At 40.2% G+C, this 144,179-nt stretch overlaps 6 protein-coding genes across 10 annotated transcripts in view; 1 reads left to right on the forward strand and 5 right to left on the reverse strand.

Moving 5' to 3' along the window:
* Positions 1-920: 920 nt before the first annotated feature.
* On the reverse strand, positions 921-4,876 carry dmrta2 (DMRT-like family A2). Its single transcript, XM_056377678.1, has 2 exons — positions 3,167-4,876; positions 921-2,722 (listed from the first exon to the last, which is right to left on the reverse strand). Exons 1-2 carry the CDS (start codon positions 3,627-3,629, stop codon positions 1,830-1,832), a joined length of 1,356 nt encoding a protein of 451 aa, XP_056233653.1. The 5' UTR covers positions 3,630-4,876; the 3' UTR covers positions 921-1,829.
* Positions 4,877-15,594: 10,718 nt separating this feature from the next.
* On the reverse strand, positions 15,595-75,185 carry faf1 (Fas (TNFRSF6) associated factor 1). The gene is made up of 19 exons (XM_056379048.1): positions 74,891-75,185; positions 72,007-72,075; positions 69,080-69,126; positions 66,191-66,456; positions 65,982-66,073; positions 65,158-65,249; positions 58,365-58,470; positions 53,322-53,408; positions 43,840-43,935; positions 43,605-43,728; positions 43,416-43,479; positions 43,203-43,284; positions 37,073-37,227; positions 32,287-32,423; positions 32,067-32,155; positions 28,241-28,321; positions 27,464-27,541; positions 23,820-24,035; positions 15,595-16,849 (listed from the first exon to the last, which is right to left on the reverse strand). Exons 1-19 carry the CDS (start codon positions 74,948-74,950, stop codon positions 16,766-16,768), a joined length of 2,025 nt encoding a protein of 674 aa, XP_056235023.1. The 5' UTR covers positions 74,951-75,185; the 3' UTR covers positions 15,595-16,765.
* A 1,054-nt stretch (positions 75,186-76,239) lies between these two features.
* cdkn2c (cyclin-dependent kinase inhibitor 2C (p18, inhibits CDK4)) lies at positions 76,240-83,686 on the forward strand. Of its 2 annotated transcripts, XM_056377851.1 has the most exons (5): positions 76,240-76,412; positions 76,698-76,787; positions 77,572-77,704; positions 78,852-79,209; positions 82,524-83,686. In XM_056377851.1, exons 3-5 carry the CDS (start codon positions 77,573-77,575, stop codon positions 82,526-82,528), a joined length of 495 nt encoding a protein of 164 aa, XP_056233826.1. In that variant the 5' UTR covers positions 76,240-76,412; positions 76,698-76,787; position 77,572; the 3' UTR covers positions 82,529-83,686. The 2 variants fall into 2 exon arrangements, with proteins under 2 accessions (XP_056233826.1, XP_056233827.1); XM_056377852.1 differs by lacking the exons at positions 76,240-76,412; positions 76,698-76,787 and having other exon boundaries at positions 77,197-77,704.
* A 1,325-nt stretch (positions 83,687-85,011) lies between these two features.
* Positions 85,012-103,458, reverse strand: rnf11b (ring finger protein 11b). Its single transcript, XM_056377853.1, has 3 exons — positions 102,877-103,458; positions 89,797-89,966; positions 85,012-88,533 (listed from the first exon to the last, which is right to left on the reverse strand). The coding sequence occupies exons 1-3, from the start codon at positions 102,997-102,999 to the stop codon at positions 88,362-88,364; spliced, it is 465 nt and encodes a 154-aa protein (XP_056233828.1). The 5' UTR covers positions 103,000-103,458; the 3' UTR covers positions 85,012-88,361.
* Positions 103,459-103,973: 515 nt separating this feature from the next.
* Positions 103,974-128,551, reverse strand: ttc39a (tetratricopeptide repeat domain 39A). Of its 4 annotated transcripts, XM_056377847.1 has the most exons (21): positions 128,274-128,551; positions 126,970-127,020; positions 126,752-126,802; positions 126,257-126,310; positions 118,470-118,574; positions 113,286-113,417; positions 112,665-112,705; positions 112,308-112,375; positions 112,100-112,164; positions 111,859-111,958; positions 111,231-111,296; positions 110,286-110,394; positions 110,065-110,132; positions 109,895-109,954; positions 108,957-109,118; positions 108,451-108,542; positions 107,770-107,890; positions 106,902-107,013; positions 106,609-106,723; positions 106,307-106,423; positions 103,974-105,994 (listed from the first exon to the last, which is right to left on the reverse strand). In XM_056377847.1, exons 1-21 carry the CDS (start codon positions 128,324-128,326, stop codon positions 105,880-105,882), a joined length of 1,857 nt encoding a protein of 618 aa, XP_056233822.1. In that variant the 5' UTR covers positions 128,327-128,551; the 3' UTR covers positions 103,974-105,879. The 4 variants fall into 4 exon arrangements, with proteins under 4 accessions (XP_056233822.1, XP_056233823.1, XP_056233824.1 ...); XM_056377848.1 differs by lacking the exons at positions 126,257-126,310; positions 126,752-126,802; positions 126,970-127,020; positions 128,274-128,551 and adding an exon at positions 125,151-125,245; XM_056377849.1 differs by lacking the exons at positions 126,257-126,310; positions 126,752-126,802; positions 126,970-127,020; positions 128,274-128,551 and adding an exon at positions 122,060-122,402.
* A 1,094-nt stretch (positions 128,552-129,645) lies between these two features.
* Positions 129,646-144,179, reverse strand: part of eps15 (epidermal growth factor receptor pathway substrate 15) — a 25,529-nt gene continuing 10,995 nt past the window's right edge. Inside the window, exons 13-25 of the mRNA XM_056378440.1 lie at positions 143,212-143,284; positions 141,374-141,535; positions 140,981-141,178; positions 140,443-140,865; positions 140,031-140,105; positions 139,106-139,256; positions 138,925-138,969; positions 138,340-138,737; positions 137,166-137,235; positions 136,931-137,001; positions 135,799-135,934; positions 135,441-135,646; positions 129,646-131,682 (exon numbers count right to left, since the gene is read on the reverse strand). Coding sequence (XP_056234415.1) covers positions 131,542-131,682; positions 135,441-135,646; positions 135,799-135,934; positions 136,931-137,001; positions 137,166-137,235; positions 138,340-138,737; positions 138,925-138,969; positions 139,106-139,256; positions 140,031-140,105; positions 140,443-140,865; positions 140,981-141,178; positions 141,374-141,535; positions 143,212-143,284 — 2,149 coding nt within the window. The 3' untranslated portion in view covers positions 129,646-131,541. The remainder of the gene's footprint in view (positions 131,683-135,440; positions 135,647-135,798; positions 135,935-136,930; positions 137,002-137,165; positions 137,236-138,339; positions 138,738-138,924; positions 138,970-139,105; positions 139,257-140,030; positions 140,106-140,442; positions 140,866-140,980; positions 141,179-141,373; positions 141,536-143,211; positions 143,285-144,179) is intronic.

Consider the following 144,179-nt stretch of genomic DNA (forward strand, 5'->3'; position numbering starts at 1 on the left):
GTTCATCTAATAATTGGATTTAATGAAAATCTATATGGATGTACAAACCAATAAGAGGCTTCCGGGCGTCAGCTGAAACTGGCTGCTGGCTGGTTATAAAAGTGCATAAGATCCAAATAAAAAAGTAAATATTTTATTACTCCTTCACGGCTACGCCTCGCACTATCGCTGTATGTAGCTACGCTATAGCACCAGGCGTGTTGTTAAAAGGAAAAAACGATGTCCCTCTGTGTCTGTCCAGCCTTAAAAAGACATTTTTAAAAAATCAGCTCCATTCAAGAGCCAAATCCCGCGTGGACAGTTCCTTTATGAAAGGTTTTAGTGCCAAAACAAACACACTTTATGAAATGTTTGTAATGCCTCACCGCAGGTTCATGTCATAAGTGCGTGTGCGTGTGTGTGCGTGTGTGTGCGCGCGTGTGTGTGCGTGGGTTGAGTGTGTGTGCGCGTGGGTTGAGTGTGTGTACCCGCAATCAACTACTTTATTTACACTATAGGCCTATTACAAAAAAAAGGACATATATAAGGCCTTTTGTGTAAGTAGTCTTATGTTTGTCTACTTTATTTAAATTCTTGCAGCTTCTCTCCATTTTGTTTTTTATCCGTCTATCCGTCCAGTTTTTCATCTCGTTTTTATTTCAGTCTCAACATTTTTTATTTGGCTCCCATCTCTGTCAGTGACCACCTGCCGCGGTCAACTGTTCCCTGCAGAAAGTGTTCAGGTGCAAAAACAAGAGTTTCACCTGTCAGGGGTTTAAATATCTGACACATTTGGAGGATGTTCATCTTTTTGCATCAAGGCGGTTACAGCACGCCTTGAGCGAAGCGGCGTTTACTAATTAAAAGCTTCTCGCCGACACGTGGATGGTACCTTATATTCTTATTTTTAGGTCCAACATTAAATAATTCCACTTTTCCCGTTTCTTTAAAATAACATTTATTTCCAGCATATTCATACAATGTGACAGCACAGCTTGTAACATTTGAAGAGGAACTGACTTGATCCAGCACTTTGTCACAAAATATTTGAGCTGACTAACAGATAAATGAAAAGTCAAATATAGCATAGCATTTCATATTACCAAATGCAATATATAATACAGGCAGTTGGAAAGGAACTAAAAAAAAAAGATGAGATAAGTGAAATAATACATAAGAAAAAAAAGGGATGGCATTTAGGCTATACACATCATTAGTTCAACTTTTACAACAGGACATAGGGTTAACATCCGTAAGCTACATTAATAACTTAATTTCGCCTCGTTTATTATTCGATGTGTGTGAGAGAAATGCATATTTTTGAAAATTATATTTTAACTTCAGTTTCAACAACCAGCTGAAAAAATTGGTGGGCTTTAAAAAAAGGGTCAGAACTCTCTAATAAATCATTTCTTCGTTACTTCATTTTATTTTAAATCCTACAGAACTGACATATAAATCAGTGATAAAAGCATGTATATGTACCTTTAGCTTTTTGTGCAACTGGGTTTACTTTTCACTCCCCCAGCTTGGTCATGATCTATTTTGAGATCTATAAATATCTTTTTCTGTTTCACCTTATTTTATCAATGGAATATTTCGGCTTATAAATGGGGAACGTCTTCCAAACTTTTGTAGTCTAACATATAAAATTATTTTTGAAAATTACACATAAGTGGGTTTAGTCCCCCCCCCCCCCTCCCCCCTCTCAAACCATTTGACTACAAGCCAGATAATCCTATTATGTACAGTAGCCTGTAGCCAAAACACATCACAGATTTTCTCCAGAACATTCAACACTTGTGGCTACAAATACAATGGAATGTGTCTCTGTGGTCAGTCCACCGGCCTCACTGTTTGTCTGGCGTGTTGTTGACCAAAGGCCCGTACAGGCCGCTGGCATAGCCTTGCTCTTTGTGTAACATTGTCCTGTCCCTTATCAGGTCGCTAAAGGCATAGTCCATCGGGGGTCTGAAGCCCAGAGTCGGCATCAACCCGGTGGTGGAGTAGGGCGTCATGAAAGCCAGTCCCCGGCTGTGCGCAGAATAGGCCAGCCGCAGCGGGTTCAGTCCCAGGTGGGTGCCCAGAGGATAGGTGGTGGGGTCGGCGCCGAAGTGCGGGGCGTTTGGCTGTAGAGGAGAAAACGCAGAGCGGTTACTCAACGTCATGGCTCCTGGTAACATTGGCCTCGTCGGGGCGGTTGTGGATGTGGAGGACGGCAGTGGCTGCTGCGCGTTTTGGAGCATCCTCTCGGCCGTCCACGTCTCCTCTGGCCCGGCCTTGTCGTGGCCCTGATGGGCGCCGCTGTTGTTGAGGATCTGCTCGATGGCCTGCACCACGTCTTTACCGCAGCCCTGCAGGACGAGCTCCAGGACGCTCCGCTTGTGGCTGGGGAACACTCGGGTCAGGATGTCAATGGCGTTCATGTGCCGGGAGGCCGCAGAGGAAGGGGAGGGCTCCTGCTCGTCTTTGTCGGTCTCAGAGCCGGAGTCAGAGCCCAGAGAGCTGACGGACCCGGGAGTGTCCTCTCCGTCTTTTAAAGGCTTGGACACCGGCGAGTTGATGAAAGACTCGCTGTCTCCGTTCTCGGAACCTGAGCCTCCATGTCGGCCGTCTGGGGACGAGATGCCCGGGGCCGAGTCGCTCTCGGTGGACGCTGGTTTCCCCGCAGACTGCTGAGGGGTGGCGGATCCGGAGTGCTGGCTCTTTGGGAAAAGCTCGTACTTCTGGATAGTACTTGAATCTGTTGACACAAGCATAAAACCACAGTTCATAAGACTGAAGACACAAAGTCTGAATGTTACAGTGGGCCAGTATAGGCCATCAGCCAGGGGTCAACTAATGACAGTCAGGAAAAAAAAAAATCAAATCACACAGGCCTTTAAAGTGTCAAAGGAACAGATGTCACCGGGTCAGTCACAATGTAAAATACCATATAAATGCATCATATTTCAATATCTCAGGACAACCACAAATCACTTTTTTAAGTAGCCTACAGCCAGGTGTGTCGCTTAGCAACCACACTGCAATCTCCCTACAATATGCCAGTAAATTAAACTTAAATGGGCGGAATGATACATAATATTTAGGCCTTTATTACAGGTTTAACTTTACTGCTTGTGCGCTTGTGTTAAGTTATAAACATCGACCTGCACTAACCCTTTAGGGTTAGGACAGCTGCCCTTACCTGAGTTGCTCTCGCTGCTGACAGAGCCGAACACCTCGTAGTTTGGACGCGGGGGGATGATGCCGTTGGCGGCGGCCAGGGCGAGTCCCTCCGCCGTGCCGTAGAGCAGCTGCAGCTCTCGGGCTTCGTTCTCCTCCTGCGCCTGCTGCCGCCGCAGCGCCACTTGCGCAGCCATCACCCGCTGTCTCTCTGCGATCAATGTGCACTTGGCGCACATACAGTCCTTCCAGCGGCAGTAGCGCTTGTGGCCCTTCAGCGCGGAAACGACGCCGTGATTCCTGCAGCGGGCGCACTTCGGGGTGCGTGGGTACTTGTCCGCGGCGCGCAGGAGGAGCGGAGGGCCGCGCAGCAGGTTGCCGGCCATGGACACAGGGATGGAGGCTGCTGCTGCGGCCGCCGCTGCCGCTCCTGGGTGGACTTGAGAGGCAGAGGAGACTGTAGGGAGCTCCGGTCTCAGATCCATGCCCGTGGTCCTCACTGATCTCGGCTAACTAAAGTATAAACAAGACAACGACGTTGTTCTGAACGATCTGTATTACTTTAACTAATGTTGAGCCGATCACATCTGCTCAGCGGTTCTCAACATCTCTGGACAGCAGATGAAGTCAACGATGTCTGTCTACTGACGAGATTACCATGAAGAAAAAAGAAAAGAAAAAATCTGTGATCGAAACTCTAGTGGAAACTGTCCGCGCGTCTGTCGAAGGATCGAAAACAGGAGCAGATAAAGTCAACTTGAAATCCGAAAAGAGCAGGAGCCGAGAGGAGCGACCATTCCTCCCCGATATAAAGTTAAAACTGTCCAGGAGGAGCTGAGGTTGTTACTCACTGCAGCCTGAGACACTAACTTCCTCCTGAGATTGTCAGTGGATACAGATCCCTCTCTCCCCTCTCTATTGTTGCTCCTACGTTTTCATTAGACAAATTTGACAACAATGTGGCGTCTGTCATTGGCCAAAGGGGGAAGGAGCAATCTGATTGGCTTGCCTCTTTTTTCAACTGTGTCCACCTGAGTTCTTTTTCCAAATATCAAGTGTTAAGAATCTGAAGGGAGTTCCCGGAAAGCTCAAATCGATGCAGTGTATTTCCAAAAAAATATTTTTTATAGGTTTTAAACAATAGCCTATGTTATTCCATTTTAATGGAGTAAATCAGAACTATGACTGTATGGCCTTTAAAAAAAAAAAAATCAATCAGGAAACTAAAATTACCCTAAAATGAAGGAAAAATTGAATCCCTTGCAAGAACTTTCTGTATATTTCTGAAGAAATATTCTGTATCATTTGGAGCCATGGTTGTTATACTATGACATCGCCATCCTTGCGTCCAGATGTGTTTATGCTACTAATTACAGACCAATTTAAGACCCCAAATATAAAGATGAAGCGTGACTGTATAATGTCGTCCGCCCGGAGGGTGAGTATCATTTATTTTATTGATTCAAGAAGAGGCAAAATTTGCTCTGTCGGAGAAAAAGTCTATATTTGCAGCAGGTTATTGACTGCAGAAAGCAAAGCTGTCGATGATGCTAAATGGTTAACTTCACTGTCCAAATGATTTATAATCTGGTGTCGTGATCGCTACTTTACATGTAACAAAACCTGTTTTTATCAGTTTAAACGTTTTTTTAATCCGTTTAGGAGGAAAAAAAAATCGAACTATACAACAAACGCTTGGACTGAATGAATGAATGAAATGATGGAGTCATGGATTAAATGCACATGCTACACCACAGCTTCTTTCTGTCTTTATTTCGTTTTTCCAATCTATTTCTTTCTTGTCATAAATTGAAAGTGTCACATAAATATGTCTCAATGTAATTTTTTTTTTTTTAATAAGGACTATTCACTTCATATTTTGTGCTGCTTCTCTTTGGTTCGTTTTTGAGCTGCAGTGCTGAAACTACAATTGTTGCTCTTTACTCGTCAGTCCAACGCTGCACGTCGCTTCACGAGAAAACGATATTTACCTCAATGGTTTCATCCGCCTTTGTGCCCAATTATACGTGTTTAATTATTGATGTAATCACAGCAGTTTTATAACTCAATTTCGCATTTTTTTGTCATTGATCTCGACTCTTCGAAATAATCATTGTTATTGTGAAGGGTTATATTTTGAACATTACTGTATGATTTATTTTCAGATAAACATTTAGTGTTATTTATTCTCAGCACATCGAGTGTCCTATAATTATCTCGACGTATACATGAAGCCTACATAATAAAAAAACATGTAAAAAACAAACCCAGAATCTTTTTCATTAAATAATCCATGCCATAACATCTCATGGAATGTGATGTGTAAAGATATATAATAATAACAATAATACTAATAATATTCATAATAATAATGCATAAAATAAATAAGATGCACACAATCCAATTAATTAAATTAAGCTGTCAGCATTAATCGCCTCTCACACAATATATTAATAATAGTCTAATGATAATATATTGACAGTATTTATGTTAGAAAAGTTCATGTGCGACTGTAGACAGGAGAAGAGGTTTCTGTTTGTTTGGGCTTGAGTTTCTCATCTTCATTCTTAATTTGAAAGGCATCCGTTTCTATAACTTTATCAGAAAGAAGGAGAAAAACGAAACAGAAAACTGGATTTATACTTGATTTTCCACCATCTTCTCCATAAACTCTGAAAAATGAGCGTTTAGCACTGACTGGTGAGTCGTCCTCCCACTGCCCCCATTAACTGACTAACCATCATACTGTAATGCTTCCAGAGATCTGAGGAGTCCGCGGCGCACCGAGCTACAAAGGGGCATGGCGCGCAAACCACCTGCTTCCTCACCTGTTCACTCAGGGGATGATTCATGCAGCCTTTTGAATTCAGATTAAAACGATATTGATTTTTTTTTTTTTTTTATCAACAATTGTCAGTCCCACGGAGGACCAAAACAACAGTCTTAGTGAACTACTAGGCTGCTACTACTTGAGGCAGATGAAGAAAGAAATGGCTGCTCGGTGTGCAGCCCTGCCTCTCTCCCCTCCCAGGCTCATTGTTTACTTTCTGAATCACTGTAAGCAAATGCCATCTGTTTCCCTCGCCGCTGTCATCTGCACCTTAATTACCTAGCCAACAGGCTAATAGAGACGATATTAAAACTACATCTTTTTGACATTCAAAGTAATTATCCGCATGGGCGACGATCTCACTCGGAAGAAAATTACCCGGCGTCCTGCTCGGTGAAGTAGATAGTTGCAAACTGCAGAGGAGGCCCGGGCGCGCTCACTGGAGAGACTGAGGTGTAGAGGCCGTACATAGCACAATGTCACCTGCAGCATTTGAATGGAATTTCAAAATAAAACCGCCTTGGTCGCTTATAGTGTGTTGTTGTATTGGCGGAGACGATACAAAGGCGGAAACAGAACAGTCCAGTTTCTCATTACGCACAATTTCCACTGTTGATACGAGTGGATTTCAGGTGACAATTACTTGGACTTGACGTGTGTTTATTGAGCTATATTTGTCCATACTGAGCTGATAAGGCTCCTGTGTTTTGTAATATTATCACGAGTGAATTCACTCTGAAGGTTGAACTTAAATTACCAGCGGCTCCGGTTAAATCGCTCATTTCATCCACGGCGTGTAAACGTCGCTGGTTTGGGGTTATCCTGGGATAGATTTATCACTTTGAGTTTGGCTGAACCTAACGGAAAGTTCATTTTTCAAGGATATGCATTATGATAGGGATTAAGTTCACTATTATTCCTCCTGGCCCAATTAAAAATGCCCCCCGCGCAATTAAAAGTGACTGTGAGCACTTAGAAAATCCAACATTCTTTTAACCACTTCATTAGGCCTATGCATCAAAAAAACCATGCGATGCTTTCATTTCATTCAGGAAGGGTACAGACGAGTGGGTTTTTAACACCCTTTTAAGATCACAACAAAGGCCATGCTTGACCCAACATATGTAGCAGCATGTTTCCGCTGCCCCTGCACCCCGGTGCGGCTTTCTAGCGGCCGCTCCCACTGCCGCTGCCCCGCCTGCAGCCCGGCTTTGCCCGGATCCCCTCCCGCGCTCTCCCGCTGCAGCAGCCGGCTCTGTCACACAGAGGCAGAGGTTAGAGTAGCAGTTAGACAAGGGGCCGCGGAGAAAAGAAACGCACGGGGTTTTTCACACAAGTATTTACACGCTTGACGGGCACACCGAGTAGGCCCGGGCTTATAGACAAGAGGCTGTTAACCTGCCACTTCACACCAGCTCCAGTGCGTCGGGGAAATGGATCAGGCTTAATGCATTCCTTTAAAGGCAGAGTCAGGGGAGCAGTGAGGGCTGGAGACACATTAAACACATTGTTGGGCAAGTTTCTAACCTGCTTTTAATGCTGACATACAACAGTAGCATGTAAATTCAGATTTTGAAATATAAATATGTGTTAAATATAGCACAGATAATGAGGATTTCCAGACTAAAGAAACAAATAGGGTAAGTTGTGTGAACATATTGGGTGATGATTACATATGAGGTGTGTAGTTACTCATTATTAACATTCACACTAATCCTGAGTATGAAAATAAAAGCGATGGAGGAACTATTCAGGACCCTTAACTTTAAAAAGTATAATGCGTAAAAATAGCGCAAAGGTCCAGCATTTAAAATACTGGGCTGCTGAAGTAAAATTTGAGTATTAGCGGTAAAGTAAAAGTAGCCCATTTGGTAATGACGTTTTTTTAATTAACTTTATTGCGCTGTTGGCTAATTTGATCTATAATAATCAATCATCTTACATAAAACCGAGTAAAGCAATAGCTGTCAAATACAGTAGAGTAGCAGCATTAAAAGGAATCACTCCAGTAAATAGTGGATTTATATGCGGAGAGCTTCAGTAAATATTCTTCATTACATTCCACCACTGGAAAATCTCAGAAACCAAAAGTGTGACTGGTTAGTTTGCAAAGCCTCGCAAAGGTCACACACAAAGACAAACGTGTAGGCCAGATTTCAGCAGGGCCGTGAGCTGAAGAGGCAGAGAGAGGCAGAGAGAGGCAGAGAGAGGTCTCTCTCAAGCACCACTCCTCACCCGCTAGAATAACACTTATTTGTAAATGGGGGATCACCCTGCCATGGCGTATGAATATTTCAAAGATTTGAAGGGTCCCTCTCTGCCAGAGCTGTTGGCCAGCACTCAGGCAATCTCTCTCTTCTCTCTCTCTCTCTCTCTCTCTCTCTCTCTCTCTCTCACACACACACACACACACACACACACACACACACACACACACACACACACACACACACACACACACACACACACACACACACACACACACACACACACACACACCGTTTTTGTGCCCCCGAGGTAGGTTGGCAGGGATTATCTTTGTTTAATGAATGGGCTACAAGTATTCATCAACACGGCGAGATTATTGGGCTCTCTAGCTCTCCCTTCTGCGAGGCCTTTAGTGGCATATAACTCCTGTGTGTGCGTGCGTGTGTGTGTGTGACAGAGAGAGAGAGAGAGAGAGAAGGAGGGAGGGAGAGAAAGACAGACACAGACCTACACACTGCAGCCAATTAAAATGCACTCTCCCCTGCTCTATCCCTCCACATCTGCCTCCTTTTCTCCACCAACGAATGGCGCAGAAAAGAAGGAAGCTCATGAATAGGTGCTCATTGAGATCACAGATGGAGTATGGCTTTCTCTTTGCTAGAAATTTGAGAAACACCATTGTCCCCAATCAAAACTCAATGTGTTCGCCTACAATGGTGCCGGCTTTGAGCTCCGCCGCTTCAATTGGCCTTGTTTTTGAAACTTGAAGTGTTCAGCACAAAGACGTGGCCCTCCTAGATGTCACCACCGCCTCGCTCCAGTAGGCTATGAGTGTGTGTTCGTGTGTGCGTGTGTGTCTGTGTGTTCAGAAAGAGAAGGAAAAAAACACAATTAATATGAAGCAGTAATTACTCCCCTTCACGCCACTGCACCCATTCAGGACCCCACTGGCCCATTTATTGCTTTATCCCATGCGGCTGATAATCCGAATACCACAAGTTTTTCTAAGGCCTCTGCGGCGTTTTAAGGAGACAGATCTGGAGGAACATGACTATAAATAAACTGAGCAACAAGCGCTGCAGAAGAACTTAACGCAACTTCAATTTTTTTTGTTTTTTTCGTCTTATTGGTTTTAATCAGTATTTAATATACGTTAATATTTAGCAAAAGGCCTGACTGGTCACAGTCTTTTAGTATTTTAGTGTAATTGTCGGCCACACTTGTAGTCAATCCATTAGTTATAGGTGATAAGATTTAATCAGCATATTAACTTCTACTAAATTGGCTTTTAGGCTATATTAAGAAAATTATTTTGCTTTTTACATTTAAAAATGAATAATTAAATTAACTCTTTTGATCAAATGTTTGTTAGATGAGTCAATTCATCTTTTTTTATTAGATTATTTTTGTTTTATGACACGATAGATAATAATATTTAATAATAAGTTCTTTTTCAATGTATTAATTTTGTTTTTATATTTTTGCATCTCAAACTTGATTTTCCTTGGGTGCTGTATTTCGACAGCTCCTGAAGGAGAGCAGGAGCCAGCAGAGATGCTGTAGCAGAGATGCTGTGTAGAGAGCGCCCCCTGGTCCAGGCACAGACCCGGAGAACCAGCAGCCGCTTTCTTGGGAAGAGAAGAGAGATATTGCGTTATTTTGGAGTTAGCTGCTTTGACATCAAAATAACTGAATGGTTTCAAGGACACAAGTGACTGTGACCAGTAGCCTATTTCTTCTTTCTGATGAAAATTTCGGGTTTCACACGGACAGATGCTTTTATCATTTATTGGCCTTATTATGATCAAGGCGGTTTCCCACACAAACTCTCCACTGTACATTCAGCTACATTCTTCCTTAGGCTATCATGAAAATGAAATGTCAGATTTTATTTGGTCTGTTATGGATGAAAAGCAGCGTTTCCAAACCTGTCGTTAACCACGGCAAGTTAAGCTTACCCTTAACTCAAAAACAACAACAATAATAATAATAATAATAATGATAATAATAATTATCATTATTATTATTGTAATATAGTTGGCAGTGTTTTCATACGAATTTGTTGAAAAATAAGATTACATATATTATATATAATATATTAAAATTTTGCCAAACTATGAAAACGTGATTTCCAATGGAAAAACAAAGAAAAGGGAAGGAAAAAAAATTGTGGCTTCAGGAAAACAATGTTTGATGGATTCGGGAAAATGTGGCTGCACGTGCTCAAAGTTGTCAGGTTGCCTCTTATTAAAAGAGTTAACCCAATAAAACCTACAGAGCTGTCAGACAGCACAAAGACACAAGGTGAAATCTGGCAGCCATGTGGCTGTGTTCAGATTATAAGGAAAAACAGCAACAATAACCAGTAGCTAATTAGAACAGAGGTAATAATTAAACCAATTTTTGCCTCCTAGTTATTTATTATTTGACTGATTAAATCAGATCTGTATATTCTCTGTTTCAGCCTCTGAAAATAAGAGTTGTTTAGAAAAAAACTTCTGCCTTGAAATAAGGATCCAGGCCTTTTAAGAATTTAGACCCATTTCAAGGCCAGTTTTTTTTAATCAGCTTGGTTACATGGCTGCAAGGAAAATGTGTTTTGTCTTTTTATAGATAAAAATCAAAGTCTTTCCACATCTATTGTGTCACTAACAAACAGTACTGTGAACAGAGAAAGACAGAGAGGGAGAGATGACCCTCCTTTTGTGCCCATCCAACAGTTTAAGCTGCATAGATTCTGTTTCTTTGGGCAGGGCCGGCTTCTCTGAGAAAGTAAACTTGGGGTGACCCTCCAGGTTAGGCCAGTCTGGGATACGAGCGGAGATCCTGTGATTCAGGGAGCCGCCGTGCTCTGGGATCTCAGTGGGTCCCACTTCAAAAGGAGGGAGGCGAGATCACTTGTGTCAGGAATTTTGTTCCCTCGCCAGTGGGCTGCATTCTTGACCCCGGCGGAGCTGGTTAAACATCATGGACGCTTTCCTCTTTTGTCGCCACAGAATCAAGACAGCAACCTGATGTTGCCACCACTGAATCTGTGGCAGGGAAGCCGGCAGAGTAAGCTCATTACCACACAGACACTTTTCTCATCCCGCCTGTGTCAGATTTAAGGGGTGCAGACACTGATTGAGACGTCCAAGTTTGACTAACATGTCAAAGAACAGCTGATGTTACACAGAGTCAAAACACACTGATGTCTTCTCTAATGCAAAGTACCTCTAGTTAAAGTTGTTTTTTTTTTTTTAAGTGCACATTAAGGGCTGAAGGCTAATTCTGAATTATTTTCGTTATAGATTAATTTGTCAATTATTTTCTGATTAGTTTAGCATATAAAAATGTTTTTAAATAGTGAAGAAAATGCCATTTACAGTTTCTCCAAGCTCACAGTACTGTCTCAACATTTTTAGTCCAAAACATAAAGATTTTCAATTTACTGTCATATACAACAAAGAAAAGCAGCAAATCCTCACACCTGAGAAGCCCAAACCAGAGAATATTTGGCATTTCTTCTTGAGAAAATGATTAATCAATTGATCAACTAATCGTTGCAGCTCTACAATGTCTGTAGTGGTGCACATTTTTGAGAGGATTTTAAAGGCAGTTTCATGAGCACGAGTCTGTTCAAACAAACGAAAACGTGACAATCATGAAAAAGTCTGTGGGACACTTCAGGTAGAGTCAAACAAGTTTCACTCTCATGAAGACAGTGAACGGGAACTGTTCATTTTAATAAATAAGAGGTGTGCTCCACTACTTCCTTATGTGAAGGGGCCTAGAGGCTCCTACCTATCCAAAAATAAATCAGGTTATTTCTATCATGTGAAAGAGATTACAAAAAATAAATTTATATTTTTGCAAATTTCTCTGTCCTACTTTTTCCCATCACACAGTTAAAAACCTGATGACACTTCTCCCAGTGAAACAAAAACAACTAATGACAAGTTTGGTCAGGTATAAGAGAGGAATATCATTATGTCTCATTGGCATTTCTGACCTTATCACCATCACGGGCTGCAGCAGCACAGAGGAACATGCCTGTGCACATCGCATTCAAAAAGCTGCGTGATAGAAACTGTAATCTCACACTTGAGAGGAGCTGCACTATGTACACTGTTCCCCGAGGAAGACACACTCTGACAAGACGAGCAGAAATGCACCTGTCTGTCTCTTTGCATAAACGCACCCGGTTTTTCACGCTCACTGAGCTCCTGGCCCTGCCCTGACCTCTCCCTCGCCCCGAGCTGCACTTGTCCGTACGGCCAACTACATCCAAGTAACACAAATGTCATCCGGAGACATTTCATTTGCCCTTCAGAGCTTCTACAAAGTTCAACATTACCCTTGAATGGAGCATTTAACACTCAGCTCTCACTAGTCAAATTCAAGGACTGCCTCACTGGTTGTCTTTGGGAGAATTAGGGGACATAATATTGCTATGTGTTCGGGGTAAGACGCTCCAAACTAGGCATCATAGAGGCACCACTTTCTAACTTTCGTCAGGTTAAGACAACAAGGCCAAATAACCTTTTAAAACCAACGTAGAAACTCAAACATTCCTCAGGATGGAAGTCAGCAGCTCGGTAAAGAGAAACATCTATAGGGGTAAAGCATTAGTGTTGGACCTGCTGCTAAAGAACTGTCTTGACCCATCATGTGAAGCTTTTAGCACAAGTTCAGGCAGGAATATTTGTGTAATTTCCTCATGGAATCAGGAATGAATTCACTGGGTTATTCAGCGTTTGCAGGATGTTCTGTCAGCCGGTGAACAGTGCAGCTGATAGTTTCACTGAGGTGCATTTGTAATACCTGTTATGTCTTCTTGATGCCACTGCAGTGATCTTCATCCCTCCATCACTCCACAGAGTAGAGGCCACGTTTCCCATGGGAGATCTCTCAAAAGGCTGCAATTTGCCACAATACACTGATATCACGGACTGACTCAAAGACAAATTACTTTTAAATGTTAAAATAAAAATCTGCATTTCGCTTACTTCTGGTGTCTTTCTTCATCGAGGTACTTTCAAAAACCTTCACAGCCTCATTTGAATTTTAAGGTCTTTGATGCTCATGGAAACCTGAATTTTATTAAGAAATAAAGTTTTAGGTTTGATTTAGCAAATGGTTTTTCTTCACCTTTCATATAAACACATATGACATCTAGTAACAAATATCAATGGTTGAAAATCGGGGTGTTTTTGTCACAAGTTTAGTCAGTTAAACATTACTCCACGAGTAGCTTTCACAGACTAAAAAAGTCTGAGGATTTGTCCTGCAGTGTTTCTCTCTCGCTCTCTCTCACAGCGCCTTCAGCAACATCTCATGTCTGGTCAAACCTGGGGAAGTGCGGCTGGCTGAGCACGTTAGGGTCGACTCATTCCTCGCGTGAGAATCAAGACAGCTGCAGAGAAACCAACAAACGCACGCTCACACTCGAGGATGCTTGTGTAACACGCTGACTGTGTGCATCACAAAAGCTGTCCCAGTTTTTAAAGCACAAGTGTAACTAGCATTACCAGAGATGACTACATGGTTTTGGGTGGCCTTGTATAGCTTTTTGTAAGACTCATATTTTCCATAAATAAACATCACAGGACTTGATGACAATACACAGAGTAAGATTCATAAGATAATTGTCTATTTCACCCACAAGGATTAAGTTGAAGCCTCCAGAATTCCCATTTGAAACTAGACTCAAAACATCAGACTTAGTTTCCTTCACTCATTTAGTCCAGATTATTCTAATCCAGTTCATAACAGATTTAAAGCATGCAGGAAGTAAATAGGGTCTTATGTTGTTCCCCTAAAGAGACAGAGTTCAGTTTTACAGTTGAGTAAAATGTCCTGTGCAGTAAAAGGAGCCTATAACCACTGAAGTCTGATTTTGACCTGTGTGTGATTTTGCAAAGGTGCATTAATTAATTTCATCGTAATAGTTGCTTATGATCTATTCCAATATTCAACATTTTCTGACATCAATTTTGCTTTGTAAGACACTGTGACACTGCTTCCTATTTTTGGTGATAGCAGAACACAATATTGTTAGAAAACTTTGCTCTACAGTCTTGATTTTGTTAATTACAGGCTTCATTAATTAGAAATAACTAAATGTCAGCTGTCATCCTTAAAGTAGCTACAATGATTTGCTGCAGTATAAAGTCAGTATTTATAATGTCAGCATATTATTTTTATATTTTCCTCAGAGGAAAATGTAAAAAAGTGTAAAGTGTAATAATTATTCAGTTCTTGTTTTTTCCCCTTCAAAATTGCTACAGGACCCAGACACACAATCTTGACTCAAAAGCAGCTAAAAAGGAACTTCAGTCTGCTGTCCACTTTTCAACTCGTTCGACTCGTTCATGTTTAACGTGAGAAAAAAACAAGTATTGCACCAAAATGTCAGGAACTTGAAATATTGCATGTAATCCCTCCCTCTCCGTCGCCTCCCACGCCTCCTGTCAGTGTCCACTGCCAATTGTAAAAGAAAGAAAAATGACATAAACAGAATCTATGTAATGGCATCTAGACATCACTGAGGCCCTGTCCGAGTCGCTCCTGTCCCACCTCACTGTGTATGGATCAGCTTAGTCCAGGCCGCTGTGATCTGCTTACCTGTTTACTGATGAGGGAGTAGCAGTCTGTTTATGGCGCGTCGCTCTGCTGGGGTTCTCAAACTTTGCCTTTAGCTGTCGGAGGAGCCCTGCTACAGATGGAGGGCTAAGCCTGCGTGATCTCCCCTCACTGAACGCAGGAAATTAGCTGCGGTGAGGCTGATATTACCAGGTGGCATGTGAGTGACAATATTAAAACATTTGTTAAGAGAACTATGCAAAAGGTCTGCCAGTGGCAACAGAGATGTGATGATGCATACCTTAACTTTGATATGTGTAAAAGCCGAAGCTGGACAGTCAGAGCTGGCATCATGTTCAGGTTATCTTGAATGAAATCAGATCAATCTGTGGTGTGTGAACCTCTTGTTTCGTCACCCACAGCTCAGACGTTAATAAGTTGAACATCAACAAGAACAGCGGACATCAGGGTTATCATGATCTCCAGCAGCACTGTGGCGTCTCTCCAGTTGAAAGCAAACAACTCAAAGTTTATATATAAAAAAAAAAACATATAAACACCAAATGTATGTTTTTCTTTGCTTTCTTTGATTTTCAGTGGAACCCATAAGCTGACCATTATCCTTTAATACCCCCCAGGAGTGTCATGATTTTAAGTTTTGATACAAAGTAATGTTTTTCCATCTACTCTGAACCCCCTATAATAAAGATTTATACGCCCTTCATAACAGACCTTCACATAGCCGAAGAATTTGAGTAAAACAGATCACACGTTAAATCATCTGAACAGGGAAAAGACTTGTGTGTGTATGTCATGACGTATTTCAACAGATTTCCGGGCAAGACAAATTGATGTTCATATTCATATATTTTATATAATGTATATCAAACTAAAACTAATACAGCATCAAACTTAAAAAGGATCAAGAGAAAAAAAAGAAAAGAAAAACCTGAAAACTGAGCAATCCATTGGCTTGTGGAGCAGTGGATGTTAAAACCAGGGGGAGTGGAGACTGAAGAGGCACAGCAGATGCTGTGGGTGTCCCACCAAGTCCCATTCCCCGTGGCAGACAGCGGATAGAGGGGTGCAGGGGTGGAAGGTGGGGCAAGGGAGGGTAGGGAGGGGGTGGGAAGTAGAGCTGGGGAAGGGTTAAGGGGGTAAGTACAGGTGGAGATGAGACGGCCCAGACTTCTGCAGGGCAACATCTCTTCTTGCTGTTTATTTTTCTTTCTTTCTTTTTTTTTTTTTTTTTTTTTAGCTTTTTTTTTGGATTTCAAACACAAAAACCATGTTCTAAAAAAGCAGCCTTGGTGTGTTGAATGTGGAAACAAGGGGGACCAAGTCCTTGTTTTTTTTTTTTTTTTTTTTTTTTTTTTTTACTGTGACAAAGATTTGTCTACTCAGTCTCTCAATGCTGTTGTCGTACTGTGTTTGTGTTGTGAGAGAAAAACCATGACAGCAGTTGGGAACGTGAATTTGTTAAGTGTGTGAGAGGAGTTGAGAGAGAAAGAGAGAACGAGAGAGAGAGAGAGAGAGAGAGAGAGAGAGAGAGAGAGAGAGAGAGAGAGAGAGAGAGAGAGAGAGAGAGAGAGAGAGAGAGAGAGAGAGAGAGAGAGAGAGAGAGAGAGAGAGAGAGAGAGAGAGAGAGAGGTTTGGGTGAGGTGAATGTTTGGCTGTGTGCTTATGATACTGTCTTTGCTCCTCTGTGCAACACGTGTACACTAGGCATTCATGTACCACGACCAGGCCGAGGGCAGAGAAGCTTACTTGCACTTTTGTGTCACTGGATGTGCATGCCAGTGTATTTATGTATGTCTGAGAGGAGAGAGAGGACTGTGTATCGGTGAGTGTGTGTGTGTGTGTATATATGTACTGTAGGCCCAGACTGGGGGGGTTGGGGATTGGGTTGGGGATTGGGGGGGGGGGGGGGGGGGGGCCATGCTCGGTGACTAGTGTGTGTCCAGCCAGTTCATCAGTCAGTCAATCAGTCGGTCCTCTCAGCTACCAGAGGGCCAGTTCCTATTCTTTAGCCTCCAGGAAGAGCGTCTCCTGTGGAAACAACTTGGCCTCCAGCAGAGTCGACCCTGGCTCCAACTGGGTGATCTGAGAAGAGACAAGGTGGGGGGGGCATTAGACTGTCACTGACCAAAGGGTTTGATGTTAGAACTTAATAGCTATGTACATTATCAATAAACCTGACATTTATTTATTTTTTTAATTAACTGATTTAACATTGATATTATCATAATGAGAAATATCCATCACAATATCACAGATCACAAAAAGTCACCTTCAACTTGCTTGTTTAGTTTAACACTCCAACTCACAAAGACAATAAATTTACAACGATATTAGGCAGAGAAAAGTGTCGTATTCTTACATTTGAGAAGATGCAACAAGTAAATGTTTTGCATTTTGGTTTGATAACAGATATTGACATATTAAAAATTGAATCAATTATTACATTTGTTGGTAAACAATATTCTGCCAATTGACTAACTAATTAAATCCACAAATTATTTCAGCAGCATTAAATGTTACACTCTTTTTTGAAAATGGATCAAAACCGAGCTGCTGTTTTCAACACATGCTCAACAAAATTGCTCAACGAAGTTGATCGATTTGAAAACCATAGCAACAACTCTGGTGGACAAAGCTTAACATAAAGACAGACAAGTTTTAAAGTGAGTTTAATCGTATTATCTAAACTATTTCAATGATATTTTCAGATTTGTTCCAGTTAGTGTGAACATGGCCCAGCGATCCAGCCTTTACTGCAGAGTTCAATGAATGTGTGTGTGTGTGTGTGTGTGTGTGTGTGTGTGTGTATTTGTAAGAGAGTGTGTATGGTGTGTATTATTCTAACATGATGTTTAAAAAAAAAACGTCTAGGCAGTAATCTGAGCAGCTAGAGCTTTGTTTCCCTAAGAGGACCATCAGGTTTGTTTTCATGGAAAGGCTCCAGTCCAGAACAAACTGATGAAGGTTACAGGACAGGAGAGAGAGTGTGTGTTATAAAAGTGTGTGTGTGTGTGTGTGTGTGTGTGTGTGTGTCTGTGTGTGTGTGAGAGAGAGAGAGAGAGAGAGAGAGAGAGAAGCAGGGATTGAGAGAACTGTGTGTGTTTTTGATGGCTAATAATGACTCCTTTCAGCTGTGACAAAGGTCAAACAGGAACATAGCTGATGCTGCAGAGGAGAGAAACATTTATCTGTTTTCAATACTACAACAGCTATTGTCTAAAAGCAGAGGAATAATTCAGTACCACCCACAACGGAGCTGATCGAGTTAGCTGACACGAAGGGGGTCTGACCTGCGTTTTTTTTTTTTTTTTTTTTAAAACAGGACAATCTGACTCTCTTTCTGACACCCACCACCCCTGTGGGCCTCTTAGCTTATGTGAGCTAATCACCGGAGGGGTTGAGTTACATCGGGCCAATCTAACACCTGGGCTGAATGGGCGAGGTGGTGTGACACCGAGATGTGTCCAGGGCTTATCTGATGACTGCTGCGTCAGCCCCTCTGATTAAGGCTCCTATTCTAACCTCGCGGTGGGATAATTAACAGGCTTGCTGTACCTGCTGTAGAAGGTCGGAGGGCAAGCCGAGCGCGGCAAAGGTCGACCTCACAACAAGCAGAGTGATCGGTCTGAGACAGACTATTGTAGGGAGAGAAACGTGAACTCTGACCATGAACCGAACCACCAGTTTCACCTACACTCACCTTCTAGTTTCTTCTTAGTGTCATAACAATCAAGTGCATTGACTTTGGTCATTTTTATTTTGTAACTTCTAAAGAAGAATAAAAATCCTACCTTCATCTGTACTTTGAACAACCTATACAAGATAATAAACATTGAGTCTATGTTAACTCCAGAAACACTTATTTTTGAGGCCAAAAACAGTGATAAAGAGTAAACACTCAAAATAATTAAAACAATCTACACATTTAAACTTGTGTTAACTACAACATCCGTAAAACTAGAAGGTGTTCACGGACTCTGAGGAAAGGGTGAATGAGAGAAAAAAACAAGAAGGCAAGTAAATTAGGGAAAGGTGACATATATCAGCATCAGACAACCTATCCATCTCCCAAGGGTGTTTGGAAATGTCACACCCATGTGCACTTTGACTCCATGTCTTTCATCTCCATGTCCTCATTTCAACGTGTCATTTAGACTCTTGACTTCTCAGCGGGGTCCTGGGGAGCCCGGTGTGGGCAGGGAGGGGCTGCCACATCAACCTTATGCCCATCACCTAGTCAACTGCCTCATAGCACAGCGGGGAGCAGGACGACATGAAGAGAGGTAAAATAGTGTGCATGTTTTTATGAGTGTGTATGTGTGTGTTTCCCGCAAACATATTCCATCCCAACGGTGGGGAAAACGACCAACAGGGCTGCTGCGCTCCTTTTCCCACCTCAGGAGCAGCGCGTCGCAAATGGCTGCCATGCTAATGAACCCGACAGGCTGTTATGACACCACAGCATCAGGTAGGAGTAAATGAGGCTTTGGGGTGGAGCAGGTGTGTGTGTGTAGTCATGTGTCTGTGGACTACATATAAGCTTGTGTGTGGATGTGTGTGTTGTGAGTGAAATCGGGATGAGAGTTTGTGCTCGTGGTGCACCAGGGAGAGATAACGGGGGGAGAGCAGCATCTGACTCTGAAAAAGAAAGTAGGGAAACAAGATGCCACACTGACACAGGAGACGGGCGCCATCGGTGATTGTTTACATTGTTATCCAATTAACAGACCATAAGCATGGAGGCATCTGTCAACAAACAAAGCTGTTGTTTTTCCTCTGCTCTGCCTAAGCCATATTCTCTCCTCCTGTGCCTACACAGCCATGCATGCATACATACATACATACATAAGACAGACACAATCTAGCTCTCTGCTTGCAGTTTGTTTTTAACCTTGAGTCAATATAATTTTCATCAGCCAATTTAGATCAAATCAATCAGCCGAATTAGGGAACTGTCTAACTCATTTAAAAGATGAAATTAATTTCGAAAGATTTTCATCTGACTAAATAGTGTTTGTGGAAAAGAAAAGGTTTTCCAGTTGTTAATTAAAAATACATATATTAACAGAATAAAAACTGAAATGAACTCTGCCTGAAGCAAAATCTAAATACATAATGCAATATCTGGAAGCTCAGCGATAAAAAGCCTAATTTTAAAACTGGAACCAATTAAAAAGACAGATGGTGCTTCTCGGCAGTCTTTGATATTTTATCTTTCTTTCCTTATGAAAAATTGCATGACATAAAATAATCAGCTAATATCAACCCCATGTATTTGGCATTATCGAAACAGCAGATTTCACCACTGTTAAAACCACATAATTAGCACTTAATGTGAAGTTTAAAATAAATACCACAATTGTAAGTCACTCGATTCAAATGAATAAAACACACTGATATAACAGAGGAGGCGACACTAAGCAACGCTCGGCCGTGGAAGAAAAGAAAGGGAAAATAAACACAGGCCCTCGAGATGTCCGTTTCCAATATAATCAAACGTGCAGCTGAAATAACGCATTTTTAATGAAGCCATTACAGGCCCTACTATGTTAATTAAAACCAAATAACTTGTCTGTTTTAAACTAGTGTTGTCAAGTGTTTATTTGGCCAATTACAAAAGCAGTGGGAGATCATTATCTGCTGCCAGGAGCGTTGACAGCACGTAGCGCCGGGGCGTGAACAGAAAAGAACAGACCAGAATACGGTACTTCAAAGGGAGAAATGCACCGCACAGACTGGAAGGGGGGTGGGGGGTGGGGGGCTGAGGGGAAAAAACAGAAAAGTGGAAGAGTAAACGAGAGAGCAAGTGAAGTGAGAATAAATGAAGACAGACTAGTTTATGCTAAAAAATATATTTAAAGGGGATTTGGGGAAGAAAGTGAGAATGTCCATGGGGAAGAATACAAAGACTGAAGAGCAAAACAAAAGTATAATTGCAAGAGACGGGGACTGTGTGAGCACGGAGGTACAGAGGCAGGAAGACAAGGAAAAGAGAAGGGAAAAAGGAGACAGAGGGAGGGAAAGCTGGAGGGAAGAGGAGGAGAGGGCTGAAGGTAAGGAGGGGGCTGAGATCCTAAAGGTATAATTCAAAGATGCAGCTTTTTACATTTAAGATTCCCTTTAGACATGTTTTAAGACAATTAAAAAAATACTCATAATTTGTATCTGATAACTTGGAATAAAATTACATCCACTGCTCCTCCCTCATTGAAAAATTAATCTATGACTATCTATGAGTATTTGGATATGCAATTATTTTAAAAGTATGTCCAGGAGAGGGTTCACATTTTCATTTCACACTTGTAAGTCGCATATTGAACCAAGAATGGCTGGTTGTGATATCACAAAGCCCCACTTAAATGTTAAACTCAGGCTTAAGGTGAGCACAGAGAAACTTTCCACTTTCAACAGAGGAAGGGTGTCATACAGATCTATGTAGCAGTGGGTTTGTGTTATGTAGAGAATATTATAAGAACAGTCCTGAGGAACCTCTGAATGAAACTACTTTTAAAATAAACTACCTTCCCTCTTCCTGTGAAAACAAGTCAGATAGTGGGACAAGAAAAACACAACACGCCAGTATAACAGATGTAAAATCTATTGCAGTGCAGCACACAGCTTCTTCTGTGCCACTGTTTATTTTTTCTGCATCTCAGGTTTTGTCTAAGAATCATTTGGGCAAATTCACTGACAGAGCTGGAAGAAGGATTAAGAGAAGGTGAAATAGAGTACAGTATCACTGTGAGAAAAATAATACGCTGGTCTGACAGTGTTTGGGTGTCTATGAGCAGCCGGGCAGGAAGAGCAGATTGCCGATTATTATACCGGCAGTCTAAACATGTTCACCGCAAGCTGAAGGAAGAAGACCTCAGGCCTTTCAGCAGCGGTTTGTGCTCAACAAGTATCAAAGAAAATGGAGAGAATTCTTGAATGAAGAGCTGAAAACTGAAACACTAAAAGTCCCCCCTCCTCCTTCTTCAAACTCGCTGACAGTCATAGAAACGGAGAAAGGGTTAGTTCCCTGAGCACGGCTAAGCCTAGTACAAATGAAGCCAGTGTAAGGCCTGCTGTAGTGCTGAAGAGATAAGCCACTGATACCAAATGTTGAGGAAAAGACTGAGTCCAAAAATTGGAGACTAATAGACACTTATTGGCTAAGCTACAGGAAGGTGGAAAAGCATGAATCAGAGACATCTGAACTGGTTCTGATGTTTTATCTCAAAGTCTCAAAAATTAATTAACAAATGAAAATAAATCTGTTTCCAGATTTACAGATACAGATACACAATATAGCCCTTTCTCCTGGTCAATAATGTTGCAGTTTTAGACCAAAATATTTGATAAAACTTAACTTGATGATCATGACTGCGTAGATCCACTAATTTGTGTTACAGCTGAATGAATGGCAATGAAATAAAGCGGGCTGAAGAGGAGGGAAATAGCAAAAGAAAGAGTGACACTGCACAAAGCCACAGAGAACTCGAAAAGGGAAAGAAGGTTTCAACAGTTGTGCAGTATTACAAATGCAATAGTGGTCTATCCTCTATCCTCTGATCCTGGCAGAGCAACAGTGAGAGCGTCTGGACGGGATGGAGGCTTTCTATGCTCCTCTCATTTAATTACAACACAGAGCTGGAGGATTAGACAGGGGCCTGTGTTCACAGCCTCATACTGGCACTACCACTGAGCTGCTTCCCTCCTCTCTTTCCCCAAATCTCTTGCCTTTCTGTTTTCTGGAATTATCTCCCATCTTCTTCTTTTTAATATCTTCTCCACTTGTCTTCTATATCCCTTTCTCTTTCAGACTGTTTCTCTGATTAAATCTTTTCTTTGTTTAAGCTTTTATCTTCTCTGTTCTCTTTTTGACTAGTTCTGCAGTCACCATCCTCTTCTCGCTGCTCTACCCCTCTAATCCCCCCATCCTGTTTTTGCCGGAATTTCATCTGCGATGCAGACACATCTTTATCTCTGTCTCAAACACATGTTTACTCTTGATTATAAAGAGACAACTGTGAATCCTTTAAGTGACAAAGTTGTGAGCGGGGCATGTGTTTACTTGAAAATATTTGTGCATGTGTTGAAGTGTGTGATTGTGACGAAATGAAGAGTGTGAGCTACGCGTTAACGTGTGTGTTAGTTTGAGGTGTTTGCCCCAGCGGTCTCTACAGACTAAGATGGCACACTGCCTGGGCAAGCCTACACACACACACACACACACACACCTCTATACAACCACCACCACCCACCCTCCACATGCACTCTTCTCTTGATTAATGGAAATCCCATTTTTGTTTCCAGCAGCATGGCTAATTAAACTGGTAGTTAAAACAGTGCTCATTAGCTTGCTACCACGGAGTGCGGCGACCAAGCCCTCTAATGACTGGTTGTAGCTGACGGAGTGCTGCCGGGCGTCAGCGGAAGAGCCATAGAGAATACTACTGTTAGTGCTGACAACTGTATCCTACCCACAGTCACAGTGCACCGTACTGTCACAATGGACCGATACTAATTAATATTCACTGAATAATGCATGTGCACAGGTGGATGGATAAACACTTGGCTTAACTTGCCCCATCACAGGTACGAGGAAATATAGGCAGTGACGCAGTGGTGCTGCTGCAGCACACAAACACTGCAAACAAGTATGATAAAAACAAGAAAAACTAAATCATTCATCAGCCACAACAGATTGTCTTAACTATTGTCCCTGCTGCTCTCCACACACAGCTGCCACCTGAGATTCAGCCCAGGCCCAAACGGAAAAGCCAATTACAGCTGTGGATCTCTCCAGCAGAGATGTTAGCTGTGGCCGAGAACACTTCATAACCCGCTGCTACTCTTCTGCGCTAAGGATGAATTTAGCGTTTGTTTGTGTGGGTACAGAGCTGTTATGAAAGACAGCACAAAACAGTCATGGTAAAAAGTCTTTACCCTGCCACATGCGAATATAACAGATTAGATTATTATCTATTTCTGCCTTTTCACACTGCATATGAATTTGTGAGCAGAAGAGGACAATTTCAGGCATGTGTGTGTTAGATATACCACTCACATTTCTACGAGGGAAGGTGGTAAGGAGCTTGAACTCATCAAAGGGGTATCCCTTGGAGGCCACAAAGTCGAAGAGGACCTGGAGCTTACAGCTGCCCAGGAAACGCCTTTCCAAAAACTCGCCACTTGGTGTGCGGATTCGCAGTTTGCTGATTTGCTCTCCAGACTCCTCGACGGGCTCTGGCGGTAGGGCCTGCTCCAATGACAAGCGGATTGCCTGAAAGAAGGGGTGGGAGAAATCCAGTATTGTGGTCAGTACAACACAGATTTATATTATGCTAATGAGCTACTTGTATATAAGTAGATTTATTTGTAGAAAACAGAGATAACAGAGAAATCTGGGGTTAATGAAGTTGACTCCTAGGATTCCTCCAACTCTTAAATATGACAGTGTTTCTTCAAGATGATGCATAGTCTATTCATTGCATACTACTACAAAAAAAATTAATCAAGGAAAACTTAAGAAATGAAGGATTAATGTACAGCTTAACTACTTTTTCTATACGCAGCGCTTCAGTGTTGACAGAGGGAAGAGCTGTTTACATACAGGTGCCGGTGAGATGCAGCTGTCATCACTGGTGCTGCAGTTCTTTTTCTCAAGCCTATTAGCATTTCAAAGTACTAATCTTTTTTTTTTTTTTTACAGTTTGTTCACACCAGACTCAGTATGAGTAATATTGTGATAGGTAGCCAAAAATAATAAATTAATAATTAGATTAATTCTAAATGAGCTAAAATGACAAAATGAATGGGGTGAGGACAAATGCCTTTCTGATTCATACAGTCTTCTGATTTAGCTTTGTTTGTTTGCTCATTTAAAACACCACTGTAAGAGACACACAATAATAAAACTACACGGATAAGTTCAGGAGTGGAAGGAGGCCAGGAAACATATACAGTCCTCCCCTATACAAGAAAAAAAAATCTGAGATTCAGTCGAATGCAATTATAAAATGTAGCCCGGTCTGTCTATGTTTCTAGAAAACTTAAACCAAAGACTACACAGTAACACTGGCAGTTATGAAGATGGTGGCACACTATCCAAACAAGTATGAAAGACAAGCCAAGAAGTTGCTCCCAGAGTCTGATTGCAGCACAGTTGCCTCACATTAATTAAAGGATCTTCTTGTCCTGAGAATGTTATTAAATTAGTTGTCCTGTGTCTCACCCTGTTCCCTAAAGCCTGATGTAGCTCAGAAGGTTGCCAAGCAGCATTTCAATACGTTAAAAACAGCCAAGTGTGTTTCATGTGTGCTCTTTCATGCTGGCTTACTGTTGCTCAGCCACCCTGTCAGGGAAATCTGAGATTGAGACTGTTGATTATCTCAAGTGTCCACCACAGGCCGTCTAAAGTTGTATCATAAGAGTTAAAATCTTTGATGAAGCTTGAATCTTGGATTTTGGTCATTCTGTCTATGGTGGCGTATCAAGTACAAAGACAACGATCAACTGTCATCTTGCAGAGCAAAACTAATCAGCTCTCCTGTGTTCTAAAAACCGCGCTTCAGCCACTCCCTTGAGCCTTCCTCTTCTTTCTGCAAGTGCCCCTCTCCTCCTCCTCCCCCAGCTTGTTGTTCCTGTTTGGCCAGCCGGGGAGCATATGCTGTGACAACACGCCCCGGTTTTATTTACACACCATAATGCAATTATATTTCATAAGAGTGTACAACAGTAGCTCATTAGCAGCTTCTGGTGTTGGGTGGGCAGGGTAGGGCACGTGCCGCTCCGCCATCAGCTCCCTCAGGTATAAGAGCTGATGCTGACTGAGTTAAAGGGGCCCCCAGGGAAAAACTAACACATACACAAATAACAGACAAGAGTGTGGGCGCAGTGGTGGACATATAAATGCAGACAGACAGTCGACCACAGACAGAAGCATAAACACCCACACAAGTGAGACGTAGCGTCCCTAAAGAAACCACAGGACACACGTCTGGTCGAGCCTGACTGCTCCAAACAAAAAATCAGAAGCATCTATCTGTCCATTTATCTGCCTCTCTAGCTCCACTCTGCTAACCACAGAAAGCAAACAGATGACAGGTGGGTGGGGATGTTTGTGCACCTGACAGCCACACAACTATATGCTAAGACCCCCTGAAGGAAGTAAATAGTAATGTCAACCCACACAGGCACATGAAACACATGTACCCACCACTACCACCACCACCACTCTTCTTTTCACAAAGGCACAAAATCACAAAGAAAGCATTCCCTCTAGCATTGTCTACTCTCTGGTGGTTACTGATGTTTTTGTTGTGTCTGCAGTTTCTGTCATATACACTATGAGGTTACTCCCTCTTAAAACACAACCGAACAACTGAAAACTGTAAACAACAAAAAAATGATCAGAACAGCTACATTGTGGACTGTTGAACTTGTCAGCTTTATAATTAGAATCAATGCAATGTTTGGATACTAAAGCATTTGTTACTATTGCGGTAAAACAATGAATTACACCAACAAAATGTCTGCGGCCTACAAATGAATCTACGTAATGGTCAGGGGAGAGTCTGTCCACAATAGATCCCTGTGGCCAAAAATCAGGCAGTCAGTATTGCAAAGGATAATGTAGTAAGGGAGGAATGATAAAACAAGCAGTAGCCTCAGTGACCTGTTTAGATGAAGAGATGCATTTGTAATATAATCTAATGTTAACATGTGAAAGGAATACAGAAATAGAAATAAAAACTGATTTTATTATAATAATAAAAACTTTTCAGGTTTCTCCAACTTCATCGAATGTAAATAATGATAGTCAGATTCCACTATTAAAGATTAATTGTCAACTTTCCTATAGAGTTCATATTTTGCAGTGAAAAATAAATAAATAACCATAGAAACCATGGTGCTTGGGTAGGAAACACAAGGCCATGGTGGCCATTGTTATTTAAAATACACCAGCCTGCGCACAGTTTGGTTAGTCGACTACAGTGATATAATTAAGAAGGCCCTGTCCAGGGCCCTTTTGTTGTTGTCTGTTTAACTAAAGAGACAAATCACCTGAGCAAGCCGGGTCACCCAATACCTCTCAGTGCCCTGGGGCTCTCTACTGCTGAGTAAACAACAATCACTGAGGACTACACTGTATTACTATAGACTGTATTACAACAATGGTGTCGTCCTCACAGACAATTATTGTTTTCCCTGTATGCGTGACAGTGTGTCAGAGTGTGTGTGTGTGTGTGTGTGTGTGTGTGTGTGTTAGCCCCCTCTTCACATACAATAATTGTTGTCCTGTGAATATGTGTGTTTGCTTGGGTGGTGTGTGTTTGTGCACAAGCCTGTGTACATGAATTGCCTTAGTCTTTTGTTCAGTTAGGTTTCAACATGAGGCTGTGTGCTATACCAACGTAAAGCAGTTAAACTGAACAATAACTGTGTGTATGTACGGTGACATGGACAGGGTTGGGCCTCACTGTAATTAGGATATTTCCTTTTTCTAAAATGCCTGTTCACCCACACTACACACGCTTCACTGATATTGTCAAGTGAGAACAAGACAGACAAAAAACGACATAACATGCAATGGCACAGTCACTGTGCACCAGCAAAACATTTCACTCTTCCACCTTGTACTGATAATGGTGGAATATTCATTTGAAAAAATGAACATAATGTTAATACAATGTGTACATGTCTTCTCACCTCCTTCTCCTCCTCCTGCTCCTTTCTCATCTGTTCCAGGCGAACTTGCTCGGCCTCTTCTCTCTCTTGGGCTTCTCTCTAAAAATGACAGAAATTAATTTAATCAATGCAATAGCAGAGCCAAAATCAAACAGTGACAAGCAGCGCTGAAGACTGTTACTGTGTTGCCTACAGGTTATCACTTTGCTTTGATGACTTGTTTTGGTTATTATCCTCATGATCCAAGCAACCTGATTTTCTGGGCAATGACGTCTTTAAATCTAGTACAGGCTAGTCATGACAATATCAAGGCTGTGATTCAAAAAGCCTCTCTACCTTGATTGTGTCAGGATAGCAGCAACTTAAAGCTAAAATGGGATGCTCTGTAGGCTCTGTAGAAACTGAATTATCATTAAATTTCATGAATATGCTTAAATCCAAAAGCATTAAAATAGCAAGCAACTACTCTTATTTCTGGATGCTTACATATGATAGGGTTATTAGCAAAATGAATATTTTACAATAAAAAAAATGGAGGTGAGACCCATTTAAAATAAAATATACATTACAGTAAAGGCAATACGTAGCTTTTGCTTTTTTGGTTAAACCCTACCATGGATAATGTACATGTACTGCATAATATACTGTGACTCACTCACAGTGATACTGTAAGAGTAGATTTCAAGCTTTTGGTTTTACTTTACAAACATCATCAGGAGCTGATAAGGATGATGGGAAACAAGAATAATAGTAAATAGAAGTGATACAGGAAGACGGTTTGTTTTGTTTTTAAAGTACCTTCTTACGGTCAGCCTCTAAAGACAGACGGTAGGCCTCGTCCTGTTCTCTCTTCACCATCTCTCTTGCCTCACGCTCGTCCTGGGTGGAGGGAGGGAAAAAGAAAGTGGGGCCCATTAGCTAACAAGACAATAAAGGATACACAGGGACAAAACATCTAAGCCGAGGAGCCAAAAAGAATCGAGCAAAGGAAAAATGCAGCATGTCAAGTGTGGTTAGGTACAAACACCAGGTATGAAAGAGTAGCACCAGAGGGGAATTCATTATGACAGGGCTGTCATTTACCAGACCCGAGCTTCTTTTATGTTTCCTCATCTCAGTTTCACCGTCCCTTTCTCTTTCATTCACTCTGCTTCTTGCTTCCTGTTTGTACAGAGGGAAGGGGAAAGGCGGCCTTTCTCTTTCTACCTGCTGTGGCTACAAAGTGTTTTATAAAGACTGGGACTAAATACGAGTGCCCATTGTGTTAACAGTGCACAGCCATTAGTTTTCTATTTCTGAAGGCCCACGCTGTGTGCCAGCCCGGATATGGCGAAGTAAGCTTATTGTGATGATCAGAGGACTACTGTGCAGCCAATCAGTAGCTAAGCAAAAGGACAGTGTGTATTGTTGCATTCAATCAGAAAATGCAAAGGATACATTTGTGCTTTTGACCTGCATAATAGATTAACATTGAAAGGAAACTGTAAAAGAATGGCAGACAGGGACAAAAGCATCAAAAGTGGCGACCTTCAATAGACTGGACCTGAGTCACGCAAACAAGTTGCACAGCAGTTCATGTTTAACACTCATTTTGTGCTGTTGTAAAATGTTTTCAAATGCACCATCTGCATTGAATAGCCCTATGTGCACCAGAGCAAGGAAGCAAAATGTTAATCTACCATGTATCTGCTTAAAGACAATGTAATTTTACTCTCGACAGAAACAGATTTTCCACGTCTATATCTTGGCTACTGATCAAATTGGTGAGACATGAGCTGTCTTCTAGAGGTAATGATAGTCTTATAGAGTCAGAAGTCAGAAATTCAAGCTCACAAATAACAAATAATGGAAAGAGCTGCAAGAAGCTGTTTTTAATTCACAGTGTAATTTAGGAACCAAGTGGCTTAGATCTACTTTAACTCGGGTAAATTTTAACTTATCATTTGTTTTTGGGCAAAATTATTGCTCAGCGGCTCCCTGTCACTCCACAGCCAGAGGCTCCAGAATTAAACGTGAGTGCTCCCGTCTGTGGACCTTGCATGCTCCCTGATTCTGGGATATGTATGTTTGGTGCCCTTGACCAAAGTACTGGCTTCAAAACTCTGGTGTTTCTCATATACAGCATTTTGCTGAGGCCAGCTGTTTATCCCAAAAATGAACAAGGGTTATTTTTGGCAGTTGTTCACATAAAATGCAGTGGAAATGGCCCCTGATGCTGACAGATGCAGACCACAAAACATGCAGTGAGTAGTCAGTCGATTACTAAGTACTAAGCTAAAACACAGACAACCATAGGAATGACTGGCGAGTCAGTAAGGTTGGTTGAAGTCACAATGTGGCTGTCCAGCTGCTCCGTTTCCAGACAGACACAAAAGTCACTGTCAAAGTGGAATGTCTGAGTTGGGTGGGTGTCTGTGTTCGTGTCTGAGTTTGCCTTTGGAGAGGCGAGGTGGAAAATAGAAAGAAGAAAGAGGGAAGGGAGCTTGGGAAGAAGGAAATTCACCAATGCCTGAGAGCTGCTACAGCAAAGATGGGATTAGTGCAGTGTCAAGGTTGAGTTCACCCTTGAGATGGGATGAGTCCTGTCAGATACAGGATATGCTAAAATCCTGCGGTTATTGGTACTAATCATGAATAATCACATTGAACATTATGCTTTCATCATCACTTATACTCTCTACGCTGTCTTCTTCAGAAATTTTCACCAGCCATTTCTTTCTGGCCAGTAACGTGGGGACAATTATCACACTTTAATAGAACAGCTTTACTGCTCTTATGCCATGACAAATCTAATTTCTCTCTTGTTGCAATGATTATAAAAGACAATTATTTTGTACAGAGGTCTTGAAAAGAAAAAAAGACAAAGAAAAATTCTCTGGTGCTTTTTAAGCACAAAAAAACAAGTTACCTTGTAAGAAAAGAAAGACACACAATCTACAGCTACTTTTAATATTTAACAACAACACATAATAAGGTCAATATACATTGTAATGTAGTGAACCAAATTCATTTTCGAGTGTGAACAGGGCTGGGTACTGAATGTCAGTACTTTTGTTATCAAGTGAAATGTGTCCATAGCACATTTTGGAACCATCAAGTAGTGAAAGCTGGCATAAAATGCCTGCTGAAATGTAAATCTAAATGTTGCCAATTTCAGTCGGTTTAATTTAGGCATCATTCTTGCATGGCAGCTTTCCTTCAGACAACATCAAACATTTGAGAACTTATTTGTCAAATGAAAAGAAAAAGAGGCTTTGTAGAAAAAGTAGCTTAGAACCGATGTATTAACAAGTCTCATTTTGATGTTCATCTGTACTGAAACTCAGGTATCGTTTTTTCGGAACTGGTTAAAAAAAATCTCATGATACCCGGCCTTAAGTATGAACCTACAGTCAACTTCATGACTCACAGTTTAATCTGATGCACACACATACTCTGAATACTTCATGTCACTTCTTATCAATAATGATTATTGGAGGAGTGACGAGAGTGGTAAATCCAAAATGAAGCCAGAGAATTGTAGCAATAATAACAACACGGAGAATAGCTGTCACTCAACAGCTGAGAAAGCCTAACCCTAAGGGTGTGTATGTGACAAGATCCACTGCTTAATCACTGTTCCCATAACTCAGATGCTCTGACTCTTAGATTAACATTGTTGGGGAGGCTGTTTGGTTGACTAATTGTAAAACTCCTAATATGGCATGACATGTGTCATCTGTAGATATAGTAGTCAAAAAAGAGGCACAACAATGTCAAAGAAAGTGTGGGAATGCAAGACACTAAGACAAAAGATTTCACAACTGACACACTGCACAGACCAAAACACGTGTATGTGTGAAATGTGAGAAGGAAGAATAGTATTATTAATGATCACAAATCTTACTTAATTATGCAAATCTTTATATTACTTATTAAATAAAAAAAATAATTCAAATTATGTTTCTTAGTCTGTGGAGACTGTATATTCAGTACTTGCAATTTCCTAAATCACTGACCATAAGTAACTAAAATAAAAGAGAAAAACAGAGCTTGGAGAATTATGTGAACACAGATAAAAAACCTGCCTTGACAAAAAACACAGTGTGTCATTCATTTTCTTGTTCGATGTCACTTGGTAAACATGTCAGTAAGTGGTTAAGAGGGTCAGGTGAAAGTCTTTGACAGTGAGGAGACCTTCCTGTCATACTGTCCCAGACTCCTGTCTATGACATGAAAGACCATCACCACTGTTCCCTCATTTTTTTTGTATGGAGTCTATCTGTCAGTGGTGTTTGTCCACTTTCTATTGGGGTAAAGTATGCAACGGTTTAACAATGCAGTCTGATCTGTCCCAACATGTTGCCATTTATCTCTTAAGCAGGACATAATAGACCGGCTCTGGCTCAACGAAGGCCTACGAATGTAGCTACAGTCATACAGCTAGCATACAGATGGCTTAAATTGTTACTAGAGGTCGTCCTATTCCTCATCCTAACCCAATGTATATAAATTATAATATCTTTTTTATTTATTTTATAACAATCCAATTTAAAGCAAAATCAACCTGACCCAACGCATTTTCTACATCTTAAAGAAACAGAGCCTGACATTTTTGTTTGGCTGCTTCCTGTTCAGACCTTACCTCATCTTTGATGTCCTCTTGCTGTTGTGCTGTGAAGATCTCCATTGCTCCCATTAACCTCATCATCAGCTCGTCCACTGTCGTATTGCCTGAAAAAAAAAAAAAAAGCAATCAAACAATCACAATCTACAGTGTGTAATTTATTCTTTTTCATACATTAATTACAGAAAAATATATCTGTAAATATGGTTAGTCATACTATTAATGAAGTAGGAATTACCTTGAATAACGTTTAGAACTTCGTTGGACGTGCGCTTGCCCATGACTATTAGGAGCAGGGGGAACTGGTCTGTTTTGTATGTTCGTATAGTTTGCGTCACCACACTTCCAAAGTGCCTCGTACACATGGTGAGTAGTCTGGAAGCAAAGAAAGAAATCCAATTCAAATTTCACATTTATTATACACTTCATCGTTTTTCTTGGAAGTGAACATGTATTTCAGAGCCTGCAATTAAAAAAAACATAACATAAAGGGGACAAATGCATACAAGCATGTGTACAAACATTTTAACAACATATGGAAATCAAGGTGTACACTCCAGCTTTTCAGACTGCAGCAGGGAAGAGAAATACACACAATCGTGGCATTAAGGACTTTAAAACCAATTCTGCATTTTCTTATTCCATCAGAGTGACATGCTATCTCAATTGGAACCACAGATGAATTAGTATTCTTCACCAGACACCCAGAATTGATAGGGCAAGAGAGGATTTCTTATTCCATTACAAAGACAGAACTTTTTAAATTAACATTTCAGAGAGGGAAAAGGGTAGCAGGCAGCCGGGGCCCCGCCAAGCTCCCTGTAAATGTCATAATATTAATGAATTGCTATAGACTGAATGCAAATATAGATTAGCTTTTTCTCTCGCCTTTTAATAAGATCTACTTTAATAACTGGCTGGTAAAATAGAGAAGTAATGGAATGGATGGAGGGACAGCAGGTCAAAGGAAGAAGATAGGTGGAAGGGGGGTATTAAAACATGAAGCCAAAGCTGCAGGAGCAACTTTCAGACTTTTCAAACTGTGAAATAGAGTATGTGAACCCATTGTGGTACTTTTTAAAATAATCATAAAAGCACATGCTGACAATATGGATGGTACTGAAAGATCAGTGAACAGTGGGAAAGCTACAGGACCTGAGCTCAAAGAAGAACAGAATGTAAGATGCTGTTGGAATATGGTTCAAACAAAACTTTTCTGAATGTTGAACTTTCGGTGACCCACGTCTTGCAATGAAAAAGTTGGGTACCCTAAATCCTACTGATCATTCTGTCCTGACATTTGTCCCTGTTCAGACCTCGACCATGGCAGACCATAACAATAGCCCACAGGGAAACTCTAACCTGTAATGAAAGGCCAGGGAACAATGGCCACTAACTTGAAGGGTAACCCAATCTTAAATCTCCCATTAAACACAAGCCAACCTGCTTTGGTTTCTATCTCAAAACTAAGGAAGTCAGTCCACCACAGCAAAAATCATCACCACAACATAAAACCTGCTCAGTCTGGAAACTCAGCCTGAAACTATTGCACATCCACTTGCACTCAGAATGAAAGAAATGTTGTAATCAGAATATGAAACACTAATGAACCCACCTATAGAACAAGTATGGACACAACACTGAAGGCAGGAGGAAGTCAAGCTACTACAGGAGCTGAGGTGAACAGTTCATCACAGTCTCATCCAGCCATAATATAACATGGTAAAGAATGTAGCCTAGTCCGTACCAGACCTGCTGCCTTTAAAAACCTTCAGGGGTAAGTAAATGTAGAGGAAACACCTGCCTGGAACTTGCAACTAATGTGAGTTAAAGACTTTGGTTCAGTGGTTAATGTGATTGACAGCTTCTAATTTGTCACCCATCCCACCTCATTCACTCACTGCACATCCAGGCAGCTAAAATAGTTAATGTTTCCCTGGACTGTCACGTCACATTACTTCACATCAAGGTGGTGCAAGGAGATGTGAGTAGACTGGTTAGACCTGACAGCTGCTTGACTGAGCAGCTGATGAATCCAGCTAGTACAGTAGCACTGCAGGGAATATTTTTACCAGCCACCTGTATGGGAGGGGGAAGTATGGGAACCGGATGCGCTGATAGCTCACTGTGTCATACACACTTTGTTTCAGAGCGAACATGAACATGTTTTGATTTGAAAATGACATTTTGTTCTCTCTCTAAACCAGTTATGTTTTCAGGTAGGAGGATGTCAAGAGGAGAAGTCAAGTGTACAGAACAGGCTTGCATGTCAGTTTGTCCCCGCTCTTACAGGTGAAGACACCAACTTACACTTAAAGGTCATTAAGAATAACATGAACACCTGCATTGCAGTGCTATTGTACAGGTGTTCATTTTAGTGTCAGGCCTTTGTATACTGTTGACAGTTCAAATCTATACAAAAAAAAAATAGCATAAAAATAAAGACACTCTACTTAACCTTTTTTGTGCTTGCACAGATATGTTAGCATGGGGATAAATTGTGTAATAGATTTAAAGAAGTATGACACACGCTGATAAAATTATCTACTTCTAGTGTGTTTATCTACTGGTAGTTTTAATATTTGCCATGTGCAACGGCAGTACAGCGATATATCAGATTCATTCCCCATGGGTGACAATTACACTGACATCCAATAAGCGGAACTGCATTTATGCATAATTAATCATTTAACTGGGAGGCCTGTGAGAATACAGAGAGCAAAGCAACAGGCACATTCCAATATCAGCAGGTTCATCAAACACACACAGTCAGGATACCTTTCTAACAGCTTGTGTGATTGATGCCAATCACCAGTCACTTTGGATCAACCAGAGAGCGTGAGAATGCAGAGAAGCAGTGTATGTGTGAGTGAGAGAGTGTGCACATGTGCATGCATGCGTTAGCAGCAAAGCTGTGACTAGCTGTGTGTGATGAAAAGCTCCAGATGTTGCCTGCCTTTTAAAGTGAAATAAAAAGGCTCAGTTGGGGCAAAAAGCAAAGGAGGCCAATGGGAGAGAAGGGAGAGTGGAATGAAGAAGGAGGGTATTTCCTTAAAAGAAATAATGGAGGGGTAAGGTCAAGGTGCGAGTCTTTCTTAAATGGCTCCAACCAGAGGGCAGGCTTAACTCTGGAGGTTCTGGGGAGAGGGAGAGAGTTGAGGTAGTGGGATAAAGAGAAGGAAAATAAAGAAAAATTGGGAAAGAGATGGGGAGATTGAAAAGATGTAGCAGAAATATGAGAGGAAGTAGGAGAGAACTGAGCTCGTCAGGGGCACAATGTAATGAGAAAACCCAATCAAACCCTCAGCAGGTCCACATTTACACTTGATGCTGTGGGGATCTGGTTGTCTGTAACACATTGCAGGCCAGAATTATTTTTCAAATTCATTTCACAAATTTTCTACCAAATTTGCAATCCAGTGAAAGATATCCATCCTAGTGGCAGGACATGTATAATATACTGGTGTTGGAGACCTGTCAATTAACAACACAGACTGTTGGAGCTCCACTGGAACATTTGAGCATAAATAGAGAGATAGAGATGTTTGGACTCCAAGGGAGTCCTTCATCTCCCACTGACCCTCTATTCAGACAGCTTAGTCAAGATTGCCCAATCAGGGGCCTCACCGTGCAAACACAACGCCTTTTGTGAGCATGCAACCTCGAAGCTTCAAAAAGAAAATGAAGTTGAAGAGAGAATGAGAGGACAGAGATACAGGGTGTGAGCAATGGAGTAAGAGCTGAATGCCAGCAACATGTCCACATTAATGCGAATAGATGTGAAAATGCTGTTTATGTGTCAAATGGGCTTCTGTCCACACTAGCAATTTTAGATCATTTTTTTTAATGCTTCCTGTACACTGGAATGGCAAAACAAAGATATCATAGGCAGCCTTTTAAGTTCAAGATTTGCTGACTTTAAAACTGAAAAAAACTATTACAAGAGTATGCAGCAGGATAGGGCAAGGTACTAATGAATACTACATTAACCTTCTCTAAGAGAGCTATTAAAACAAAGACACTGAAACAGGATAGTAACATGTTCTAGACATTTTCCTTAGCAGGGTATTCTGTCAGTTTGCAGACCTTTCTGCATACAATCAAGCTGCTCTCCTACTGAAATACATTTAATATCCTCTTTATAGATACACCTCAGTATTTATGCAAACAGTCCATTCCTCCAGACAGTAAGTCAGGTATAAATAAAACATAAGGATTAAGCATGCAGTCAGGGTTTAGAGGTTTGGTTATTGCACTACTAAACGGCTGGGGAAATGCAATACTATACACAGTTTGATTGTGATGCATGGATCTCTAAGAGGGTCAGAGAATTAATTCAGTGTTTAAAGGGCAATTTCATTTTTAAAACAACCTGAGTCATATAACTTTAGCTATCATTCTGATTGATTATCAAAACCGTTTTCTCACTAGCCTCAGACTTAGAGAGCAGGGAATACTACTAAACTCAGCTTTACAAGAGAATACATGTGTTATTACAATTTGAGATATGAGTAATCATTTAAATGTTCACCTATATTTCAACATTTAAATATTTGATTTGATAACCTGTTAAAAAAAAAACCTTTAAGATAAAACATTTCTGATCAATCATATAACAATATTTCATTGACTATATCTTAAATCTGTGTCTAATGTTTGTATTCAGCAAAACGGAAAACTACCTGGTGCTAAAGTTGTAGCAACAGGAGCTGACACAATAACAGGAAAACTCTAAACTACAATGAAGTCCAAATAAGTCCAATAAATGCAACATCTTTTTACTGTCTGGCACAGACTCAACAAAAGTTCATAGAGGTAGTTTAAGGCACTATTGTACTTAATTCAAATTTATTAAACAGGGATTCCTATTATTGTGTCCACTCCATGTAGTACTGAACTAAGTTGTACCACAGCTGCAGTATTGCGTAAAATGAACAAAATACAACATGAGATAAATTCCACCGCTCCACAACCAGCAGGTCACCTGAAAAAAATAAAAAATTATTAAATATTTGGTACTGTACCTGGCTTTGTTAGCTTCTTTAGTGACGTCCCAGGCCCATGTGATGAAGTTCTGGCTCAGGTAAGAGACAATGGAGTCAGCACACATCATTTGGGAGCAGAAGACGTTGCTGAGGACACTGTCGTCATTGTGGAGGTAGATGGCCAGCAGCTTTCTCTGTGGAATAAATAAAAAATTGTTAGTATAATGTGACATTCTAGGGACATTTTCCATGCCAGGAAGGAAAGGTCATTGCAACAGATGAGGTGATTTTGTCTTCATGCGAACAACAGAATTAAAAGGTATAGTTGGCTGTTAACAGATGGGAAGCGTAGTTTTTCACAAGCCTATGGAGAAGAGACATTTTTAGATCGATCTCCCAGAAATTACAAGATTACAAGTTTGGTGATGAGCTCGAACACAAACATCCCAGAAAATAATGAATCGTTAAAACTGTAATCTTTGCTAGAAATGAAAACATCCATCCCTCCCTGATCTGTCTTGATCTGTAGAGCGAGATCTCTAGGCCACATGGAAGTGTCTCATCAGTGGAGAGATATTTCCACATTATATGACCATAAAATGACATGAGGGACCACTGGGTGCAGAGCCAGCATGACTTCTACAGCCCACAGCAAGGCCGCAACTGGCAAAAAAGCAAATACCACGCAAAATCAAATGCAGAGCGGTGTAAATAAAACTTCTCTTGGAGGCGACGAAGATATGGAGAAAACACAACAGACAAATCACTCTATTTATTTTACACCAAATGCCAGCAGCCTGTTCAGGTTAGTAGCGGCAGGGCCAGACAATATTGACGAAGCTCCAAATCCAAGGATATTGACACCATCATATAAGCCTGGCAGATTCTCCCTACTGACAATCTAATTAAAAAACAAACACACCCACAAACATAAAAGGTTCCAGGGGACAATGTTGGAAATAATGCTCTCTAAATTACATGTCACTTCTCTTACTATAAAAGAGCAAATAAGAAAAAACTCTCTCAGTCTCTGCTTAGTTCATTTTTAACCGTGGCTGCGAAGGGGGAGTCAAAGGGTCTGTTTCTCAGGAGCAGTAATCTAGGCTACGTACGCCAAAAAGCAAAAAATCTACAGAGGGCGTAAAACGTGAAGGGAAGTGAAAGAAGAAGTTGTGCTATACTGTGGCCTGTGTAGAATAGGAATGGGAGAGCACTGCTGTGTTTGCTCAACGATTAGTGCTTTAGAATAATCTCCAGGGCTACTAGTGAGAAGGAGCTGGGGACTCATTCATTGGGCCAATTCAACGGCCTGAAAAGATTAAACACTCATGCTGAGAAGACAAGCAAATTCAGTCTTGAGAGAGGAATGAGTGTGAGGGGAGGGAGAGTTTTACATGGAAAAAAAAAAAAAAAAAAAAAAAAAACCTGATACACACTCAAACACTGACGTCCCAACACACATGCACAGATGCACAAACTTAACTGCGGTACCCACAAGTGAAGGACTCACACACATGCATGCTCAATTAGAGTAAATGTAAAGACTAATCAAAGTGGGCATTTTGGCCAACTGAACTCCTTCATCTTAGTTAAACTGTCCATACCCCTCTATTCCCTCTCCACTTTCAAGTCGGATCTTTTGTATTGCCTGTCTTAGCAGGGAGGAGCAAATCCCTCAGTTCAGCTAAATTACTAGGTCCAACCTGAGCTAGATAGTGACCCCATAGCCCTTCCTCACACCTGTTCACCTAAATCTAAGCTTGCTTTGTGTGTGTGAAAGAGAATAAAGATTTCTCACAGCAGAACAGTGTGCACATTGAGTGAGCTTGAGCCTCTGACTGTATAATCAATGCTGCTCTTACTCTTGCACTGGAAAGAGAGACGCCTTGTGTTAGAGTTTGAGTCATCACCACATTTAATGAAAAAAAAAAAAAAAAAAAGTATATATATATTTTTTTTTATCCAAATTTAAAGTGCCAATATTTTTTTTTTAAAGAAACAAAATCTAATTGGGTTCAACTGAATATCTTGTCCCAAATATGGATTCTTAAATTAATTGACATCTTCTTATTATAATTCCTGTTCTGTATTCTGCAAGTAACATGTCGATGAATCACAGCACTGCTCCGTGTAATGAACAAATGTTATTAAAAAAAAAAAAACATACAACATTCAAGGTCTGGGTGCAGCTTACTGAAACACTGATAGCAAGAGTGTGAGGTGTAAGCCTGGCAGATAAATATTATTAATAAAAACAATAACTTTAATTTAATTTCCCTTGTCCAGAGGAGACAGGGCCCGTTCTCAACTTACTTTAGTAAAAAGTTCCTGCTGAAACAACATAGTTTTAATAACACTTTATCCTTGCTTCAAGTAGGAATCAAAGAAGCAACATTTACGGATAAAGTTTTCACAATGTTACAACATTCTTAAATTTGTTTTAAGGGATAATCCATGATGAAACAAAATTGCTGAAAAATCTTGCAAGACACAGAGGCCATTAACCGTACGTACTTAGAGCATTATCACTTGCGAGACATGAATGTACAAAATGAGTTGTAGTAGAAAGGCACTCTTGAAATTATATATAAATTATATATATATTAACTTTGAACTGTGATGATACCAGCATGTGACCAATCATAAGTATTCTCCATGGAAGATGCCATTAATGCAAAGAAAGAACGGGGTTTTCTGATAGTGAGTGAAATCACATTTTTTTTCAGGCTTGATGTATTAGAGGCTGCATCTGAAATTGTTCCAAATATACTAGACGGTGTACTAAATTTACTTTCACCATTTTATTTGAATATCTACTTTCTAACTGTAGTGTGTGTTCATTATAATGCCCTCAAATTCTTTTTTTTTTTTTTTTTTTTTTTTACAACCAAATAAAGAACACAGTGTCCATTGCACAAACACTTCTTATCACTAAAAATCCCACAATGCAACCAAACTAATCCCTCCCCACTAGCCCTGTGTGTGTCACTCCACATGAAGTCACACTCACAGCTGTGGAGGGCACTCTGCAGTTAAGGGAAAGCTAATATTAATATAACCAAAATCCCAGATGATATCTATTCTCATATTGCAATACCCATTGTACAACTGATACTTCCAGGTCCTATGTAACCTTTTCTGAGTGTTGTACAATCTTTGCTGGAACTGTCGACCAGCAGGAATATGAAGCACGAGTCCAAAGAGATAAACAATATATATACTGTATGTGACACTGGAATATAAAATTGATTTTATTGAAATTTGAAGCCTCTTTGTGGAACTTTGCGGAGGTCCTCTAGAGTGTAAGTCGTATCTTTTTCCTGCCAGTGAGCTATTAGTTTAATTGAGGGTCCATTTTCAGGGGATGAGATTTGTGCCACATCAAGAAGAGGCTTTTAATCACATGTGCAGTATGTTTAACAGGGCCAGAGGATTTCACTGAATAAGATACAGACAAACACAATGAGGTACAGAGTGAAAAAAGGACAAAGCAGTCCAGATAGTGATTGTTCTCAAGATGGCAGGCTCAGTCTGGAAAAGCAAATACTTCAAAATGAAGAGCTCAAATGTCTGATCTAATGACCTTGCACACAGAGTGGTAAAACACATTTAGATCGATGACCAACCACACAGGAGGTTCACTACACACTGTTGAAAACACATTAACTCTTTAGAACAGAAACAGCATCAAATTTTAGACTTTTTCCAAAGTGTGATTAAATCAGTCAAATTACATGTCAGCTGGTTGGTAAGGTAGGATGCTGTATATTCATACATTCAAGTAGTATTCATACATACTTTCACTTCCACTCTACTCTGATTTAACTTTTAGTCCATTTATTCATGAATAAGAGCAATCATTTCAGGTGCAGTCAATAACTCATGAGAGTGTTGCTTGTGATTCACAGCCATAGATCTAACAGATATATGTACATCTATATGTCATTTGCCATTCTGATTCACTGGTGCTCTTTTCTCTTGACTCTGCAGGGCTATTGCTGGGTTTTAAAGCGGATACTTGGCAGTGATAAATCCCTGAAGTCCCCTCTCAAGGAAGGCTATGAATTTTGATGTGTCTTTGTGTGTGGCAGACAGGAGAGAGGAGTTGAGAGTGAAGGAGAGTGGGGTTAGAGTGATTAACCACTGCGTTGATGGGGATTTAGTGAGGATCGTGGTTAGTGATGGGTGGCCTATCTCTCTGTACGCTCTGACTAACCACTGATCCCCAAGAGGGTTCAGCTCAGCTCAGCTCAGCTCTGCAGCCCAAAGCATTTTCATTAAGGATGGATTGAGTCAATCTCAACAGTCCCCCAACACACACCTTCAGAAACACTTCATCAAATGTAGTGTTTTGCTTAGTGATTAGCCTCTCCCAGGCTTTGAGAGAGTGAGACTGATTCCTGTGTTTATAAACCCACCGAGTAGCCCTTCAGTCAAATCTGCCCTATTCCAATATCCCCTTAATGAAGGAGGCTTTTTCTACGATGAGGACACAAAAACTTGATTCCTTTTCAAATGGAAGCAAAGAGCAAAGGATGACACGTCTAGATAGATGGGAGGAGGGACAGTGTAATCGTGCACATATGCTACTGTGAAATGAAACCGTCAAAAAGCAGCGTGTTTTGGCCTGTCGTCTAGGATGCTTGTGACAAAACAGGACAAACACGGAACAGATCAAATAGCTTCTGTTTTCATGCAAAATTCTTTGCACATATTTCAGCTTCCCTAAAGCCATTCTAACCACGGCACAGTTGGCAGGCTAAATCAAGCTCACCCAGAATAAAACAAAATACAGTGAAAATGAATACTATTTCGCCCCTGAGCTGTGTAGAGCTCAGTGGCACAGTACAGAGTGTGTGAACACCAGGGAGACATCGGCCATATTGTGCTGGCTTAGGAGAGGAGATCAGCTGGGAAGCAGGCGAGACGCCAAGCTTCTCTTTAGATTTTTTTCCAACTCTGTTTATTTCACACTCTCTACATCCCTTACCCTCATGCTGCAACCTCTCCTTTTACTCCTGTCTTTCTTCTCACTCAGTTTCTTCCTCCAACTTTCTCTTTTTGCACCCTGCTCCCCTGTCAGACCATGTTATCTGCATTGTGCCCCTACTATCATCCATTCCACCCTCCCTCTCTCTCTGCGTGCCTGGTGATCTGAACCCCCCTAACATCTTGCTGTGTCCTCACAGTCTAATAAGGCTGTAATCCACACAAGCTGTCAGTTGATACAAGCATCCTTAAAAGGACAAAAGCTGAAAAACAAGGGGGGAAAGTGGACAGCTAAAAATAAAGCCTCAGCTGTCAGGGTGAAAATTTGATGAGGGTTTTGATGAAATGATATCAATGTGGCTATAAAGCCGTCTCCACACAGCAAGACAGGGGGGGTAGACAAATAACAGTAAATGCTGCATGAAAAAGGATTTCTACTTTGAACTGAATAAATTATCAATGCCAACACAACAAAACTAGAACTCATGACAACTTCTGCTTGTTCTCGAGGAAGGCCGTTTAAGGTTGCATAAGAAGTAGAAATTTTTATCAACCCAGTAAACACAGTTCATGTCAATCAAACACCTGCCAGTAAAATGTATTTAATCTCTCTGTCAGTTCAGTTTGTATGCATTTGGCATACGGTGTTATGATTCTTCAGACTCCAAAATTAATGACACTTTCGTTAATAGCCTGTCTTTACGTTTTATGTGTTCATATAGCCTTTGTTAAACTAATATAGTGAACTCTATTTCAATGGTCCTCAGGACAAGGACAAACCATTCTACAGTTTATCACAGCCTGGAAAAGCGCATACTAGGCGTACACAGAAATTTGTTATAACACTGCCATTGCGTTTTAAATTCCCACCAGCTCAGTAATGAAGACAAAGATATGAGAAACGCAGTATCTCCCCTGACAGATAGAGAATGAATAATATCCTGCTCAGTCTGTGTTCCTTCTCTGTGTTGTCTTAAGCAAAGAAAACTGCTCAAAAAAAGCAATGACTAGACACCACAAGGCAGGAATGACATCAGTGTTTAAGGACAATCCAACACTGGTAAGATCAGAACTTTATATTTCACAAAAAAAGTGTTTTAAATATAAAGGGGCAAAAAAAAAAAAAAAAAAACATTACAGTTTTTCAATGAAACCCTAAACAGTCCAATAGCTTACTTACATCTCTGGCTTTGCCATAGAAGGCCTCTTGAGATGCTGCCTCCAAAGACCCAATGAAGAACATTGGGTGGGTCTCTCCATACCTACAAACACAGTTCAAGCAAAGGACACACAAACAACAGGCAAATAGTGCATAAACAGAAGTTACATTCCAGCCTTGTCTGATTTCAAAGTCCTTTGAATTAATATGAGAAGTACCTGACGCAAAGCTCACCTTGAAGAAAATTCGGCAGTAAAGTGCAGTAAGGCATCAGCTTCGTTCTCACTATTCTCTGGCACTGGAAGGAGACAAAAAATACGGCATGGTCAGGTTTTTGAATGTTTGTTCCTAGATTTTAATACTATAGCTGGAGCTACAATTACAAGCTCAAAACTAATATTAAGCTGCTATGTTGGTACATACTCATGGGTGATTTCCGACAGCTTGAGGAGCCCATTCCAAACATCTCTGAATCGTCCACACCAAACTCTGACGCATCCTCAAAATCATCCCCCTCACTGTCGCTGATCATATGGACATCTGCACACTGTAAAAATGATTTATTCATTAATATCCAGACTTACTTGGGGGGGGGGGGGGGGGGGGGGGGGGGGTAATGCACAACACGGATCCTGAGGGAAAGGCTGTGTGTATATACCTCTTCTGTGGGCTCCTGGGCATTGGCTGGTGAGGACCTCCGACAAACACTGAGGTGATGGCAAGGATAGCTGATTCCAGAGACAGCTAGTGTCATCTGAAAACAGGAAACAAAATAAAAGGGTGTTATTGAGTCTCAATATTGAGTCTCATCTTGAGTCTTACATGAGAATCTCAAACTATTCAAAGTTGACATCAAGGTGATACCAAAGACTGATCTCTAATCAGACAACCCGCTCCCAAGTTATCTACATCACAGTATCTTCCCAAACACTGAAGTTATCTTATTTAGGACTAGAATACCATCATGAGACAATTTATGACTTTTGAACAAAGGCTTCCTCATCTCTCTAATCAGGGGAGATCTTGATGAGGTATCTGTACACCTGCAGTAGCCGTTAGTGTGATGTTGGTTTGTAGTAAGAGAATGCCTGATTAATGAGCTCTCCAAATCCAAAGCCAGGACTGAAAATGTCAGTATTCAGCAGGGACTCATTACAGCTCATGTCTCCTAGCTCAGACCCCAAAGGACATAGACAATAGAGGCAAGGCTGTTGCCGGATGTAGTGTAAAACTCAAGATACCTCACTTGGTGTGCCAGATTTTAGATTGATTCCTATCATATAACAATGTGGAGCTACTTTTCAACACCAAACCATAAAAAAAAAATATCTAAATGTCATTTTTTTTCTCAACACGCTGACACCTCTGTTGATTCCTGTCAACAGTGGCCAGTAAAAGCAGGACAGATAAACATATAACCATGACTTATAGCCTGAAGTCACTGATACTTGTCACAGTAATGCAACAATATATTCATTCATCTTCTAATTGTTAGGAGCAAAGCAGCAAGCCCAGATGCAAATACTTTTCTGGGAGAGTGAACTTCTAAACAACCGGAGAGAGGCAGAGCGAGCAGGGAGTGATAAGAGACAGAGACGCTGCTCGTCCCCTGCAGAGGTCCTGTGATCTGCTCTATTGTCAGGGGCCACGACACACAAAGAGCAGCTGGATGTGGTTGAATCAGGAGACGATTACATGCAACGCCAATTGAGTCTGTAAAGGGCTACACAGACTGCAGGGAGTTTCTCTCTCTCTGTCTCTCTTAATACAGAGTGGTTCCTCATGCTGGCCTCAGCTTCTATAGCAGGAGAGAACAGTGTAACCGCTAGACCTTGACACCGACATGGACTTACTCCTGAATGCTGCGGCGTACCTGGCACTGATAAGAATCAAAATATCTGACAAAGTACCGAGTCTATTTTATTCCATCCTTTCACACTACCTTATCTTTTCAGTCTTAAAAAGTAAGTAAGCTGCAGTCAAAGGCCAAAAACATTTGCACAGTTGTGGCTAACATGACCGCATCATGTCAGATATGACAATATACACAGTGCATTCAAAAAAAAGAAAAAAAAAAACTCTCATCAACACTCAATACTTCATAATGACAAAGTGAAAACAGAATTTTAGAAATTTATGCAAATTCATTTGACCATCTTTGAGATGTGTCTACACTTTGACTGGAGTCCACCTGTGGTAATATGGTCTCACAGCTGACAATTCATGTCAGAGCAAAAACCAAGCCATGAGGTGGAGGGAACAGCCGCAGAGCTCAGAGACGGGATTGTGTCGAGACCCAGATCTGGGGAAGGCTACAAAATTTCTTCTGCATTGTAGGTGTGTGTGTTTTACACCACTATGGACAATGTTACAAATCAATCAGCAGGACTGCTTCATGGTAATAATAAAAGTTTATGATCTTTGCATCAGTATGATTGAGTATCTTAATTTATCAGGTTCTAAATTTGCTAGATTAACCAAAATCAGACATTCCTGTCAGGCTTTTGTATCCATAAACAGTTTCTTAATTGATTTTCCTGAAAAGATTCACTACATTACGATACACATACATATAGATATTAAAATGCCATATACTGTGATAGAGGAATCAATCCATTTTGCCCAACCGATTCCAACAATGCTCTATATCCCTATGCCATTCATATATACAGTATAGATCAGATTTGATACTCTTATTTTATTGTTTATAGACAGTGTTGTTCCTAAAACCGAGATAATGAATTCAGTCTCATTAATCCCGAGTGAGAGGAACCACCATGGGGAAAATTTTATTGCAGCCTGAAAAAAAGTTGACAAGGATATCCTTGGATACCCCTCAAACTGGTTATAATATTGACCACAGTTTCTTAAATTCCCACCAGCTCAGTAACCAAGGATAAGATATATGAGAAAAGCAGTATCTCCCCTGAAAGTTCAAGAATGAATAATATCCTGATGAGTATTCCTCTTCCATGTTGTCTTTAGCAAAGAAAACTCCCCAAAAAAGCCCTAGACTGACATGCAATGTTGAAATTACACAAACCAAGAATGACATCACCGCTAAAGGGACAAGCCAACAGTGCCTCACATCTCGCTCACTGCAAAGGCTAAATGTGTTGGAAATGAAAACAAATAGAAAAATGTGACTTTTGTTTCTCACTAAATTAAAACCTTTCCTATCAGACCAGTCAATTACCCCAGACGCTGTGACAGAGGTGTGCACACAGATAATAGTAGAAACAGATAGTGTTTCCTGTGTATTACCACTCTTAGCAAGCGTGCGCTTGACCATGAGAATTATGTAAGTGTCACAGCAAAGGCAGCTCAGTATCCCAGGAACACCTACGACGAACACTCAACTGAATTGCCTTCTTTCTGCACGTGTAACTTAACTCTAACTAATTTAGAACTCTGGTCCTGTGTTATTCATATCTCTCTGGAAAATTTTACAAAGTAATGGAACAAAAAAAATCATTCTGCTGACAGTAAAAATAAAGATAAGCAGTAGTTTTTCAACAAAAGAAAAAAACTTCACTAAAGTGACTTAAAGAAAAGCTATGGGCATTGATGACATGATGGGTGCCAGGCCTGAAGGTTGAATTAGAAGTGAGAGAGAGATGTAGGTATTCAGCCAAAGACATATACGGTCTGAGCCTTAAGCATGTGAAGCAATGGCCCCAAGTAAATTCTGCCTATTCCCCAATTGAGTGTCAATCAAACGTGAGAATCTTAACAGCGGCTGTGGAGAGGATCCCTATAAACCCTTTACCCCCACTACTCACAATGAGAGGCTTTCGTCTGAGGGCCTAACAAGTGTATAAATAAAGTTGATCACTTCCCCTGTCAAAGACAGCATGGAGGGTTTGGGCTGACATGGATTCAAGGAGGGGAGGTGAAAAGGGAAAAAAATGAGTTGAGTGCCTCTCAATCCCCTTCCTCACTTTGACCTGATGGCTTCTCCTGATGTTGAGGTACACAAGTGCAGCTTGGCGGCTCAGTGGTAAAACGTGGAAACAAGGCTGAAGCGCCGCAGGGCACGGGGGGTGGGGGGACGAGGTTAACCCCCCCAAATGACCCTCTCCTACATCTCCACACAAAGGAACTGGCTCTTCTTTTTTGGATTCTTTTAATTAACACTTGCATTGAGGTTGTAAGCATTCAGGGGACGATACAGGGAAAGAATTTTCTCTCTCCCTTAACCCCCTCCCTCCTTTGCCTCTCCCCTTCAACCCTTTCTTCCCTTCTCTACCCTTCTTTTTCTCCCTTTCTCTCCCTTCATTCTTTCTGTGTTTCATTTTTTCTTTTCTATTGTAGGCACTGTTTGGATTAGGTGTCTGGCTGTGAGTGTGAGATAATTACTACTGACAGCTGCACTGATGGCAATCACAACCACACTACCACCTTACTCCACTTTCTCTTTGATGGAGCAAGGGAAGAACAGTGAGAGAAGAGGGGAAAAATGAGACAGAGGAGGGAAAGGAGATAGATAGAGGAAGACACATGGGTGAGAAATACTGTAATTATGAGAAAAAGTAAGACTTGATAAGAAAAAGGATGACAAAAAAGGACAAGTGCACCCCACCCTTAACACCTGTTGGTTTTCCTCGTTCGTGCTCCTTTGAGCCTTGCTGTAGGTATGACTCTCCTTATAAGTATCTGGGCTCCTGTACAGTGTGTGTGTGTGTGTGGGGGGGGGGGTGTCTAAAAGGTGCTTATGATGAAGAGCACCCCCCCCTCAAAAAATATTTCATTGAGATGGGTGCTTAAAAGAAAGCATAAGAAATGTTAGAAAATGAGACAGACAGACTAACTCAATGCTGAATGTCACCTGAAGGCAGCCTTCAGTTACACAAGGGAGGGGGGCTCTGCCGGAGCTTACGGCTGAGCCTCGTTGCTACGGAAACAACCTGGCCCCCCCTCAATATACCTTCAGTTTCATAGGCCCCTATCAGGTAGAAGAGGATTCCATTAATGCCAGCTGGGAAATGGAGGGAGGTGCTGGCCTATAAGGCAAGGCACCTCTCCGAGGCTCCACAGCATTAATACATTAGCAAACACCATGAAACACTGCATAAATGTCAGCAATTACTGACTGAGAAGGAAGGGTGGGTGGTGGTGGGTGAAAAGATGAGGGGATATAATAAGGATGTCCCACTGCCTGTCAATCACTCCAACAGGTGTGGAGAGTAGACTGCCAATCAAAACAGCTCCAATGAGATGAGGCCTGTCTGGGAACTCTCCTTGCTGTATTGTTTAGGCGAAGGGCTAGAAGAGGAGAGGGAGACGGAGGAGGCAGAGGAAGAGCCTCAATCAGCGTCTTTCAAACAGCACAGGAAGTTAACGTTCTGTAGGCCTCTCAAGTCAACTGTTGCCAAGACCTCTGTCAACATCTTCAGCACTGCTCGGAAACAGCTTTGCCAAAGCCACAAGAATCAGGATGAATTTGAAGGCAGAGCTAGATGATGGTATTTGAAAATAATGCCAGAGTATTTGTTTTAATCTACTTGGAGTTAAATGAATTCCATCAAGTTTTAACTATAGCAAAGTCCAACAAGTGTACTTCTCTCTGATGGAGGACTTTTCCAGTACTATCATGACTGTTGTGATGCAGTAAACCCATGAAAATGAAAAGAAATGCCAAAACAAACACACACAAAAAGACAGTGTGCTTCCCCATATGATCCTCTACTTGGCTAGTCTGATAAATAGTACAAACTGTCTTCTGATTAATCTGAGAGGAACAATAGAATTACAGCACCTAAAAATGTGCTCAAGAAAGATTTGAAATGCTGACTAATAAGTGACAGGTGGACTTTCACGTGTCAGGTGTGTTTTAGGTAAATGTTACATTAGCATCATACAGTATATTAAGCAAGCAAGAAAATAAAAAGATATAACTGGGTCTGATATGCTTACCAGTTCAAATTGTTCATATCAACAGCAACATTTGTGGCTAACAATGCAGAAGTTGATGAAGATTAAAAAATGTGTTGTAACATAGATAAAGTATTATTGAAGTTAATGTTTTTATAGTGTTGTGATTTACCTATGCTACATTAACACTAAGAAACATTCAAATAACTACTTGACCCCGGTCAACACAATCTGCCCGCTAAAAATGAGCAACACCTCACGTTGCTACTGCTTCAACTACACTTTGCACCACTTCCTTTCACATTCAAACTTCCTTAGTCCAACACCACATACAATAACACAGTGCTCTCAATAAACTGTTGTTTTGTCCACTGCTATTTGAGCATTATCCATCCTGATCCAGTTTCAACTCTCCATAAGGCCTTGAATAATTCAGAGCACAATAAACAATGAGACACATTGAGTGGACTGTATCAGGGAGGGTGACGCAACACATAACTATTAGTTTCCCTGAAAGGTGAGAATGTCTTTATAACAAACTAATTTCCTACGCTCTAACAATACAACAACTCAAACAACTTTCTCAGAACACATGAACAACAGAAGATACTCAGCTGATCTTCTTGCCTACAACTTTTTTTTTTCTTTTTTTTATACAATTTATGAGCAACCAACCATATCTTAGAAACGAACATGGATCTATCAACTCAATTACTATAGCAATCTCACTAGAAGCAACTGCACTAACATTGTCACAGTAAGTGCTGAGTTTTGTGGAAAATTTTTTTTGATGCTGTTGCCAATACAATACTGGAGTTTCTGCACCTATATCAAAATTATTTATTTATTCAAACTAATTTCTCTCTGAAAAAAACATTTATTTTTACATTTAAACCACATATCAAACGTTATAATACTGCAAATAAAAAGAAACTATAATATTAGCAAAACTAAGTATTGAGATTTGATAGACAGCCTGAGACACAGTATGTTTAGTAAGACAGGCACATTTGCAAATACACAAATGCAAATATACACACAAACACAAATGCAAGCAGGCAAACACAGTTTTATCACACACTTAAAGGCAAAGCAGAGTTAAGTAGTAATCGATTCCACTGCAAGCGGGCTCGTGTGCAGAGCTAAACGTAATCTGGGGCCTCTGGCTGCCATGTTTATTGGTCCAAACCCGGGAGATGAGACTGGGCTAATGAGCTAGACACTAATACTGGCTCCCTACCCGCCTGCTAGGCCAGCCAAGCCCTGGGCTTTCTCTGTTAATACCTTCAGACGTTTCAATAAGAGAGCGGTGGCTAGAGCAGAGGCCATTATTACACTTCTGTCTCTGTGCTTTTTAATATCTCCTCATCCAGGAAACACAGACGCTGCAGATGTGTGTTAGCCGGGTGCCGACTTGGCCTATGATGCCACAATGAGCTGCAACCTATTCATGATCCCTGGCCATCATATCCATCAGCTACCTATGGCTGATAACAGATCACAAAAAAGATAAAAGAATTATTGTACTTTATCCTTACTTATCTTAACACTAAATTGAGATTGGTAGGGCTTACTTTGCAATGGAATTCACAAACATCCCTGCGTTAGGTCACATGTTTTGCAAATTAAATACATCAGAATGCTTTAACACCACTCATAAATTTACAAAAATCAGTGTATTTATTTATTTTATACATACTTAAAAATCTCTCACTCTCACTGAGCACTTTATTAGGAACACCATACTAACACTGGGTACGGCCTCATGCTCCTCTGAAAACAGCCTCATTTCTTTGTAGCATGAATTCCACAAGATTTTGGAAACAGTCCCTTGAGTTTCTGCTCCATGTTGACACAACTGCATCACATAATTTCTGCAGATTTGTCAGCTGCACATTCATGCTGCCAATCTCCCATTCTACCTTTGTTACATGTTGCACCATCATGCTGGAAGTAGCCATTAGAAAATGGTAAATTGTGGCCATGAAGGCACATGGTCAGCAACAATACTCACATAGATTGTAGCATTGAAACGATGGCTGGTATTAACGGGACCCAAGTGTGCCAAGAAAACATTCCCCACACCATTACACTATGACCACCAGCCTGAACTGTTGACATAAGGAAGGTTGGGTTAATGGATTCATGCTGTTGATGCCAAATTCGGACCCTATATTGTGCGTGGCTGAGCAGAGATCCAGATCCATCAGACCAGGCTACATTTTTCCAGTTGTCAACTTTCCAGTGTTTGTGAGCTTGTGCCCACTGCAGCCTCAGATTTCTGTTGTTGGCTGACAGGAGTGGAACTGATGTGGTCTTCTGCTGTTGTAGCCCATCTACCTCAAGGTTTGACATGTGCTTTCTGAGATGCTTTTCTGCTCACTACAGTTGTAAATCATGGTTATCTGAGTAACCATAGCCTTTCTGTCAGCTCCAACCAGTCTGCCCGTTCTCCTCTGACCTTTATTATCAACAAGGTGTTTCTGTCCACAAAACTACTGCTGCTCACTGGATGTTTTTTGTTTTTGGCAACATTCTGAGTAAAAACTCTAGAAACTGTCAGCAGTGCCATGGTCAAAGTCACTGAGATCAAATTTTTTCCCCATTTTGATGTTTGATGTGGACTTAATTGAAGCTTCTGACCTGTATCCGTATGATTTTATGTACTACACTGCCACCACGATTGGCACTTGGATAAGTGCATGAGTAATCAGTTGTACATGTGTTCTTAATAAAGTGCTTGGTGAGTGCACAACTGATTTTTGAAATATTAATAACAGCTATTAGTTATTTGAGATCATAGAGGAAAAGAAATTTAAAGTGGAATGAGTTATTAAATATTTTCAGGCTTCACGATGTAATGATGTTTCCATTCATTAGTGTCACATTAGAAAAAAGAAGTACAAAGGTATTCAGGCAAGGGACACACAATGTGTATTCAAAAATAAGTAATAAGTAATTCATTTGATCATTGTTCCTATTCCAGTTCAATCTACTGCAGCTGGACACAGCAACAACTTGAACTCAATTTTAAAAAATGTAATTGGTTAGCTCTCTTCCTCTGTTAATGTGAAGAGGAAAGTCATAAAGTGCAAACTGCATGTTGTGGTTGCAAACTGGAAAAGTAACAAATTTTTTCCCATAATACACAAGCATGTTCACTCAAAACTCAAGTTAGTCATTCAGATTGTTCAGATCTGAATTAAGATTTCTGTTGCTATCCCAGGCTGTTTACTGATCACATAAGTGGATGTCTACAAAAATAATGCTAACCATGATATTGTTTGGTGGTTAACGGGTTTACAATTGCCTGCTGTGAGATGGAATGGAACAAAATAAAGCAAACAATGTTGTGTAGTGAAAGGATGCATAACCTTTTATCCTTTGCCCTTTCAAGCACATTAATGGTACAATATATTTGCTTTCTCTGCTTAAAAGCTTTACTTTGAGTCACCACTATGACTCGTGTTCATTGCAGTTTTTGAAACATAAAATAGAACATAAATAGAAACTCGTCTAATTGCTACAGTAGAGCCAATTTTGGCATAGGGCACATATGACAACACTCAGAAAAAAAGAAACAAAGTCAATATGAATACTCTAAACTAAACAGCAATCACATAGATCTAAAAGGAAAACGTTAGCTAGGGGTTAACACAAGAATGTGTACACAACAGCTCCTCAATGTTGCATGATAAACCATCCCATACAATTAGCATGGGAACACATATGCTGTCAAAGAAGGGGTGAGACAAAAGGGGTCAGAGGTTCCTCAAGGTTCTGTATGAGGGCCGCTTCTGATCAGCTTGACTGTGTGCAGGGTGAATGGCTGGGAAGAGCGACCCTGGTACGGGAGAGGTCAGCGGGACTCAATGATGTGAGCTTTAATGTCCACAGATAGAGGACACAGGATGGGAACCATCTTTGACATCTTAATTAGCTTCAACATCTTATTTTTATGCTTCGGCATGGATGGCATGGATTAGATACAGACACATAGTGTGGAACAGTTTCCACTCCTCTTTGAAATTATTAAAATAATACAATTTAATTATCTGTAAACCATGTATTTTAATCTGTACTGATTTCTAATTATCTTTAAGACCAAAATCTTGGATCAAAGAACCATTGAGGGCAACATGCCAGACAGCATTTACAGTACACAACAAAGTGAGGACAGGTTAGATTTTTCCTTTTGAACTGTTATAGTATGTCTGGCTAACAAGTCTCAATTTTGGATTGTGTTTGTGTGTGTGTGCCTCTTACAGAATCATCAGATGCTGACGCAGGCCATCCCTCCCACTGTTGATGCCGGACTGGGATGTTGGTCAAGTCTGAAATATTCCTCTTCACCTGCAAACAAAGTTAAAATTATTACTGTACATTCAATTACAAAAATTGGATTTGCACAACATTAGTAAAAAAGGGTTAAAAAACATGAGAACTAGTTCAACTTTGACTCTCCACTAGGAGTTTTACAACTCTCTTTACAATCCCATCTGTAAAAGCAACTGTCTTAGCAGCATTATAATTAGAAAATATTCCTTTTCCATCAAGTACTCTCTATTCAGCAGCATGAGGTAAAACTAGGGTGGAGGCAAAGAACTAAGGAAAAGATGAGACAAAAGCAGGGAGGAGGCGAAAAAAATAAAAAACACAGCCAGTGTTATCAGCATTCTTCAGATGCCACAGCTAATGCCCAGCAACAACAGCCCCACGCTCTGAAATGAACAGTATTTCTCTTCTCCCATTCATGCGCGGACGCTGTATCTGCATCACTTAATAACATTCCGTGCTTTTAAACAGTTAGCAGCCAGCAACGCCTGTCCCACCGAGCGCCGTGTTACACCGTCCAGTGGGTTGTTGGTTTAAAGCCCTAACGCCAGCCTGATGTGCGCCAGCCGAAGCTGATCAAAGCCCCGTCGGCGTCTGAGCGCTGGCGGCCGTGGATTTGAATGGATTTGTTCAGTAGAAGTCTGCCATTCGGGCCCGCAGGGCTGGACACTGATGCTGAGAAAACTGTCTATTGTGGAACAAAGATCCCTCCACACACGGGTCAAATCCTGTCTTTGTAAAAAGCACTGAGGAGAGATGGATCCTTGGGCATATGCAGGGCTACTGATCATGGAGGTGGAAACTTAAAGAACGCTACAAACACAAAGTCAAAGCCAATGTCAAGCAAAGCAGGAAAGCAGCTGCAAAACACTGAACTATGAAGACTGTGGGGGCAGACTTTACTTGGGCTCTTGAACCTTAACACTCTAATGTTACGACAATTTGCATCTGTATATGTACTTGTGTGGGTTTCTAAAACCACAGGCACATAATGGCCTGTTTCAAGAAATGACTATATCTAAATCTGAATTTATCCCTTTATCAGGGCAACAGTACATATAAGTTATCAATCTCTCAAAGAAATGATATTTACTTGTGCTCAGCCTGGCACAGCAAAGCAATCTGCAGTACAAACAAACTGAGAAAAAAAATAAAAGAACAATAATAAATGAATGGCACAGTCCTTTGTCTTACTATCGTAAATCCCACACCACACTGCTCGGTGCCTATCCTTATGAAGAGAAGCTATGGCCAGGATAGCAGGCTAGGGTCAGAGCGGGTGGCCAGTGTTATTACAGAGTGTAATATCTATGTTTGACCAGCCGGACTACAGGGATTTGACTGACCGGCTGGCCGGCCGATGAATAGAGGGGAAAAGGGAGGAAAGGAGAGGCATAAACACTAGTAATGAAGAGGCTGCAGTCAGAGGTTAAAGCAGCATCAGAGAAACAACAAACTAACGCCCACCACAGAGAGAGTGGAGGTGAGAGGTGGAGGAGAAGGAGGAGGAGGAGAAGGAGGAGAGTGGAGACAGACAGCAAAAGACACCTGGCAGAAGACAACCTGATCTCACCACAAAAAGAAAACACAGCTACACAGCAGGCCTGCCCACCTGAAACTACACCACCAGAATCTGTAGCTAGATATTTACATTGGTCTTCTCTGGTCTTATGAAAAGTATGGTGCAATTATGAGAATCTGATGCAACCATATCACAGAAAAATAAAGTAAGTTACAGGATACAGTAAACGAATAACACGGTGACACAATGCCTTGCCCTAGCCTCTCCAGGTAGTCGAAGTCTTTGCTGTAGTCCCCGGCTACAAAGCAATGCATGTGTTGGCCACAGCAGCAACCATAGAGGTAGCAATACTGTCTAATGCTGCCCCCTGTCTGCCAAAACAGCAATCTTACTGATAAGTTAGACTGCAACAAATCAAAAACAATTATATTTAATCCTTGACTCCATGGAACACATTTTACATAACAAATTCCTACTTACAATAACCAGCTAAAACCTGTTTGACCTAAAACAATAGAGTACTGGAGGAATGTCAATATATGACAATGGGCTGTGTATCTTAATAAGCAGAAAGACTCATAAGAAACTCATGAAATTAATCTATCAACCTGACCTGCACATAAAAAAGCTAAAATGTAAAGGAAAACAGAGCAGAGGAGGATTTAAATCAAATACAGTGCTGCTGATTTGTGTGCTGCTGTTCATGTTGAGATGAGGCAGGGGTGTACGAGCCAGTTATACACAACATTAGCTAGACTGGCTGTGGTGCTGAGCTGCTGGCAATATGCCTCACGGCAAAATTAATGATCCAATCATTGTAAATGCCAATTGCCTGTAATCCCTGGCTGGAAGCAAATCAAAGAGAAGGAAAGGTTTCCGTTAAACAGTCACAAGCTCTCTCTCGCTCTCTTTCTTCATCTCCCCTAGGCACCAGATGCCTTTCTTTCATTCCCTTTTCGATCCAGCCTTCTTTTTCTCAGCTCTGTAGCTCTGTCTGCATTTGGTTCCTATATGTCTCCCAGCTGCAGAGCAGGGATGGGGCCCAGGACCAGCCCCGGGGGGCAGTAGAGGAGGGAAATCCCCAGGACAACTGGTCTGGTCACGGACAGCTCAGGACCCAGCAGCCATCCCTATTCTACCCTCTACTTCCCTGGCAAACATTTGTTCTCCAGCTTAGCTCAGAAGCTAGCCAGCAACTTACCCCCACACTCTTGTCTGGTAATGCCAATCAGAGTCTACACAGCCCTGTGCTCTAGAGATGGAGAAGAAAGAAGGTAGAGAGGGGACACTGGGATAGAAAGATGGAGAATGAAGGGATAGAAAGGGAGGGGCAAGGGCAGTTCCCTGAGAGCCACAAGGCAAAGCCAGAGCCTTTGGTAAAGACAAACAAGAAGACAGGACTCTATCCCTATTGATATGCACAAGCAGGGACCATCGGCTAGTCTTCATCTAAGACAAAAGGGAGAATGGGGAGAGAAAGGTGCTCTGTAGTGGAGTCCATATGTGTCTGTGAGTGGACACAGTATGAGGAGAAAGGGGAGTCAGGCAGGCTGAATATGGTGTTACTTCTTTGTTGCATTTTTAAGTCTTGTTATGATAACAGAAATACACTACTCCCCCTTTTGTTTGTATCTTACTATTGTTTTTATCTCAGCTTTCCATAGTATAACTCTTTGTCTTTTCTATGAACATCATAAGTTATTCAAAAGCAACATCACTGAGCTCACTCACGCCTGTAGTGATTATACTTGCACCTGTAGATCTACACACAGACCACTGAACCATCTGAATCAGTCCCTAAATGGTGTATAGACGTGGTTTAATGATATATTATTTCCTAAAACATTACAGTAATAAAGAAGGAAAGAAGCCTGTTCCCTTGCCAAAGAGTAAATATATAAAGAGCATGGCCAACATGGGGCAAACAGAGTCCAGATCTATGCAGGTTAAAGTTCTGGGCCTCATTTTCACTGCAGGGGGCCTTGAGATGCCTAAGGACAAGCATGCGTAAGGAAAAGACCACGACATGGAGGCCTGTTTAAGCCCACATTGTCCCTTCTCTATCCCCTATGGCCTCTTACAGCACCCCCACCAAGCCAACAGTCCTTTGCCTCCTTTCTGTGTCCATGGTTCCCCCCTCCCACACCGCAGGAACCCCTCCCCAGTGTTTGTAATCCCAGCAGAAACACTTAAGGTTCACAGTGGGTGCTCATCAAAACCATCTGCCTAAGAAAAGAGTGAGAGAGAAAGAGAGAGATGACGGAGGGAGGAGAAAAAGGAAAGAGTGAGGGAGGAGAGGTAGAAAACCAGGGAGGCAAACCGCCTCCTCCAGTTCAGATGTTGGATGTACTAATCTGTTCAATTAGCACCATTACAAGCCCTGCTAGTAGCCTCATTATTATTAGTGTAATCTTCACCTACACTGCCATGAGCAAAAGAGCAGGAACACCTTTTACTGCTGCCTGAGAGTAAATAGACTCAGTGTAAAACATGAAGACCATAAAGGATAACCAAACTAAAAAACAGGAAATCAAACTGCCCAGCCACCATAGGAACGAAAACTAAAGAGTGATATTTCCAATCGCATATACAATATTTGGTGCAAATAATGACTACTTCATTTACATGCGAACTAAAATCAAGAGCAGTTCTTCTCTGTCCTAGCTGATCAGTCTTTGGGGAGCTTATTTCCTCTCACCTGTGACGGCAGGCTACCCGCTGTGAATAATATATGATGCCTGCTCAGGTCTCCCTCAGCAAAGTGCGGGGGTGGGGGGAGTATAGCAGGACCCGTACAGGCCGGTAATACCCATATGTGTGTGTAGGGGAGTGCTCACATGAGCCCAAATATACAAACATGCTTACTCATCTACATAGGCAAGCACACAAATATATTTTCATGCTCTTCAGCCTTTAATCCGTTTGCAGCTGTGATAGCAATAACTGATAGACAGAGAGGTGTACTGCCTTCACACTGGCTCCAGTATGAGTAACTATAAATGTTTCATAGGCTGCCAAATCTACTGTTTAGTTTCAGATGAAGAAAATGAATGGACTCTGTCTCTTTCCATTGCTCCTGCATGCCTAGATCAAACAATGTTCAGTCATTTAAACCGCCTCCTAGACTGCTGAGACTGCTGAGAGAGAAGGAGAAAGACGCAGTGTAGGGGGAGTGGGGAGAAAAAGAGGGGGTTGTACAGCTGTGAGAGTAATTATGTGCTTGGAAATGTGATCATTTGTGATGAATAATGAATCGATGGCTGAGATAGACTAGCAATGTTTGGCAAATGGAATGAAAGCTGCGTTATGGGAAACCAGAATCAGGTACGATAATATTATGTATGTGAGAGTCTGTGGGTGAGTTACTGAGGCCTTTTGTGTGCGTCTGTGCATATGAATTGACTTTGTGATGTCCTGCATGGTCTGTGTCTCTGTGCATGCTGGTGTCATACCTCCTGTATGGTTCTGGAGCCGGGGAAGTTGAGGCTGTAGTCCCTCTGGGCCTCGCGGTGACTGATGACCAGCAGGAAGTTCTGGTTTAACGACTCTTGGAGACCACTAAATGAGGAGGGAAAAATTGAAATAGTAAGAAAAAGGGATGAACCCAGTAAAATAAATCAAGAACAGAAAGTGATGGAGAAAAAAAAACAAATTAAAGAGGGGAAGCAGAATTATGACCCAACAAGAGGAAAAGGGAAGGGGGGGGGGCAAAGAAAAACAAACATTATCACTAAGAGCGACTGAGTCAAGGAAAGGGCAAGCTGAAACTTGTCAACTAGTGGCAGCCTGCTGCGAGGTGGGTGCCTCCTCAGGGGGCTAGTCGCCCACTTCACTGGTTGTGTCTTAACAAGCCTGGCCAAAGCTGCGCTCAGCACAGCAGGTTACCACAGCTATGACCACCTGCAAAGTAACAGCATGGAGTCCATCAGTCTGCCTTAGTGCTAATAAACGAATATTTAACTGTGAAATACAATACAGTTGTAAAACTAACTACCAAATCTGCAGGTTTCACTGGGGTTGTTGACCTTTATCAATGACTCCACAAATACTTTGCCAGTCAGATTTCTGTCTTTCAAAACATATTTGTTTTGTGAAACAGAGCCAACTCCATCAGTTTTCAGTTGTTAAGTTCAGTTGAGTCGACAATGCAGCAAGTCAAGGACCAGCTCTTTAACTACTTTCTTTCTCAAGCTTAAGAAGCACATAATCAAGAGCCATTATTGTGCATCATGATACAGTACCTCTTCAGCAGATGCTGCTGGATTACTGCTGTATTTAGCTACTTCACAGTCACTGCCTGTCTTCTGTAACTGACATAATGATAATGACTATATTGTCATTACAGTTATATCAATTATAATTCTTATCTGTTCATATATAATGCAGGCTGATGTAAGCTGTTGATGAATGTATGACTATGCAACACTCCTAAACTATGCCACTATCTCCATCTGCATCAGTTTTAACATGGTGAGAGATTCTTCAGCTTTAGTTGAAATGAATATTATTACAACATGCCACATGACATCCCATAATATCTCACCTCCAACAGAATGAAAAAGTGGACCACCAAATAATCTATAAATCAGTCTATTCATTCATAATGATATGTTAAAAATCTTTTTTGACTCAAAGTATGAGAAACATGCAACATTGGTGGGCAGATGCAACCACTGGTCTGAGATGTCTATGGGATCACAGTGGATGCCATGTACTTCTTGAGCACAGACATGGCAGCGGAGACACGACCTGTCCAAGAGGCCTAAAAGAGCAGAGTTTCTGGACTGGCATCATAGTTGCTCAGTTGCTTACAGCAGTGACAGAGACGCTGTCTGTGAACGATGCAAACGTAGACACTTTGTGTGTTTCACGTAGAGAGGAGGAGGTGGGGGAATCAACTTTTGGAAGCTTCATTTACAATAAGCTGTGAGGTTAAGTAGCGTTTTGAGCAAACGCTGGGTTTGTGAGGCTGAATATCAATGGGAGGCTTAAGGGCCGAAGCAGCCACTTAATCAGGGCTCAGAACCCAAGGAGAGGAGGAAGAGTTGAGAGAAAGAGAGGGATGGGGGAATTAATATGTAGCGCACACATTAATTATGCAATCACACCCTTAATCTGTGCAGATCTGGACGAGCTTATGTTAACAGAAGCTCAAATTTACTGTAATGACAGCATATTTACATTGACTAAAACTGCGAAATCAATATGTAAATGTAATGTTTGTTGTAGCTAACTGGGGAAGATTGGAAATGTGTGGAGTGGGAAGGATGGATGCATATGTAATAGGGCTGAGCAGAAGGATGAGAGAGATGTGTGTGCATGTGTGAGAGAGCAAGAGAGAGAGCGAGAGAGAGAGCGAGAGAGAGAGGAGAAATGGAAGGGGTAGGGACACATAAATAAGGATCTAGCTAATATCATGATTATGTTTGGACACAGTCCCGAGCTACTTCTGGCAGGCAGCTAGACCCCTAAATAGACAGAGATAGAGGGTAAACTGAGCGGAAGTGTTACTCTGTCCTTCCAAGCAAAGAAGGAACATCTTATCAGTCATTTATGGCAGGCCGATGAGCCATTTGGTGTGTGTGTGGGTAGAGTTCTGTTCAAGATTTACTTTGAAAAATCAGATCACTTATTGCGCTCTATAGTACAAATATTGCAACTCAAAATATCAAATGCATTCAGAAGGGGAAAAAAAAAAAACTGCCATTCACAGTGAGTCATTCCCTCATCATTTCCCATCTGTCTGAAGAGGCCTGCTGGTTCATAAATAAACAAAACACCCATGTTTCAAGTCTAATATCCCTTTGTCTGGACTGCTTTCACCACTGATGTTGTCAAAGCTGCTGTCTTCTGATAAAAGCAGGCCCCTCAAGCAGTACAGGGTTGAAATGTGGATGTCTCCATGTTTGCTTCTGCCTTCAGAGGTCTCTTTCTCACTCAACACACACACTCTGTGACACTAAGGTCGGCCTGCAACATCTCTGGAGGTACTTGACATGGCATAAGGGTGCCGGGAGGAAAATGTCATTTAACTTTATGGACAGAGAAAATGGAGCGTTTTGCAGGGGAGAAGAGCAGGCTAAACAGATTGGTTTCATTCTGAGGTAAGCCCATCGCCTAAGCTGTGAGTCCCTGCGGCACAGAGCAGACTCTAGACCTTATTAAACTAGCACTGCCAGACACAGAGGCGCACGCGCGCACACACTGTGACATGTGCCTGTAAAACATAAATACCCATATACACACACTCTGTCACATACACATTCTCCCCAACCTCTCACAGACTCATGCATACTCACTGTCATAATGCGTGTTTTCAACTGCTAAGAGACACACTTAAACACTTCCAACATTTCCCTTCATCTCAGTTTCATCTTATCTCATCTCAACTCTTAAAAACACATTGACCAGGACAGTACATGCCGACTGATCATCTTTTATGTAATACCTAAAGAGGAGGTCATGAAGCACACACACACCTTACCTCCTCCACATTTTACATCCACAACAAAGCAGGAGGATGCGAAACCGTTCTGGCTCTGCTCGGTTTTGGTCTGCCATCTTGTCCCAAAGTTAATCAGCATGCTAACCGTTAGCTACTTCCCATCAGGGTTGCTTTAGCTAACCTGTTAGCTATCTCCCTGAAGCATCTGTGTATCTGCTATTGGATAGCTGAAACACAGAGGAAGAGGTGGGGGAACAGGAGGCCGCAATAAAAACACACAAAAGCTAATGAATCATTTTTGCAATTTGAAATTTCTTTGAGGGTTCAAATTAAAATAACCTTTCGTTGGCAAACATGCTTGCTGAGAGCTGAAGCGGAGAAATAAACGAGGAAGGAAACAGGTTCCATTGAAATATTCATCAGGCCTTCATCATTTATGCAAAAGATTAGCTCCTCCTCAACACCCTCTTGTATTCACAGACAGTCATCAACATAGCCACAGAGAAAAACCTTCCTCAGACCGGGCTTTAACACCGCAGTACTAACTGCACATCACATCGCTAACTAAATAACTACCTGAGATGGATTGGTGCTCAAAGGAAAATCTCCCAAAGCCTCAAGATTTATTTCTAATCAAACAAGAAAACTAAGAGAAGTTTACTCAGTGTGATCATAATGATGGTGCAGCACTATTTAATCAGTCAGTTTGGTTTAGGTGTGTGTGCTGCAAGAGCCAAGCTCTACAAAGTAATTGCCAGGGTTATTACCATTTATGGGAAATTTGCATTTTTACTCAGCAACAATTTGAAGCAAATCAACATTGTGAAATTAAATTTAGGTGGATAACTGTCTTTTCAGAATAAAAAAAACAAACTAGCAAATATAGTTTAGCAGATAGTGATAGTTTCATTAACCTAATTCAAAATATATAATTTACGATTACCTGAGAATATTGGTTAAACAATGGACAATAGCATTAGTAAACACAACACATTTTTACTGAGAAAAATTGTAAGTAAATACACATTTTCCTGCCCTTTCAGATGTTAATCTTTGTTTCATAACACAGAATTCACCCTTAAATACCGAACCACACCACTATAAGCTTAGCACCGTTAAATGTGTATATTACGCATAATTAATCATAAAGTCTCATCAAGCAACATTATGTATTGGTGAGTTATAATCATGTCATGAAGCTGTCAATTGATACTACCACAAGGAGTGACCAGAGTTGGAAATTTACAAATTCTTATAAGCAAAACAAAGTAAAGTAATGAGACAACAGATAGAGACAATGTGTCTTCTTGAGCAATAGTTAAAGTGGGAAGAGTTAAAATACTGTAAAAATGAATAAAATGAAAAATGAAATAACTGTGGTTTATAGGAGGAGGCTTATAACTGTGATTACTATAGTGGATTTAGGTAAAGGTAAAGATCAGATCATTCATCTCAGCAGAACACATTAGAACCTGGAGTTGCTATGGCGATAATATGTGCGTCCCTACCAGCAAACTTTAGGTTGAGGCCTTTACTGGCGCTGAGCTCTGTCTACTGCAACAAATTTGCACACACTGCACAGTAAATTGCCCGTGCTGTAGATATACGGTGTGACCACAGTTTATTTTTACTGCAGGCTAACAGTTCGTCTGCTTCCACTACAGGGGACTGCCCCCCCCCCATATTCTGTGATCTGTCACCTATCCTCTCTCAGTATGACAGCAGGGTCACCGTACACACACACACACACACATTTATATACAAATGCATGTGCATATACACTGGAGCTCACCCACTCCATTCAGCCCCAACAGTCCTCCACCAAAATAGCTGACACAGAATAATGAGCTCCTGACACCCAAAATGATAGTGATAACACTTGGAGAAATGGCAACGGTGCTGCTAAAAAGACACAGCAGTAAGTGAGGGAGTGAGAAGACGAGGAAAAGACGAGGAGAGGCAGAGAAGGGAGAGTGAGGGAGGAAAGACTGGGGAGATGAGGGCCATTAGCTGCCAACTCAATATAACTACCACTTAGCCTAACTAGCAGACAAAGCGGCAAACTGCCAGATGACTTCTGGGGAGGGCTACAGTGCAATTTTTATTTTTAATCCACTGTCAACAAACAAACTTGGGCCATTAGATGCGAGATTATAAACATCTCTCCATAATCAAGGCCATGTATCTGAGAGAAGTAAAACTAAAAATTGTAAAAAGATCTATTATTATGATCCTATCTCATTTTTTTTCCCAGTGACGTGCAATTACGCTTAAACAATTCATAGATATAGTAAATTTGGCAATCAGAGAAAGTTATACTGAAAAATGTCCCAGGGTGAACTTCACAACTATGCTAAACAGAAGCGTTTTAAACAATATTTTATTAAGATTTTTTAAGTCAGGATTTAGACTGACAGCTGTCTTTAAGCCTCTAGGTTAGCCTTTTGTTTCTTATCCTTAATGCAGGTGAACTGGATCTGAAACAACAGCTCTCAAATGTCTCACGAAAAATTACTTTCAACAAAATTTATTAATATTAAGAGTACAAAATTCAACTGTTTAACGGCATTGCTTGCAATTAAAAAAAATCTCTGTTGAATTGATTTTTTTTTTTGTTAATAGACATTACTCTCATCAGAGTGAGGCCAAATAATCATGAGCAGCATAGGCTTCTAAAAATATGAGCCATTCCTTTAATTATTACAGGAGTGGCACAGTACATCCTCATCTTCCTAATTTGGCCTAGAAATGTCTGCAATCCACAAGACATTGACACCCAGCTCTCACACACACACACACACACACACACACACACACACACACACACACACACACACACACACACACACACACACACACACACACAAATTAGCACAACGATCTCAAGCTCTCCAGCCATAACATACATAGCAAGTAGCAGTGCAACGAAAAAAACAAAAACATGTGTACACAAATACAAAATACAAATATCTACTTCTTAAGTATGGACCCTCACATGTATTTATTTTTACAAGTCCAATGCCCCTCAAATTAAAACTAAAAAGGCTCCTGCTCACCCAACAATAAACAGGTGAAATGACAGGAGAAATATGACTTATTCGGATAATCTTTACCTGACACTGATGAAAGGACAATCACACATTCAGCTGCCACCTGTGATTGTATTACTTCAATGACTTGACACTGAGCTGCCTGACATTTCACAAGGTAAGGATGCTAATACTGCCACGCATTCACCGAGATGAACACAACAAGCTCTGTATGGTGAACACTGGCTTAATTAACCTTTCTCAACATATCTCTACTGTCACTGGGTGATATCACTAATGTGACAGACTGATGGGTTTTGAAAAAAGGAACAAATAATAAATATGAAGTGTGGATATCATATCCACACTAAAGAATAAAATGCAAAACAACCTTCAGCAAGCAACAATGTCAGGATTAAAGATACAAATATGGGAAAGAAAATTATTATTTACACAACACACAGAGCCTATACCAGTAGAACCTCCTCTCAAAATGTCACAGAGGATGTGAGAAAATGAATGTGCAGCAGAGGGTCAAATGCCTCTTAATATACCAATGAAAATGGAATTTTCTGGCTGGATTCTGTCAGCAAATTCTTCATAACTGGATATAGACCGCCACCTGGTGTTCACTAACACATACCACACTCATGCCAGTACCAGTAGTATTTCATAGTGTGTGTGTGTATGTGCAACAGGATGTGGAGAAGATGAGGATTTATTGTGAGATTACACATATAAAGAAGAGTAAGAGAGTGCTGGACTGAATACCTGTTTTTGCTGGTGCTGGCAGTAGCGGCAATGTCTGGTGTCAGGACATACAGGCTGTTGTTCTTGGGCAGGTGTAAACTTCTCAGCAGCGTCTGAATACACACATAGATACACACACACACATACATACAACTTGAAGAACTGTGGAGATAGTGATTTGTTGAAGGACTATTGTTGAGGGTCCACTACATCTGAATTGATATTTGTCGTGCTCTTAAAACTTTTGCATCTCCTGATGAATATTTTGAGGGGAGCCCCTTATTCTACTTGGTTGGAATGAGAACTATTGCTTGTTGGAACATAAAATAGTTTTACTAATTGTGGGATAAGCCACAGGCCTGTGTGCAGCCTGGTAAACTGAGCAAGGTCATGAGGGCTAGAGGTGTGAACTCGTGGCCACAAATGTTTAATATGAACACCCTCATGGTTTTATAGGATGTTTTGAGTAACAGTGTAGAACTAATTAATACATGCTATGTTCTGATACTACAAAGAATTTGATCTGTCTGCAAAAGAGCATTAAGCAGTACAACATTGTAACTGTGCACAGGCAGGGCAGGGAATGAACATACACTGTGATGTGAATGTTCATTACAGGACACACCTAAAATTTTAAACTAAAAAGTCAAATCACATTTATTTAGATTAAGACACAGAGTACAGTGTCAAATTGCGAAAACAAAACAAAAGACGAAAATATAAAAGACTACAGGTTTAGCTCATGTCTCTTCGTATCTCCAATGCTGTTTGTCTTTTCTTAGTGGTCCATGGTCTTTTTTCATTTGGATGTTTGTGAAAAACATTTTTAAGGTCTATGAACTCACACTATCAGATACATCTCCACTCTTCCAACCCTTCAGCTGCATTTTGGACACTGGAACTCCAAGCTCTGTTTCAAGGATTTGTTTGATTTCTCCTGTAAATCAAATTTATGCAGACCAGAGGAAAAATTATATTTCATCTTAACATTTATGCACAACATTATGATGAGTATTACACAGTATGTCCATCAGTGTGTATGTGTGGTGCTCACCAACTGTGCTGCCTTCCTCCAGCACCAGCTCTACAGACCGCTGCCGGTACTCCACCCTGAAGTTGAGCATCCGGGGCTGACGCTCTACAATGTGTCGGGAGGTGGGGGTGACTGGGCAAAAAGCTGAAGTTGAGGATGATGGAGGAGAGGAGGACGATGACGAAGAAGAAGGGGGAGGAACTGAACCTCCAGCTGCTGCATCGGCTGCTTCTGATTGGCTAGGAGGTCCGTACATGCTGGCCTGGCTCGCCTCACTGGAAAAGTTACTGTACAGAAATGAAAAGTTTACTGATGGCGTGGATGATTGAGTGCACAGACTTCATACAATATCTTAAAAATGTCAGATCATAAAAGACAGAAGTGGACAGTTAGAAGAAGCAGTCTAAACATAAAAGATTCTATCAGAAACCAGACAGAAAAAAATGCAAACAACAAATGCTTCCCTCCCTTACAATATCTGCTTATTTTCTCTTTTCTGCTTGCTCAGTGTATGACCCATGTTTCACACTACACAGTAAATAATGTCTTTTTACTCTTGACCATGAACAAAGTGTGCCCTTTGTTCCTTGAAGTGTAAGCAGCAACTGTCTTGCAAGAACTGGGTGCCAGACTCAGGCTTTTTAACAAAGGCTGTATTTTATTTGGCCCACCACAGTGGAGAGGCCACTGTCCTGAGGCGTAGGTCGACTGTCAACAGCCACAAAACCTCCACATACAGACTGGGCCAACAGTGGGGGAATTAACCAAACCAAATGGTAGCACATTGTAACTGTCTCCTCCACCAACCACTTCAGTAACAAACACACTTTAACACAACCAGTTATTTGAAGATCCAAGTCCTTCCTAAAATTATTACTGGACAAGTAGAATAGTTGCTGAACCTAAGAAAAAAAATTAACTAATGTTTAACAATCACATACTGATGTCTCTCAATATTGACCCAATTTCTGAGACTATGTGTCAAGGCTGGGTGAGTAACAGACATTAAGTTACCTTTTCGATTCAAGCATATGAGTAAATTAATACAAAAACACACATTAATCCCTCTTTTTGTCATGAAAGCATCTGAACGTTTGAAACAGCATAGATGGCAAACGGCATGAAAAAGGATTTAAGGCATACTCTGAATACAATGTAAATATTTGGGACTTTTAATGGACATGGCAGTATTTTGTATATTGATTGTTATTGATTATTCAGCACAAAATAAAACTACCACTAAGGTGAACCAGAGTAATAAGTACAACCATGTCACAAACGTATTATGAGTAGACAGGGAGAAAGGCATGATATTCAAATGAGACGGCTGAAGTAGTGCCAGATTTTACTCCAAATAGCAAGGAAAAACTTGAGAGATCCTGCCAAGAGGATTCTTACAATTCTCAAAAGCATCTGGGAAAAAAAATAATTTAAAGCGAGAACTCTCACAAACAAGTAAAAGGGATCCTGAGTGCACTTTCACCTAAACTTGGCACAGTAACATTGAAGGCCGTTAAATTGTCCGTTGTTGCTGTTTGGGCCTAGTTGCATGCTGCCCTACATCTAGATGGCAGTGTTCCCCTGTGCAGTCCAGGACGTGTTCTAAAGCAGACAAAGCTGAGCCCTTCACCCATGGACAAAGTGTCTGGACCAGAGACTAAGTTCAACAGAGGATTCAGCTTTTTTATTAAGTCCTACCAGGTAATGTTTTGATGGCCTGAAGGATTTGTTACAAGGTGAGCTTCTTTTAATTTTCAATCTTTTTACTGAAGAGGACACAATGGAGGAGGGAAATGCATTTTAGACAAGAGCATTGGCATGGCCTCCAACTGGCCCCAGCTCAGGTCACGTCATCAGAGTCTGTTTACTGGGCAACACCAGCCTACTCATACCAGTGCCAGCCACTTAGTAAATGTGTTGGCGGCTGGTCACACTGCCAGCCAGCCCCCATTCATAGCAATGTGTGCCCTTGAGAAAGACCAGCAATATTCTCATGGCCCAAGGGCCTGAACCACACTAAAGCACATGCATGCATGCGCACACATGCACACAAGTGTGTACACAAAATAAAGCGGTTTAACAGAACGTCTCCAGTTTGAGTGGGTTCAGATCAGCTCACTGCATTCATGAGTGTCAACTAACCGTTGAAGGAAAGTGGAGGGCACAAAGCCTCTTAAAGAAACCTTTTCTATTCAGAAACTGTGTACAACTCCACACTTGGCAGAAAATTTCCTTGCAGTTGCAGTGTCTTTTATATTGTTCCTCTCTTAAACAGCAACGCAGAAACCATAGCAGGAGCAATAACCTCCATCTCAGTAGCATCTAAGTAAGTGTTATTTGCTGGCTATGTATTTATATGGACATGTTTCTATTAAACAAGAATTACTTGAAGATTTAACATCAAAATTTTGTTTCATCATGGAAGCAGGCGATGCAGAAAATGTATTCCAATCAGTTCTGTCCTATTCAAGTGGTGTACAAATTATACCCACTGTTAGGTACAAGTCAGGTACAAGTTAATGGAAAAAATTAAGACAGACACTGAACCTGCAACTTCACATTGCCTAGTCATTGCCAAGGTAAGAAGTTCAACTTCCTGTTGATACAATCAGACTTTATTTTCACATTTCCTGTATTCTTTGAAAGTCGCTTTGCACGTTAGTGATGCACACTGGTGTCACAAATGTCACCCCTCAGTGGTGTATATTCCAAATCCCTCACCAACTATTCACATATCTCCTTAGCATTCTCTAATAGTTTTTTTTATATGACCATTTGACAACAGAAAGAACAACAGTGCATTGAAAAGTCGAAAATAATACACATGATGTCAGGTAACATTCGGTCAGTGTTGTCAACTGATACATTTTCTCTGATTTACAGTAAAGGTGTAGCACCATGGGTTATTACCTTTGTAAGATCCCATTCTCCTGTGGTATCACTCCATTGATGGCTGCCTGTAATAAAACAGAAGTAAATTATCCAACAGAATACAATGACATTTTCTTGTTTTAGCTGCTGCATTGCATCAATGGGCAGCACTTTGCTACTATAGTAGACTCTATCCTGTAAAGGTCAACCTATCCCATCTTTATTTATAAAAAAAACAATCAAAACAGTAATCAGCCTAGACTAGCAGATATCATAGTATATCTTATTAATAAAATATTTTGACGGAAACTAAAAGAATCCTCATTTCCAAACTTCCAATAAATTTGGTCAACGCTTTTTGGATATACAAAGGCACATCTCTGTAAATTGTGTCTTCCCAATTCTGATGTAACATAATAATTAGCAAGTATTTTTTGTATAAGGTACATGCCAACCAGTTGTTCATCATGCCCTGTGAACAAGACAGGGACTGCTATATGTATTATATTTGCTTCATACATTGTCAAAAAGAATGGTGCTCTGGTATCAAGTATATTTTGTACCAAAATAATTTAAAAAAACTTAGTTAAATTAACATTGTGGGACCACAACGTCAAATGTATCTTTTTTTCACCCAGTTGTAAGTGTCTTACTCCAATCTCAAACTCAACATGCCGCACTTATATATATATATATCTATATATATATAGATATATATATATTCTTTTTTAGTAAAGGGGACCTCCAACTGGTGGCTTATCACCTGCAAATGTGACTGGTTGGACCAACTACCCAGGCCGCATGCAACCTGGCAAAATGTACCATTTATATTTTGGCTGATTCTGTAACATCATGTTTGTCAGACTGACAGGGAGAGTGTCTGATATTTGCTGGCTGAAAGGCTTCAGACTAAACCTGTCGAAATGCAACAGAGAAGGATGGAGCAACAGAACAAACAGAGCTGAAAGGACAAACATGACAGTAACCACTGTCAGCTTTGCACTGAGCTTTTGTTTGAATGGACAATTGGTTCTCTCAAACACTCACTATTCCTCACTGCAAAACAAGCAAACTGAAGTTGTTATGTGCTGCTCTAACCATATCCCTTTCATTTTTGAATAAAAATATGTAAAGGCAAAAAAAGCACGGTGTGAGGTTCTTACATTAACACTGAAAAACAACCTAAAAAAGTGTCCATAGTCCAATGAGATAATGGATGAATACCTTCAACAAGACAAAGCTACCTGTCATTCTACAAGAATTGTTCAGAGAAGTTCAAGAAACATTAAGGTGCAATGAAGTTAATGACATGGCCACCACTATTGTCTCAATCCCACTAAACATCTTAGAGCTGACCTCTAATGCAGCATCAAATCGTTGTCTTTTGCCACTTATGTGAAACACTGACATCTGCGAGATCACTTTACCAGGAAGCCACACATGCCTTGTCGGTAAGGAGCCAAAAACTGTGCTTATCAGGAAAAAACATAAATAGTCCAATGTAGTACTAAACAAGAGTCTGGTAACTGAAGATTCCAAGTTTCGAATTTGTTGTGCCTGGCATTTTGCTAATTTAGTTTTTTTTTCTTCTTATGTTTGTTTTGAGGTAAGGATGTCCTTGAGTGTCTCAACTCACTTGCATAATCATGTGTGTATTCTATGTTATTAATCTCTGTTTTTCATATTTTTATATAATTACTTACATTGATCATCAACATACAAGGCTATATGTAAATTTAAACAGGAGAGGGTATGACTCGCAAAAGATATTTTGACATCTCACAGCAGGAAAAGCACAGGTGTAAACAATAAAATGAATGATGGCTGAATTCCATTTAGCTGCTTCAGTTTAAGGACCCTGGTATTGTGCATGCTGCCTTCCTGTCACACTGTCATGGCTCACTGGGACACTTGAATGCAATGAAGCCATTGTTTATGTTATTTGTAACATGAGCTTTTCCTAAAATAATAAGTTAAAGTTTTAATATGTAACTTTTCCACATTACAATGTCAACTAGACCTATGTTTTTTCAGTTGTGTACTTCAGTTACCAGCAATTCACAAACCTAGAGAAATATGTGATTTTAATCATGACAGACAGCTACTTACAGCTAGGACTGCATGGTTTTGACAGATTGCAGAGCATCAGGTAGGCACTGTAGTGCGCATTGTGTGTAAGGATTGAGATCGAAACAGTGTATTTAGCCATATTGTAGCATAAATATGACATACTGACCACACAGATGGGCATTGGAGGAGTGGATTATACTGCAGGAGTGGATGTTACTAATATAAATAAAATATAAATATAAAAGTTAAATATACAATGGAAAAAAGAAAATGCAGTAAATGTGATAATTAATGAATCTACCTATTGATCTTAGACCGTACCATCCCCTTACTCACACAGCATATACACACAAACAGATTTTTTTTTGTCAGTATTTACAAAAACTACCAGCTACTGCAGAGAAACTGCGAGTCATCAAATTTACAGATGCAGTGAGTCCAGTGAGTCCTGCCATTGCTTGGACTACGGCTGCGGCGGCTGCAGCGGCTGCGGCGGCTGCTGCTGCTGCTGCTGCCTGTTATGAACTCCTGCCAGCATCAGTCTAAATATAGACTGACCCCCTCCAGTATCCATCTCACGGTTAAGGGCTACTTATTTTTCAGACTCATCAGGACTTAATACAAACCTAGCAGGACTTATTCTTTCTCACAGTGTCTCACAAATCAATATTTACTCTGCCACTCCTCTCAGGACACTCTCACAGTCACCACAGTAGAGATAGTCCCGTTGAGATTCTGCCTCCTTAACAAAACATACTGGGGAAAATAATTTGGCCATTACAAAACTACACAGAGTGTGTTATTAGATGTTAACTGCCCTCTTGAACTTGCACTCTAGATGGACTACGCCTGTCTGTCGAAGAGCAAAGTCAAAAGTCTACAGATAATGAACTTACCACTAAATCCCAGTTATTTAGTTCTAACAGAGTGATTGCCTCTGCGATGTTGTCAATTCCAGTGCAAGCCTGTGAAAGGAAAAAACAAAGAAAACAGAATTACAAGAGAAAAATGCACTGTATGACATACTGCAGTTATATATAACACTGATCTTTCTCAATAAATCAATAAACAATAACATTTTTAACCACTATGGCAGTACCCATAACAACAATATTTAAAGTGGTGACAGTCTTCAAAAGGACAACAGCCACTCAGTGTTGTCTTGATCAAAAAAAGACCACCAATTTCCTCTGATTTCTGCCTTGACTTATTTTCCAGGTTTATGAAAAGACATTATGCATACAAGTACGTTTAAGTAGCAGTTTTCAGCTGCTGGAAGTTGTATCCTGTACAAAAGGGTACCTTTACCTCTTGCAAAGCAGGCTAAACAAAGTATATTCTTCATAGTACAAAAAGGACTGCGATACTACAAAGTGCATCAGGATATACCAATTCCAATTATAGCTTAATGATATCTTAGATTCAGCCCTTTGTAATCTTCTGCAAGTGCAAAATAAGGCAGAAGATCCAAAGTCTAAGGCATCATGTCCTTTCTTGAACTGATCCTTCTGTTAGTGTAACTGACACAGAATCAAAATAAATTATCTCAAGTAGCAAAACATAACCAGCATGACAATAAATTGTGAGCTGACACCAGCAGGGTTAAACAGCTGATATCCCTCATGCAGGTGCGAAAAGGCCCAGAGCAAGAGAAAAATTGAGAAAAATTGCTTAAATTCTGTGCAGAGCAGTTGAGCGCCATCTTCCGCTATGTGATTCCAACCTTGTGGAAACAGTATTTTTTTGTACCTGTGCCAAAGACAAGATCACCCAAATGGTTGAGTGGTTTTAGAGCACTTGTTTAGTCATGAAATCATTAGAGAAGCTGGGCAAAAGGCCCAATAAGACAATATGCAGTTTAGCTAAAGGGCAGGTTTAGGATTTGATGATGCAAACTGCTTTACTAATACTATTAATTGGATGGATTATGGATAGGATATCAGGGAGAACACAAAGAAAGTGTTTGAGTAAAAGGTATTATTTAGACACTCCTGTTGCATTGGTTTTCCTGAACTATAGGAGCCAGCAGAGAAACAGACATATACGGAAGTATGTGGATGATACTGTTGACCTGGGTTTACTTTAAGGGCAGGGAACAGGACGATTAACCTGTTGAGGATGAGTTTATTAACTCTTGTGAAGAATATTTCATAAATCTAAAACCAAGGATGTGATCATCTTATCACCTTAGCACCATTAATAATAACAAGCTGAAAGTGTTGACAGGGAAAATCTGTAAAAAGGACATACACAGCAGATAATGTAGCAGATAATAAATTTAAAGAATCAGTCTGTTTAATCTGTTTGTTAACATCCTCTTTCTTGTAAAACAGAGCAATAAAATACTTGACCAATTTTCATGTCACCTCTGAGCAAAAAGTGATCAACTGAACCAGGAGAATTATGCCCAGTTGAAGTCACCCTAAAGGCAGGATTTCAGTTTTTATTTTCAAAGTGATGATAGCTTAAACGGCCTACAAAAAAGACATATAAAAATGCCTTTGCACATCCTGCTTTCTGTTTCCAAACATACAGTCATAAATTCTCATTCTGTTGTGTATGTACATGTATGTTTTTTAAGCACAATATTTTTAGTGTATATATTTCTGTTGGCCATTAGTCATAAGTCTACATGACTTTGGCTTATTTGTTTTGGTGTCTGCTTGCATATATGTATTAAGATATTTTATATATTTATATTTTATATAACTGTTCAAGATATTACTGTTTGGTCATTTTTAATTCAGTTTCACTTAAGTGAACATCATCCATCTCATGCAGAACACAACCCTGTTGCACTACTTAACCAGACTTCCAGTAATCACATATCACTTAATCACTACATTACCCAAATTTATCATCATACAGTATCTCATTGCATTCATCTGAAACACATTTTCACAAGGCTGTTGTAAAGGTAGAATGATTAGCTCAACCATGAGGACATTACGAGAATGACCTCGCTATTTGAGCATTGTAGCCCTATGTGAGACCTATAAATGTAGGACACAAATTTAAAGTGTAGTGTCTTCTTTAGAAATTTGCATTAAATTTATTCAATTGAGCGGTAAACAGACAGAAATTAAGTTTGAAACTGTTTTGGTTTGAACCCTATGAACTGGCTTTGCAAAGTGGAGTTGTTAGTGGCTTAATTAAACAACACGTCTATTGTGGCCTGTCCTCATCTGAATGAAGGACATATCTCTCACCCTATCGTCCAAAGCTATAACTATCATGGACGCTATATTACTGCCATTTAGAAAAGGAGGCATACTTGGTAGCCTGTATTTTTTTTAATGATCAAAATAGACTTCCCTGCGTGCAAATTGGGCTAAAAACCTGGTATCTTGGACAGTCAACGTTTCTGACGAGGATTAGAAAACCGGACAAAACAACTGGCGATGTGTAAACAAGTTGACAGATAACGTGAGCGCCGTAGCTCTCCTTTTAGCCAACTAGATCAACGTTATTTGTCAAGCAAGCACACTTGAAACTAGCGAGAAACACTAATTATGCCACTGTTTAGATTGGCAGTTTTGGACTCCCACTGTCTAGTTAGCGAGCTTTCAGCTAATAACTGCCCTAAGACTCAGTTAGCAAGCTGTCAGTTTGTTAGCTCGCTGTGCTAGCCACAGAAGCTCAGCCCAGCTTAGGTCTGGTGTTTACGACGGCGGTCAGGTCGTGTGAACTGTTGTTGACAGCAACACAGGGTAATTCAACAACAGCGGACAGATTAGTAACTACTGAATACAATATTTGGGACATACAAAAGAGACACACCTGAAAGTCGGCCAGAATCATTTCTCTATCCATGTTGCTATCGCCGCTTTCGGAGGCCATGGCAATGACTGGCTAAAAGCAATTCTTCTTCCACTGGCTCTCGTCGCTTTCTCGTCTCACAGAAGGACACTGAATATTAATAAAACACTTTACTTAGACGTGGCGACGAAGGCGAAGTTGGCAAATTGGAGATGTTAAACTTTGTCGGGATTTAACAGCTTCAGACACACAAAAATCTGTAAAGTAACGTTGCACTGTTCAGTTATCTCATATCATTATTGTCAGCTCCATCGCTTTACGGCTGCCGTAAAACAGGCTGCAATGAGGTAAAATCTCAAGCCGAGTAGAACGTCAGATGATACACAGTTAAGTTTGCTGCCTCTCTTTTTCATGCTGTCGCCACGAAAAAAAGGCCCTTCTCCATAAATTAACGTCCTTTCGCTCTGTGCTTAAATATATAAACACGCCTGCCCAGTTTGAATATTCAATCTGTCTTGGGTATTATGTTCAGAAATGTAGACCCCTTACTCAACAGTATGTTATTCTGTAAGACAGGGGCTTACTTCCAGCACAAGGTTCTGGATTTAAAGTTATTTTGCAGCAAAGGACTCCAGAGTTTATAAGACAACCTGTTGATGTGGAGTTCAGACTATAGGCTAAATGCATCCTCACCCACAGTCCCATTCCTAGCAGGTGCACAAACCAGCATTTGCGTGTTACGCCTGGTAGCCGCGGTCTGTGCGACCCGATTGGATCTTACTATTCTTTTTTCCACACTTGTCATACAGTATATCACACTAAATCTGGTCGATTAAAGTGTGCACGCTTGCTGTATAAATCGTAGCAAAGTGAGCATATCCTCATGGGCACTCTATTATCATCTGCGCTTTACGTCTGTGCATGTGTTTTTTGCTCATGAGTATACAGTAAGCTATATCAACATACACCTGACCTCAGCGCTACACCACACACCGAATCAAGGGGTGATGTAACATCTCGTCACTAGAGGGCAGCATGGAGCAAGGAAAGTGATGGTGCTCCCAACCGATCACATTATTTAAATAAAGCTTCTATTGCTCTTTTACTGCAAATTATACGCTAAATAAAGCTGAAGTAACCTAGTACACATTGATTGTATCAATATGCTACAATGTAACTGCGTCCTCAGGACTTAAGTGTTTTTGTCGCAGGGCACGCTTATCACCGTTGCAGTGTACAACATCATGGTTTCTTTTCCCAAGCTCCGTTAAGATAGCGTCCCGCCTATCATTGCTCTATCCAATCACGCCAGGTCATCTTTTTTTGTAAGAATTTCAAATATTATTTACACAGCTAAGCTGCAAGGGCAAACACACTGTTTCTTACAGCTCAGTCTATTTTCCAAATGAACCATCCGCGATGTCAGTGAGGATATTTCATTAGCAGCTTTCCTTTCCTCTGTTTGGACATGTAGACATCAGAGTTTGAAAGAAATTCAATCGGATATCGCAGTGACATGCTTCATGGCGGATCATCGCAGCGGGTAGGAATGAAAATGAAACACAGCTCGTGACTGTGCGATCTATGAGCAGATCGTCTCTCCTCTCTCAACTGCTATCTGCCTATGAATGCTGACATTAAAACATGGTAGCCGAATACAGAAATGCACGTTTTAAATGCTGGTAAATTATTTTGAAAATGAGCGGGAAGTGACTGTGAATGACATCACATCATTTGATAATATGCGCAGATATAACGATTTATTCGTTCATGTGTTTATTTATTTGTGTATTTTGTTGCTTGTGTTATTTTTGTGTTGCTTTTTCAGCATTTTACTCGGTTGGAGAAAAAGATGGCACTTACTGAACTGCTGCATGGAGGAATGAAAGCTTGTGTTATGATTTTAATATCATTTAGAGTAAGTTTTTGTTGTTGTTTGTTTTTTGCTTGTTAGTTAGTTTGTTTACCAAATGTCAAGCCTACAAATTTAAGCTTAGGTTACTATACTTGTTATTGCTGTTGATATGGTTATATCCTGTGTATAGAAAAACATTTAGGCCTGTTGTAAATACGTATGTCTTCTGTCAGTCTCCTATAAATAGACATCTGGGAAAATGTACATTAAATACATAAAGCTATCTACTCAGTGTATTGGATTAAATGCAGCACATGCCCAGGATGATCATGAGAGAGTCAGGGATGCCAGATGGAGCTCTAACTGGAAAAAAATACCTTGTTTTCATATTTATGATCTTGAGTGCCACATGCAATGTCACAAGCAAACTGTGTAATATCCACTTATGTAGATTCTTGGATGGAGCTGGGTAAAAGTTAAAGTAAAAGTAATCCTTTTTTCTTTTTTTTTTGTCTGTTAGCATTGAAGATAAGCTGAAATATGAAAAGGATGAAGTTCTGAAGATATATGGAGTTAAATCCACTTTGTCGAAAACATTTTGCATATATCCTACTCCCAAAAATCTGTGTCATTAGGCTTCTTTAATGCTTTAAAAATATACATATATATATATTTTTTATTTTTTTACAGTGCCAGAATATGAGCTATGTAGGTCATGCCCCTGTATGATGTAAGTGTGGGGAGGTGTCTTCGAGATATATTTGAGGACCTACGGTTTTGGAGTCTACAAGTTTTCCACAAAGCCTGACGAACATATTGCCCTCTCTCTGTTTATATTTTTTACAAGAATGGCAGACAGCTTACTGACTAACAAGCTCTGCAGTGCCTCTGCCAGGGGAGACCTAGCTGGTGTAAAACTTTTGCTACAAGGTGGAGCAAATGTGAATGGATTTAATGAATTCAACAGAACTGCACTCCAGGTTTGTGTGGACCTCCTTCAGATTGGTTTGTGTCGAAGTGAATGTAGCAAAACGTTTGTTTTCATAAAGTTTGTTCATGGTAATTTAAGTGTAGACTTCAGTGTGACAAGCAGCATGTTTGACTTCCTCATCTTATTGTGTTGTTGTACAGGATAAAAGGTCTAATCATATTTTATCTTTAAATATCCAGTAGGCTTTGTCCTTTGTTATGTAAAAGTAAATAGTCTAATGAGATATAAAGATAGAGGCCGTTATTGAATGAAGTTATTTGTGGACAGGTTGCAAAAATGAGATTAGACTGATCTAAATACCCTAAATCAAAATAGTTAGTTTAATAAAACTGTTTTGAAATCTATACAGTTTGACTGTAATTAATTATTTCATGACATATTTAAATATATTGCTTCATATGAATACATTTGTGTTTTTTAATGAAGATGTTCTTTTACCACCAGTCTCACAATTTAATGTAGCTCCAACATAGATTTTTACACTTTATCGTGAGAGTTATTCAGCTATAATAAAGATAAAATAAGACCCTTTTATTATTACTGTAATGAAATAAATGCTTGCTGCAAAACAAATTAAATTTGAGAGTGGAGTGGGAGAGAGGAGCAACAAAATGGTGGAGATGAGGAAATGGTGGCAGAGACCCTGTAATAGTTGCACAATAGCCTGCTCCTAAAAGGATTTTTTTACATGCTGCACTATTATCTTATACATGCGCAAGTCAATAAAACTAATGCTAATATTACCAATACTGCTACCTGTAATAATGATAATAATAATGATAATAGGCTTTCTTAAGTGCATCACTGCAGTGGAGTAATTTTAGTACCCTAATATTAATCAATCAGATTTATAAAGCACATTTCATATGCAGCTCTGATGTATTTTAAATGTTTAAAAAAAAAAACTACATTATCAATTGGTGCCCTTTTTATAGGTGGAATTGCTAATAGGCCATTATTTCTTTAGCACTAGTCCATAATGCTAATAGTCTAGTCGCCTATATGCATAACAGCCTACAAATATGACTTAAGCCGTACGCCGTAGACTACCAGTATATAGGTTTATTGCAAATTGATACACTAAAATATTTACTCCTACTCTGTGTACCTACTCTTCTCCATCTTTCTTTGTGCAGGTGGTGATGTTGGGGAGCACCGCCGTGGCTAAAGCTCTTCTTGAGGTGGGGGCAAACCCCAATATACGCGACCCGGCCTGCAGTCTCACCGTGATGCACGACGCCGCGCGCGAAGGATTCGTGGACACTGTGCGCGTGCTGATGGACCACGGGGCAAACATAAACCTCGTGGATAAGAATGGTAACCTGCCATTGCACCTGGCCGCCAGGGAGGGCCAGCTGCAGGTGGTCCGACTGCTAATTGGATACACGGCGAACCCCCAAGCGGTCAACGGCCAGGGATATACTGCCGCGCAGCTCGCGCACCGCCACAGCAGGATTGAAACTGCCACATACATTCACCAGTATTTGAGCTCAAGTGAGTAGCAATATTATGTAGGCCTATTGTAAGATACTATGGTAGCCTATCTTTTCCTCTAAAAATGCTAAATTGCTGCAGCATAGGCCTTAGTGACGTACTATTCGATATGAAGTTCGGCCCTGTGTGCTATATGCTGTTTCGCCAAAATATTTTTAATAAATAAAGAGTGTGAATGTTACTCCAATTCAACAAAAACAAAATGTAAGAGGAAAAAACAAAACAACTGGTGTGTAGAACAGAGTTTATACGACAGAGCTCAAAGAGCTGCTGATAGGCCCATTAGCCTCGGTATTGACTTTTATGAAGAAAATGAGTAACCATAATTTATTCGTTGGTATTTGTAAAACCAAAACCATTTGTAAAAATCCTTTTAAATTTTTCTTACTTGATATTCATTGTCACAAATGTCTGGATGGGGGAAAAATAGACTAGTGCATCTCTATGAGCGAGCATGCTGTTGTAGTATTAGCAGTAATGGCTAAATGTGAGTTTAAAATAGCAGTCTAATGAAGAAAACACCCCAGCGAGCGTCGTCTATTTTAGAAAATTAGCTTATAAATTGAAAGCATCATTAACCCTATTACTTTTTTAGCAGATATGGTAGACCTGGTATTAAACGCCTTGTCGTAATTTAACTGTTTTCCTTAGCCAATATCATTTACAGGCATACATCTCCAGCAAACCTGAATTAAATAAACACGAATATGTTTTGTTTTGTTTTAAACTACACTTAACAGCTTATTAACCTTGAACCCCTCTGCCCTGTGGTCTCATTAGCCAACACTGTGTGGTTTGAAAGCCCCATTCATGTTAACCGTGGTGTCGCGATGAAAAGGCATCTTTACATGAATTGAATCATTTGGCCACGTCCCTTTGAAAGTGTGGTCATAACCATTCTTTCATGTTCCCATTTTTGTTTAATAAAGGTTTAGCGCTCTGATTATGATAGTTTCGATGAACAGTCACAACAGGACCTCTCAAGGCTTTGCCCAGAAGCTGCTGTAACGTTTTCACGCAGGGAGACAGAAGAGGGAGCTGAGATACTTTCGCTTGTGATAAACTTTAAATATGCTTCCGGTTAAGACTGGTTAAAGACAACGTTGGGGTGTCCACATGGTTATGAATAGGGTTCCTGCGAAATTGCCATGAATTAATATTTGTCAAATCAATTGAACTTCATCCTACAAGTGACAAAAACAAGTGTGTGGCTGTGTGTGACTCTAATACAGAGGAAACGCTTATAGTGATCACGTCTGGGTTAAATTGATCACTATAAGCGGATTATTTTAAAAAAGTCATTACAATACACACACACACACACACACACACACACACACACACACACACACGGACTTCTTTATTTTTTACAAGCGAATTATTTACAACATATGTTTTGAAATGATTCTATCCCAAGCTTTATGATCCATAAGTGGTTGATTACTGAAGCCGTTATTGTTATTTTTCAGCTTTAATTCACAATGTATCCATAGTGTATGTACAATACGTCTGGGCTACAACATAGGGCTGGGCTATAGGACTGTTTGTCATCATTAATATTACACTGTTTTAAAGCTTTATTCATTTGAGAACATATTTATTTAGCTTTAGGCGTCAAAGGAAAGACCAAGTGTGAACATGTACAACAAAAAAACAAAACAAAACAAAAAAGGAAGCAGAAAAACAAGTTCATCAGTGTGCTCCTACTGACGACTTAACATTTTATACACCCATTTAGTTACAACTTGATTACTTTCTATCTAAATTAGTGCTTTAACTTTTTAGTAAATCTCAATGACAAAAATATGTTTAATTACTATTAAATAGTGATATTTAATAAAGTAAGTAAGTATGTTCATTTAACGGTCTGATTAGCTAAAACGTCTTTTAAAGAAATTTCATCCATTAATGTCAAGTTAGTCTATATCACAGCCATAGGTCTGCATGATTCCTATTAATGCATGTAATATAAATATGCGCACACGGCCGATCTTCAGCTGAATGACCTTATTGTCACAATTTTACAAACTATTTCCTCCTTAATTTGTTTCGATTTCAAAAAAAGAGGAACTATTTAGAATAAAAAATATTTACTTTAATGTGGTGTCTTTAATATACCACCTTCTCTCTTACACTTTCTCTCAGGCATTTGAGCGTGTGTGCCTGCCTGTGTCACACTAGCGTCTGAGGAGCCGTATTGTCAATGCCCTTCTGAAAAAAAAAAGTTTGACTGCAGCATATTAATAATACACACCGATAGTATACACTGCACATTCATAGAAGGAAGTTAGTCAAATCCCTTGAAGCGGTGTGTGGGCGATATACTGTGGAGCGAGGCCGCGGTTTCATTTTCAGTTTTCTAATCCGTCTCTACAGTCCTCTACAACTTTTTTGTGACTAAATTCGATCACCCTGTCCGCGTGCATTTGAAAAATAAACGGTTGAGTAACGATAAGGTACAATTTCACAGTTTAATTTCCCTCCTAAGGATTATGACCCTCACCTCTCATTTTCACATGTGTTAAAAACACTTGAGAGCTTTGCCCAGGTGACACCGAGAGACCTGAGGCTCACTAAATGTTTCTTTACGGTCCAAAGGCCACATTTAAAAAATAACGAAAAGGTCTTTGTGTGATTTCTCGAGCGCACAGGCCTAAAAGCCAGGCTGGGAAAGAGGTGGTCAGCTTTTTTTCTTTTTGATTAACTAGAAAAAACTAGCAGGAGGAGTCAACCCATATATGGGCTTCAGTCCGGAAGTCCAACCAATCAGAAAGCTTGGATTGGTTGGACAGTGTGAAGAGGAGGCTGAATCATAATCAGACATGAGCTATTGAGTGAGTTTGTGTGTGAAGCTAGTCAAACCTGTGAAAGCAGTTACAAAGAATTTACTATTCTGTAATTCCAGGTTGACTTTAATGTGGCTTTATTTTTTCATATATATATATATATATATATATATATATATATATATGTATATATATGTATATATATATGTATATATATGGAAATAGTAAGCTTATATATAGGAAATAATCAGCTTTTACTAATATATATATATATATATATATATAATAGTTAAAGCTGATTATTTCCTTTGTAAAATCACATTTTGTTCATGTCTCATGATAAACAAAATGATCAGGCTTATTTTTTTCTTTTACTTTTATGGATCTGTGTGCAATAATTAAATATATACATTATCACAATCTTTATTTTTCATATTGTATCTCTATTGCACTTATTTATTTCCATTATTGTCACTTAGCGTTTAAATAAATTTGTGACACAAACTCATAAATTTTTCTCTCTCACAGACTAGAGGAGGGGAAGGAGGATGAAGAAGAGGACTTTCATTGTGATGGACTCTTGATTGTCTGAAACCTTCTTATGCTTATGCTATTCTGACCTTTTAACTTGCTGATACTTTGACATTTTAACATTTTATTTTATTTTATATTTCCTAGAATGCCCCGCTTGTTATAATACTGAATTGGCCTAATAATGAAACAGTGTGTGCACTGTTTGGATATTTACACACTTACCAACATTTACATGCTTTGGAAAGGAAAGGGGAGACCAAGCACATATTTTTTGTTTAAAAACTGGTAATTTGGGATAGAAAAAATAAAGTATACAATACACTAATTGATTAATATATGGTTAATATACACTCTCTGGCCCCTTAATTTAGTAGAGTTATACATTCTAGTGCAATCCAGTAAAAGCTATATATATTCAATCTTTACAAAGCAATAGCAAGTTTTTGTTAAAACTTTCTGTGTTAATTCACCTGTTTATAGCTGAAATTGTAGTGATGCACTGGACTGCATTATATTCAAATGTGTTTCTTGTTTTTAAATGTGGTGGGCAAACCATTAGAAGCAACTCTCAATCTAAAGCAGTCCAGTTCAACACCACTGCATACTAGAACCTAGTAGAAGAAGAATAGGCTAAACATCGTGGAATTACCACTGTCAATTATAACTGAACATTATTATCTTTGTAAAAGTAGACTGTATGGCTGAGCTGTTGTATCGCATTGCCTCAGTTTTTTTTTTTTTTTCAAAAATCGATATTTGTTGTAGGTGCAGAGAAATTTAGAAAGTGTTACTACTGCTGCTATGTTTCATTAACACTCAAAGCCAGTAACACATGGGAGTGCTGCACACTTCAATTACTACATCCACCTGTACAATGTGACATAAAATACAACAGCATTAAGTGTGAAGTTTATAATCGACACTACGTGAAAGAAATATTAATTCAACTCATACTGCAGGATGCTGCATTTGAGAGGTGTCCCTAATAATATGAAAGATCGTATGAGACAAAATGTTAAATAAATAAATTCCCCTCTCTTTCTGCTCTCTTTCTCTTCTCACTTCTTTCTCTGCTGCTTGATTAACATGACTGTGAAAACCAATATATTGCTGTCTTATGTAGAAAATCATACAATAAAAGACAGCAATTAATCCCAGCTTGTGTGTGTGTGTGTGTGTGTGTGTGTGTCACTTATTTGAACAATATTTGGATGAGAAAAATTACAGTGGCTTTTCCAAAATATCAATAGTCATAAACTATTTAATTTGTATTCTGGGCTATGCCAACATTGTTTTGGAACAATTTTTGCCTCAGTTCATATTAAACCAGATATTTATGTGTTTGTGTTCGGGGATATCTTCTTATTTAGATTTGTAAAATCTAGTGCTAATAGACCTGGTCCATTTATGAATTCTTGGACACAGGTGAAGATGAGCAGATGGAACATGGAGATGAATAACATCACCACCATAATGACATTTAAAGAGGATTCTATTTTTTTAACAATAAAAATAACTTTAGAAGTATTTATATGATAATAAATAATCAAAAGGTTTATTTGGTGCATAAGTGAGGCAGGTATTTTTGTGTCTGTTTTTTGTAAATATCATAGTCACATCTGAGATTAAACCAAGGCTGATAGTAATTTATGTTTAACTAGTGAAATAATGAAGTGAAACCACAAATTAGGCCAAGTTGTCATTTTACAAATCTGACAACATATTAATACCATATTCTGGATACCAAGGTCTAGGATGTCTTACTCCATAACTGATGTTGGCACAAACAAATGGAGACCCTCTAAATGTTAGTCATGGATGTTATGGCTGTGGTACATGGTATAAATTCACAACAAATAACAGGAAATTCTTCCCTTTCTACTGTCTACAAAGGAAATAAATCACACCCACTGACAATTATGTTCTGTTGCAATGTCTATTTATTATTTGCCTGTAGTACATAGTATATGCATATTTATGCTTACAAAAGCACCCATACACAAGCATACAACACACATACCCCATTCACATATGAGCAAATCTTGCTGTTCAATCCGGTATTTAAAGCAAAAAAAAAAAGAAATCCAACCTAAAAGAGCACCGACATACCATTCCTTTGAGTCTGGATATTTAAATAAATAACTCTATCCTGTGGTTTCAAAGTCATACTATCATGGCCCGTGCTTAAGCAACATTCTGTGCAGCTGTTTCATTGTTCACAAACTGCTGACCAGCAGTCATCCAAGAAGTATTAACACAAATTACAGGAAATCTATTTGGGTAAAACATCTCATAAGTTAGCCACCTACATTGTGTCAATGAAGCAGCTCCACAGTGTCCCACTAATAAATGTACATGTAGCTTTGGGAGAGAGCTAGTCTTCACTGGGATCAGGATATGTATGCATATTCTATTTTTTGTGAGACTGATTCTTTTATTTTTTTGAGGAACAATGGCAGATACAAACACCTATACACAATGACAAGATTTAACTTTGTTTATTCACACATTCCCATTATGCATTGCATGTCCCACGCAGCCTTGATTAGATCCAGACTGAGATCGAAACTGTGCCTTCTCTGGGGGAAGGCATTTGTATCCAAAAATGTCATCCACTGTACCGCAGGACTGTTACAAACTGCAGACGAAAGCGGTGGAAACCAGCTATGCAATCCCACAGGAATCCTTAGGAAGAGAGTCAGGTGATGTGACAGAACCCCAATCCAAACACCACGATACACTGACAATTTATAAATTTTGTGACAATGTAGGAGGACAATTTTTCTTGACACACTTTGTGTATTTTTCACGACATAACATGTACAATGACTGCCAGCTCAGGAGCAGCATTTTCAGTTGAAACTGTCTGTATATAACCCTCCCCCTCCTGTTTTCTTTTAGTTGACTAGACTCCACATTTTAGCAGCTGATACTCACAGGTAACCTAAGGCCTTTAGGCTCCACCTTACTGATGGAGGACAATATACAAGAAAGAGTTAAGTAGATTAAAGTACTGTGCAAAAACTAAGGTGCTGACTGCCAGCTCACACAAAGGTCATAAAGCCTTGCACAAACACTCACACAGAGATAAACACACACACATACACACATCACTAAAAGGCATGTTTTCAAATTGTGTTGGATCTGTATCATGTCCGCTGAGCAGGGGGAGTTTAAATGATTTAACATTTCCTGCATAATTCAAAATCCCGCCGACTCACCTGCATGCCAAAGGTAGCAGGGAGAAGGAAAAAAAAAAACTGAACATTTGCATGTCTTTGTGCTTTTACCAACTGGGTGACTTAGGCGATAGACATTTTAAAATGTGGCAAGGAGATCATTTAGATAGAGGCCTCATCTTGAGAGACGAAGAAAATAATGAAGAAAATAAAAAAGTAAAGAGATATATCCTTTCTAAACTGGGAACTTATAGTCAGTTTATTGTATAACTGCTGATTCTGACCACATCAGGTAAATAAAAATCCTCAGTCATATTCACTGACACACAACCCATTACCAGATTCATTCTGCATTATCGCTGTCCTGATGGTGACACCCGGCATCTTTAACCGTTTCCCCTGTTAATGTTTGCTTTAGATCTGGTCGGTCCAGTTTTATGGACCGTTTTTTTTAAGGGAAGAAAATGAAGCGATAATTCATATATATGCAAATATATTAAATGAGCCCAACCAAGTGTATGTTTTTCATTTTGTTATTGTAATTTGTAATTTTGTCCTTAAAATTACATGTATTGGACAGTAACAGGGGAAGCAACCATAGGATTAATTCAGTAGTTTGGTTAATGTCTCCAGTAATGAATTATGCACCCACACCTGGTTTAGAGACGGAGTCTTTCATTAAAAAATTAGAGTTGCTCCAATACCAATACTAGTATCGGAAATGCCTCCGATACTGCTTAAAAAACGCTATCAAGTATCAGCGAGTACTCAAGGCTATACACCGATCCGATACCACATAATTTATTAATAAACACTCAGATAGAATGGCAGTTTTGCCAGAAATGAATTCTTCTTTGCTGCTCTAAAACAGTAGCTTAAACAGGAAGTTGCGCTGTGCAGCCACTAGAAACTACTCTTTTAGCATGGTGAGGAACTGATTTCCAGTAAACAGTGTAACATTAGCCATTAGCAAAATGTAACTTTGCAATTTGGCAATATTTTACACTGTTAAGTCCCACCAGTAAAAAGGCAACATGTACAATATGCAAGGCTTTAATTTTGAGTTGTGGCACTAGTCTCAGGACAACTAGTGTAGGAAATGTTATTTATTTCAAGATTTATTATGATTGAAATTAGATAATAAAAGAAAGATTCTATGGCATTCATAAATCAGTTCATGTTTTACAATGGGTTTAACCTGAGCTATGCCATACAATAATGACATTAATCATATCACACCCATACAGGTAGGCTTAGTAGTAAACAGCTACAACATTTTTTTAATGCAATGGTACCGGATCAGTCCTCGGTTTTGACCAATTTCACCAAATTCAGTTATCGGAATTGGTATTGGGAAGGAAGAAATGGTATCGGAACATCTCTATTACAAACCATAGCAATGGTAATGAAAATGTAGCTAAAACAAATCACATACTTCACTTTAACATAATTACTAAATGCATATGGTCAACTCTTGTCAAGTCTGATTAAGAAGTGCAAATATCTCTGATTTGTATTAATGTTTTGTTAACTAGTCTACTTGTGCTTTGGCCAATAATCTGCAATCTCACTGTGACTGAGAAAGTCATGAGAGGGTCAAAAGCTTGATGGTAACAGTCTACCAGCTATCCATCACATTAGTGACTAAAGCACATACAGTATTTTCCTTTGAAATGTCTGTGTTGTTAGTAAACACTGGTTCAACTGAGCCCTTATGCTGACTGACAAAACAAACACAGAACAGATTTCACAAAGCCACAGGACATTCGATCAATCCACCTACCAGTCTTATTTTTCTCATAAGAGATCTGTACAGACAGAGAACTGGAGACCCAGGTGCTGTAGGCCTGTGGTATGTCTGCAGAATACATCTGATGGTTGCAGTCTTACGCCTGATGTTCATATCTAGCAGTCTTCATTTGTAGCAATTTTTGCAGCAGACATGAATCTGCAACAAACACCTGGCAGATATTCTGTCGGACACTTTTCTTTGTATTGCAGTGATATGATAGTAATCAGGCTTCAGCAGTCCAAGAAATACAATCTGCAGCCTGATGATGGCAGTCAGATGTCCTTCCTTCTGCACTCTGATGATTCATTTCAATGCTTGGAAGGAAGTGAGAGACTGGGTATGCTTTCATGTGTAGTCACATTCACAAAAGCAGTTTCTTAACCATACCAGTTAACCGTCATCCATTCCCCGTGACTTCCCTTTACTCTTGTATTATCACACTCCCCCCTTGTCAGCTCTCGTCTTTTGTTCTTTTCCTCCATCAAGCTACTTCCTGCTCGTCCTTAACACAAGCACTCTGTCCTTTCCCAGATGCAATCCTGTCCAGCAGGCCAACTGAGGAACTTGTGTATGTGCACAAACACACACGCACGCACGCACACATGCACGCACACAAACACACACAAACATGAGAGGTCACCATAATTCTACATGATCACTGCTTTCATATCCCCACTTTACTAATCCAGGATACAGTGTGCATACTGTATGTGTGTGTGCCCAGTCTGGGCCACAGGTGTCTGTGGGGATATGTGTGTGTGTGTGTGTGGGTGGGTGCGTGTGTGTGTGTGTGTGTGTGCGTGCGTGCGTGCGTGCGTGCGTGCGTGCGTGCGTTTGTGTGCATGTGTGTGTCTGTTTGTGTCAGTTGGTCTCGTAGGAGGAAAGCAGCGCGGCGTCCACAGGTTCCATGCAGGAGGGGCAGGTGAAGGATCTCATCAGCCAGTCATCTATACAGTCCATGTGGTAAATGTGCATGCAGGGCAGGAACCGGATGGGGTCTCCATAAACAAAGTCCATCATACAGATGACGCACCTGCACAGGAGAACACAAAGCCACGATACTCATTATTTCCCATTATACTATAATTTGATAAGGATTGGATAACTATATATATATTGCATATCTTAATTGATTTACAGTGCATTATTTCATTTCAATTATAATGAAGGACAATGAGCGCTTCTGCAAAATACAAAAAGGGCACATCAGTCAGATTAACCTCTTCATAGGCATTCAGTGATAGGAAAAAATATAATTCTCATGGCTTTAAGCTTTACCATTTGCAACCTTTGACCTGCTATAAACACATATTATAGTATGTATTATTTAAGCAATATCACACGAGAAGGAGTGATGTTGTACTGAATATCAGTGGCTATGATTCGGTCATAGGTACAAGGATGCAGGCGGCGTTCCGAAGACAATCACAAGCGTGCTGATAACTGGACTGGTACTGAACTGTTGCTAAGCAACACAAAAATTTTCCTGACCTGCACAGTGAACACTAGCTTGCTACTTTGTCTACAAGTTACCTGAGGTGCGCACTGAAGTATCAAGGCTTCGTCCCTTCATCCTCTTCTGACGACCATACATAATTTAATTCAAATGTTATTTCTGGAAATATATTCATCTTTCCCATGTTTGTTACAATCTAAGACAGATAATGACCGTTAATGTAATGCTAATTAACGGTTAATAGAACACCTGTAACGTGTGATACATGCGATTAAAAGTCCCAGTGCTGTTATACTCTATATCAGCACTCATGGAATGCCTTTCGTCCAATGAAATTACTTGGTTTGAACTAGCTGTTGTATAAAAATATATAATACATGTGTACACATTACTTTCAGAGAATTAATCTAAAATGCCACAATATGTCATTCAAATATCATAAAAATATCTAATATGTAGAACCATCCATCTCTGTGCTCCAGTAATGCATGCACACTACTATTGACTGACGTTAGTTGACTCATGACATAATTTGAATTTAATCTGCATATGAAAACATCATCCTGTGTGACAGTTTAAGTTATTAAACTTTGTAGGTGGTTACATTTTCTCATGACTCAAAAAAGAGCAAACATGATTTGAATGCAATTGTTTTAGAATCTATATTAGGGATTAGTTTTCCTGTTTTCAGAATGTTAATTTAGTTAAATCCAGCTTAAACATACTAAAGGCCTCCAAAAGCCCTTCTTAAATACAGATCACTGCGTTCCCTTGTTGTTCTAAAAAAAAGAAGAAAGAAAAGATAACTGCTCAGTCTGACCACCAAGGGTTTCTACTCACTCTCTGATCTTCTTCTCAGAGCCATCCCGCCCTAGGTCATACACGCCCTTCGGGAGGTGCTGGATGAGCCCGATACGCTGGGCGATGCGAACCTGCTCTTCCTCTGTCAGCTGAGTGGCCAGTCGTGCTTGGCTGGGTGTTGGGTGGTAGACAGGCACATGGATCTGCTCCTGCAGAAAGAAAGAAAGGAGACCACATTAAAAAAGTGAATCCTAGTTTTGCAAATACCTTAGAGTCCTATAAAATGAAATTTCTGTATCGGGGAAAGTATATCTCAGAGGGGAGGATTTACAGAGATACACAGTATAATACACAGAAAAAAATCATCAGGCATGATTACTTACCACTTCATGCAATCGCCTCACTGAGAAACTTATTTCCGTTTTGTCCAAACCATCTGCTCTTCTCACACTACAGCTGCAGTACAGTTATGGCCAAGTTTACACTTCTGAATAATAAGTGTTAAGAGTTGGTTGGAGGTTTGGTTTAGAGGAATTTAGCAATACACTGCAATAACACTAATGTTCTGGTTTCATAAGACCTGTTTACCAAATCTCTCTTCAGCCTTAATTCTACTAGTGTGAGAGGTGACTTTAACAAAAGCAGAAGATGTTGTTCTTGTTATCACTTTCGGTGGAAGTCAAGCCGAGTCTAGCAGATGAGCCACAAGCTTATGAAACTTTCTTTTGATTTTGGTACAAACATGTTCTGTTGAATGGGATATAAATGTTTATAGTAATACTGATTGACAGAATAATGTCACCACTTGCCAACACAATACTGGTAGGCATTACTGTGTAAATCCCTCAGACTGAAGGGTGGATTTCACTACACAATAAAGCATTCAGTTGACTGTAAGAGTTACACAATCCAACACATATTATTTATTTGAATAAATAATCATCCCCCTCAAAAAGAAGGCCTGTAGCTCTGAAATGCTCATAGTAGCTATCATTGATAATTGATTGATCAATTATTAATTACAAGTTAACAATATTTCTGGCTATGTTGTGGGATTATGATCTGAGGCAGTAGGTGGTAGTGTTTCCCACACCTTCCAACAGCTGATGCAGCAGTGAGGTACGTGGCCTCTTCTACCTGACTGAAAATGCATTGTTGACGACATACAGAATTCGATCACCGCGGCATAGAAGTGTAAAGTTTAAAGTGTGATGGATGATGACTCTCTGGAAAATATTCTCTGAATGCGTCATGTAGGAATTGATATGCCACTATCAACATAACTATGATCTCACTACAATCCAAACATCCTGCTAATCTTTCAGATTTGCTAAAAATCTCCCCAAAACTATTGTTCGTTCTGTGTTTCTATTGTGATTGTTTTGTTTTAAGCTGTGTTTTTGCTATATTTGGCAGCTAATCTATAAGAAATGACATACGGCCATGGCTAGGCTATACATGTCATGATTGTTTGTACTGTGATTATCTTGTGCTGCTATAAAACTCAAATAAAGATATTGTGGAAAAAAATAAAATAAATCTCCCCAAAACAATCAGTTTATATGGCCCAGCCCAAAATTCTACTCTTCAATGGGTGGAAAATTGAGGCTGGCCGGCAGCAAACTTCAAAGCAGCCAAAGCCTCCCTGTCTTTCTAAACTTAGGTCAGCAGAAATCTGAATGTAAAAAATGACAAGTCGAGGTTCTTTCATTATATCTGTCCACAGTGTTTTAAATACTGATGCACAAACCACATAAGTAGAAGTGTAATAGTGTTATAATGTAACGAAATGATAGTGTAATGAAAGTAACATCATATCAAAGTGAGCAACAGGGTTTCAGTATCAGACTATAATGCGTCAAACAAAAAGTCATAACATTACCAAACCCAAAACCTATACTGTAACCCATAAATCTATATAATACTGTATATTACACTAATCGAGATATTTTGTCATACAGAAACCTGAGTACCTGGGGGGAACCCATGCAGGCACAAGAAGAACATGCAAACTACAATCAAGGAAATAAACTGCAGAGTAAGTAATAGTGTAAATAATTAATCAATTAATAGTGTAAATAATTGTTAGCTGCAGCAATGGACGATCACACTTTTACTTTATAACATTAAAGCTCTAACATGCTTTAGTTACCTGAAAAAACTGTCTGTGTAAAAATAAAGCTTTTCAAGAAATGGCAATAGTATGAGAGATTGATCTACATGGTTTTATCTGTTCTACAGTAGTGCAAGCCAACTTTATATCCTTGAATTAAGAGATTCCTTTTAAATGTTAACATATAGCAAACAGCTGACATGAATACAGGGAAGAACAGGTGCACCTAAACTTTGGTTCTCTGTCTTGTGTACTACCTTGGTCTCTCATGTCTTCCTCCACTCTAAAGACAGCTTTCTATTGACTCAACTCTCTCACTTTGTGGTCTGTGACTGTGCCTCGTCCTCATCCACTTCCTTCATTCTCTTCCTCACTCTATCCTATTACTTTCTCATACATTCACTACATTGGTGGTGTGTGCACTAGTTTCTCTTCTTCATCCCTGAGCCCATGCTTCAGTCCACCAACTTTCTCCTTGTCTTCCTAATGTGTGCCAAACCTTCACGTCAGGAAACTGAAAGGATCCAACAGCCAGGTCATGGATTACACTAAGGCCACTCTAATGCCATTAGGTGAGCTCTCTCATTAACCACCTGTATATCCACACTCCACAGGGTGACCTTTTGACACAAAGCACCACACACCTGAATGAAGCTGGAGATCAGACTGGTGTTAGCAGGAAAGAAACCTAACTGAACCTTCTAATAAGGATTTATCGGACAATGTTCTGTTTACTAGCTGCCCTCTCTGATCTGCCTGCACAAAATGGCATTAACTACTGAACTAAACCTTGGTGTGAGGCGGAGGGGTAGGCATGAAACTCAAATTACTCTCCATTTCCTTCTTTCATTTAGGCTGAATGGTTTTCATGGGAAAAATTCAGAATAACAAATGACCAAGTTAACTACAATCAGCCTCCCGGCACACAGCACTTTAAGCCATGAGTCAGCATAACTTTAGTAGTTGAGGCAGTCTGCTGCTCCCCTGACAGCCACTCCTTTTACCATGTCAAAAAGAGATGGCAGCCAGGCAGCAGGAATAAAAGCTACAGACAGGGCCTCAGAGGGGGGCAGCAGCTGTACTCTGTGTGTGTGTGTGTGTGTGTGTGTGTGTGTGTGTGTGTGTGTGTGTGTGTGTGGTGTGTGTGTGTGTGTGTGTGTGTGTGTGTGTGTGTGTGTGTGTGTTAGGATGGTCAAGTGTGCAGTGGTCAGCAGTGTTATTGTTGTCATATGCCTCTCCCTTCTTTCATAGATGGCGTGTCAGCTGGGCTGTGACAACTGTTCACTATGTGACCTCAGACTGACCAGAAGGACAACAGTTAGAGAGATGGACAGTGAGACAGAGAGAGAAGGAGAGGTTGAAAGGGTGGCGAAGGGGGGATGGAGGGTGCAGGGCGGTGGCTAACTGAGCCAAAGTACAGACCTTGGTTTCCTCTGCCAAACATGAAGGCACACGGCAGCAGAAACTGTCAGCCTGCCAGGCCAGGGCTACTAATGGTGAACAGGAAGGGAGGTGAAGCTTATAGGCAGCAATGAGGACAGACACACACACAGAGTAAGTGAAAGAAAGACTAATAGAGTGGGGAGGCATTTACCCCCTGTCTTCCATCATCCATCACTAATTGAAAGAAGAAAGAAGAGTGGGAAAATGCAAGATAGAGGCACTCTCTGCCCACAAGTTCAATAACATCCTAGATTCTCCCCAGAGCCAGATGTGTGTTATTTATGCTTATGTGTGTGGCCATGTGAGGAGGGGAAGGAGGGGAAAATGGGTTGGATCCACACGAGACCCTTTCACTTGTAACATTAACAGTTCAATTATCCAGGCAAGGCAATGTTTTTTGGCATTTGCACACAGAGCTCCTATAAATAGATATTCAGCACTATTCCTGCATTAAATGACCACTCCAGACAGATGTGGCAAGATTTTCTACTCACTGGAGAACAGCAACAAGCTGCAAAATGACAACAGAAAAGGGGTTGTGAATACTCAGACAAACTACCTAATGTACAGATTTTGAATCTATGGTGACTTGAAAGTTTGTATTTTAATAATTCTCTTATTTATCATTATTCAAGTTCCCTAATGCAGTGTAGAAAAATATCACACCCTCCACAGAACCTTCTCGCACCACTCCCACAGTTAAACCCATGTCACACTGACCACGATTCAAGCCCTGTTCAGACCTGGTATTAACAACCATATCAGCTGATCTGATCACAAGTGAGCAGCTTTAAGTACAGGTGTGAACGCACCCAAGACACATTTAAGACATATTTGAGATTTGATCACTAAGAACACATTCAGAGGTGGTCTGGGCCTCATTCTTTTAGCACTTTGAACACAAATGCGACCTGGGCCACTTAGACAGACCCACAGTTTCATCATGAACCGGAAATACTATTTCAAATGGCTAAGATCTTTTTTTTCTCTCTCCCTCTTTCTCTCTCTCACACACACACACACACACACATTAACATGGACATGTCTGTCGGATTACCTAAAAACGATGTTGAAGTTGGAGCTAATAAACGTTGAACAGCTACTTTAACTGAAATTACTGCAATGCAGAAAAGACGCAGTTTCATTTCTAGGGAGGTAAACGTCAGGCTAGTGCATGAGGTACATGGTTACACTATACCTACTCCATACCTACGCCACTGATTCAAAGCAGAAGTATAAACCAGACTTAATGTGTAGGCTATGTGGGAAAGGAGCTGCAGATAGGCAGCATGATGACTGTGCATAATTCCTCTTTTGAACACATGCTGTAAGATTACCACAGTGACAAGAAAGAAAAAACATTTCTCATGTCTTGTCAAACCTCAACCATACCCAGTGAAGGAAATATCTACTTGCCAAATGTGGCCGTATACTGTGTGCAACCTAAACAGTGCAAATATCCACTTAAGGGGAAACAACACCAGACCCATGAAGCAAATGCAGGCTCTGAAATCTTAGCTGTCTGTCTAGGGACTGAAGAATAACAAACTCTTTGAACAAGACCTGCAGACACCTGCACATAATAAGGCAAGCATGCACACAGGCAACGAAGAAAACAATGGGAGGAGGAGAAGGATGCACATTCGCATCACAGGATGTGTTTGCTGATGTGATAACAGGACAGACTGACGACATGATGATAACGGTATGTGTATATGCTTTACAACATCAGCCTGGTAAAGCAGGGTCAATTTGGGTCATTGTGTATGTAATTTTATTAATTCTAGTATTTACAAATAACACATGATGAAGCTCACACAAAGCCTTCCCTCCAGCCATATAAAAACAGATGGATGCTGAACAGGTGCAAATTTGGTGGAAACAAAATTGATAAAATACAAAAAAGTAATAATATATTTTCATTGATTTCCACTTTTACCAGCAGCCATAAGCTAATCATGCTCCAGCAGCATCAGCCAATAAAAACTTTTATCTGGCAAGTTATGACAGTCTGTACCACATTATAGACCCTTAACAGCCTTACACTTAGTTATGTCACTGTAACATAATGACAAAACCATCAGTCGCGCAGCAGTCGTGAAGAAGACAAAAGATTGAAGTTGTGGTTATTTGAGTCCTGGCACTTGTGGTCGGCACTCAGGAACAGCAACCTCTGTGAGGCTGTATGTCAGCCAAAGCCCACAAACTATGTCACTGACCTGCAGTACAATGGTTTGTTTGTCAGCACCACTGCCAACCCCTCCCACAATGTCTCTGTTCCCATATTAGGACAAGACTGTAAGTAATCTGTCTCAAAGGGCTTTTTGATGCAGTATATCACACCCTTACACTACCACATCTGATTTAAGGGACTCGTCATACCTGTGGTGACGTCAGAATCACTTTGGTTGAACTTGGTTGGACACCAGATACATGAACTCTAAACACATTGCTGTTATCTGCATACCAAGGGGTTTACACTCTTTTACTGCTTTCCCTGCAACTGCATGAGTGACCATTTGGTTATAATGTTTTACCTTTAAAACATTATAAAGATATCTTACTGGCATTCTACATTCTTTTCATGGATGTTGTTACGAAGAAACATTTCTTGTTTCAGTCAACACTTGCAGTTGCACTGAAAACAACCCACAGCCAACTAAAAGCGTAGCCACAACCATGCAGAAAATAATTGTTTAGTTTGACATCTCTTCTTCTCACTTCCTTCCATCTTTTATGCTTTTCCTCATCTCCACTCCAGGTTTGACAGCTAATTAGAAACCACCTCCAACGTAAACGTACTTTCCCCATTTCCTCTGACCAAGCTGGCTGAGCTCAAATCAAACTGCTGACTCCAAGCCCTCTCATCTTGACAGCAATGCAGTTGGTTGACAGACTCTGTGCTCCTCGACTGATAGTCCATCCGCTGGTTTGTACCGCCCCGGTCTGCTAAATGCTCTGAAAGGAGAGCTGGCTTTGTCTTTGACCAGAGCGGCGGGTGCTTCTTTGACGCTTTTTAGATAATATTTTACCCTCAAGGACTCATGTTCACACAAAAGTGACAGAAACAGTGAAAAGGACTGAAAAAGACAAAGTTCTGCTACATGCAAAAACACAAAAACTCTCTTTGAATCTTTTAAAGTGAGCAATGTGTTCCAGCCAATAAGGTTTGGCCATAAAGGTGACAGCAGCATAAAGGCCTTTGTGCCAAACTGAATGTAATCAATAAAAACTGCTGTCACTGTTCCAATCTCTGAGGCTTAAGAGGGAGACAGGGGCATTACAAGCCATACCAGGGGCCAATTGTACACGCACGCTCACATGCACACGTACGCACACACAAAAACTCTCTCTCCATCTCAAGTGCAAACACACAGGGTTTCCTTATCTCCTTCTCTCAGTAGCCTAGCCCCACAGCCATGAGTCAGCAGTAGAGGCTAACAATTTTTCCATGAATCTGAAATCCTGCTTGTGAGATTCTCGCAGGATGGGAGTCAATTTCACTGTTCATCACTTGACTTGAAAAAAATTCATCCGGAGGAGGCAGTGGCCTAAATCAGTGGTCTGTCCACTGACCATGCTGTATATCGTTATTACCACTAAGGGCGCTGAAGATAGGGGTTCGGACCAGTTAGTGAGTGGTCTTTGTGGTTTTAATCCACCTTTTCCCTTCTCTCGATGTGTTGGCAACACTGTTAGCCAAACAAATATCAGTGATCATAATGCTTTGTGTATTACTATAGTCTATAATCGATTAACCTCTGCAGATATTCTTATTGTTGCACTGCACATTGCCATTTTATTTAACTTGTGGTCTGGACTGGTTGTTCAGTGGTCTATGGGAGAGGAATTGTAATAGCAATAGGTCAGTTTTTATATATAAAAATCTAATATGAATTAACACGATTTTCTTCATTTGGAACATGCTGGTCTTTCTATAGTCTTTTTTTATTCTTTTTTATCCTCTCCTGTCTGCTCTAACCGGTGCATGATGTGTGTGGATTGAGGACAGGGTTGTGCAGATGGACGATGAGCTCGGCGATCGCCGATCATCAGAGAGAACGCCTGTAGCTCATGCCTTGGTAAATGTCAAGGTGATATTTGGTTTATTTTCCCACGAATGTATTGAGTTACTGTTGTTATTATTATTGTTGCTGTTGTAATTATTATTTGTAGTATTCATTTATATTAAACTAAATCTGCCCTGCCATAGTTTCACACTGATAACCGCATATAGCCGATGCTTGCAACACAGACACGCACACAAACACTCCTAACCAGATGCCTGTCACTGAAGAGCTGCTTGTTGGGTGTAGGTGCTGTGGTTAAACACAGTTGAGATTGATTGATCGATAGACAGACAGACAGAGAGAAAGAACACTTAGTTCGGTTTCTTAGCCTGCTGCTTTTTATGGTTGTAAAAAGAAGTTTGGGACAGTCAGTGAGAGGGAGCGAGACAGAGCTGAAAGCCATAAACAGCTGTTTCTCTGCACCTCCTCCTGCTGATTTGAGTGATTGTTGTGAATGCTCTGATTATTAAATGCAAATAGTAAATGCTAAATTTGTGAAGATTTTATTTCAACATAGCCACAAAAAGTGTAAAATTTGTCAGCCTACTGTCATCACTCTGAGTATCCGAGGAAGTGCGAGAGTGGTGAGCAAAGCTTGCCGCAAGGAGCGAACAAGAGAATACGGGGCCGATGGGACAGGAGTCATTCTTACGGGATTGTGACAAGACAGGATTTTTTTTTTTATTTTGTGATGGGATAGGAATGTTATTGTGAGAGTGGGATGGGACAGGAGGGAAAATCAGCTCCTGTGTCACCGTCTAGTCAGCACTTGTCTCACCAGCTGGTTTCCAAATCACCACATTCGACACACGATATGCTCTAAGCAACACATAACACAGGTCTGCACACAAACACATGGGCACAGGCGCACCCACTGAGGTCTTCACAATAGGACCAAAGAACTTAACTATGCTTCCCTATGCTTTGTAGATTCCTCAGTCGATAAAAAAAAAAAAAAAACTTGCACAATTTGAAATCTCTTTGACAAAACATTAAATAGTCCAATAACCTGTGGTTGACTCATTGGACTGATCTCATCTACTTAGCTTTCAATCCATCAACCCCTAAACCAATCCATCACGTAGGCCTATGTCTATATGGACACCAATAATCTGATACTAAGCAAATATATGCTATTGTTTGATTTTCTGATTATCACCTCAGTTATTATAAGTTATTTCAATAGTACACATTACAGAATTAGTATTCTAGTTATATCATGTTATATCACAGGGAACTTTAAATACTGTATAAATTTAGTTCCAGACAGTGGCTATCAAATCAGGAAATATCAAATATCTGGGAGCTTTACAATCACTTAATTTTTGGCTAGGTGCTACATGTCATATTATGTATTTCACAAACATGTTTTTGCATTAAATCTTTTTAAATCTGTTTTATTGCAAGACGTATCATTATTATGTCTGCCTCTGCAGAATGAGTGGCAGAGAATATAAGGCTAAAGCAATAAAAGCAGTTATAAATCTGAAGTATTGCCCCATCCCTGCTCTCATGTATGGTTCACATGGATTATACAGGAATATGATTTTGAAGGAATGAGAGTAAAAGAGGCCTTCAACTAAATTATGAAGAGTTTAATCAAAATATTATTTTAGAATAAGCTCAACATTTAAATTGTTGCAGTCTAAACAGTCTGAGCTTCTGTGAATAGTGTCCACATATGGCCCTGCCTTTGTGCAACCTATGACTTAATGCCAGATGCCAATCTGTGCACTGCCTCTTTTCAGCCAGGAAATTATTCAGCACCACCAAGTGCAGCCTTGGGCCAGGCAGTGGATACACCCATCTCCAGATGCTGGAATTCACCGTCCTCTGATTCACCACTGACTGTGGATTCCCAGGAAACAGCAGTCGTTTATAAGCCCCAGGATGAGTGTCTGAAGCACGCAGATTAAATGTTTTATGTGCATTGTACATGTTGTACAACTTAAAACTTGTTTTATATTTTTTGACACACACAACAACGTCAAACTAACTTTAGCATAATATATATATATATATATATATTGGCTAAACTACCTTTACTGGACAGCAGTTTTTTCACTTTCATATCTCCATTTTTTTAGGTGTTTAAGGTTGAAGTGAAATCAAAATTGTCATGTTCTCACAAGTAATCTAGGGATCGGGGGGACTCAATGGTAGTATCGTGTGTAAGGCTCCGGTCACAACTTCTCAGTTCTTCCCAATGTACTGTCTCTTACAATTAGTGATGTGATTTGTTGCACAGTTTTCCCGTGGGCATTGGGTACATGTTGCCAGTTTACCTGTTATCTAATTTACAGCTAGGAAAGATTGTGATACAAAGATCTGTCAATTCCAGGCAACTTGGAAAGAAATAGTATGGATCAACTCCCTGAATGAACATGAACCTACAGATGGGTGACCAATTAAAGGAAAAGGAGGAAAGGGTCTACCTTTCTTTGTTTTTTCTTCTTACCATCTCTACTGTTATACACCATAACACCAAAGCAAATTCCTTGTATGTGAAAACCTACTGATTCTGCAAACCAACATAAAGTGTCTTAGTAAGGTGTTGGGCCACCACATGCCACCAGAACAGCTCCAATGCTCCTTAGCATCGATTCTTCCAAAAGATGTTCCCTCATTTGTTGTGCTGATGGTGGTGGAGAGCTATGTCTAACACATTGGTCCAAAATCTCCCATAGGTGTTCAACTGGGTTGAGATCTGGTGACTGTGCAGGTCATAGCATATGATTTTCATCAAACCATTCAATGACCCCTCGTGACCTATGGATGGGGGGTCATCCTGTTTCTCATTTTTCAGGTTTTTCCTTTAATTTGTCATCTGTCTGTCATCTTACTGTTGTGACGTATTGTTATGACTTTATTGTATTTCTACTGTGATGGACTGCTTTTCAGACACAATGAATTGCTGGGAGATTTGTAATGAAAAATCCCCATTCATTCTCATTTTTTACCAGACAGCCAGACAAAAGTAATGTTTCCATCCTGTCCCGACCACATACCAGGGTTGGTTCTAAATCACCACCTGTCTTCTGTATTCATTTTCTGTAATTTAACCACAGCCAGAGGTCATATTGTCTTTGTTTTGGATTTAACTGTTGTGATTTCCGGCATCATTTTTTCACCATGCACCTTTGGTATGAAGGACAGACCTGCAATGAGTATACTGGCATTTGGACCCAGGGCCATACTCAATACCTTCTATGAACACAGCAAACTCAATTTCAAGTATAGTGTAGCCTTTAGTCCCTCTTCTAACACACACAGCCCTTTTAACGTGTGTTAAGCCAAACTGCAAGCACACAAAAAAATGTGTGATGTGTTCAGATGGTGAAGGTGCCGATTACTGTGGTCACCGGGGAGAAAAGCTCCTGCAGATCTAAAAGAGCCCTTTATCAGCAGGTTTAAACTAGTTAGTTAACCCTCATGTGAAACTCTGTCAGTATGAACAAACCTCACACAGACTTTCTCAAGACAAGTGAAAGCTTAGTCAGAGCTACAAAGAAACTAAGCAATGTTTGTGTTGTTTATCACAATATCTCTCCTCTATGAGACCAGAGCTGGCTGCTTTGACCTAATTACACACTGCTGTATGCCAGACATGACATACAATAGGCCTACTTGTAACAACCTGGACATGGATTCATGTCAAGGACTCCTAGCTCTGTTCAGATATAATCTTTTACTGGTTCCACTGATAACAAATGGCAACTGTTATGAATAACAACTTGAAACTGTCTTGTCTTTGTGATGTTACCTGGAAATTTTTTCATGAACTGACCACACATCAGTCTGTGCCTCTCATGTATTAGCATACAGTGCGTTCAAGTTACAGAGTTAACCATCAGTTTCTCTAAAAGATAATTAATGGGTGACAATTGAAAAAAAAACAGGTGATTGTATTATGCACCATAAAAAAATTTACAAATCAACACACTGTACATTAAATGGAAATATATTACAAGGTCATGATGTTGATGTGATTTCAGCTGTAAAGTCTGACTGAAATATATAAAACAAAACTGAAAAAGACGAAGAACAGCCTCTCTGAGCATGTGCAGTGATGCTGACCCAACACATAACTACTACACTTTCCAAGGATCAAAAATATTTTTAATATTATTAATGTATACACACTTGGGAATGAGAATATGTCACCAAATGCAGCAATATGCATCCGTTATATATTTTCAGGGTTTTTTTAAACTATTGTTGGTTCTGGTCTTTTAAATAACATGTAGATGATGAAGAACTATGCTGACCTCGCCAATAATGGTGATAGAGAGATCTATAAAGGACAAAAAAATACCATCTACCCAACTAATAACTGGTCAATATATGCATGGTGGCCAATGGTAAGAGGCAGCTGGTGATTTCAAATATCCACTGGATATCTAGCTATACTTATAACTATTTCATATAATCTAGCATTTTAAAATCTAGTTATGCAATTATCAAAGTAAAAATATGCTTTTCAAATGACAGACAACATGCAAATTGTCCCTTTTATGTTCATATCTTTGCTGTAACTAGTGTATAATAAAGTTTTGCGCTTGGAAACAGTATATTTAATTCAAAACACAGAAGTATGTAGCTCTCTATAATGAGAGCTCTCATGCTGTACTGACCTGACATCACCTTCAGTTTCCCATTCATTTAAAAGCACTTATCTTAAATCTACAGATAAGGCTTGGCTTAACCTAGTAACAGGCAAACTCTCTGCCAAGGCCTTACATAATGCATACCAGCCACCTCTTAACATAGAAATACACACAGGAGAAGGGTAACACCATACATCGTATTTACAGTTACAACATGACCTGGTCTGTTTGTGGATGATCTAATTCAGGAAATAAGGACACCAGACAAACAAAATTGCTGCCCTGGAGGAGATCAGTGAAGGAAGCAGCTGAGAAAGCTATGAGAGTCACTGTTTTCCAAATCTACAAAACTCCCTCTTTAATGAAGAACTGGGGTCTGTTTCAAGTCCATTCAAATTACAGTTCATGCTGTTAAAGTGAACTTCAGGCCATAATAGACAGTCTGTGTGTCTTAGTTCATCTCGACTGAATAGGAACCAAAATGACATAGTTCAGTGTGTTTCAATGAAGACTATGGCAAGTGATGATATGGTGCTACTGTCATATCAGTGACTTCAGGGAAATGGGAGACACAGTCGGTAACTTCGGATATAACAAAGAGGATTAGTGTCAAAGCCATAACGGGATAGGGTCACTGGGCTGGACTGCTGGCCAAGGGTGATGGATCTGTAAACAGCTGATCTAGCCTCACATGTTAGTTAGTTTAACACCAGTTTCTTGGTTGTTGTCACTGTCAAAAAACTAGACTGGTATACTGGGCCAGACATGCCACACATGAATTAACATCATCCAAACTTCAGGTATTATTTAATTTGGTTCAACCTCTCAGAAAAAACAAAACAACTAGGTGTTCATAAACTGGTCTAAAACTGTTGTTGAAAGTTACCTGATAGGGGGGCGGTGGCTCTTGGTCGGGGTCAGCACCGTCTCCGTAGCTGGCCCGGTCCGACTGAGATTCATGTAGCAAAGAAATATCATCCGAGGTCGGGGATTTCAGACAGTTTCCCATCTCCCTCCTCGTCGGTCAAACTCTTCCTTCTCTCTCTCTCTCTCTTTCGGTGTCGCTTTGCTAACGGCGGGCTTCACGGGCCACTTTCGCAGTTAATGTCAGTGGATGAGAAGGCGTCGAGGAGCCGCTTTTTCCATACACAGCTGATGAATCTCCTCTCCCAGACGACGGGAGGGCTGCCCGTTTCAACAACAACAAAACATCCCTCAGCTAGCAGCTAGCCACACAAAGAGCTAGCCTGCTAACACAAGCTAGCACTCGCAGGGGAGCATCTAGCACTCGTTTAGCTAATTAAAATAAAACCACGACTGAAAAACCTTACAGAGTTTTTCATCCGCAGAGGTAGCGAGGCGAAGAAATGTAATATCCCTCATTTAATTGAAACCGCAAGCCGCAGTGAACCTCCCCGGCTGTCAGGGACTTTCCAGGTTGCAGCTGCCCAACAACGACAAAGGTGGTGATGTAGCAACACGAAGCACCGCCCCTTCACACAACTACACCAATGAGCTTTCATCTTCGTCAAGCAACGTCGAATTTACAGCCAATCAGATTGATCACATTGCCCTTCGCTAAAAACATAAACACAGAGCTAAAATCGATAAATGAGTCTTTGGAATTGCAATTTCAGGGCAGTTTTGCTATTACCAGGACCGGCCTCAAAACAATACATGATCACCCATTTTTTTTTACGGTTTTCTTGCTGGTCAACTGAAGCCCCCTATGTGTATTTTCAATTTAATATGATCTGTATACTATTCTAATAGGCTACCTATTGTCTTCTTATCCCTGGCTGCCACTGTCTTGCATGACAACAAGACGAGATGATGACTTTACTGTATCTAGATCACACGTATGAGAACAACGGGTACAACTATTTGCATGCAAGCATTGCCTATTTTGTTCTGTAAATAATACCACTTTGAACTGCTTCTTCTGTTTGTGATGCACAGTTGACAAAAAAAGACAACACAAAATGGGATGTGTTTTTTTTAGTTGCTTATCATCATTTCATCTTAAATTACAATAGAAACATTCAGTATGTACAGGAATGTCATTCTGCTCTGTGGTAGCCGTGCCCAGTATAATATGCTGATTGTCAACATCACAATGCCACTAAATTTGGTTAGAGTTTCTTTCAGCTACATCAGTAAAACCAAAGGGGAAAAAAAAACAAGCTTGATTAATTATTAGAAAATGACGATTTGTTATTTGAATATTACACAGATCAACTGCTGTTAAAACAGTATTAAGAATACATTTCCTCCACCATTAAAAAATTGAAACTGACTCTTAGTTATCGTCTTGAATCCCAAACCTCACTCTAATCATGAATAAATCAGCAATGCTCTAATTTCAACACTTGAAACACCATCTGAGTTTCTAGGTTGTGGACACTGTTGCTGGGACACAGCCATTCAAATAACCTCACCACCAGCACAATTAGAGGTGACCACTTTCTGTCTTATCATTTCAATCATTACAAGTATTTGTTCATATACAGATAATTATTTGTTACAGAATCGTGGTTATGATATTTTGAATTATTTCTATAGGTGGTTCTAGTCAAGCATGGCTGATACATGAGCAGCAGAGGATGTTCACAAAGCAGGAAGACTGTGGTGGTTGCCATTCACAGCTTCTTCACCCACTAAAGATGCAACAGGCAGACAAGCATGCAGTCCTTCACTGCTCGCCGTGAATGGCCTGTTTGTTCAAGCTCAAGTACTGTTGGAGCCTGTCCCACACACCAGGAGGAGAAAAGGAGGGAGTCTGCCTTTCTAAAAGACACATTCATCTGTCCTCTTAAAACGGGACAATTTGTGTAAAAGGTGCCATTTACAGTATATAAATGTAACCAACAACTCTCACTGCAAGTCTGATAGGCATTTTTTGACAATGAAGAGTTTGCATGGCTGGCTGATTTACAAAGCATTGTGCAAAGAGCCATTACATGTAACTTTAAATACAGCAGATTTGATCAATTCTTCAGAAGGAGACTGAAAGAAAGTGTTTCATTAGGTTTCAAGGAAAGGAAGAAAACTTAAAGTAAACAATAAAAAGTTCATTCAATCTGAAAAAACACAACAAACCAAAGATTATGTAGAGTTAAAAAAGTGAATCCAACATTCAGAATTTACATCTAATTTGGTCATATTGGTGATCAAACATCTGAACAAAGGGAAACCTGTCAACAAAAATGTATCAAATGACACAGTACAAAACAGTCTCATCGCATGGAATATGTGATGCGTAAAACGGGTGTCGAACTATGTCAACACATAATGATGTTTATCAATAATCAGTAATTCACATTAGATTAAAAGAAGTGGGAGTGCTTTGTAGCGACCAACACCAAATGTTGGAGTTAGTGTCAGTAATTTCTTGTGGGCTGTTTGGTACTCTGGCTTCATCAGGTCCAACCCCAGTACCCTGAACCGGGCGCATTTTTATCCTGGGGTAGCAGTGGAGGCCCTCTGTGGTATGTACTATACGAATGTGACCTTGTCTTCTACCCTAGTGCACCCCTTATGGGTGGCCATGGTGGTAGACAAATAAGCCTGCTAGAAGCAATGTTTCTTAAGTATAGGCACATTTCTCAACTTTCTCTATTTCGTATTACACAAGAAAATTAATTTCATCATAATATATTTCTGGAAGAGGGTGTAGCAAACCAGCAGCCAGTCGCGGCCACAAAGAGCTGCAGTTGCCCGTAAGGATGGCACACACAAGAACAATAAGCATCCCTCTTCCCCTATCCTTATGCAAAAAACAAAATGCCCGCCTGAATGGGCGGGGCTGGGCGGGGCGGGGCTGAGTGTTGCATTGTGGGATTGCAGAAACAGAAAGCTGTCTCTGCTCTAGTGTGCCCTCCTCTGTCAGTTAAGGGCTGGAGGGAACATGAACACCGTTCTCCCCGGTGCCCTTGGCCTTATGCAGAGCAGCCTGAATGCGGAAGTGTGTCCGTGACTCCATTGAGTAGTTTTTGTAATTTTGCCTGAAACAGAGCGAGAAGAGACATTTACAATCGCATCAGAAGAAAATCTCAATCTCAATCAAGTTCTAATTTCAAACATGGGCATTGTAATAAACCCATATACCAAAAAAATGGTTTCAACAGACATCGCTCTCTGTAATATTTGATGAAAACCACAAACACAAATGGGTGTGGCATATTTAAGTTAAAAAAACAGCCATGATTTGTAGTTGTAGACTATGTGAAAAAATATAAAGCAAGGTGAAAATCTTCGATTTAAAAACCTTCTCCATGAGTAAAGATGACTTGAATATGGTGTTTAAACAGACTTACTTTGCTGCTTCTAGGAGTTTGATAGCTTCATCTTTTCTGCCTTGCTCCAGACACAGCAGACCATGCTCCAGCAGTGCATTAGGAACCAGGTAGTGGTCATACTTGATTTGAGTCTCACTGCAGATAATGTATGTGTGGAGGTAAAGTGTTTTTTAAAACAGAACTGCCTTTATTCATCAGAGGATGCACAACATATATGGGCTAAGTGTTGATGGCACACTGCAAGAGACTAGAGCATATCTGTTTTTCTGGATGCATACACTGTCTGTACATGTCTGTGTATGTAACTGAGAGAGACTTACTTGCAGAGGACTAGGGTAAAGTAGTGTTCGGCCTCCTCTTGGTGCCCCAGGTGTTTGAGACACAGTCCCTTCAGCAAGCTCAGCAGACACTGATCATCTATGGAGAACTCAGTCCCTGACAAACACACAGCAGGACGGTTAGGAGCTAACAAGCAGTTCATATATTCACAATAGTTTTCTTGCATCTGAAATAAATGTAAGCCACCTTAGCATATTCATATCAAAACAAAAGAAAAAGAGAATTTTAATCCATTGGAAAGATCTTTGAGAATGTGGTAAATAAATGTGCATACTTGGGCTGCTATCAAGTTTAGCCTGTGCCTCATCCAGTGTTTTCAGCATGCCCTCCGTCAGGTCTTTGTGTTTGCCAATGACTGTATAGCCATTCCATATGTACATCATCTCCTAGACAGCACACAAATACACACAAATAGTTTAAAAGCAACAACCAGTGATTTTTTCTTTTTTGATATAGGTCAACATGAAACGTGTTCTTTCTGACAAACCTCTGCTCTCTTTATGGTCTGACTTTAACAAAGGTTATTCTTGTAACACTAGTTCTAAGTGCACAGACAAAGCTGTGCGCCTGCAGAGGTTGTATAAATGTCCACAGTATTATTATCCCAGCAGCCACAATGTCAACACTTCAAGCTGTGGCTGAACGACAAGGTTAGAGGGCTCTGTCTCGGGTCTCAGCGCATGGACCCAGGGGGGGCGTAATGTCCTACCCAGGAAAAGCCACCCCAGTTGGATGATAGACTTGTGAAACGCCATAACATAGCCATTGAGCATTGTTCCCTGTCAACCTCCTGCAGCTTTTGATACAGGGTGAAACAGAACAAATGTTACAAATCATAACCTTGGTTCTGTGAACACAGGGTTAGCTCTTACTCATCACACACATGCCTTTATCTGCTGACTTTGTGGATAGTGGGTCAGAGTACAGCAGCTGTTTATACATCCTGAAACCCTAGAGGTTGGTGGGTCCGTCCTGATTGGCCAAACTGGTTCATTCAAATTTCAGAGAAAAGAGCTTGTTATAGGGCAAAGTCTGTGTGAAACAAAACAAAGCAATTTCTCTGATTCCAAACAGATTCCTACATGAAGAAATGCAACACGTTATAGGAACAGTTTAAAAATCCAGCCTCGTCCAGTACTGACCAGTGGAGGAGCAGGAAGTGGAATGGGGTTTTCTGCGAGGTACCGACGGGCTTTCCTGATAGCGAACTTCTCTGTTGGTAAAGACTTGCCAGCGATTTTCTGCTTCAGCGCTGGAACCTGCCTGAAATATGATACAATAAACAAATTCATACACATGAATGTCAGTATAACAACACAATATGTGACACATTATTTATGTGGACACACCCCAGAGACAGTTTAAAAGTTAAGCCAAGTCAAGTCAAGTCAACTTTATTTCTATAGCATATTTAAACACAGCTTGAGCTGACCAAAGTGCTGTACAAAGAGCAATTAAAATAAATAAGTACAACAAATACATATACAATATATAAGAGACATATAAGTCTAATAACAAACAAGTAGACAGCATAAAGAATTACTAGAACACTTGTGCAGCTGTTGACCATCAATAAAAACACATGTATTGTTTTGTGCCAGCAGAAGATTTAAGGTCAACCAGTTGTTTTTTTTTGCTATATCATTCCCTTCTGATAGAAATGGCATCTCTCCTTTCTGTGCGTTCATATTCGCTTCCAAAGACTTCTCTTCCCAGAAGAAGTGATTATGATATTATAGATATATAACTGTCACACTGAATATATCTATTTCACTGTGGTTGATGTGAGCAGTTTCAGTAGTATCTAAGCTCTTAGTTCGTACCTGAACAGAGTGAGCGCAGACTCCCCAAAGGTTAGACAATCATCCTTCGTCAGCATGCTGAGGTAGGCTGCTTTCATATACGCATAGGTAGCCTGAGGGAAGGAAAAAAACTGGTTGCCGCTGCAATCCAATCATTCCTTTTCAAATGAGATGAAGAGAGGAAAGAACTACAACTATGTGGAGTTTAGAGAGTCAGACCAGGGCAATGGAACTGAACTGGGGAGCAATTGTATATAAGTTGTATATCATAACCATTAGGTTCACCAAAATGCCCAAACTGGTGGGGATTTTTATTCTGGAAGGATTATTACATGTTATATGTTTCTATGTGAGCTGACAAAGGTCTACAAAATTTCTATTAGTTGATAAATCAAAAACATTTGTTGAACTGAAAATAATGTTGATGTTCTTCATTTATGAAAGGCTGACTGACTCTGATGGTCATTCCCATTCATTTTTCCATTAGCCTGAACATATCCCCCCAATCCCACACTACGATAGCCCACCTTGGACCACGAGTTCTCCTTGCTGAGCAGGTCTGCGTAGAAGTAAGCCATCTTCCAGTGCCTCTTGTATGTGAAGCACCACATGAGCTCCCAGTAGCACATGTGATGAAACTGCTTCCACTGCTGCTGAGCCTCGCAGCACTCCTCGAAACGCTTGATGGCCTGGAAACATACACAAAAAACTGCAGATATGTCCCTCTTACTCATATTCAGTGTGACTAATATGTGGTGAGCAACTCAGTATAAATCATGTTTGAATGGGTCAATGATTCAAACTAATAGATATCTGACATGGCTTGTGTGATGTGATGAAGATGGAGATAGAGTCTTCTGTTGGGTTTCCTTTATTCTTATTCTGGTTCAGGACATGTGCAATAATCAGTGTTAAGAATTATGTGTAATGGACACAGACGACTCAACTCAAAACTTCTCTAATATTTTATAAATTGATGAGGACAAAGTCAATCAATGGACAACCTGAGTTTAAAGACAAATGTGTCATCATTATGTGTAAAAAATTTTGGCTGTCGCTAATGTCATGTTTTAGAAATAAATGCAGACAGACAGGATGAGTAAATAGCAATTCTTTCTTTTCAATTTGGTAATTATATTATAGGCCAATGTAACTCAATCTTATGATAACTTACAGAATTAGTTCCCTCAAATGTATTGTTGTTTGATGTTGCTTATTGAGTCGCATGACTTGACTCAGGTCATGTGACTCATGTCCTCCACCTCTGTTCACTACGTCCCAGACTCATACAGTGAGTGGACCCACACATTCAAATTCAAATACAGGCTGACAGACACATGGATACATAAGACACCCAGAAACAACAAGAAATGTGTAATGCCATGATGCATAAGAAGAAAAAATTCCACATGGATAGTGCAGTGGTGAAAATGTGTGTACGTGTGGTTCTTTGGGCTGTACTCACAGCATCCAGGTTGCCTTTGATCTCTTCTATTCGACCAGCAAAGAACAAGAAAATGGATCCCTGTGAGAAAGATACAACAACAGATAAACAGTGACTTTAAACATGATACTTCAAATCATGTGGAAAATTTAAAATAAATATATTAAAAAAAGTGTTTAATTCTGGCAAACCTTCGGATATTTTTTGAGATATGGCTGCAGCAGTTTCTCTGCATCTTCAACATCTCCTTCTCCAGTGCCTGCAAGACAAAAAACAGAACAAAACTAACTAAGGTGCTTCTTTGTCTTTGTGGTTGATAGCAGCTGCATGCATGTGTGTGTGTGTGTGTGTGTGTGTGTGTGTGTGTGTGTGTGTGTGTCTGTGTCTGTGTCTGTGTGTCTCATTTGCTCACCGAGTATGAAGCTCATGAAGGTATGATAACAGAGCAGGAGCATGTTACAGAGGAAGGACCTAAATGTGCTTTCTGCAGAGCCCTCCTGAAGCTGCTGGAGACCAAACTCCTGCACAAACACACACACAATCATAGACATACATAGTTTGAATTAAGTCTCCTTTTAAGGAAGATCTTTTGGTCAATGAGCAGTAAAAGCAGCACATGGTGTGGACTTTCATTCAGTGTGTGCTGGAGGATGAGCAACATCTGCTCGTCTACCAGAGTAATTTAAGCCACCCAGTCTGAACAGAAATGGGTCACACATAGGCTTGTGTGCAAAATACATAAATGCATTATTGTACATAAACAGGATATACAAGTTCACAGTGTCACAGACTGTAACGTCTGTATATAATGTCTAGTTTTTTGCACCCAGAAGATAAACATAATATGAAAGTAATATCAGGCTTTTGAATTATTTTGATCACATAAACCAAATCAGTAGTGTCAGAAGCTTAAATCATTCTTCTAGCACAACAAAAAATAGGAAGTCATGATCCACAGAAATACAGTGTAGTAATACAATAAGTACAATAATTAAATAAGTAAATACATTAGTCATCATGATCAAAGCAATTTTGAAGTCATTCACACATCAAGTTGTGCAGCTGTAAAAGTTTTGTCTCATGCTTTTACTAAACATGTCAGCTTCATTGTCAACTCAGTACTAAATATAAGAGCGTCACCATAATCACAGGCAAGATTAAAGTAGCTAGTGAAAGTGAGATCACAAATCCAACTTATGAATCAACCACAGTTTTCATTGTATTATTAAGAGAAAGGATGCGGCACTTCACGCAGAGAAGATCAATCCATCCTGTGTCAAACAACCCATAACAAGAGCTGTTACACCCTCCGGTAGACCAACTGTCAGCTAGAACTGGTTTTCACAGCAGAACTCACCTTATTACCGGAAAAGCCGACAAACTCAAGCAGCTTGAGCGTCCGTGTGGGCAACATGGAAATCATCTGCAGGAAGTAGACAAGAAGTACAATTGAAAGGATCACAGCTGGATTACAGGATCTTTTCTTTTTCATTACAACATCGGTGGTTTTGAAGGAAATGATCTTGCATTTCCTAAGCATACTGTACAAAGGCCATGGGTTGTACAGTAATTAAGGAGGTTTTACAACCTACAAAGTAACCCGAGATAATTACTTCTTTACTTGAGTTCTTGATACTTCCCTTGATGATTAAACTACATAAACTTGATAGCAGCATTTTTCATTTTTGCAACTATTTTGGATAAACTGGATAGTCTGCAGAAGAATGAAAGGGCCATAATCAAATAATTATCTATCAGTGCTACATGAAGAGTAATAAGCTCATAGAAACGTATTGCCTCCATGTTAGATTATAGTGACTCTTATTTTCATGTTCATCTTTTGCTATTTATGTGCATCTGCGTGGAAATCACAAAATATGTAATGCAAGCAAATTGTTTTTCAATACTGTTTCCTTTGGATAAGGCTCAAAACATGTTTGTAGTCCATTAACCCAACAAATTACTGCATTAAGCTTTCTACTTACTAGATTAAAAGCTCCTACTCCCAATTTAACACCACCCTCAAAATGGCCATGGTTATCACCATGAGTGTATCCAGCAGACTGGAGGACTGTGTGGAGCTCCCTGTAAGGTAAAGATAAGGGGAGAAAGTCAAATGTTTTACAGGGTAAAGAGGAAGATAGAACATGTTTAATGGGAAATTGGGAATAGTTGACAAAAACTTGACATGAACAAACAAGGATATTCTGGACCTAAGATTCTCACTTGTATGTCTGGTAGCTGTTCCTCACTTTGATTCCGCCTTTAATGAAACTGATCATGTTTTCATCCTGTGCCAGGCAGCAGCAAGAGAGCAAGAGAGAGGGAAAAAAGCAGAGTGAGTTTAATTGAGAGTGAGTTTCAGTAAAACATAAATGTATCGATGGAAGCCGTTTTCAGTGCTGGGCTGTCTGGGTAAAGCCTCACTCCTGACCTGCAGAAAGGTGAGCGCTGCCCTCTGCAGGAGACACTCGGCGTAGCAAACTTCAGCATGTAGTTCCTCTGAGGTGAAAATCATTATGTCACAGTCAGCCTGAAAGCTCAGCAGAGCCCAGGGGCTGCAGCGAAATACCCAAACGCACATACAGATATATACATACACAGATAAACATGCACACTTAGCACTTTCACATGAGGGCACATACACACAACAGAAGCAAAGGTTGTCATTGCTTCTCACAAAATTTTCACAGACACACACGTAAAGCACAACTGAAACTGCTACCTAAATGTTGTCAATAAACGATGGAGACACATTTGAACCCTCCTGTCAATACACGGCTTTACTGACCTTCTGTGAAGCTTTTGGAGAAGCTTGACTTCTTGCGGTGCCTGAAAGCACACAAGCACAAAACCATCATCCGGTATCAGTGGCCGTGTTTCACTCAAAATTTGAGATTGAGATTGTTTTTCAGTGGCGTTGCACTGTCCTGCGTCTCTTTGCTTATCTTGTTTCAAATGCAAATCAGTGACTCAGCCTCTTTCCAGAAAAGACAGGATGCTGAGCTACTGCAGGATGAAGTTACCTCAAGGTGCTGACCATGCACTAAATTTTCCAAGCAGTAGTCACAACATCGTAAAGGAAACTGCGTCTGTGACTTCAGATCAGTTTCGGCCTGAACAAGAGTGTATGTTTATCAGGCTGGGCTAATTAGATCGGCTCAGAGTCATGACAGACTCTCACAGTGGCTCCAGGACAAACTGTGGCAGGCAGCTGTGACATTCTTTGGGTCAGTGAGTCAAGACAATCCCAGCATGTTCTCTGGTTTTGGTATGATGTTACTAATACATGTTCAAGCGATACAGCATCATGTGCTGTGTACCTGAATATCTAAATCAGCAGTATGAGTGCACATTTTATCAGCTGGTCATCCAGGGATTATTTCACCATGGTGTTGTAGGAATGTCTCACCGCTGACAAATAGCCTGGGCCTCCTTCATGGTGTTTCCTGCAGCCAGGATGTGTTGGGGGTCAAAGGTCATCATTGCCTGCATCTCCAGGATAGTGGCATAGGTCAGAGCGTGGTACATGCTGTCTTTGGTTCTGCAAAAAAAAGACAATGCATAACATTTGTTTTCAGTAATACCGCACTGGCCTTGAAAATGAAACAGGCTGTGATAGATAGTAAACAATATATTGATTCAGATAGGTGACGTTCTCTTGCTGGTGTGCAGACAGAAAAGAAGACGGTAGAAAAATCTTTTGTTGAACTAAGAGAAGTGTTAAATATGCATACGGTAGTCCCATACAAATGAGAAATGGAACAACAGAAACTGATAAACTGTCGCCTGATAATTAATTCTCGCTAACAACATCAGTGAGATTGAATACTTGGAAAGCTAAAACCGCACAACTACACAGAAAAAACAAAACCGTTTAAGTCTATTTATACATGTGGTTGTGGGCGCGTCACATCACATTGTGTTTAACAGGAGCTGCTCCTGCAGGTCAAAGTGTCTGATGTCACAGACATTTTTTCAGTAGATGTACTTGTTGTTCTAGTTTTTAAAAAAAACGTGTTGTTCCAGTTCTGAACCATTATTAGAACAAACTACTTAAATATAATTATGGTAAGAATAAAAACAACACAAACATATGGTATTGATGCTAATATGCTGTCCTACTGCAGGCACAGTTGATTGTTTAAACAGCTTTACATATTTTGTATTTACCTATCTATTGTAAAGATAGACACAAAGACGTGGCAGAATAATTTTGGTAGCTGCAGAGTTGTGTAGAGAGGAATCTCGTCAGTCTGCATAACTGACATTTCTTTGTTGTGAACCACAGACTGACTCATGCGGCCAACCTCTGTGACGTTACTCTGAGCTAAAACCAGTCGCGTTTCGTGGACACATAAACTATTTTCCAATTCATGGACACAGCGCACAAAGGCCACGTAGTCTTAATCGAGCTTAACTTTACTTTTATTACAAGCTGTATTTAGACTTAATGGATCTGTTATAGAGAAAGAGAAGCAGACACGGATGAAAATAGTATCCATGTTACTTTTAGCTGATCAAGGTCATAAAATCAGAGCAGTGAATCAGGCTGAGCTTGAACTTTCCACCTAAAGCAATTAATATAATTAATTCTAATTCGGTGATCAACTGGTAAACAAGAACCAACTCAGTAACAACCAGGAAGCAGCTGACAGTCAGAGAAGGCGGAGGTACAGACTGAGAAGCAGAGAGATTTGCCTGTCTTACATTTCCATTGCATCAGGCTTTTTTCTTTTTTAGACGACAGCCCAAACTAAAGCTGAGAGACCTCTTAAGATGGAGCTGTGAGGTTAAACTGAATTGCTTGTAGCTGTGCTTAAATTGCTTGGGAATTCCAAATATTCAACAACAGTACTCAGATATTTATCAGTCAGCATTATCTCAGGGCTCAGAGATAAAAAGGTCTTCACTTCCTAGTTACAGCACAAAAGCCGAGTCCCTCACATATTTCCAATGCGATGTTCCATGATGCGGGGGAGGAGCTGCGTTGTGCTTTCTCACCTGCGTGCACACGCCTTGTGTTCAGTTCTTCACGTGCCAGTAACAATAAAGGAAGTGTAGCGATAGTGAGACCATCGCTACATGCAAAAAAGTTTGTTTTTGGCATAATGCATCATTGCTGCCAGTGGCTTTGATTGTAATGAGTAATAACACAAAGTGAAAGTTGAGGAAATTAGCAGCTCAGTTTCAAAATTAGAAATAAACCTTATGAAAAGTAGTGATAGCTTTGAGTGTTAGCATAGCATGTCGCGAGTAATATAATGTTTGCACACATAGAAGGACACGGTTGCTGTATTATACGTCATACAGCTAAACATCTACCTCCTGCACCCACTCCCTGCTACAACTGTGGGGGATTTGGGGAGGTACAGCATGATGGGATTGTTTTGGCTGTACTTGATCTGATGGCATGTTTCAACAGAGAGCTGGCAAATAAAACTAAGCCTGCTGTTGGATGCCTCGAGGATTTGAAGGCTAAAAACACTTAAAAACACTTGACTGGTTACTTAGCAGGCATGTTTCTACTATCTTGTAGATGAGTCTGCAGTGGCTCCTTGACTGTGACTTAGAGGAGGGGAAACATATAGCCTGGGAGCCTCAAACATCTGAATCCTGTAATATAGGGGCAATTTGTGCAGATAGCTCAGTTTATAGGCTTATATAACATGGTATGAGTTGCTCACTGGCAGTGATATTGATGTACAGACAATAGCTCAGACTACAGAACTTCTGGTCAGAAATATCAAAATAAGCCGGCATCTTGTAAGAGAGAAATTAAGGCAGTAACTTTTGTCTAAAGGGAATAAAATCTTCACATATACAAACAGCGGGAGCAGCTTGTGGTTCTGTCAGTCGGTGTCTTTGTACATAACTACCAACCTTGCTATAAATGGCTGACATGCTGTACCGCCTGAGCTACAGCTGTCCATCAGCCCCCTCTCCTTATCAATGAGTTAACATCCCTCAATATGTATTCTGAAATGCGCAATTCACACATCGCATCAGGAAAATTGTCCCCTTGGTGACAGTTGATGCTTCAGCGCTAATTCAGTGAGAAACAGGGTGATGCCTATTCCCAGTCCCACACTTCCCCATGAGAAACAAGCATTCTGCATGTCTCTTCCCACAGTCACAAAACATGGCACCATGTACATTTGAGACTTTAAACTGCCCATAGGTATTGGTGTGAGAGCATTAACCCTGTAATGAGTAACCCTGTCTTCCTCCCAGTGCATGCTGGGATAGGCTCCAGCTGCCCCTGATCATGAATAGGAATGTGAGAGTAAAAGAAATTGGGATATAACTGGTTAAAGTACATCCACATAATGAAAGCTCCAGTATTTTAGTTTCAGTGTGTGTTTGTGTATTTGTGTGTGTGTGTGTGCATGCGCATGTGTGTGTGCTGCAGAGACTGTCCCAGTTGACTGCGTCAGCACCAAGCTCCGGGAAGGGGCGCAGAGACAAAGAGTGAAGAAGAAGAGAACTGGAAAGCACACATGGACTAAAGAAAGGGGCAGATGAACACTGAGGAGGACGAGGAAAGCTTCTGCTGGTGTGTCACAACCACAGGGCTGCTTGTTTCCTTTCTCTTTCTCTCTTTCACTCAATGCAGAAGATGTCAACACACCTTGCATAATATTATATATTAGAAGTTTGACACTCCAGACCATCAGCTTCCTCACAGCAGCAAACAGGAACATTCAGATTGTGGGTGTTATCAGGCTTTGTACAAACCAAACAAATTAAAGCCACATCTCAATTTGATTAGCGTGCTGCATTAAAATGTCAAATGACTCTTTAATTTGACTACATCCTTACTGTCGACTGAATCCTTGATTCCTTTTGTTAAAACTAGGGAAATGCTGGAGGGAAGGACACAGTGTTTGTTCATAGGACATCATACTGTCCCACTGCATGCTTCAAATCCAACCATCTGGGCTCAACACAGCTACAAACATACATATTTGCAACTACTGTTTGTTTAGGTGCTTTTCAGTGACTGAAAGAGGAAGAGATGGCCCACACAGAGCTGTGGGAAGAATATCAAGACAGAAACCAGGACCTGCTGGGCTGACCGACTGCAGGGCTGTGGCAGCAGTTAGAGGTAAAGCCAGCGTGGATTTACACAGATTTTCCTCCAGGTTGGAATATTTCACAAATCCTGATTTAAATACTGAAGCATATTATGTTTATGACACCAGGATAGTCAGAGTATTTATGTGATGTTCCGATGAAAGTCTGCATAATTAACTTTGAGCTGAGAAACCAAACAAATTACATAAATCTGAACTTTTTTGTGTTAAAAACATCTAGATGACTCATAATATCAACAGAAAATACGTTAAACTGTGAATATGTGTCAATCTAGCCTTAGGATCAAATTATAAAAAGGAAGTACAGGCTGACAGGAAGCTGTTCTTACATCTTGTTATAAGCCAGCTCTGAAAACAAAAAACTGTGGCTAAGGAGTGGCCTACAGCCCCAGAGAGAAGAGACAGAGGGTGGAGGATAATAGCGAGGGCGTGATAAAGGCTCCAGTAATAGACGAGAGAATGAGCAGTGAACAATGGAGTAACTTGATGACATAGTGTTGGACTACAGAACTAGAGGCAATGGAGTGAGGCTGGAGAGGGAGTTTGTGAATCAAAGCAGCATGTCAATCATGTAAAACCTACAGCAATAAAATCATCAATAGGTTTCAGAAGAAAAGACTTCTTAGCCAACCCACCCTGTAGTACTTTTGCTTCTGTCTTGTTATTGGATATTTAAACCTTTAAATCATTGTATTGCAATTATTGTGACCCTATTTCGTAATTTTTGGACATTTTTATTGAGCATATACATACATTGATCTAATTACTTTTAGGAAGTCAGCAAATAACAATTATTTCATGTTTTACCTTACAAAATGTATATTAAATAAGCTAAGGTAATATAGAGGCAATAAAGAGTTTTGCTGAATCATTATCAAAACAGAAACATCAGAATAACACATATCTCTGCCCGCCAATCTGAATTGACTTTCAACTGTGGAGAAAGATGAGGCCTAGAGCTAAATGCATCAAAAATCAGCATGCTAACATGCTAATAACAGCAGTGTTAATATGCTTGTAATAATATGTTTATTATCTTAGTTTAGCATGTTAGCATGCTAATATTGGCTAATTACAACTAAAATACTACATCCACAGGCCCTTTTCCGCAACCCACATGAAGGATACAGAGGGAGAAGTTTACCGTTAACATTAACAATGACTCTGTTGTATTCAGGTGTCACATGTGAGACATGACAGTGTGGCAGTGAGCCAATATGAGCAATACCAGGACCCTGAAACTGAAGCAGCTAAATGGAATTCAGCCATCTTTGATTTTATTATTTGTGTGCGTGAATGCAATTTCCTGTTGAAACTCTTCACAACTGAGAGTGAAAAACACTAAAAATACTGTTGCTTGTATGCATGAAGCCAGCTGTTTGTTTCTCATCCACTGTATGAAAGTCCATGAAAGCACAAAGCCAGGTGGATCTGAGCTCCATTACAGGTGAGAACAGCAGCTAAATCAGGATAGCTGGATCAGGTAGGTTATATCTTACCTGCATCTTAGCCGGGCCTGCGCCTCCTCAAAGTCATTTCTGAGAAACAGATCCAGGGCGGCCATACAGTCCTCCAGCGCCAGAGACAGGTCTGACCGCGAGCACCTGGAGAACCAAAACAAACAGAATGTGGATGAAGTGGGTGATAACTGCTGAAAATGTTTGCTCATAAACAGGCCAAGCTGGGGGTCTGATGAATTCTTAGTTTAGTAAACATCTCTGATCTCTAAACGAGTAGGATCCAAAAAAAATTCATGCCACCTCATTCTGCTCTGCCTCCTCCCACCCCAGTATCTCTCTCTCTCTCTGGTTGTCTGCCTCTACTGCAGTGACCCTGTTCTCATTTACAGCAACAAACCCAGCCTCCAAACACTGACAGAATGAGGAATCATCATATTGTCTCAGTTCACTTCCTGTATTTATCCTCCATTAAACATTTTCCAATCCCCCACAACTTCACAAGAGAAACAGAAACACAGACGCAGTGAGCCAAAGAAGCAAATTGGCTCGAGCGAGTGCTTTGATGTTAGTGTTGTTGATGTTTGCATTACATTGCACATTACAGGAGGAATAAGCATAAATTACAGTACTCACACAACCATATACTTTTACATATATAAATATATAGGAAAATACAAGCTCAGGGACCAGTTTTGAACAGGCTCATTTATTAAAGTTGAACAACAGATGCTGTTGCTGGCACAAATAAATGTATATCTGTATCTAAACACAGCATTCTGTTGTAAGCTGCCTTTATGGAAGCTCAGGATAATTGTCGATAAAGCTGCTGTCCATTCTGACGTCATTACTTGGTGCAGATGACCCACATGTGACGAGTGTATGGTGTGGCCAAACTGAGCACAAGTCATTACTGAAAATCATGCACTGCTCCTTCATCACAAGGCTCCCTCCTCTTTGGTTTCACTCACTGTGCTGATAATGGATCTGCTTAAATAAGATTTTTTATTCATCACTTCAGTTTGCGATTAGCACACAGCATGTGGAAAACACTAACATTCAGCATAATGAGCAAAACAAATTAATTAAGAGAATGGTAAATGTGTAACACTAATGGTTGACAGGAGTGCCACACTAATGTTCTTCAACGTTAAGATGATTCATTTCTTCCATCTGGATGATGACTCGTTGTCTATGTAGAATGCTACTTTTTCATGAAGTCATTTGCTATTGATGTTAAAGTGGCATACTTTCTGGGTTATTCATTTGTTTATTATTGTGTATGTGTTTTTGTGAAATAGGAACCTGATTTCCACTTTGTTTTATCATAAAATACAGTTCGGTTTTCCAGGCCACCATATTGATCACATGACCCTAACAACTGTTCTCCATTTACATTTAAGTATATGATGCCAGCTGCAAACATTAGACAGATGCAGAAGAATGGCAGAGCAGAAACTCGGCAAACACAACTACAACTAATGTGTGTAACAACAGTGACTAATAGACGGCGTTCACTTTACATTCCAGCCCTTGAGAAACATAGAGGAACTATATAATCATCTCAGACACACACACACACACACACACACACACACACACACACACACACACACACACCACCACCACCACCACCACCATGAAGTAGCACACACACTGGTGCAGCTCTGCCTAATGACATGCGGGTGACTGCTGTGTTCACCATATGACCAGCAACAAGCTGCGCTTCCTGATAACAGCACAGAAAGTCACACTGGTGACAGAGCAACATGTATGTTCAGTATACATTTGTCTTTAAGTGAGCATATATACTCAAGATTTCCAAACAATTACAGGTAGCAACGTTTAATGTAAATTTAAACTTATTTTACATCAACCATTCAATAATCGAGTATAAACAAAATAACAATATAACAAAATAATGAGACATAAAGGGATTAATAATATAACTATCAATAATGCCAGAAGGGAATTAAAACAAGGCACAATACTGTATATATGTTTATGTCATTGATTTTAAGAATAATGCTGTAGAGTCACATGTCTTCCCCCGAGGGCCACTGACTAAATCCAGCCAGAGCTTTCTCTGCTGTGTCGTATCTGTTTTCTCTCTGCAAAGGTGCAGCAACTGCCAACTGTCACTTTTACCTAAAACAACAGTCTTGCACAGAAACAAGAAACAGTCAGACGTGTTAAGCACCCCTATCGACATCACTTCTGTCTTTGGGACAGTCAAACCAAACTCATCATTGCATTAACTACATTCACTCCCTGGACTTTCACTTTACCCTATAACTAGTAAAAAACTCATCTAATCTTGACTTAACCAAGAAATTCCTTGTGACCACAACCCTACAACCTAGTGTTGACCTCACGCATATGTGTTTTCGAATTATCAGTCTTCTTAAAAAAGATAACCTTGCTGGAGTTTAATCACCTGTTACGTTGAGAACACAAGCATAATCTAATAAATAATAAATATCAATAACCTTCAAGAGGCTATGGTGTTTTGGTGAGCTTGTCTCCTTATCTGACAAAAACAGGACACTGTAGACAGCAGGTACATGTGCACATTACATAACGGCTGAGATAAAAATCAAACACTAGCTAAATATTTTACAGGTCAAACTTCCTAGTGTTCACATTATTTAGATTATGAAGGCAGAAATCATCAAACTGGTCAAGTAACAGCAGTAACTACAGTACAGTGATGGTATCAATGAAGGTGAACAATCAGTGGCTTCATCGTTTCCTTATAGCTGAAAACCAACTCAACTGGTTCTGGCTGACTGGAAATAAGATTTTGTCAGGTTTACAGCTTAAAGACAATCTGAGGCCCTGAAAAGGAAATGAAGGCGATCTCAGTGAGAGAGCGAAGATTGTCACACAGGACAGGACATTGTCCTTTAAATGGAGGGAATAATTGACAGTTGTATAAAAGGAAGAAAGTGCATGCCAACCAGGACAATGAGGAGAGTCTGTTAGGTTCAGGATGTGCATACCACACATTGTCCAGATAATTTAATTGAATTTTAAGTCAACGAGTCTCAAATTCTGGGTTTATTTCTCCAGGGAGCAAGTTGCACAATAACAATCATTATCAGGCAAATGTGCGCACACACACACACACACACACACACACACACACACACACACACACACACACACACACAGATAGATAGAACCACTTAGCAAACATCCACTATTCATAAACACACCCCTGCATGTGCTTATGCAAACCAACATGCGAGCACACACACATACACACATACATACAGACACACACACACTCTGGTTTAAGAGTGACGAAGCATTAGTTTACCGGACCAGGTTCACAGAGTTTTCACCACATTTATTCCAGCTGCTATAAGATGCTCGGAGGCCTCTTAGCACTGAGCTGTGACACAAAAGAGCCAAGCTGCTTCTATAATAAACCAAGCAAGTTTGTCCACATGCCTGAGTGTCACAGCTTTAACTCTCTCTTTCTCACATGCACATACACACACACACACACACATTGCCCTTTAAATCATGGGAACACAACAGAAACACAATCTTATAGAGGATCTTACAGAGGCCGACTGAATGACAGACACGTCATCCCAACATGCAGCAGTAATGAAGTATCTTACCCGTTTGACAGAGTCTCTTCCTCTCCTGACATTTTCATCTGGCAAAGTGTGTGTGTTTATGTGTGTGGGTGTGTGCGTGTGTGAAAGAGAGACAGAGAAGAAGACAGATAAAGAAAATTGCAGAAGTGAGCCTGGGGCCTTTACAGCAGAGCAGTCTAATGGTCTGTGTCTCTTTCTATGGCAGCAGCAACAAGAGCAGAAGCAGCGGCAGAAGTGCAGGCGGGAGAGAAAGGGAGAGAGAGAAAGAAGAAAGAGAGATAGAGAGGGGGGTCAGAATGAAGGAGAGAGGGAGGGAGACAGGAGGAGAAGGAGGAGGAGGAAGGGCGCAGCAGCAACAGCAGCCCTTAATAAGATTGGGATGACTATCACACATGAGGAGAGAATACACAGGCTATCTGTGCTGCTGCTAACATACACGCACGCAAGCAAGCACGCACGCACGCACGCACGCACACAAACACACACAAACAAACACACACACACACGAGACTGTCCCACCTCTTCCGATCATCACCCTCATGCTACACACTGCAGTCTCTGCTCAGATTGGTTAATGCTAAATCAGGGGCGGAGCTAAATGTCCACAACTCATGGCCTAATGATTTTTATATAAGATGTGAAACTACTAAAAAAATGTTAAAAAAGCTAGGAGAAAAGAGGCCTGCTATCATTTCTGACAAAAACACCATCATACTTTCGTCTGCTGTACGTGAAAGAGGGAAATTTCATGTTTAAAAGATGGAAAAAGAGACAGCTGGTGTGTTGTGAGGATCTCAGCCAGTCTGGTCTGCTGCAGTGGCAGAGACTGAACACTGCAGCGAGCCAGAAAACAGAGTCCAGAAACAGAAGACACACAGTAGATGCAGCACGGCAGCAGCAAACTGTAGCTACACAACACCTAATGTGAAATCATGAATGAAATATAGGCACAGTGCCAAGAGTTATGGTGTTTGATTACCATAAACAGCAGCTCACCACTCACCGGAAAGACGGTGTGTGTGTGTGAGAGAGAGAGAGAGAGAGAGAGAGAGAGAGAGAGAGAGAGAGAGGTGTAGTACATGCATTTGAAAGCAGAAGAAGGTATATCAGCTTTAGTTCAGAGAGGACTGACTTGACTGCCTTGCTGATGAAACAGGTCTATTATCCATTGTCAGAAAAGTTCTAAGACGTTTAATCCATTTGATAAAATACACTCAGCAGGGCTGCAACTAATGACTATTTAAGGTGGAGTAAGTGATTCTAATCCAATACACTAGACACAATACACTCATAATCAGCGATTATCTCCTCGCAATCCGGTAGCTGTCTGTTCTGTGTGTGTGTGTGTGTGTGCTGAAAAATAATCTGGTGTTCCTACACAGTCCCGGCTCTGTAAATGGGAAATAAACGAACTGGTTCGGACCGAGTAACACAACACTATTCCAGCCAATGAGCAACAGAGGGCATTCGTGCTCGATCTCTACTTCAAAGGAACACAACAGCACAACGACTGAGCGTAAATGAAGAAACGTATTAACTGACTAATACTACAGGTTAAATGTAATGCCTCATAATCACCAATATGAAAGGTGGAGCAAAAGAACAGTAGCTGATAAAATGAACTGTGTAATGAATTGGGCAATGGTGGGGGAGAATATGTTTTGGTTATTTACTTTATGGCTGTACTACTAAATGATACTAAGATGTCTATAAGTGAAATTTGATGGTTAAAATATTATTTTATCTTGACATCAACCCAGTCATGAGAAGAGGTGTAAGTTTTTGCCCACTGTGAATGTTTTTGCCAAATCCGAAGAAATTCCCTCGGGGCGATCACATTCAAGTGAAAACGTGTTTTGTGAGGTCACTGTGATTTAGACCTTTGACTTTTGACTACCAAAAGTTAATCAGTTCACCCTTGAGTCAAAGTTTAAGTTGAATTCCCTCATGAGTTACTAAGATATGGCGTTCATGAGAATGGGATGGACGGACATACATACGGGAAACATAATGCCTATGGCCCATAAACATTAACTGAAACGACATATAAACCTAATGGTGCCAATAATGACAGAACAGAACAATACAAAGGCAGAAATCATATTAGTTTCATTTCAAAACCTTCAACCGAATATAAGTGTGTGTGTGTGTGTGTGTGTGTGTGTGTGTGTGTATGTGTGTGTGTGTGTGAACTGACCATTTGACCCATAGTCTGCTCATACATCTCTGACATGCTGGGGGCTGGTCAGTTTGTGAAAGAAAGATCCTTTGTGTATGTTTTTTATCCATTTGATGTTGTTCAATGGTGACATTTGTGGGTCCATAGCACTACATGTTCTTACTATGAACTTCTTTAATAGCTTGTGACTGATGCCAGGCCAGGGATGTCTGCTATGTTTCACAGAGCCAATAGGTCAGTATTGTTTTTCCTGTTTGCTAATGTTCTTTATAGTTAACTGGTTAGTTGGCGCGTAAGTACCGCTGTCAAGTGTGTGTGTCCAGTAACATTAAATTTCTGCCTTCTTTCTAGTTTGCCAAGATGTGTTATTAGTGCGGTGTTGGCACTCTCTCTCTCACACACACACACACACACACACGTGTTCTTAGTAACACTGCTGACATCAAGAAAGCATAAAGATCACACTCATGTGACCGCGTCTAAGTGCTTGTCACGTTTGACATATTTTTCTCTCATAAAAACACAATCACAAGGGCAAAGCACTTCGGCCCAGCACAGAAACATGAGGGGAAATTCATCAGTCTTTATAGACTGTAGTGCGTGGGTCATGGGTTTAAGGTGGAGATAACTGGTTTTGATACACTACTATCCTCATGGTGGAGAATGGGATTTGGCAACCAAAAAACAATAATTAATGATTATGACTATGACTTGCAATTTTAAACCATTTAGGCTTTTTTTGGTTTATTTTAATAATATGTAAATCTGTATTAATATTCATGTACCACAGATCTAAACACCTCAGCCATGTCTTAATTCCATACTGGAGACTAATTATGAGCACGTTTTGAGTATGAACAAGATTGAAGGAGCTATTTGTAAGTTTTGCTGTTGCTACATAGCCAAAGTTAGCATTTGCAGCTGTTTACTTACCAGTCTAGAAGAAGCGTTGTGAGTTCAGCATCAAACTTCATTCCTTTACTCACCACGTCTCTAGCGGTGGAATTAACGGCAAAGTTAACTCTTCTCTCTATCACGTCTTTTCTTCTACTGAAGTTAGCAGGCTAATTGGCTAGCCCCGGCCTGTCTCGTAACTTTCCGATAGCGACTCACTGTAGCCTCCAATCTGCCCTGAAGACGTATTATATCCTCTTGCATTATAAAGACAACGATGGCCAAAGCTCTTGTGACAATCGCCACCAGCTGCTCCCGGCAAGAAACCACGTTCAGTGGCAGAGAAAGCTTACAAATAGCCCCTTTAAGTACACTCAAAAAAAGTCAATATGTATCCTAAAATTTGTTGTATTTTTGAGCCTACAGTTGACGTTAACTATTGCATCAAGTAACTAGATAAAGCACATGGTAGCACTTGTCACAGCTGCAAAACTTCAAATAAATTATGGGTAATTAAAACAGCAGGTAAAATGGTTTGAGCGTCTTTTGCTGTAAATCAACTATAAACTTTCCTGTGAAACATAACCTGTTGGTACACAAGGGCAAACTTAACCAAATGAGGACGCAGGTACATGCTGTCAAGGTATTTTTTAAACATTGTATTTTTTTTTATTAATGTCTAGAAATGATATATATGATATATTTAAGATTTATTTAGGTACAGTGAAAGTAATACATGTACAGTGGCAACTTTAACCTCTATTTAGTTTTGCTGATCATCCATGCTTTAAATTCCCTGCCTCAGATCCAAACAGACACAACTATCCTCCTCCTCAGGCTCCCAATAAATGCTTTACATGCCTTGAAACACAATGTGGGATTAGACAATTGAATAAGCAACAGGTTTGTCTTCACACTCAACCAGTTATTCTCAGGTTCTCTCTGTCTGAACTATTCATATGGTGAACAGCAGAAAGAAGCTGCATTAATGCCAGTGACCTTCTCATGACCCTTACCTCAACATGCCACCAACATGTGGAGAGAAGTCCTCCAAGTTACAATCTGTTCACACTGACTCACAGATGAGCAGGATCATACAACAACGAAGAAACAGAAATGCAAAGACAATGTTCCTCCAGTCTTACCCATTAGATGGATTTGTAGATTCCAGAGCATCTTTGTTGTCCGGTAGCTGTAACCTGAACCAGAGGGACAAAATTGAGGCTGTTTAGAGAAAAGAAGGAAATCTCCAGGGATGAAGACCAGCTGAAAGGAGAGCTTTTGTTTGAGGAACATGATCGTGAGAGTCCTAGAAACACAGACAGAGATATACTGTATTGGACACTCCCCGTCTACATATTTATCTGCACTGATTTATTGAAGATCTTTCTCCAGATATTAATTGGACAGTTTTGAGAAAATGTCACGGAAATCACATGATGTGGGGACAGATCTTGGGAAAGTTTTGGTAGTTCATTTCAATACATGTATCAGCTGCACCTTTTACAGAAAGTAAAGAATCAAAAAAATATTTACTTTAAACAAGGGAGTTAATATTTAAACTGTAACCAAGAATACATTTATCCGATTATTTAGTCTAATGTCTGCCTACAGTGGTTTTCAAGTTAAAAGACACTTACCTGAAGTCTGTGATGATGGGATCCAGGTCTCGACTGTTTATGACTGCCAACCTGAAAATAAATAAAAGTCAGTCTGTGTATGACTCAGCATGTCTGGAGTTAAAATGGTGAACTCAAAAGGTTCAAATGCACTATTATATTCTTATTAAATGTGTTATTAGCACTATGAGCGGGACTGGCTGTAAGAATAAATGTGTACGTGGACAATATAAACGTACCGGCCTGGAGAGTCCGGGCTGTCAGGGATGTCTTGTGCCTCTTTGGCATCCCTGCAAAGAGGTTCAAAGGTCAACTTAGAGCAAATGTAAGAATAGATCTCACGATGGTGAGAGGAAGATGTTAGCTAGTCTGATCTGAAGATGCAAAGTGGACTGAAGACTCTAGCAGAGATCCTCTACCAGCATAGATGACAAAAAACTGTATGTTTGAATAAGAAAAAACCTAATATAAAGGTAAAAATAAATGGAAGCTGAAAAAACATCAGAAACAACAGACATCTCTAAAAATGCACAATTAATGTTCAACTTTTGAAGTCGTTTTATGAGGAGCAAAGCACTGCAAGGCAGTTGTCTCATACTTTGATGACTAATGAATTAATCAACTGAATAGTGATTCGAAAAGACACCGACGGCCAAAAGCCAGAAAGAAGTAAAATGTCAGCATAAACACAAAACTAAATTGAGCCCCTCCTTGTGGCTGAATTTCTTTTTATTTCAACAGACCCATACCAATTTTTGGATAGAGGTTGTTTATATATTATAATTTTACTGTGTTATTTTTAGACTAGTTGACCATTTCATCCACAACAGCATTCAAGCTACAACACTCTCCACTTAAAACACCATTATTCAATTTGTAGACTGCATAAAATAATGGTTTCTCTATCATGTAAACATGTTAGTGTGTGTGTGTGTGTGTGTGTGTGTGTGTGTGTGTGTGTGTGTTATTCAAAAGCTCATATGTAACAGTTCCACTTCACTGTAATCCTGCTTGACCAAATCTTGACTGTAATGTTGTCTAACAGGCTGCTGATTGGCAACAACAGACTTCATCAAAGCAGTTACAGGCAACACAGAGGGATTCACAGAGGGAAGAAGCTGTAAAAGAAAAAATTCCTGTCAAACACAACTTTTTCTGTCTGAGAGGGGGAAAGTGGCAGCTGCTGTTACAGTGAGATGATAGGAATGACTCATCTGATCCAAACAAAAAACCAACACAGGAATAAACTTCACACATCAGGTTTTAGACACTAAACCTGCTCAAAGGAGTCTGTTTATGTGTATGTGTGTGTGTGTGTGTGTGTGTGTGTGTGTGTGTGGTCTACGGAGAATCTGGGTCTGGCGTCCTGGAAATGCTGTGCTCTACACATCAGTCTCAGCGTGATGACAAGATGATCGGCGGACAGCAAGTAGGCTACACTACGGTCCCCAGAAAAAGCGATTACATTCGCACTGTGAAAACAGGCAAGTACCGACAGGGCCTGGACTTGCACTGATTTCCAGGAGCTCTCCCTTGTACTCACTTTTTACTGTCATTTTTCTTCACGCTTCGCCTCCAGCCGGTGATAAAACTCATTCCACAGCGCTGGGATCCGGTGAAACAGCAGAATATCCCGGACAGAGCAGGTTTACAGGGCGGGCATGGATGAACTGACAGACAGACAGACTGACACACAGGAGAGGAGAGGAGCAGTTCACACTTGGAGCGCACCGACACAAATGTAGGGAGAGCTGCCGCTGTGCGTCTTCCTCCTTCCTGACGAAGAAAGGTGTGTTTGCTCTCATCACCATCTTAATGACTTTCCCATTTAAATGCACAGGAATGTAGCTGCTGCTTGTCCTGGCTTCGTGGTCCTAACACCCTCCATATTCTGACAAGTTATTAAAAATAAAAAAGATTAACAAAGAACCCTACACCCATAAATAAGCAAGTAAATAAGCACATAAGTCAAAAACATAAAGCCTAAAAAAATGATTCGACATTTAATCCTTTTAAACTATATCTACATTATATATGTTTTTATTTTCACACTGAACCTTTGAACAAATGTGGATGAAACTATTCATAAAATGCTAAGAAGGAAATTTGGACATTTCCTGGGCAAACTCCATCCACTGATGAAGATCATGTGATGTGACTGAAAGCTGCAGCCTCTAAATGGACATCGTGGTAAGATATTGTGCTAACTGATGCTTCCAAGGTCAAGAAACAACAAATTATTTAACCAATTTTAGAAAATGATTTATTAGGAAAAGTATAATATACAATAATGTGTGATAATATATATTGTAATTCATTGTGAAGTAGGCTGTATTTGAGGTAACTTATAATAGATTCAAATTTTTAGACTATGTTGATGTTTCTCATTGCTTTGAATAATATAATATAGTAATAGTATAATCCCTGTGAGCTGTTAACAAGTGGAAAATACATGTATACATGTAACCATATATGGTATATGGTTACATATATATGTAGTTGTGGAAAAGGGCGATTCTATATAATGAGCACTTTTATTTTGGTGCTTAAAGTTTAATGTTTAATGATAATACTTAAATATTTCTACTTAAAGGGGCATTCCAGCAATTTAATATTTGGGGTACCTACAAAAGACAAATAAAACAAAAACAAAATGGAAGCAGCAAAGTTATCCTGACAGCTACGAGTCAAGCCCAAAAGTACCGGATCCTACCTTTCCCATAATGCAACTCAACTAGACCCTCTCTGGTAAATGTACATGTCTTTTCAAACTCCAAACTGAAATGACAACAAGGATGTTCTCTTTCCCAATGGTAGTATTTTCATAATGTACTGTTTCATAACCACTAGCCGTTGAAGACAAAACCATAAAAAAACAACCAAAAAAAAAAAAAAAAAGCACAAACTGCAAAACGACATGTTTAATATTTATTCTGTTTCAATTAAATGCATTACATATTCTGGCCAAACCTCCCAATAATGATTTTTATTACACATTAGAAAATACAAAATAAAATACAATTAGCTTGAGTTTAAAAAGCCTTTAGGGGTAAGCCTAGAAACATAAGTGGTTCTTAATTTGTAAAATTCAAAGTCTGTACAAATGACAGTACTGTGTCTGGAGGCCTTTAACTGCGAGAGAATTAATCTATTAACTGTAGTACGCCAAGAGACTCAGCTGTGAAGGTGACGAACAGACGGGCGACTCTGGTTCTCCTGTATACATGTGAACTGCAATATGAGAGACTGCACTCAGTAGGAAGTGCTGCATCAACCAGAGACAGTAAACTGCTAAAACATGAGAAGAGGGAACTAGATGACGCTGCTCACTCTACACAGAAACAGAAAAAATGAAAGTCAGAACAGTAAGAGATGTCAAAATGTTGTGCTCTCAGTTGAGCCCTCCCTAGGATGACAGTGCAACAGCAGCCTTTTTGCAAGTTAAATGACCACAGAGCCTGACGTGCACAGACAGAAAGTGCTCCACCAAAAACGCAGAGACACTAATCAATTTTTACTGACTTTGTGTAAGACTTTGAAATCCAGTTCGCCTCTGCAGAGGGGAAGCATCTCCCAGAAAACATCCTGGAAAACTAAAAAGAGGTCCGTACAAATGCTAACAAAAGAAGCACCAATGGTAGCACACTTTAAAATGGGACCTGGTGTGAAATTTGTGACATGGATATTTACTGCTTGAGGACATTTTTTAGGCATTATCTAAATCTTAGACACTGAATATCGTTTTGTGCAATCTGTTGTAGTGTGTCTGCAAATTAATATGTAGTTATTACATATCATGGATGTCGTTTCACTCCTTTCAGTGTCTCCCAAAAAAATAAATTTTCTAACATAGACAAAACAGATGCAGGGAAAGGCTTTGCACTACTTAAATTCAAAAGAAGTTTAAGTATTGTGAAGCTGAGTGAGGCAGCTGTGATGGATTTGTTCAATTTTAGTATAAATCAGCACATGCATTTCACATATCAGAGGACTGGTAACTTCCAGTTAAACATGTAGAAATGTTGAATTCTGTCACCCTGTCCTCAAATTAAAAAAGAAAGAAAAAAGAAAAGGGAAAATCTCACGGGCTCTCTGCCATCATACAGGACTGGAGAAGTACATGGTCACTCCATTTGAAAAGGACAATATTAAAGATACATGCCTAGATTTTGTTACAGCACCTTCAAATCCTAACATTTCATGTATTAACAGTTTACTGGAAGAAAACCTGCACATTTTTGGCATGTCTATCATTCACTAATAAAATCTCAAGAAATCCTCAATATGAATTTAGAAGCTAGAGAGAGCTGAGACTTAATAAAGTGTAGTGAGTTTGGTTAGTGGATAAAGACAAGGCCATTTCAACCTAGTTTCAAATAAATTACATTCTGGAGAGTTAGTGTGGCATTTGCAGCCTGGTGTTAAAAATCAACAGATCATGGTGATCTTAACACTTGACGATCTCTAAATCCATTTTCACTGCATTTCATTTAAACAATCCATATACTTCACCCCAATCCTCTCCTCCAAACGAAGACCACAGAGACCAACAGGATGGAAAAACACGATACTGCAATGCCAGTGAACAGTGAACACAGCTTGGGGGGTGGGGGGGCTGAAATATTCAGAGATGGGTTTATTCTAAGAAAGTCTCTTCATGGGGTCAGCAGATGTTGCTGAATCAGTCCTATACAGTCCCCACTTTGCTTTGGTGCTTTCTGGGCTGGACCAGGCTGTGCTGTGCCATGGCAAGCCTTGCCGGGCCGGGCCAGGCCAGGCCAGGCCAGTGGAGGAGGGGGGAAACAATGTCCTCAGGAGAGTTCAGACTTGCTGAGAGCGATGGCCAGCTCCAGGTCTTCTTGTTCCTGCTGGGTGAGCCTTGCGAGTCGCTCCTTTTCCTCTCGCTCGCTCTCGCGCTTTGCCCACTCTATCATGTCTTCCTCTGTTGGATACTGCTCCACGAACAGAGAAAACACACACACACACACACACACACACACACACACACACACACACACACACACACAAAGGGAAGGAAAGAATACACAAACGCAAAAAGAAAGGAGACACACAAACAAAGACACATGTATGCAGTTAACAAATTCTTAAAGATGAAAACTGGCGTCTAGAGCCTGTTGAAAACAGATAACTCCTAATACCAGCAATACCTGGATAATAATTTCAGGGGTGTAGTATTACAAACTTAAAGCGTTGCTGATTGTGTTTAGCCCTGTAGCATTAATTATTACACAAAAAATATCAAGAGGTAATGATTTTTTTTTCATGTCAGTATGGGAACAATAGCTGATCTCAATATACAAAATTTAGATAAGAGTACTGTGTATATATCAGTCACTTTTTTCTAGCATAATTACACAACATAAATAAACATTTTCTATAATAATTCATTTGGTTATTTGAGAATTGTAATGAATGTACTGACTGGACATTTTAAAAATTGACCAACAAACTTGTCGGAGGTCTCCAGTGGACAAACTTTGAAATAATGACGCATTTCCTAATTATGAAACACATGTTTGCCATTTCCTGGAATTTATTTTTTGTGTTGATTATTTTAAGGTTTTGTGTTTTTTGCCAGGAAAGAGCAACAAAGGTTCCTGGCTGGAATCAAAACCAAGGATGTTTCAGTTAATTGGTTCACATTTTAGCCCCTAACTGGGAGACTTTGTTATTGCTTATCAGCCAACACATACCGATACATTTGTAATAAGTTCAAATCAGCTGATAACACCTGCCATGATGGTCTGGGTCGCAGTGAAAAGCTGTATTGCCGCCCCCCCCCTTTTCTGGCTCTAGGCTTAAAATATTTCTATTGACTGCAATAGAATTATAAAGTGGCCACAAAATTTGTGAGGGGTTTTAATAAACAGTCAACACAGTGTCACATCTGCAAGTGCCTGAACTGACATTTACGATCAACAGACAACAAAGCTCCTGGATCAAAGATGACCATGAAGAGAGTGACAGTCTTTGCCTCTCAGGCATGTGACGATACAAACTGTTTGGAGGCACGTGAGCGGGATAAAGGCAGGCAGACTGAGATGGGGGTAAAAAGCATGAAAGCCCATATCAACACTGATGATAAATGCAAGTTATGTTACCAACGTCACATCCTTTTAAACAGTTCATGACACCGAGAAGGAACTCGCCACACTGGTTAAACATTACAGACCAGACACAGAGTCAACAGGTTCATTATTCACTTTGAATGACAGACAGAGACATCAAAGGTCATCTAGTGTGTTTTCACCCATGCAAAGGAAAAGTAAGCAACGATGATGACGTTGATGATTTCAGGATGCAGAATGCAAAACATGCATGAGAACATCTAAGAAACGTGATGGATTTAGCAGAGGACATGCATTTATCAATTTTAGAAGATATATCTCACTGATACTTTTGAATATGAATGAAATCAGACATTAATGAAGCACTTAGCAGGAGAAATTATGCTTTTTATTCCTGAATTATAAAGAAAACCCTTCACATGTTTGTTATCATTATCTTTACCTTCCTTACTAGGATCTTGTCAAAACACTTGAGAGGACTACTCTGGTTGTTTTTGCAAGATTTGGCCCATTTAGTGCAAATCCTCTAAATGTATGTTACTGCCAGACATTTTCCAAAGCACACTAGATTATTCAAAGCATTTGCCTGTTTTCCATGTAGCCGTTTCGTTCAGAAATGGAACATGAAAAATAATTAAATAAAAATGTCATGTGTCATGTTCTTCTTGCATAGGCATGAAAGTTGTTTGAAATTAATCAATCACGATTAATAACGTATCTACCTTTATCATTGTGAAAGTTACAGAAATTACAGAACTGAAAATCAAAGGTAGGCTGCTTGAAAGGTCGGAAATAATCTTAAATTTAAAGCAGGCTTTGGAAAATGGTCAGCTATAATTCAAGGTACGGTCACAATTTATGATAAATGAACTGAAATTGCAAAAACTTTGGTCCTTTAAAGCTCAGGCATTTGCAGAAAGTGATGTTGTGGATGCACATAGAAGCCAGAGATGGTGCCCTTGATTCAACTCTTTATTTAACTTCTTTGACAGAGGTGTAAAGACACAGAGAGAATACAGGTGATCTGTTTCTCCACAACATACTGCTGACCAGACAAGGGCTGAGTGAACTGGTGAATGAAGGGATGAATGGATGAACAGATGGATGATAGAGGGATAAATGGATAAATAAATAGCAGCATTTGTAAAGGGGGGGAAAAAAAACAAAACAAAACACTGATTTGAGGAATGGCAAAGGCAATGGTATGAGTGAATGAGAGCCAGCCAATCAAACACACAGTTAGTGCGTGCAGGTCAGGGTTCAACAGGGACATGCAGGTGCAGTCATGTAACGGAAGAGGCACTAGAATCAACACTGTCTTTTGATGAGTCATCCATCCCAAATTCACAGCGTGACAGTACATTTCTATGCCGTATTAGATAGCGAAGAGCTGACATAATTTTTATATGGTTAGCAATTTATTCTTGACAGAGTGGTTCAACCCAAGTTCAGACCAATCCACAATGACTAATTTTCCAACAGTGTTAAATTGGCTTCTTTTATATTTTTAATGGATCATTACAACAAGTATGCTGTTCCTTGTGAGAGGAATTTATGAAATGCAGCATCAAAAAGGCATTTGCAGTCTAGCCTAGTCGCTACAGATTTTTTGTGGAGCATATTTTGTCACTGAGTTCGTAAAATAATGATAGCTTCATGAAACTTCAAGTTTTTAGGCAGCAGGCACTACTCCGCATCTTTCAGTCAAGATCTACTGATGTAGTCTTTCACAGTTGTGCCCAGTTACTGGTGGGACCCAGAATAACCAGTTTACACCAACGGCAATTTAAAATTTTACCTGAGTCGCAATTTCAAAGTTAAAAAGGTGTACAAAATGTGTTTTATGAAAAAAACCTTCCAACAGCATGATATTTTGGAATAACACTTTTTTCCACACGCCTTCACATGCACAGGATGTAGTGTCAGTGTGCTGAGTTGGGATGGTGAACGAAAGCCAAATACAAGCAGCCTCTCATCTCTCCATTCACTGCCAACCATTACGAGGGATTTGGTATCATAAATATAGACGTGTAATTAACTTATAACAGAACTTGTGTCTGTAACTGCTAATATGTTACAGAGGCAATATATTTATATATCTGTAATTTCTATGATGACATTTCTGTACATTTCTTCATAAAGTAAGACAGTGCAACCTCAATCATAGGGGCTTAAATTAAGTGCAATCCTATTATAAATCAGTAACAAAAAATAATTTCAAGTGTAAAAAATTTTTACAAGGCAAGCAAATGTAGCATTCATAATAAAGAGCTAAAATATACACCAGCAGCAGACAGTATGCAAGAAAAACAAAGTCAAAAATAGAAGATTTAATAGCTCTTATCAGCTTTGTTCAAAAAATGAAGTTATCAAATAAACAGGAATGTAGGATCAAGAAACTGTGCTACTATATGATACTTTACATAAGCGCATTAGTTCACTTCTTTGGGACTTTTTACTGGCAGTGGATGGAGCGATTTATAAAGCTGGCCTGATTTGCTCGGTGGTTGTTACCTTACTGAACAACCAGATGTGATTTAATAGCAGAAAAAAAAGAGAGGAGGGGATGTCTATTGAGAGTCAGGTAGAGGTGAGGGAGAGGGCGAGAGGGAGGTGCTCACTTTGTCAAAGCTGGCAAATCGGTCAGTTTCCCGTACGTTGTGACGAGGAGGGGAGGAGGGGGCGAAGGGGTCGGCTAAAGGATCCTTGGCAGGCAGGGAAGGCGAGGAGGAAGTAGAGGAGAAGTCTCCTGAAAGCTGTGGGAGGAAGTGCCCTCGTCGATGGAAGGACTCAGAGGACTCTGTTCTGGAGATGGACGATTTCTTACCTGGACAGGTGAGGCACAGACAGGCAGATGTATACAGAAAGGTTTTATTCAAAATAACTTACACACACTGTTAATACATCCCCAAATGTCTGATAGCAACACGTTTGACAACAGTTCAGGAGATGTGCAAACTAAAAGTAACAAGTACTGACCTGGAGGTGGAGGGGGTGGTCTAGTTGGTGTACCCGTTTTTGGGGGCAGGGCAGGGGGCACGTCAGGGCTGGCAGACTGACTCTCTTCCTGGAACAGGTTCTTATTGTTGATACCAAACTGGTCAGCACCATTTGACTGAAACAGAAGGTTCACAGCAAATCAAATCCATATTTGCAGAAACAGAAAAACAAAGAATTACTGCCTTGCGGTTGAATGCCTCCACTAGCCATTCAAGTAGCAGGAAATATGGTCACTATCTCCACTTCCTGAGTTGCATTGAACAAGTATTTTCGCAGAACATTATGATGTCACAGTGAAGCTGACAATCGACCTTTTGGATATAAAATGTAATTTCATCATTTTATCCTATTGAAATTTGCATTAAATTATGTAATAATAAGAGTATGAACTCTTGAGTTATGGACAAAAACGTAATTTCTGAGGTCACAGTGACCTTAACCTTCGACCACCAAAACCTTATCAGTTCATCCTTGAGTTTAAGTGAACGTTTGTACCAAAATTGAAAAATTCCCTCAATGGGTTCCTAAGATATCACATTCATGAGAATGGGATGGACTGACATCCTGAAAACATAATGCCTCCAGCCAAAGCTGACGCCAGTGTGAGGCCATAAAAACAATAATGCATCACAACAGTTATGAGCATATTGTGCCATATAATTGAGACTTTCACTGTACCATACAGTAACTACAGGGCATGTTTACACAGAGCTTTTGTGGTTGGGAATTATAATGCAAAAATAATCTGATAAGAGTGCATAAATAGTTAATATATGCAGCATTTGCAGAACACAACTGTCACTGTACAGTGGTATTTCCAATCATTTAGAATGCTACACATGACATATTGTTGCACGTTGTCTGAAATGAATGATTTCCACTAACTGTTTCCTCCCAAAAACCACAACACACTCACCAACTCACATGCACTCTTCCTGCTTGAGTCAATTCATGCTTTGGTTTTATGGCAGAAGTGAGTTCACTCTGTTGCACCAATTTATACAGCTATTAATAGCTTGATATTAACTGTTTCTCTCACGTACTGAGAGTCATTTCAGCACTGTGTATGTGAAATACAGGACGTGAACAACTCCACTGATCTGAAAATTACCTTCGTCAAGGCACTGAAATCTGCAAAGCCCCCTCCAAATGATTCATTACCAAACACAGCAGCAAACGGATCTGAAACACATGAGCACAAAATGACTGAGTGTATGAATTTGGCAACATTCACACAAACTCTGTAAATACAATATGCTGTATAATGTAATATGTTCCCTATTTTCATTTTGAAAAGCTGCAGTGGCCTGTAGCCCCAGATGATGGCGCCATGCCACAAGTCATACCTGGATCTGAGCTGGCGCTCACTGTAGTACCACCTGGAGCGAAGGGGTCATTGGTTGCTGCAGTGTCCTTCTAAAAATAGAACATAAAAAATAAATGTACATCACACAAAAATAAAACCAACACTACTCTGGCTCCAATTTTATTCACTAAAGTCACACTTTGTAAAAACTGCAGGAATCACAGTATTTCATTTTATTTGTCTTGTTTTAAAGTCTATACTGACTTGATTAAATGAAATAAATTTGTTAATATCACTTTTCATTTCTTTTAGTTACTCTTTTGCTCAACAGACCTGGACAAGATGGCAGCATACAAAGTTACAGACAAACCAATACAAAATCAAACAGACAGATTAAACAGTACTCTGTACCGCTATTACTACAATACTACAAATACTAATAAGAAACTTATTAATTATTATTACTTCCTGTCATTTTAATACAATAATAATTTAACACTCTGAGCAACTTAAAATTCAAATGATTTAAAGAACCAGTGTGTACGATTTAGTGGCATCTAGCGGTGAGGTTGCATATTTTAACCAACTGAATACCCCTCCCCTCACCCCTCCCTTTCCAAGCCTGTAGGAGACGCTACATGGTCTTCGGGCAGGTCCTCTCTAGAGCCAGTGCTCGGTTTGTCAGTTCTGGGCTACTGTAGAAACATTGCGGTGCAACATGGCAGGTTCCATGAAAGAGGACCCCCTCCCTATGCAGATGTGAAGGGCTGATTCTAAGCCAATGAAAACACAGGGATTCTTAGTTTCAGGTGATTATACACTAATTAAAACATAATTCTGAATATCATATTCAATTTCTGCCAATAGATCCCCAAAAATCCTACAACTGGTCCTTTGAAGCTTCATTCCGTTTATTTTAAATCAAGTTTTTTTGACAATATAAATATTGTATAAAATTATATATAAGTATATTTGCATAAAACGTAAAGAGTTTGACTGGATCATGAAATATTATAATTTTGTCCCACTGGTTACTATTAAAACTATGGACCTTTTAACTGCCATGTTTATAAAAAAAAAAACCTTTACCAGTATCATAAACCATTCATAACTGATGTTTAATTGTTGTTGTCTTATTACTTACATTAACAACACCTAAAAAAATTAATTTGTTTGAGTACATTATGACCAGTTGTTATAGAACAATTACTCACCACTGCCAGATCAGAGCTGGCTGCTGAGTAGCTGAAGGGATCTGTCTCTCCGTCCTGAGAACCAAAAGGATCTGCCTCTGCCATGGCGTTGACTTTACCTCCAAAAGGGTCAGACTCAGCCATGTTGTTCCCTGTGGAGCTGAATGGATCCTTGGTTGCTGAAGCTGGATTGGTAGGTTTGGAGGTAAAGGGATCGGGACCTGCTGCTGGTGCAGCTGCTGCTTCATTCATCTTGCCTGCAAACAGGTCTGGTTCTGGCATGCCAGTAGTGGTACCAAATGGGTCTGCTGAGGCAGAGAAAGGGTCCTCTGAGGAAAAGGGGGCGCTGGAGGTCTGTGTGAAGAAAGAGTCTGCAGCAAAAGGATCGGTCCCTTTAAACGGATCTCCTCCAAATGGATCTGATTAAACCAAACAGAAGCAGATACAGAACATGAACATTTGATAATTCAGCATCAGTGCTCACTAGACAGAGGAAACATTAAATACAGCAGATAATGATATCTTTGTTTGAGATTTGTTTTACATGAGAGATATTAGTTCGTCTGTTCATCACTTTCAAGTAGGGGTAAGACTTGGAGAAATTACCTGCAGTATCTGCTTTTCCAAATGGATCATCTTTGAATGGATCGTCTAGAAAAGAAAAAAACATCTTTACTCAGACAATGATGGCATTTTTAAGGCACTGAGCATTTATTTAACTTAAATATTCAATATTAAACTGAAAAACATACTGTTAACTAAAGTTAATATGTTTGTGGGGACTTACGGTCAGTAAAGGGGTCTGAATGGAAGAAGTCCATCTCAGGTAGGGAGGGCGGGCTGGTCTGCGGCGGCATGGGGCCGACTGGTAACGAGGTGGAGGTGGTTTCTGGGGACTCTGCTGGCTCCTGTTTGCTCTCTCTCTCTGGTGAAGCAACCTGTTAAACAGTTACAGGGAACAATGACTAAATTACACACTACAGTAAATGATGTGTACACTGTCCCCGCTACACATTTAAATTAATGCGTTTTTAAAAACCTCTGAAAGATCAGGTCTGATCCCATTGCATCCATCATGTGCTTTTTGAGGCATGAATACCTGCATTTAGATCTGTTGACACATGATCACACTAAGGAAGACACATTCACTCTTTATTTTATCAGCCGTGAGAACGTGGCTGGTATTGTTTTCACCTTGTGTGTGTGTGTGTGTGTGTGTGTGTGTGTGTGTGTGTGTGTGTGTGTGATCATGGCAAAATGTGGTCTTGGAGACATCTACTGTGGCGGGAACTACCACAGAGGTGATCATCTGTCTGTCTGTCTGTGGACAGATTTTGTCACTGCAATAGCAGATTAAGATGGGGGGTCCGTCCCATGAGTACTGAGCACTGATGGAGTAATGTAGTAATGATTACTGAGTACTCATGGGATGGAGTGTCAACATGTTGACAGGCATCATGGCATGTGTGATCCTATCACAATATGGTCAGTTTTTTTTTTTGTCAGTGTTACAGCCTGCAGGTGCAGTAATGGAAAAGATGGCCTACAAACTAAAGCCTGTGTTTTGTATAAACACCCTGACACAGGGATACTGCGCCAATAATAAAGGTCCTTGGTGTAAAATGAGCTTTGTTATTCAGCCAAATGACAATCCACAGTAACTCAGGGAAGCAGGAAAAGACAGGTACACTTCAGTAATTCAGGGTCTTTACCTCTGGTGGGCTCTCTTTAGACGACTCATCTGCATCATCTGCAACTTCTGAGGAGATGTCAGGGCTACTTTGTTCCTGGAGACATGAGAGGAAATGAAGAACAAGCAAAAATGTATGCATTATATACTGTATATTATATATATACACATACACACACATATTTAACATATGGTGCAATTCTTGTTTTCTTACAAAACTGTGATTACACCAAATACAAATTAAATCCGCTGTCCCTGCATGCTTGGTGGGTGCTAAACAAAACATATATTATATTTTTGTGGCACTGTGATGTTTTTATAGTATCAATGTCAAATAAAAAATCCAATAACAGAGCACAAATGTAGTAGGACATTACCCTGGCTATGTTCATTAAAGTGAAAGGACTGACAATTGAGGCAAGTATATTTATTACCCTAACAGTGTTGTCCCGTGGCTTGGCAATGGTCGCCAGACTATTGTACATATCTGAGGAGGCTAGACTAGTATAGAGATCATCCAAGGGATCAGGTTTCGGCTTTTCCTCTTCTAGAGTATTTGGACTCTCTGCCTCCTTCTCTTCTTCTTCTTCTTCTTTTTCATTCACTTCTTTCTCTTTTGGTTCTGAATGTTCTTTCTGAAGATTGGAGACAGCAGCTGTTTCTTCCACCTTCAGCTCTTTAGGCTGGTCCTCCTGGAAGAGGTCCTGCTGGAAAGGGTCCACCTGGTGCAGCTCTGCTGTAGGGCCTGATGATCCATTGACCATCACAGGAGAACTGTCCTCCAGGGCTCTCTTCCAGCTGAGCTGGGCAGTCACTGACCTTTCCTCTACCTGAAGGTCGTTCAGTTTCTGTTGAACCTAAGAGAGCGGAGAGATGGAGAGGTTAAATGACATAGAGAACAATAAATGATTGAAATACTTTCTATGGAGAAGGGACTATTTATGAGCATGACAGAGATGCACACAAACTAACCTGTGCAACTTGTGTGAAGGAGTCTCGCACAGACTCTTGCAGAGGTGTCAGCTGCTCCTGAGCAGCCTGGACCTTCTCCTGCAGCCTCCTGCTCTCCTCCTGCAGAGCGAGGAGTTCCTCTCGCGCCTGAACTAGCTCCTCCTCATACTGACATATCCTCTGTTCCTGCTCCTCATGCTCCGACTGCAGCGATGAAATCTGTGGTAGATGTAACCATTATGAAAAAAAGTGGAAGTCATATGACTCGCCATATGAGTCGTGATTGGATTATGTAATCAATTAAATGTGATGTTCTCTACCAGTTGTCAGCCATTTCTTTAATTACATAGATTTCCAGTATTGATATAAGTGAAGCAGAGTCACTTAGTGAAAAGAAAACCTCGCAAGACCTACCAGTTGTGTCTCCTGGTTGGTCTGTTGGCGGATGTGAGTTAGCTGCTCCTCCAAGGAGCCCTTCTGTTGGTCCAGCTCCTCCAAGGCTTCCTGGACCTTCTGACGCTGAGCTTGGAGCCGCTGCAACTCCTCGCTCTCCTTCGCCACGTCATGTTGTAAGTCCTGTAGCGATAAAAGCAAAGGGATGACAAGGAAATTAGCATGTTGTTGTGTGTCCTTCCATAGACAAAACAAATAAACAAACGTTTGGTCAAAACAAAATCAAAACCGAACTCTGAGAATGTGACTGCACTGAAGGAATTCTGGCAGTCTAGATGTCTCTTGTCTCGGTGTCTCAGACAACCAGAATGACTAAATTATGGTAATCTATTGGTCTCTAGTGCCCTCTAGTCTACCAGAACACCACATACTCCATGTCTTTGGATCAATTCTGGCAGGAAACCTTCCTTTTATTCATTCCTCCCATCTACCCACACTTTCTGTTTCTCTCTACTGTGGACTCAAAAAAAGCAAAACTAAAAGAGGGCAGATGCTTAGAATTAAGTGAATTTCACACTAGAACTGACTCATCGGTTCACTAACTAAAGTCAGTGAGATTCCTTTCAGCAGCAGCTGTGCTTTGTAGCTGAAAGTGAAGTCTTTACAACACTGGCTAATATCAGAAATACCTGCTTCACGGGTCCAATATATGAACAATAACTTTTCAGCAGGCTCCACCATAGCTATTTGTCAGCCAATATACACAATGAACACAAGGGCTAATGTTTTCTTGTGCTTTTTGTTTATTTTTTTAAGGACTCCTTACGGCAGCAGCCTGGGTTCAAATCCACCACGGCCCTTTGCTGCATGTCATCCCCTCTCTTTCTCACACCCCTGCTTTCCTGTCTCTCTCTCACTCCTACTCTAATAAATAATAATAAATAAATAAATAAATAATAATAAATAAACTTTAAAAATTCCTTCCACTGAATTTCTTTATGCCATTAGTGAAACAGACATTCCTCAACAATTTTAGAGTAACAGTAGTTCACAAGTTCAAAATTAATACGAAGTAGTAGATTTGTGCGATTTAAACGTCTACCATGAGAATGCAATTTACCACTGAGTAGATGCGCAAGTGCAACAAATACATTCTCAACCTTTGAGCAACACTGCAGAGAAAGTTATAGTGTAGAGTCTGAGCAGGGGTAGTGGCAAATCATGACTACCAAAGCATACAATATGTAATGTCCAGGAATAAACACACACTCCGAAAACACAATACAGTATAAATAGCCAAAACCGCTCTAGGCTTCCTTGCAGTGCAGTTAAGAAATTCAGCTACATCAGCATGAGACTCCCCTGAGACCCATATTCACATCAGACTAAATTCCAGAAGCGGAGCAGACTAGCCCTTTAAACCATCAGCTCCCAAAATAGAGCCCATTTCTCAGGCTCAGAGGAGGCAGACAAACCTACACAAGGACACCACCCTCTCTGTCTCTGAGAAAGCCTAAATGTGTTCCTGAACAAGCGTCTGAGGCTGCTGGCCAAATGTATTATTGATCTCCTCCACCAGTATATTAATCACAACAAAAGTGAAAAACTGCTTTAGCTCCTACGGCTCTTACAGTCTGTTTTATCTGACCTGTATTTTTATTTAAGCAGCAGAAAGCATCAATGTTCCTGTGAAAGACACTGATCATCAAAACAAGAAAGCATAATAGCAGTCTCCCTCTTAAACATCTACACAACCATGCCATCGATTCTGTCTGCCCACAGAACCCTCTTTCTCTGTGTGTCCATTGCTCTGAGAACAGGCACAAACTCATAGACATACAAAGACAATGATACCTTACCTGCACTTCGCCGCTGCGCTCTCTGATGGCCTCCTCCTTCTCCTTGATCTCCTCTTCCACAGAGCTCTTCTCCCTGGGGGTCCAGCACAACAGACAGGAGTATTTAGCCACCAAAGACAAAGATGGTAGACCTGGTACTCCCAGCCCACCCAGCCAGTTCTCCGCTGAGCCTTCTTCACCCTGCCCCTGAACCACCACCACCACCTCCTCTCCCTGAACAACCATGATGCCCTGAACTCACAACTCCACTGTATGGAGAGCAGCTTGAACGCCTGCAGCTATAGCAGGTGTGTTTGCGTGTATGTGTGACACGATACGAAGAGTAAGTGCGTGTGAGACTTCGGGGCTGTGGATGTACAGCACTGTGAGCGTGATGAGGGTGTGTGTTGGGAAAAACTGAGCATGTGCTTGCTCAGTCAAATGTGTGGGAGATGAAGAGTGAGAAGCAGATGGCTGCCTTGAGGATGGAGGGAGGAGGAGAGGGAGGAGGGAAGAGTGATGATGAGCCAAAACACTACATCGATGATTTATGCTGCCTGTGTGCTCATCCTCTCTACTTCACTATTTCATCCACCCAGCCAGAGAGAGACGGGGGGGGGGGGGGGGGATTTGGGGGGTAAGTAAGTACCTACTAGAGTACCTAGTACTCTAATGTACATTTTATTTTTCACAATTACGATTAATGAAAAGGTTCACCAGAAACTCGTGATATTCAACTCTATTCAAAGTTGTGCTGTACTTATTGTGTTACTATCATGATGCTGATATTGTGTAAGACACCCAGATTTATCAGTCATTATTAATTATAAGGTTTAATGATCAGAGTGGCAATTTTAGCAACAAATAAAACTATAATACAGAAATAGGGGTTCCCTTTTTACCAGATATGGATATCCAACATTGAATTGTGTTGGATCTCGTTCACATAATTATCTAAATATTAACTAAGATTTTCAACTCTTGTTTTC

This window comes from Seriola aureovittata, chromosome 6, assembly GCF_021018895.1.
Source record: "Seriola aureovittata isolate HTS-2021-v1 ecotype China chromosome 6, ASM2101889v1, whole genome shotgun sequence".
NCBI lineage: Eukaryota > Metazoa > Chordata > Actinopteri > Carangiformes > Carangidae > Seriola > Seriola aureovittata.

Coding starts and splice junctions, on each gene's coding strand:
- faf1 (XM_056379048.1), bottom strand. CDS start 74,950: ATGGCCTCCGAAAGCGGCGATAGCAACATGGATAGAGAAATGATTCTG. Junction 37,228..43,202: donor TCTATGGCAAAGCCAGAGAT/GTAAGTAAGCTA, acceptor TTTATTCCACAG/AGAAAGCTGCTGGCCATCTA. Junction 28,322..32,066: donor AAGAGGACATCAAAGATGAG/GTAAGGTCTGAA, acceptor CCCTCCACCCAG/GACGAGCGTGAGGCAAGAGA.
- dmrta2 (XM_056377678.1), bottom strand. CDS start 3,629: ATGGATCTGAGACCGGAGCTCCCTACAGTCTCCTCTGCCTCTCAAGTC. Junction 2,723..3,166: donor CAGCAGCGAGAGCAACTCAG/GTAAGGGCAGCT, acceptor TTGTGTCAACAG/ATTCAAGTACTATCCAGAAG.
- rnf11b (XM_056377853.1), bottom strand. CDS start 102,999: ATGGGAAACTGTCTGAAATCCCCGACCTCGGATGATATTTCTTTGCTA. Junction 89,967..102,876: donor AGCCACCGCCCCCCTATCAG/GTAACTTTCAAC, acceptor TTCTTTCTGCAG/GAGCAGATCCATGTGCCTGT. Junction 88,534..89,796: donor TCTGAGAAGAAGATCAGAGA/GTGAGTAGAAAC, acceptor TCTCCTGTGCAG/GTGCGTCATCTGTATGATGG.
- cdkn2c (XM_056377851.1), top strand. CDS start 77,573: ATGGCAGACAGCTTACTGACTAACAAGCTCTGCAGTGCCTCTGCCAGG. Junction 77,705..78,851: donor TCAACAGAACTGCACTCCAG/GTTTGTGTGGAC, acceptor TTCTTTGTGCAG/GTGGTGATGTTGGGGAGCAC.
- ttc39a (XM_056377847.1), bottom strand. CDS start 128,326: ATGAGTTTTATCACCGGCTGGAGGCGAAGCGTGAAGAAAAATGACAGT. Junction 111,959..112,099: donor AACAGCTACCAGACATACAA/GTGAGAATCTTA, acceptor TTTACCTTACAG/GGAGCTCCACACAGTCCTCC. Junction 110,133..110,285: donor CTTCATGAGCTTCATACTCG/GTGAGCAAATGA, acceptor TTTGTCTTGCAG/GCACTGGAGAAGGAGATGTT.